This window comes from Sarcophilus harrisii, chromosome 1 (genome assembly GCF_902635505.1).
Source record: "Sarcophilus harrisii chromosome 1, mSarHar1.11, whole genome shotgun sequence".
In the NCBI taxonomy this organism is placed as follows: domain Eukaryota; kingdom Metazoa; phylum Chordata; class Mammalia; order Dasyuromorphia; family Dasyuridae; genus Sarcophilus; species Sarcophilus harrisii.
In genome coordinates, this window is record NC_045426.1 from 617,647,967 (window position 1) to 617,792,145 (window position 144,179).

Genomic DNA, 144,179 nt, shown 5'->3' on the forward strand with positions numbered 1-144,179 from the left:
GTATTAATTCTACTTCTACAGGTCTATTACTAATACCGTAACACTTTACATTTTTGCTAATGAGGTTGAGATCATGAGTTTAATCATTCCACAGGCTAACTGACTCAAAGGTAAAAAGTTCTCTATAGTTAAAGTCTCTAACTTAAGCTCACATTAAAATGAATTTTAGCCATGCAGAAGTTTAAAGGAAGTATGTATCTCAACATGAATTAAGGATGGAAGGTGCCAAGTGAAGATGAGAGGACATATGAATTCACCACTTTTATGGAAAATTGAACACTAGTATCATCTCTATTGCTAATTAGCTATGCAATTTTGGTTATAACACTTAATCCTTTTGAGTTGAGTATCAACTTCTTAATAAAATAAAGGGATTGGGGCAGAAACTCTACCATAGCGTTTCCTACTCTATTATTCTGTAATTCTATATAATCTTTCACTTGGGGAATTAGGTGAGAGACAGGATGATTTACTACAAAGCCATCCACTTTACCAGAAATAGCTGTTTCTACTTAGAATGGATCAGAGATATAAACTTCTTATGCCAAAGACAGAATCCTTCTGATTTCTCATTTTGACATGAAATTTTGTTAAGAGCAGGCAAATACATAGCTTAGAGATACTAATTCTAAAATTAGAATTAAATATTGGGAGACTTTAGGATATCAAAAAAAGCATCTTGGTTCTGAAAAGACAGATTGTAAAGGTTTGACAGGCTTCAAATGCTCTTTTAAAAATAATATTTTGATGAGTTAAGTGTAAACGAATAAGAAACATATGGATTAAGTTTCTCTTGGTATACATGTGGGTTTAAAAATTAAGGGGAGAAGTCCTGGCAAAAATGGGCTCTGAGATTTGCCAAACCAAAAACATTAGAAAAATATCTCAAGATGTTTGAAAAATCCAAGGACCTTGTTTGGATTTACCCTTCCCTATGGAGAACAAGGAAAGATGGAGTTCCTTTCTTTTTGATGTTATAAACATAGACAGGCTTTGCTGACATGATGCATATCTATACAAATCTAAATGTACATAAAGGAATCATATAGACATAATATGGTTAAAATCCAGCCTCCAAAAAATAGTCACAATACCTGACTGATCTTAAACTTAGCCTATGTTTTTCAGATACTAAAAATGATCGTAGAATGCGCAGTCTGGAAAGAATCTTAATGGTCATCTAGTCTAAACCTTCCCAATTATTTTATAGAAAACATATCTAAGAGTCAGGTTGATTTTTTCACATTGTAGTCTAGTATTTTAACTAAAGTTATATTCCAACACTAATTATGGCAATATCAACTCAAATCCCACTTCCTAAGGGAAGTATTTTCTGATTTTCCCTAATGCTTGTGCTTTCCCTTCTGAGATTACCTCTGGGATGTACCTAAATTGTTCCATATGTTCTTCCCCATTAGAATGTATGCTCCCTGAGAGCAGACACTGTGCTTTTTTTTTAAAATTTCAGTATTTTGTACAGTGTCAAATATCTTGAAAGTTCTTAGTTTTGAGAAAACGAATTTCTTTTTACTTTTCTGTTAAAAAATCACGGGAACAAGCACACATCTTTGTTTCATTCCATTGGTGACTAAGAAGACTTAAGAATATTGTTCAGAACCTGTCCAGAATCCATCATCAAATTGATGTAATATACTAATGAACTTCTCTGAAAACCAAATTTTGACATAATTTTCCATAAACTCTCATAACTGACAGTATCAAAGGCCTTGGGCAGATTTACAAATGTTGTATATAGACCTCTGTTATGCTCCTGGCACATTTCCTGAAGTTGTGGGAAGTAAACACCATATCTACTGTTCCTTAGTCTCTTATGAAGCCACACTGGCACTCAGGTAGATGACCATTTTCCAGGTGTAAAGTCAGGCTATTAAGGAAGACTCTGGAAAGAATCTTGCCAGCAATGAAGCAATGACTAAGAAACAACCCCGCTGTGATTGTCACAGAACAAACTATTCCCTTTACCTTTATGAAGATGGATAATGGAGGCATCCTTGAACTCCTGGGCAAGAACCTCTTCTTGCCATATAATCTGGAAAATTTCATTCAGCTTTTGTATGAGCAATGGATGCCTCCACCAAAATGAAGTAAGCAGAAGAAAAAAGATAATGGTGAATATAATTATATACATGGAAATGGACCTAAAATGTCAATTGAACTCAAATAAATCACAATTAATCTAAGACAACAAATGAGAAGATACACTTTGTGTTCCTCTTGACAGCTAGATGAAAGACTGGAGGAATTGGATGCTTCATTTCTTATAGGAAAAGATACTTCTATTATTGATTGTTTTTTCTTAATTTTTTCTTTATTATAAAGAAGGAGTCAGTGTATATGGGGATAAATGTTGAGACATGATTGTGATACCAACAACATAAAAACTTTTAAAAATATTATTTATTTTTAGCATTCCCTTAAAATATTTTTATTTCAAATTCTTGCTCTTCCTTTTATCCCTCCTTTACCTACTGAGAAAGCAAGTAATATGATGTCAATTATATATGTGAAAAGAATGGAAAACATGTTTTTAGTTAGCCATATTACAAAAAAGCAAGAAAAATAGAGAAAGTGATTATTTTATTTCAAATTGCACTGCAAATTGTTCATTGGTTCTCTCTCTTGAGTTGGATTGGCTTTTTTTTCATGATGAGTCCTTCAGGATTATCTTGGATTGGAGCAAAGCTCCAATCGTATTATATCAAGATCATATGCTATAAATTATTTCTCCATTTTCCAACTGAAGGGCATTCCCTTAATTTCCTATTTTTTGGAAATGCAAAAAAAGAGCTGCTATAAATATAAATATTTGATTAGTTTGGCTAAGATGACATAAAAGATAATGCTGAGTGTTGGATGGAATGTGGGAAAACTGGAACACTAATACATTGTTGGTGGAGTTGTGAACTGATTCAATCATTTTGGAGAGCAATATGGACCTATGCCCAAAGGCTTATCAAACTATGCATACCTTTTGACTCAGCAGTGTCTATACTAGGCCTGCATCCCAAACCGATCATATAAAAGGGAAAAGGACTCACATGTGCAAAAATGTTTGTGGCAACCCTTTTTGAAGTAGCAAGGAACTGGAAAATGAGTGGATGCCCATCAATTGGAGAATGGCTGAATAAGTTATGGTATATGAATGTTGTGGAATATTATTGTTCTGTAAGAAAAAATTAGCAGGATGATTTCAGAGAGGCCTTCAGAGAGTTGCATGAACTGATGCTTAGTGAAGTGAGTAGGATTAAGAGAATATTGTTCACAGCTACAAGAAGATTATACAATGATCAATTCTGATGGATATGTCTCTTTTCGACAGAAAATTGATTCAGGCAAATTCCAATGGACTAGTGATGGAGAGAGCCATCTGCACTCAGAAAGAGGACTTTGGGGATTGAGTGTACATCACAATATTATATTTTCATTTCTTTTTGTGGTTGTTGCTTGATTGCACTTTGTTTTCTTTATTTTTTTTTCTTTTTTGATCTGATTTTTCTTGCACAGCATAATTGTGGAAATATGTATAGAAGAATTAGATATTTAACATATATTGGATGACTTGCCATCTGAGGAGGGAGGAAGAAGGGAGGGAGAAAAAAAAATTGGGAATACAACGTTTTGCAAGGGTGAAAGTTGAAAACTATGCATATGTTTTGAAAATAAAAAACCTTATATAATAAATATTTGTGTACATATAAATGGTTTTTTTTTATTTTGGAGGGTACAAATTTAGCAGTGGTATTACTGGGTTAAAGGGTACACAAAGTTTGTAGCTATTAAAGCTAACTTGTTCTCTAAGACATGTTTACAACTCTATTAACAGTTCTTTGGGGTACATATGTTCCTTTATTCCTTAAAGCAGTTGTCATTTGATCACAATTAAGTAAAACCTCAGGGTTGAAAAACATTAAAACTTCAAAAATAACAAATTATATACCTTGATTATGTGCACTGAACAATGAAACTAAATCATTGTCAAAATCCAATTGTATTTTATGGCAGCAGAATGAAGTAGGATGGTGTTTTGGGAAAAATATTGAATTTGTCATTTGATGAGCTGCATTTGAATCTTGCATTTACTAGCTAGGTAAGCTTTGGCAAGTCAATAAACCTTTATGAAGCACCTTCTATGGGCCAAACCTTGTGTTAAGTTCTTAGAATACAAAGGAAAGCATAAAACAGCCTCTGCTCTCTAGGAGCTCACAATCTAATACAGAAGAAAATATGCAATTATGTAAAAACAAAGATAGACAGTATAAATTGGAAATTATCAGTAGAGAGAAGATATTAGCATGGATGGGGTTTATAAAAAGCTTCTTCAAGAATAGTGGGATTTAATTTGGATTTGAAGGAAGCTAGGAGGTAGACATGAAGAAAAAAGAATTCCAAGCACAGAGGGACAACCTCTAAAAATGCATAGTGTACTTCTTCAGTAAGAATAAGGCAGCTAGTATAAGTGAATGACAGAGTATATGGTTGTAAGATGTCAATTTCAAAAAATGGAAAGGCAGAAGAAGAATACATTATGAAGGGCTTTAAATGCCAGCAGATTTTATATTTGATCTTGGAAGTAGTAGGGGCCTGCACTTTAGAGACCTCTAACTCTCAAATTCTTCTTCTGTCTCTCTAAGAGTTTTGGGATTATTATGAACATCACAGACTTAGATCACAAGGGGATTTTTGATGATCTAGTTCAATTTCTCCTTTTATAGATAATCAAAAGTAGAATTTTTATAGTACTTTAAGAGATGAAATTTGTTGCACAAATATCTCATCAGTATCTCTTAGAAATCCTGGCAAGTAGGAAATTGAGACAGTTAAAAGTTACATTATTTGACACAACTAGTAATTCTGAGATTGAATTTGAACTTGAGTCCTTCTGCATCCTGAATTCTTTCCACTGCACTAGGCCCAGAGAGACAGTTATATAGGTAGTCTGTGACAGAGTCAAACTAAGGTTTGTGGGGTATTTTTGTATGTTTGTTTTGGTTATATATGAATATTCATTTTTTACATATTTCCTTATGAATTATCCTGGGAGAGAAAATCAGAACAAAAAGGAAAAATCATGAGAGGAAAAAAAGAGAAGGGGGGAAAACAATGAACATTGCATCTATTGATATATATATATATATATATATATATATATATATATGTATACATATACATATATCTATTGATATATATATACACATATATATATATATGTGTATATATATATCAGTTTCCAGAGTTCTATCTCTGGATTTGGATGGAAATTTCCATTCAAAATTTATTGGGATTACTTTGGATCACTGAACTATTGAGAAGATCCAAATCTATTATAGTAGACCATCACACAATATTGCTGTTACTGTATATGATGTATTCCTGGTTCTGCTTGTTTTGCTCAGCATCAGTTCATGTAAATCTTTCCAGGCCTTTCTGAAATCAGCTTGTTCATAATTTTTTATAGAACAATAATATTCTATTAATTTCACATATCATAACTTATTCAGCCATTTTCCAATTGATGGACATCTATTCCTTTTCTATTTTTTTTGCCACCACAAAAAGAGCTGCTACAAATATTTTTGCACATGTGGGTCCTTTTCCTTTTCCTTTTCTGTGGGATACAGACTCAGTAGTGGCACTGAATCAAAGGTTATGCACAGTTTTTTCATCCTTTGGTCACAATCAAACGCAAGATTTTTGCCTTCAAATTTAATGATTTTTCCATTCTACCATCTTACTTTTTTAATGCGATAATGAATATGGAATTTTTCCTTTTAAACTTTAGATATTATATATACATGTGTTTATATATTATATATTTTATATGTATATATGCATATACACACACATACACACACGCACATATATACTTCATGTTATACAACACCAAAATAGTCAAGTGCAAAGTGAAAAAGTCAGGCTTTCAGTGAACCAATTTTTTTTTTAATCACTATACCTTTTTATTTACAAAATATATGCATGGGTAATTTTTCAACATTGACCCTTATAAAACCTTCTGTTCCAACTATTCCTCTCCTTCCCCCCATCCCCTCCCCTAGATGGCAGGTAGTCCAATACATGTTAAATATGTTAAAGTATATGTTAAATCCAATATATGTGTACATATTTATACAGTTATCTTGCTGCACAAGAAAAAATCAGATCTCGAAAGAAAGAAAAAATCCTGAGAAGGAAAAAAAATGCAAGCAAACAATAACAGAAAGAATGGAAATGCTATGTTGTGGTCCACACTCAATTCCCATAGTACTTTCTCTGCGTGTATATGGCTCTCTTCATTACTGAACAATTGGAACTGGTTTGAATCATCTCATTGTTGAAGAGAGCCATGTCCATCAGAATTGATCATAATATACTTTTGTTGTTGTTGTGTATAATGATCTCCTGGTTCTGCTCATTTCACTTATCATCAGTTTATGTAAGTTTTTCCAGGCCTTTTTGAAATCATCCTTCTGGTCATTTCTTACACAACAATAATATTCCATTACATTCAGCCATTCTCCAACTGATGGGCATCCACTTAGTTTCCAGTTTCTTGCCACTACAAAAAGGGCTGCCACAAACATTTTTGCACATGTGGTTCCCTTTCCCTTCTTTAGTATCTCTTTGTGATATAAGTCCACTAGTAACACTGCTCAATCAAAGCATATGCACAGTTTGATAATTTTTTGAGCATAGTTTCAAATTGCCCTCCAGAATGGTTGGATTTCTTCACAGTTTCACCAACAATGTATCAGTGTCCCATTTTCCCTCCAATATTCATCATTATCTTTTCCTGTCATCTTAGCCAATCTGAGAGATGTGTAGTGATACCTCAGAGTTGTCTTAATTTGCATTTCTCTGATCAATAGTTATTAGGTTTTGTACAAGGTGCTAAGTCAGTTGTCTAATTTTAGCATCGTGCTTAGCAGTTCTCTAGCTCACTAATGTATTTAGTACTCGTTGGAGTTCAACAAGTTTCACAAGTTCAGGAGATTCACAAATCAGGAACCCACAATCCCACTCTCGGAGAGGGAGTCAACCTTTGACTTCACACCTCTAAAAGAGCATATAAAAAGACAAGCTCAAGCTCTGGGAGGCAAGACAGATTCATTCCATATTCTACCTTTCTGCTGGCTGGAGGCTTTGGATTCAGAGAAAGCTAGAGGCTGAAGCTGGCAGAGGGAAAAGACTAGCAACAAGAGCTCTTGGAACCAAGGAGAGAGATAGGCCTTAAAGAAAGCTAACCAGGTTATTTGGGAGAGACAATAAAGGATCTGAACTTTTAACAGCTGGCTGCATTTGAGAGAAGAGAACATTACAAATAGTGATTTGGAGTACCTCAAAAAATTTTTTAAAGGGAGCAGTTAAACCTTGAAAATGCTATTTTTTGGAGGAGTAATGAAAGGATGGCTATGATTGTGTAATGAAGGATATGTATAAAGACATCTCAGTTTAATGGAGATTTGGAGGAAGTTATCTGGATTCAGAATTAAATGGAATATAGTTTTCAAATTTTCTTTGTGACTTTGGACAAGTAACTTAATTTTTCTCAGTCTTTGTTTCCTCATTTGTAAAATGAGAAACTTGGACATCTGATACTCTAAACATTGATATCATGACTTTGCATTACTTTCATGGGACTGAAAGCCATCACATGTGTCTGCTGGTGGCATTAGAGCAGTGCCCCAGAGCTCTAGTACCAAAAATCCTTTTGCAAAAGCCCCACATGCTGACATTTTATATTTACACATAGTCAATGAAACCACCCCAAAGAGCCAGTCCTGATTGGTCAAAACAACTTTCAACCAATTATCACAGGGAAATTATACTCACTTAAATTGACAGTCTGAACTAAGGGCTAAACCTTCCTCAGCTAAGGTGATAAAAAAGTAAACATTGCAGCCCATCAATAGTTTTTTATCAGTAGATTATAGTCTTCATCAACTTGCTATTTCTCAGTCAGTAAAAATGGCAGCTAAGCTTTCTCCAACTGAGATAACAGCTTTTGGTTTAATGTCCCCAGAACATCTGGAAAACCAATTGACTCTACCTTTCTAATAGCTTAGGATCTCTCAAGCTCCTAGGCATAGCCTTCAGGGCATATACAAGCAAATAGCAAGCATCATTTGCTCTTTTAAATGCAAATCTCTTCCATTTCACTGCAAATCTGCTATAGTCTCCTTCTTGCTGCTTTATCACACTCAGAAATATGTATTTTTATTTTATTTATCTGTAGAGGCTATAGATACCTGGTGCATTGTGCCTGTGTTTTATATACAAATGTAAACATAATTGCACTACTTTAGGAGGGTCTCAAATATAATGGTTTGGTTTATATCACTTATATTTGCTTTCTTCTAAAGAATCCCATATGTTATACTGCAGAAATATATAGTGTTATATATTAGCAAGGAGGGGAAAACATCAGGCAAAGTAAATTTTACAGACTAGGGGGATGGGCATGCAAGGCTGATCCAAATAAGGTTTCCAGGATATGTGGCTGCAAAGGTCAATGTAGATGAAAATATACCCATGTATTTCAAGCCTCAAAAAATCAGTTTACCCAATTAAAACTGAATTAGAACAATCAATTCTTATTCTGATGTTCCCTGGGATTAAATAATGATCCAGCTATTGCTTCATCACCTAGCAAAAAAGGGGACATCTTTTAACTGTGAGAGTGTAGTGAATTGTGAAAAGCTAGGCCCTGAAAGGAACAAAGCTAGCCAAATGTTTAAGGTCCATCTCTAGTAATGAGTCCTAACTTCAGTCCATGGAGAGAAGAGTGAAATTTTCTCACACAAGAGGGAAAATATAAATATTTTTCTAAACTTTCTCAGAAGAGATCCAGCCACAATTTCTGTCTTCAGCAACAATTAAGCCACGAGGAACATTTCTATGATATTTACCTGTAAACATCATTTGAGAGACACAAAATGTGAGACATTATGGTATAGTGGGATAAGACACTGAAGTGAAACTCAATAATCTTGGTTAAGACACTAACTATTTAACCATGGAAAAATCTCTTAAGGGGAAGATTCTTGGAAGATGGAGGAGTAGGTTGATAAATTTGCAGCTTTCCCTATTTCTTCAACAAATAGAATAAATTTGCATCGCAGAATGCTTGGGGTAGAACAGGGGTCCTTATGACATAATCCAACAAGATCTGACTCTGGGTTGGGAATAACCTGTCTGAATTTATACACCTCCGGGCTAGCTCGGCAGAAAAATGGGGACCTCTGAGGGCTAGCTGGCTGTGGCTGGAGCCTCAGAAGAAACCCCAGAGACTTTCACCTCAAGGACTATTTGTTGAGTGTGGTTTGAGTCCCAGAAGATAGAGTAAACCTCTACTGATTGGGATTGCCAGACCCAGATGTGCAACTGAGACATGGCTCTGGATGAGAAGAATCCAGCACCTGGTGAGTTCAGAGACAGTGAAGCAAGAGCACTGCTAGCTGTGGGCACTTGAAGGAAGGTGAAGCTCTAGGTTTGTTCCTGGTCAGAGTAGAGCGCTGAAGAGAAGTTTGTCAAGCCATCTCCCCACTTCATGATTAGCAGTATTTATACTAATACTTCTTATTTTAAAATAAGCTGCTAAAGAAGAGAGAACCCCACTATTGAAATCTATTATGGGAATTGGGAAGACTGGGATTCATCTTTAGAGGAGGATACATTTGTAAAAAAAAAATAAAAAAGAGCTTCTACCCCAAAGAGTAATGTGAAATGGCTCCCCATCCAGAGAAATTTATAGAACTCAAAAAGAATTTGAAAATCAAATGAGATACATTGAGGAAAAAATGAATAAAAAAAATAAAGTCACCCAAGACAAACAAGTATGATTATGAAAAAAGTTAATTAATTAGAAAAGGAGATACAGAGTCTCAAAGATGAAAATAAGGCAAGAAGCTAGTCAATCTATGAGAAACCAAGTAATAACAAAACAGATTATAAAGAATGAAAAAACAGAACAAAATGTGAAACAACTCATAAGAAAAACAACAGATCTAGAGAACATATTAAGAAGAGAAAATATAAGAATAATTGGATTGTCAGAAAGTTGTGACCAAAAAGAGAACCTTGTCACAATAATGAAGAAAACAATCCTAGAAAATCGTTCTGGAGTGATAGAACATGAGGGTAAAGTAGAAATAGAAAAAAAAATTCACCTCAATGAGATCCTTTGTGGAAAATACATAAGAATATTATTGGCAAATTTAATAATCTAGTGTTTGACAAACCCAAAGACCCCAACTTTTGGGATAAGAACTCACTGTTTGACAAAAATTGCTGGGAAAATTGGAAATTAATATGGCAGAAATTAGGCATTGACCCACACTTAACACCATACACCAAGATAAGGTCAAAATGGGTTCATGACCTAGGCATAAAGAATGAGATTATAAATAAATTAGAGGAACATAGGATAGTTTACCTCTCAAACCTATGGAAGAGGAAAGAATTTATGAACAAAGAAGAACTAGAGATCATTATTGATCACACAATAGAAAATTTTGATTATATCAAATTTAAAAGTTTTGTACAAGCAAAACCAATGCAGACAAGATTAGAAGGAAAGCAATGAACTGGAAAAACAGTTTTACAGTCAAAGGTTTTGATAAAGGCCTCATTTCCAAAATATATAGAGAATTGACTCTAATTTATAAAAAATCAAACCATTCTCCAATTGACAAATAGTCAAAGGATATGAACAGACAATTCTCAAACAAAGAAATTGAAACTATTTCTAGCCATATGAAAAGATGCTCCCATTCATTATTAATCAGAGAAATGAAAATTAAGACAACTCTGAGATACCACTACACACCTGTCAGATTGGCTAGAATGACAGGGAAAGGTAATGCGCAATGTTGGAGGGGATGTGGGAAAACTGGGACACTGATACATTGTTGGTGGAATTGTGAATACATGCAGCCATTCTGGAGAGCGATTTGGAACTATGCTCAAAAAGTTATCAAACTGTGCATACCCTTTGATCCAGTAGAGTTACTACTGGGCTTATATCCCAAAGAAATCTTAAACAAGGGAAAGGGACCTGTATGTGCAAGAATGTTTGTGGCAGCCCTCTTTGTAGTGGCCAGAAACTGGAAACTGAGTGGATGCCCATCAATTGGAGAATGACTGAATAAACTGTGGTATATGAATATTATGGAATATTATTGTTTGGTAAGAAATGACAAGCAGGATGATTTCAGAAAGGCCTGGAGAGATTTACATGAACTGATGTTGAGTGAAATGAGCAGGACCAGGAGATCATTATATGCTTCAATAACAATACTATATGATGATCAATTCTGATGGACCTGGCCATCTTCAATAATGAGATGAACCAAATCAGTTCCAACAGAGCAGGAATGAAATGAACCAGCTACACCCAGTGAAAGAACTCTGGGAGATGACTAAGAACCATTACATAGAATTCCCAATCCCTCCATTTTTGTCCACCTGCATTTTTGATTTCCTTCACAGGCTAATTAATTGTACACTATTTCAGAGTCCAATTCTTTTTGTACAGCAAAATAACTGTTTGGACATGTATACATATATCATATTTAATTTATACTTTAACATATTTAACATGTATTGGTCAATCTGCCATCTGGGGGAGGGGGTGGGGGGAAAGAGGGGAAAAATGGCAACAAAAGGTTTGGCAATTGTCAATGCTGTAAAATTACCCATGCATATAGCTTGTAAATAAAAAGCTATAGTAAAAAAGGAAAGAAAAAAAGAAAAAAAGAAAGAAAGAAAGAAAAGAGGAAAAAAAATTAAAAAAACAAAAAAAGAATATTATTGGCAAGAAAATCCCAGATCAAAGAGAAAGTTTTGCAATAAACAATTAAAAAATTCAAATATACTGGAGCCACAATTAGAATAGTACAAAACTTATCAGTAGCTACAATAAAAGTCTGCAAATCTTGGAATCATATCTACAAACTAGCAAAACAAGTAAGCCTGCAGAGAAAGATATCATATTCAGCAAAATTGTCAATTTTAACTAACCTAGCACTTCTGACTCTAATTAAATTCTGCTCCATTACTTGGTTTACTACTATTTAACCTTCCCCCACCCAGGGATCCCTCCCTTCTCTTCCTTCCCCATCATTTGCTTCCCCAACCACCTGCCTCTCCCCTCTTATTTCTTTATAGATTTTGGTGGGTGCTATGCCCTTCATGATATATATATGTAGTGTTGTCTATTTAACCCATTCCCAATATGAGTAGGTTTTCAGAAGTATGAGCCCTCCTCCTCCTCAGTGTCTCTACACCTCACTTGTATTACATGATTACTATTTTTACCTTTACTCAGTCAATTTTGAGCTTATCCTATTGTTGAAGTAAATCTTAAACATAAAGTATTATTTCCCATGAAGAAAATATAATTCTTTTTCCATTTTTAAATAGTTTGTCCAAGTTGACTTTCTTAAAATTGCTCTTTGATGTTGGCTCTTATGTGTTCAATTTTCTGTTGAGTTTGGGTTTGGTTGATAGAAAGTCCTGAAAATCTGCATGTTCATTGAATGTTCATATTTCTCATTGAAAATTATAGATAATTTTGCTGCATATGATATTTTTCTGGGCACATAATAATGTTCTCTTTTGTTTCTTTCATTTTATTTTTATGGCTTTTCTGTTTTTCTTTTTGCTTATCGTTTCATCAAATAATTTTTTGGGAAAAAAGAGAAAAATCTCTTAAACGCTTTTGTGCTATTAAAATGACGGGATTGAACTTTACAGACACTGTCATTCCTTTCAGTGCTCTGATCCAAAAATGTTACAGTTCTTTTTGGATTATTGTACACTCACGTCCATAAAGTATTATTTGAATATGCTTATGTCTTATGATTTGGAGTTGATATAAGATTTAAAAAAAACTTTAAGAGTGCAGCATAAATTTTCAGAGATTCTACAAAGCTACAAAGCTTGTATCTTCTTTAAAAATACCACTCTAGATAAACATAGAGTGGTTTATCATCACTAGGTCATTGAGTGATAAATTACTTGTCCATAGCAGCCTAAGAAACAAAAAAAATTATAATCATCATTAGTCCTATGTAGGACTCTTGAAAAGTTCTGAAATAAAGATGGCATGATCATAGAAAATGAGTGACTTAAATAAGATCTTGTCATACCATTTATAAACATGATCTTAGTTATTAGTACTCTAAAGGTAAGATAATCTGTGGATATATAAATAAAGGAACGGAGTTATGTAACATTGACATTCTTTTTATAAATGAAACCTGAGGTTAAAGAAAGTTGCACTTAATTGAAGAAATGCATCATAAGTTTTCCTTGGGGCAAATTAAAGGGCTGGAAGATGTGGTTTTATTGTACATATCTTTTGGGCATTGGGTTATCTCACGTAGCAGAAACCCATGAAAAGTGTTTATAAACATTTTTAAAAAAATAATTGCAAGTTGGGGAGCTAGTTGGTATAGTGGATAGAATACCAGCCATGAAGTCAGGAAGACCTGAGTTCAAATCTGACCTTAGATACTTAACACTTCCTGGCTGTGTGACCCTGGGCAAGTCACTTTACTCCAATTTCTTCACCAAAAAATATAAATAAATAAAATAATTGTAAGTAATGAACTTATGCTATCTGGAGAGTATAAGGAATTAAAGAAATTCTATGAAGAAATTGGATAAAAGACTACAGAATTAAATTGAATTAGATTGTTATGTTCAGAAACTGTTATTCAATTATAAATATAAGTGAAGACAGCAAAAACACTTAGAAACAATGTTTTAACATCACAGGAATAGAAAGGTCTAAGAACTATTTGGGAAAATATGAGAAAGAATCCTACCAAATTTCTTTTGACACAGATATGCTGCTGATACCTAAATAGGTAGCAAAAGAAAATTATAGACCAATTTCTCTAATGAATATTTATGCAAAAAATTTTAATAAAATATTAGCAGAGAGATTACAATAACTTATCAAAGAGATATGACCAAGTAGGTTTTATACCAAGAATGTATACCTGGTTCAATTTTAGATAAACACATTAGCATAATTGACTATATCAAAAACCAATTATCTCAATAGATGAAGAAAAAGCATTTGACAAAATCTAGTAAACATTCCTAAAAACACTAGAGAACATAGGAATAAATGGAGTTTTCCTTAAAAGGAGCAGTAGCATCAATTTAAAACCATCACCAAGCACCATATGTATAGAGTTGATAAACTAGAAACATTCTGAATAAGATCAGAGGTGAAACAAGGTTGTCCATTATCACCATTATTATTTAATATTGTATTATAAATGTTAACTTCCACTAAGAGAAGAAAAAAAAATGAAAGAAATTAGAGGAAGTAATGAAAAAACAAAATTATCACTCTTTGGAAATGATACAATGGTATTCTAAGAAAGTCCTAAAGAATCAACTAAAAAACTACTAGAAACAATTCACAACTTTAGCAAAGTTGCAGGATACACAAAATAAATCCACATACATCATTAACAATTCTATGTTACCAACGAAGTTCAGCAATAAAAGATACAATGAAGAATTCTATTTAAAATAACTGTACATAGCATACAATATTTGGTAGTCTATGTACTAAGACAAAACCAAGAACTATATGGACACAATTACAAAACACTTTCCACACAAATGAAATCAGATCTAAACAGTAAAAATATTAAGTTCTCAAGGCTAAACTGAGTTAATCTAACAAAAATGACAATTCTACTTGAGTTAATCTACTTATTCAGTGCCATATCAATCAATGCCAATCAAATTGCCAAGAAATTGCTTTATAGAGCTAGAAAAAAAAATAATAAAATTCATCTGGAAGAATAAAAGATCAAGAATTTCAAGGAATTAATGAAAACAATGCAAATGAAGGTGACCTAGCTTTACCAGACCTAAAACTTTATTATAAAGAAGTAGTCATCAAAACCATTTGGTGGCTAATAAATAGAGCAATTGATCAGTGGAATAGTTTAGGTTCACAACACACAATAGTGTTTGATAAACTAACCAGACCAATTTTTGGGATAAAAACTCACTAACTGACAAAAATTTCTGGGAAAATTATAGAACAGTACAGTAGAAACTAAGCCTTGACCATCACCTAATACTTTATACCAAGATAAGGCTGAAATGGGTTCATGATTTAGACATAAAAGGTGATAGTATAGGCAAATTAGGAGAACAAGGGATAGTCTACCTCTCGGATCTTTGGAGAAGGTAGGAATTTATGGCTAAAGAAGAATAGAGAACATTATGAAATGCAAAATGGATAATTGTGATTGTATTAAATTAAAAAGTTTTTGTTCAGACAAAATCAATGCTATCAAGATTAAGGGAAGCAGATAACAGTTGAAATATTTTACATGGGCCTAATTTTTAAAATATATAGAGAATTGACTCAAATGTATAAGAATAGAAATCATCCTCCAATTGATAAAATGTTCAAAGAATATGAACAGACAATTTTATTTCTAGTTATATAAAAATGTTCCAAATCACTATTGATTCAAGAAATGAAAATTAAGACAATGTTAAGGTAGTATTCCATAGCTCTCAGATTGGCTAAGGTGACAGGGAAAGAAAATGAGGTACCTTCCCAGTAAAATGTCTGTCTTTCTGTGAAGTACCTAAGTTTTTAGGATATTAATTCATTTATGTTTGACATAGTCAGAATATTAATTTAGCACTACTGATTCTCAATTTTCTGACTGTACCTAATCACTTTGCTAAAACAAAACTTTGGGATTTCCCAAGGGACAATTTCAGGCAAATGAAAGCAAGACACATACTTAATTCAAATTTTTGAAACATTAATTCTAATTCTTATAATAATAAGTTCACTTTCATTTGTTAAGAGGTGAATCTCAAGATCATTGATCCATCAGATATACTCTGAAGGATGAGAAACCAAGATCAATATTTACTTCAGTGGGGAGCAAATCTTTACATATCCTAGCAAGAAATCAATACAAAGTTACATAATTTCTGCCATAATGTGACTTCTGCTTGTAGGTTGGAATTTAGAAACAATGAGAATTTCTTTTTATAAGTCCCCCAGCCAAGTTTTTCTTCACATTTTTACTATCTGTTGAAAAAATATATATACATGCTACTTGCTAAAGTAAATTTAGGAATCTAGGAAAGACTAACCTGCTTTTTTTTCCCGCTCTGATTTATTGCATGGTACAGTCATGAAACTGTCCTCCAGTTCTGGAATTCTTAACAGAGAGGATCATAGCCCTCTCACTATCCCTGCTATGATCTTGCTCAGTGGGTGGGGAAAAAGCTAAGTTCAAGAAATCACCATGAAGCAATGGATAAAGAGTCAGGCTTGGAGAAAGTATTATTTTGCCACATGCTGACTGTGTTATCTTTTCTCTACTTCCATCCTCTAAAATATAACTTCTCAGGGATGTGGACAATTCCTTTAGACTCTAAATCACAAAGAAGTCAATACTATGAAGTCATAGGCCTCATTCTTCCTGTCCTCACAAAGTAAGAGAAAACGTGCTTTTGGTTTTAGATTATCTATATCCAGGAAAATCCAATGCAATCCATCAAGCACTTATCTAATGCTCTTTATAGGTAATATACTGTTCTAGGTTTTATGGATACTAAGACAAAATGAAAAAAAAAATCAGTAACTCCCTTAAAGGAACTTGCAATGATATTTCAGTGATTGAATCCTTCTGGATTTTGAAGTCAACATACATCAAAATCAATTTTTGCTCTCAGGTAAGTATCTATGTGACTCTGTGATATTAACTGAGGTTTGGTGTGAATACTTGTTTTGAAAAATGAAAATAGCAAGGGTATTTCTCCTGATTCTAATTCTTTTATCTGGCTTTGAAGATCCACAATGAATTGAGCCTACTCTATGTTTCTAACCATATTTTTGCTGATTTCTAAAATGCATCTTTGTTTTTATAATAAAAACTGATAAAGAACACTTTAAAGTCTACAAACCATTTCACACACATCATTTCATTTTGTTCGCTTAACCCTATGAATTAAATATCATAGGTGTTGTTATTGTAGTTGTTGTTCAGCCATTTCAATCATATATGACTTCTTGTAACTCTATCTGAGGTTTTCTTAGCAAACATAGTGGAATAATTTTCCATCTTCTCCATCTCATTTTACACATAAAGAAACTGAAGAAGTGTGGTTAAGTGAATTGCCACAAAGTAGTAAGTGCCTGAGACCAAATTTGGACTTCAGTCTTTTTGACTCAAGAATTGACAACTCTATCAATTATGCCACTTTGTATCACACTATAGATATTGTTATTCCCATTTTACAGCTCAGGAACCTGACCGTCAAAGACATTAATTGACATGCCATTAATTAGTGTCAGAAATATAAGTTTAAACTAGGTGTCTCATAATTACAACTCTGGTGGTTATTGTTGTTGTTTTCCTTTGTTCTCAAAGAGGATCATAATATCAGAAAGGTGATGTCATGGCATGAAAATGAATTGAATTTAAATGAGGGAGAACTGTGCAAGATCACCTACATCACTTCCCCCTTTAGAGTCATCTGGGTTGGAGATGATCCCAATGCAGTGGGAGACCTCAACCTTTTTAAGGTAAGATCTTCAACAGGTCTCAGTTTGACTGAGTCAGGCCCATCCTGTGATTAAAGCTGGGTAGAAATTGAGACAAAGAGTGACTTTTTTCACCTAATTAAAAAAAAATATATATACATACATATACATACATATATATGTATGTATATATATATATTTGGGAGGGGAAAACCCTCAAGATTTCTGGCTAAAACAAAAATGATTGCTATTTGTATTCACTCTGTGTCTCTCAGGACCCAAGCAATGATTACTTGGGGCTTGGCTTGGAATCTATTGGTAGCCAATCAATGACATACAGACTGGTTTTAGTTTAAGACATGTTCCTTAAGAAAGAAATCTAGCCAGTGATCCCCAAGATATCCTGGAAGGGTTCAGGGTTTCAAAAGAAAAATAAGTTTTCAAAATCATCTATAGTTATGGATATAACACTCTATATGGATGGAGGGGAAGAAGGAAAGGGAGGGAAGGAAGAGATAAAGAGAAAGAAGGAAGGAGGGAAGAGATGAAGGAAGGAAAGAAGGAAGGAAGGAATCTATGTTCTTCTGGTTGAAATGTTGAGTGCTTGAAAGGGAGTAATGTAAAATCAGTCTAGAAAAATACTTTACAGATAGATCTTTGAAAGGCTTTAAATGTCAGAGGAGTTTATATTGCATCCTTAAGGCATTAAGGAAATTCTGAAGCTTCTGAAATAGGGGAATTCTATGTTCAGATTATCTTTTCTAAACCTCTTTTTTATAATTTAGTATAAAACATTTTATTGTATATGTTTCATCTGTTGCCTTGCCTTATTTTTTTTTTAACTTAAACATGCATATATCTTATCTAGATGCATCTTACTAGATGCCTCCCACAGGAAGGATTAATATTTTATACTTCTTGGTATCCACAACATTTAGAACAATTTTCAACATATATAACAGATACTTAATTAGTATTTATGGAATGAAGAAATGAATTAAGGATTGAACAATCTTTTTTGGCTAATTTTTCCATATTCTGGTGAATATTGTAGGAATATCTGTTCAATTAGCAGACTCACAGAATACACTTTCTCCATTTGTTTTCTTCATGCAGCTGTCTACTGTCAAATATGGCTTTATGTTCTGACACTAGCAACTTAAATAAGAAATTATAAGTTGAACAATCTGAAAAGGTGACTTCCAAAGCATGAAATTAAAAGCCATGGATTATGATTTAGTTTTATTTTCTACATCTCCTGCGTTTTTCTTATGCTCTTATCAGTGGCTTATTCTTTCCATATTTCTTTCATTATAATACTCTGTGAAGTGAACTTTAAGCTCTCTACCATTATAGAACATAAATACCTTTTGGGGGCAGATTTATCTTCCACTTCAGCAGAGGTTTCTGTTTCTTATAGAGACATTAAGGGACACTTGCTTCATGGTTTTCCTCTATGACATTAAATCTGCAATGTAAGTAAATTGTGTCCAAACTTTTAGGCTTCTATCAATAACTAGTTCAGTGTGCATTATTCAAAAATCTGATTAAACTTTAATCCTTCCCCCATTTTTAGTCTCTCCTATCTTTTGTGGGGATGGATAGTATTAATAAGTTTACTATCCTTTGTGTACATTGTGCTTCCTTTTCACTATCCTAAGAGTATGTTTTTCAAGCTTCCAGTAGGATGAAAAGATCTTAGAGCTAGGGTTCTACATTTGGTAATGAAATCAATCAACATACATCAAGCACTTACTTTATTCTAGGATCTGTTCTAAGTAATGAAAATATATACCAAGACAAAACTAAAACAGTTCTTGGCCCCAAGGAGGTTAAATTATAAAGGAAGTAGAGAGGTACACAAGTATTTAAGTATATTAAATTATATTCAAAATGAATACAAAATATTTTTGTAGGAAGGGCATTAATCACTATCATAAACAAATAAGGCATCATGAATTGCATTCAATATAAATTGAATCTTGAAAAAAAAATCTAGGAATTCCATGTTGAAAGAAGTAAAATGAATAGAGATAAAAAAAGTTCTAAACCAGTGGTGTCAAACCTAAATAAAAACAGAGCAAATAAACCATACATAAGCATCCCTGAAGGCCACATATTTACTAAAAACAAAACAAAACAAATTACAACATCATCTGTTTTTTATTGTATTTTTATTTATTTTATTAACTATTTTCCAATTTCATTTTAATTTGGTTCTGGACACATTAAAGAATGTAGCTGTGCCGATGAGACATGTTCACCCTAGAATGTTACTGAGATAATAAGGCACTGCTGGTCTAGATCAGCCTTTTTCATTTTCCTCCTAAAGAACTTGAAGTTGAGTAACATTTATTGATCTATCCAAGATCATTCCAGTGAAAAATGTCCTTTTAGAGGAAGATTTGAACCCACTCTCTCTAATTTCAAATCAAATGCTCCTTTAATAATACCATATGAATAATATCATACCACTATATCTATTTTTTGCTTTATGGCTGTATAGACTCTGATCATTTCTTTGAGATGTACATCTCCCAAGGTAAGATCCTGGCATGTTTGATCTATCTTCATGCAGGATTGACTTCATTTACATAGTAATTTATTCTTTACTTCTCCTTGGACTATCTTGAGATTCATAATACCTTCTTTGAAGGGAAGTCTGAATCAAACTTTAATACTCTAGGTACGGAAACATTTTCTCTTGTAATTATTTTGTGCTTGGCTAGATTCAAACTGTTAATTTTTTCCCTCACTTTTCCTGATGATATGCAATAATGTCAAAATGAAGCCAATATATTTATTTTTCTAAATTATCAGTAGCACTGTCTTAGTCCATACTCCACTATAAGCAGTATGAAAGCTAAATTCTCTCTCAGCTTAGTTTCATATCTATCCCAGAAAAATCTCAGTGATCTAGAAAAAGAACAAAACAAGAGTATTAATATATAACGTGGAGTCATTATATAAGCCTAATATAACAAAACTAAAAAAAATTTTGTAAAATAATGAATCTTTTTTTCTTTTCCACAGTGACAAATAGCTGTTAAATATTTTATTGAATTGACTACTCTCTTATGAAATATATTCATTATCTTTCAGACATATACTTGGAGGCCAGACCATTTTTATTCATTCATTCAGCCAGTCATCCATTATGATATATTTAGTAAATACTTTATACATGTTCTAGAAAGACCACATTTGAAAAGTTCCTTGTTCAATAGACTGATATATTAACTAAAATGGGAAAAGATTTATTAGGTATAGGACTATCCAATTGGCATGGAAAGGTGAAATTATGTTTTTTTCTGCTTCCATTTTTAAAGGGAAGACCTACAGTTTAATACAAAAGATTATGTGCCCTGGGATTTGGAGGATAAAGACCCTCTATTTTTCAAACTTATAATTGAAATAATGTTAATATCAGGCCGCTATTCATTGATTTAATTCAGTGATTTAAGATGCATATTTCATGTATAATATAATAAATAATGTATAAAATTTTCATATACATATGTGAAATATGGCTATCACTTTGTAAACCTTAAAGCTCTATATAAATGATAGCTATTATTGTAACAATAACCTGGATTAAATATGTGAAAATGTAATGGCTCTTTCTGAGTATCAACTTTTGTGATACACAAATGGATAAAATGACAGAGCACTTACTATACTTTTTCTACAGTCCAGATGGTAGAATACAAAAACTTGGAAAGATAATTCTTACCCTCAAATAAACTTACCTTTAAATAAGGGGAGATTGCATATAATGGAGATATGTAATAAATGAAGCGAGAAGGGGTTTTTCCATGAGCACATGGCAGCTGCTATTATGGTTGAACAAACTGAAAGTGAGTCAGAAATGAAGAGAGTAGCATGATATGTTGATATGGATTCATCAGTCTCGGAGTTGGTCTTAGAGCCAAGTATTACTATTCAATCAATATACTAAGTGATTACTCTATGAGGAGCACTGGGCTAAGCTATATCCAGTATAAAAGATGTGTAAGGATAAGTAAGTATGTGTCAGCACGGGGTCTAGCAGAAAAAGGAAATGAACAAACAAAAATTCAATTTATTATTTTTATTTTCATGCAAATTGATATATAGGTCAAGTATTGTATATTGATTAAAATATATTTTCTTCCACATATTTATTTATATGTAGACAAGACACATTTCACTTTCTTTCTCTCATTGCTACTTTCTCCCATTGCTGAAACACTTAAGATCTCTATATCAATAAAAACTCCAGGCATTATGATGATGATGATGATGATTTTTTTTTTTTTTGCTGAGTCATTCGAGGTTAAGTGATTTGCCCATGATCACACAGCTAGAAAGTGTTAAGTGTTTGAGGCCAGATTTGAACTTAGGTCCTCCTGACTTCAGGCTGGTGTTCTATCCACTGCCCCACTTAGCTGCCCCACAATTTTTTAAGAAAAAAAATTCACATGGATACAATCAATGTGCATATCCTCCAGTAATTAGATAGGAAGATCCAATGGAAGGGGGTCTGCTTTGAATGGCTTCCCTCCTATAAATTTAGAATCCAGGGGTTTCATTTAAATACTGTGTTCTTTCTTCCAGAACACAAATAAAGAAATAACCTTATAGGTAAAATGAAAACTGATCTCCTGAGCTTTGTTATACAGTTAATCACTGCTGGTTAAAGGCAAATTTTTTAGTTGCTGCATGTAATGTTATTTTTTTCCTCAGGACTAATATTACTAGTGCTCAAAATTCATTTGAACAGAAATTATAACCACAGTAAATTGGAATTTAGAGGCCTTTAAGCCAAGAAGAAAAATACTAACAGCTGAATATGAAGAAGATGTGAGTTGGAGAAGAATATTCTGGTAGACAAGGGGTTATTACTTGGCATGGACACCATGGCTTTCTTTGTTTCTCCTTCCTCCTCTGTTTCTTCACATCTGGTACATCTCGCTCCCTGGATTTATCTGATTCTCCACAAACGTGTTGAAACAAATGCATGAATGCAGCCATATGAGAGTGTAAATTTGACCCTTGTCAGGAGATTATATTGGAAGGAGAAGCTGATGGAAGTGGTGGACATCCCTCTGTGAAATGAATTTATTAGTAGAACGGGGAAGGAGGAACAGAGGATATCAGTATTTTCACAATAATATAACACTAGTGTTTATTTCCAATAAGAAACAAGAAAAATAAGAGAAAGGTATTTGGGGCCATAATAATAGGTCTATAATCAGAAATATGGATTGTTCCAGGTGGAAAATTTTTTTGGAAATGGTGAAATCCAAGCAATGTCAACTTTTAAAGAATCAAAGTGATGTACCATAGATCAAAAATTCTCAAACATATTTGTTTTAGAACTTTTTACTATTATTAATAATGATGGAAGACCCAAAGAACTTATTTTACACAGATTTTTATCTATCAATATTTATCATATTACAAATTAAAACTAATATTTATAATTTTAAATTTAGTATATTTAAAACCAAAAATTATAAATATATTATATATTAACATAAGTAAAAGAATATGTGTATGTATACTTATATTCCCAAAACAAACAAAAATATAAATTTGGCATTGTTTTATTTTTTCCTAGTGTGTGAAGTAATAGAAGACATCTAGATTTTCTTATCTGCTTCTGTATTGAATAGAGTGTGACGTGTTGGTTAAAGTATATGAAGAAAACCCATCCTTACACATAAAGGTAATTGGAAAAGGTGGGAGAATTTTAATAAAGAACTAAGATCTTAGTATTACCATAAAATAGTTTTGACATTGCAGACTCTCCTGAGAAATTCTCAGGACCCTTGGGGTCTGCCTAAATTTTACACTTCATAAATCACTATCCTAAGTCATGTAAATTCTTCATGCTATCCTTTAGATTTTAAAATTTATTTTTATTTTTGTTTTTATATTCCTTACCTTTTTATACCTTACCCCTTCAAAACACTCTAAGATTAAATTGACCTAATTTTAGTCGTTTTTGAACTTGACAATCCATTTTCCAACTTTATGTGACTTTACACTAATTATTCTCATCACAACTTTTTATTTTACTTAATATTCTTCAAGACTCAATTCAAATGATACCATTGGTAGGAGGCTTTTCCTGGTGTTCCTTCCACCTTCTATTCCTGCTCTACTACATTTGCTAATAAGTTCCTCTTTCAGATTACTTATATTTATTTTGCATGTATCAATAATATGTCTCATTATATACATATTGCTTCTCATAATAGAATCTATAATCTGTGAGAAAAGGGACTGGTTCTTTTGTGTGTGTGTATATATATATATATATATATATATATATATATAAAACACTTTATCACAAGGATTAGCATGTGTTAATGGAAGTATAGGAAGAGCTCCAAATGACATATGGTTTCCTCCTATTCAACTTTAGGGGAATTATTGTATACACAAAGTTAAGAGTTTAGTTACAATCCCCACTTAAGACAATTCCTAACATTTAGATAGATGTTGGGCTTTCTAGATTTCTGGTTCATATCTATCTCTAACAGCTGTATGTTGGTGATTGAGACAAAATTCATTTTATAAATACTTGGTAATAAAATGGCAAATTATAAGAGTGACTGTTGATAGATTGGCACCAGGAGATAACTATGGGAAAAGAAGAGTCATTTTCTCAGGACTTCTTTCAGAATGACTCTTCTGTTCTGAGATGCTCATGGAGCTGATAACTCCTCTCAAGATCTTACTTCTATGACATGACTTGATCCAACCTTCGATCCTCAGAAGTGTGCTATAAATTTATACTTGCAAAAAACCTTTCAGATTTAGATCCTCAGGATCTCTAGCTATCTCTGAGATAGCTTCTTACTTTTATGTGATTTTCTTTGGTAGTGCCCTAATGTCTTAAATAATGATGTCGATTGGTTGAAAGAGGTCTATTGGACATGCTCATATTTGCTTTTAATCGATTCAATTAATAACCAAATGAATCAATCACCTAAATTTATTAAGTGTCCAATAAATGCCAGGCACTTGGCCAAGTGCTGGAAGCAAAGAAGATTTATGTTGTCCATATCCCCAACACTTGGCATAGTATCTGGCACATAGTAAGCATACATACATACTGGCACATACATACTTGGGAACTGATTAAGTCCTTGCCTATCTGATTTACTAAAGAGTAGAGGTTAAGAGGATGCTTGTGTTCTCTTAGGATTATAGAATGTGGCTTTTAGTCAAATCTTTTTTTCTTTGCAAATGTGTCTTCCACCCTCCCAAGAAAAAGTAGGATGCTCTAGGTTAGAGACTATTTTATTTTTGGTTTTGTATTTCTAGCATCTAGCACAATGCATCGGTACATAAAAGATGCTTAATGTTATTGAATGGGATGGGGATAAATAGGGTGAAGTGAATTAGAATGGGGAGAATGTCCAAAGTTTTAGAGAGAACTTGCAACAGAGATTGCAAATAGAGATTCCTATTGCAGGACCTAGTGCATTCTATTGAGATGAAACAGTAAAATTTACACATTAACTCTTACCATTACTACAGCATTCATTTAAAAAATGTATTTTGTTCAATATCTACTACTGTAATCATGCATTTTCTTCACTGTGTGTGACTATAACATGAAGAGGTATAAACTTTGACATACAGAATCATGTCATATGACTGCAGACAGTCTAGAGAGTCTACTATCAATTGTAGGCTAGCCAAAATTGACATTGGAATATGCATAGATATATAGAAACATGCATGCAATCCATTCCAAATAAATTAAGGGGAAAACAATCTTGTTACAAATAAGTATAGTCAAGGAAAATAAATCCACTCAGTGGTCATATCACATATACATACATATATATATATATGTATATATATACATATATATATATATATATACATATACATACACATATATATATATATATATATATATATACTTTCATCTCTATAAATAAGTAAACATTTTATCATTGACTCCAGAAATCCATTTGGTTATTAATTTGATTATAGTTCTTAAATCTTTTAAATCTATTTTCTCTTTTTCTTCAATGTTGTTTATGTAAATTACTCTTCTAGTTCTGCTAACTTCATTCTGCATTAACTTTCACCATCCTTTTCTTTCATTGTTTCTTATGATTCAAAGATGTTGCATTACATTCTTATACCACAATTTTCCCATCCATTCTCCAACTTTATAAGAAATAGTCCAAGGTAGTTTTCTGTTCTTTTTCTATCTTGTATCTTCCAAGTTTTTTTCCCCCCTCCTCTTCCTTTCTCCTTAAGTTCCCACTTCAGGATGAGAAAATTTATTTTGCTTGTATTTCCTCTCCAATATTATTCTCCTCTTTACCTCCTCTAACCTACCCCCAAGTATTTCCTTTGGGAGTTTGATATTTTTATATCAAACTGTGGTGTGTGTGTGTGTGTGTGTGTGTGTGTGTGTGTGTGTGTCTGTATATGTGTGTGTGGGTTTAACCCTTCTTTGTCAATTTCAAATAAGTGAAGTTCCTCTGATGCCCACACCTTTCACCCTCTTATTTGTTTATATATTCTTTTTATATACCTCAGTTATGACAAATAGTATTCCCCCTTCCTCTTTTTTATAATAATGTAGTTATCCTTTTATGCTTCCTTCTCTTTGTTGCACTTAAAATTCTCAGAACTCAACCAATGGACTCCCTCTTGGAACCCAGAAACTTTGTTTTTTCTTCTTCTTTAACTCCATTGATGATCTTTGAAGAATTAATATTTTAAAGGCTTTCTGTACCTTTCCCCTTCTTCCTTTAAGCATTTCCTTAGAGTGTTGAAATGCCTTCAGCTTTCTAAATTTCTCTGGAGCCGTTCTTAGCACTTCAAAGGTCATATAAATATAAACTATCCCAAAGTGGGATATCTATATCTATATTTATATAGATAGATATAGATATACTTTAAAATTGAGTTCCAAATTTCTGAATTTTATCTTTTTTTTCTAGTCCTTCCCTACCCATTGAGAAGAAAAGCAATTTATAATCATGCAAAACATATTTCCTCTACATTTTTCAAGAATGCAAGAAAAGTGAAATATATTGTATTCCAATTTTTATTCAGGTCATCAATTCTCTCTTTGTAAGAGGTGGATATTATTTTTTTATCATGAATCATTCAGAATTATCTTGAATCATTGCACTGATCTATGTTGTTAATTAAATCTTTCCTACTTGATCAATGCTCCAATATTGCTGTTATGGTATAAAATGATCTTCTCGTTCTACTCACTTTTCTGCATCAGTTTGTGGAGGTCTTTCTTGGTTTTCCCAAAACCATCTTGCTCCTCACGTCTACTACACACAGTAGTATTTCATTACAATTATATACCAGAACATGTTCAGACATGGTGGAACTGATAGGTAGCCCCTCAATTTTTAATTCTTTGCCACCACAAAAAAAACTGTTTTATATATGTTTGTATATATAAATCCTGTAAGTTTTTAAAAATTCTTTTTGGGATACAGACCTACAGGTCTGTATTACTGGGTCAAATAGCACTTTGATCATAAAACAAAATTCTTCTATAGAAAGGTTAGACTGATCAATAACTCAGCCAACAGTGCATTACTGTTGATCTCTTTCTATATCTCTTCCAGTATTTGTCATTTTCCTTTCCTATAATCTTAGCCAATCTCATAGGTGTGAGGTAGTACCTCAGAGTTGTTTGAATGTACATTTCTCTAATTATCAGTGATTTGGTTAAAGGACAATAGAAAACTTTATTTTCTTCTTTCAAAAATTTCCCGGTTATAGCTTTTGACTATTTATACATTGGGGTATGGCTTTTATTTTTATAAATTTGACTCAGTTTTTCATATATTTGAGAAATGAGGCATTTATCATTGAAACTTGATATAACATTTTTTGATATTGTTTCATTATCATCTGTTAGCAAAATGTAGTTTTCCTGTTTATCTCCTTTAATTAGTTTTTTTTTGTTCTTGCTTTTTCTGAGATGATTGATACATCCTTTTTTATAAATTTTAGCTGAAGCATGATTGTGCTTCAGCCATTTATTTTAATTTTCTGTGGGTTTTTTAATTTCAAGTGTGTTTCTTGTATATAACAAATCTTTGAATTATGGTTTCTAATGAGTTTTGCTATCCAAATCTGTTCTATAAGTGAATTCATCCCATTCATTTTCATAATTGTGATTTCTAACTGTGTTTCTTTATATTCTGTTTTCTTCTATTTATCTTTCTCTTTCCCTTTTTATTCTCAAAATTTTGATTTGTTTCTGGCTGCTGCCTACCTTAAAGTGTCTTCTCTTTAGCAACACTCCCTTTCTCTTATCCCCTTCCCTCCTATTTTTCTACAAGATAATTTCTATACTCATCTGCTTATGTATAAATAGTCTCCCCTCTTTGAATCACTTCAGATAAAAGTGAGGTTCAGTCATTGTCCACCCACTCCATTTTCCTCTCTGCTATATAAGTGTTCTTTTTGTGCTTCTTAGCCTTGTACTTTATCCGCTGGACCACCCAGCTGCCCCCTTTTTTGTGCTTCTTTTCCCTGAGGTTTTTTCCTCTATTCTTTTAACTTTTTCCCAACACATTCCTCTTTCTCACACATTCACTTTTTTTTTTTTCTGAAATCATCCCAATATAATTAACTCTCACCTATGCCTTCTGTTGATGTAGACTCCTTCTAAATATTCCAATAATAACAAAGTTCATGGAAGGAGCTACATGTATCATCTTACCATATAGGAATGTAAACATTCTAACCTTATTAAGTCCAATATGCTTTCTTTTTCATGTTTATTGTTTTGTGTTTTTATGTCCAATTTAAATTTTTCCTCAAAATCTTTTCATGTTATTATTTTCTTCTTAGTTTATGTCTTGATCTTCCTTGCCATCCTCCTAGATTTTTCTTTCATTGTTGTTTGTTCATTTTTCCCTCCTTTTTTTTTAATTAGAATTTTATGTTAAATTTGGTATCTTATCACCTAAGATTGAAGAGGGACTTTGGGCTTTTTTGTGTTGCTTTTTCAGAGATAATTCTAGAAGTCTGCAAGTTTTCGATGCTTTATCTGATTGGTTTGATCTTAGGAGATGTATTGTCAGTGTATTCTTTCTTGTTCTGCATTCTGATCTCTATTCTGGAAGAATCCTTGATATCCTGCAGCCACATATGCTAGTGTTCCTTCTGGCCCTCAAATTGTAATCAGGTACCTTGCTCTCCTGAGCCACATGTGCTTTATTCCATCTTTAGACTGCTGCAAGGCCATGTGCTCCTTTATGGTTGATCACACGAGCTCCTCTTCTGCCTGGAACAGTAATTTAGAACTGTTATGCATAATAGAATTGCCATTTAGTTCCAATCTCACCCAGTGCCAGCAAAAATTCCCTTGTAATCTCTTTCTGACTAGTTCTCTCACTCCTTACTATTACAAGACCATGATGGATTTAATAAATAACTTACCCCAGGCCACATAATCATCCAGTAAAACTAGAATATGAAATCAAGACTTTTGCTTTAAAAATAGCATATTTTTTATTATATCACTTCAGACTCTGCTTAATTTCTCATTAAAAATATTATAGAACAGAGGTTCCTAACTTCTTTTGTGTCCTAGATTCATTTAGCCCCTTGTGAATCCTATGGATCTCTACTCAGAACAATATTTTTAAATATATAAATAAAACACATAGGATTACATAGAAATTAATCATAATGAAATACATATTATCTATCATTTATCTATCTGTCTGTTATCTATATATTTTTAAAAACACAGGTTAAATAACCTCAGTTAAAAATCCCTGTTAAAGAATTATAGAGTGATGAAATGTTAGAGAAAACTTCAAAAGCCATCTACTCCAACTCCTAATCCAAATTGGTGATTGATTTTAGAAACAGGTGTTGGCAGATGCTTTTGAGTTCAGATGAGAAGGTCTATTACATTGAAGTTAAGGAACCTCTGTGATAAATGGACTCTGCTTGAGGTGAAGGCCCAGAGGCTTCACTCTAGCTGATTGAGTCCAAATGACTTGAATTCATTATATAATGGACTGCTTTCTTCAGGATATATTTAAGAAGTTGTGTACAATGCCCCAAAGTCTGCACCCTACTATAGATGATAACTTGGAATTTATTATAAAGTAAGTTACTTGGGCTTGCTCTGCACTAACCACCCTGTCTGAAAAATGGGAATAATAATACTGACCTCCCTCACTAAGAACATGATGTGGATTCAATAATATTGATTGTCGAGTGCTTCAAAAATGCAAAGTACTCTATCACTGCCAGCCATAGGCTCTGGGCTGAAGGGTGAATAATGACCCTTAGGTCATTTAATACATACCATTTGGCTTATTTATAGCAGCTCTATAAAATGTAATTTGTTGAACCCACCCTTACAGATGAGTCCAAAAATGTCTCTGCCTCTATAAAGGTGCACTTTAGGCTGAAAAGTGTCCAATGGTTCTAGCACAATTTACAAACAGGACCATATTCCTGGCTGGACCAATTGACCCATTTTTGCATTCATGTGATTTTCCTTATGTTAATTTTCTCCCCAACAGTATCTATTGCTCTTAGACTTTCCCATAACACTAAGCTAAAGGAACAAGGGACTAGGAAGTGATGGGGAAAACTTTCTAGGAGGTTATTTAAGGCAAAAAAGATGAGAAATGCATAGAGAGAAGATGGAGTTTTAGCTGGGACCTGTTGCTAGGTAAGTTTATATCTAAATATCTCAATATGACTTTAAATTGAAGAAAGGTAATATTCCATTCCCTTTTTGGTTGTGGATTGATGTAGCCAATGTCATGGGCTCCTAAGAAAAGCTTAATGAAAACAGTAATGGAAAAGATAAGTAGAAAATAATTGCTATTTTTCTAAACTCATAGTCTATTTTTCTTTAAGGTAGAACCTGTTTATCTTTAGATGTATAGTTCAGATTGTCATTTTCACAGATGATACATATTCATATAATCCATAATCTGGCCAATTTCATTAATTATTCTCCACATGTAGTTCATGTTTTATCATATTCCTGCCTTTATTTATACTGTATCCAAAGCTTAGAATGACTCTTTTACCTCATTTTCCATCTGGTAATTTCCATCTTATCCTTTAAGAACAATATCAAATATTACCTCTTCTAAAAAGACTTCCCCAGTCAAAAATATTAATTGTTCACTTTTTAATAGCACTTTAAAAATGTTTTCCATATGAGACCTATTGGATCATGCTAAGTGAATTGATCTTGCCAGAAATGTATCCCCATCCGCTTTAGGAAATAATCTGACAACTTTCCTCCAAGATCTTCTGTGGTAAGAGTAGGAGGAAGAAATTGTCCAAAAAGGGTCTGAGACACATGACACATTCATAATGCTAAACTTATCTCTTGCAGTTGTAGCTTAAGTTACATTACAGTGTAATGAGTACTGACGTGTTGAATTGCCCTCTGTTAAAATAAACCTCTTGTACTAAGCTGCCATATAGGATCATGAACCCTCATCATGAAAGCCTGATGTCAGTTCCATGATGAAGGGCTAACAATACGAAGAGGTCAGATACTTCAAGGATCATTTAATAAGACTTTAGACTCGATGAGTTCCTTAGATAAACAGCTTACCAAAAAAAAAATAAAAGGATAATAAATTTTAGGACTCAGAAGGAATGAATCAGGTCACTTCTGATAAAGAGAAGAGGGAAGGAAATGTGGTAGATTTAAGGACATGTCCAGGGAAAGAATACTATGGAAGACCACTATGTAGAGATCTTAAACTACTGGAGTGATACCAATTATAATGAGCCTGCAGCAACAGTGAATTCAATTCACAAAGTATATATTTATTGTCAACAATGTATAAGGCACTATACTATGAATATACAAATAAAATAGTCCCTGCCCTCAAATAGCTTACAGGGGAATAAAATATGAGCACAGACAAGACATGATATATACATATAGAGTACAAGTATGAACTTTATAAGCATAAAGTATATAGCATACAGTCACATTTTACTTGTTGCATTGTGTTGTTTTATGCTATGCTACAATGTAACAAAAGCTGCTACAAGTATAGAGGGAGACATATCTGTCCACCTGCAGTCTTGAAAAGTAGTCAGCGCTTCAGTGCTTCAAGACTTGTAATTTTCAGTCACGCCAAAACCACTCCTCCAATCTTAGAAGAGTGTCACTATAGCCACTATATAAAGTATGTGCAAAATGCCTTTTTGTGGCCTAGTATTACAAGGTTTCAGATTAAATACAAAATGATAATCATCAAAACAATTTAGTAGGGTACAAGAAATAAAGTGGGGGATCCATGAAATAGATTAGGTACACAATATTTAGAATAAAAGAGCATAATAATCTAGTGTTTGGTAAATCCAAAGATCCAAGCTTTGAGGACAAGTATTTACTATTTGAAAAAAAAATGCTAGGAAACATGGAAAATAGTTTGGCAGAAACTAAGGATAGACTAATATCTCACATTATATATCAAAATAAGATAGGTACATAATTTAGACTCAAAAGGTGGTACCATAAACAAAATAAGATAACAAGAAATTATTTAATTATCAGCTTGATGGAGAAGAAAAGAACTTTTGCCACCCCCAAAATATAGAGAGAATCATAAAAGGTAAAAATATAATTTTGAGATAAATTTAGAAGTAAACTAGGGAAATTTAGAAACAGATTTCTCTGATAAAGGACTCATATTTGAAATATATAGGGGACTGAATCAAATTTATAAAAATAAGAGTTATTTCCCTCTTGATAAATGGTTGAAGAATATGAACAGGAAATTTTCATAAGGAAAAATTAAAACTATAGTTATATAAAATGGTTAAAGATGAAATATCTAGAGAAAGGCACATTAAAACAATTCTGAGACACTTGCTTACATTTATTAGATTAGCTAACATGATAGGAAAAAATGATAAATGCTAGAAGAGATGTGGGAAAATAAGAATAATAATGCAATTTGCATGAAGTAAATTAGTCTAAACATTCTGGAGAACTATTAAGAATTATGACCAAAAGGCTACAAAAGTGGGCAAATCATTTGATAATGCAATGGTATTACTAGAATTTAAAGGGATAAAAGAAAATAAAAGGGAAATATATGAATAAAAACATTTATAGTAGTACTTTCTGTGGTGACAAATAATTAAAAATTGAGAGGATACCTATCAATTTGGGAATGACTGTTGAGATACTGTTGGGCTATAAGAAATTATGAGAGAAATGGTTTCAGAGCATTTAGAACATTACACACAGTAATAGTAGTATTGTTACTAGGATCAACCATCTAGTAATCCAAGACAATTTAAAATCACTTATAATGAAAAATGTTATTCATATTCAGATAGAGAATAGATAAACTCTGAACTCCTATTGAAGAATGATGTTTTTCATTTAATTTTTCCCCCTTATTTGCAATATGGCTAATACAGAACTGTTTTGGATAACTTCATATGTAAAAGGAATGAAAGAATAACAACTTAAAAGAAAATGGATTGACTTTTACTCCTGGTTATTAAAATGTGTCTCCTTTCTAAGTAATAAATAAAAATAGTTGGACTTTATTTATGTTAAAGAAAAAGCAAATATAAACATACAACCTGTGGTCCAAGACTAGACTCTTGAGGGAGAGCTGCCATCAGGATCACTCTCTGATTCATTTCACTTCCTTTTCCCTAATCTAGAGGTTTTCCTTGGAAATCTCAGAATATAGTTTGTGCCTAGTTTCCATAGATGTGGATAAAGGGGATCCTAATTCACCCACAAGCTCTCAGCTAAAAAAAATAACTCGGGAAATAACAGGATTACTTTAATTTTATCCTATAGAAAATGGAAAGAATCTAAAAAGAAATATTCCATAAATAACAGATTGATCTTATCTCCCTTTTTGCTGGACACTGGAGAGCTTGAACAACTCCAATGTGGCTTTATCCCAAGACAGTCATTAATCATTCTTGAGATTGAAGTTCTATGAACTCTCACTGTGCTTCCCCATCACCCTTCATCACTCTCCAAACAAGTAAACAATAAATCCCATTTGCACTTATATATCTGCTACTCTCTAGGTAGTTCTGAAAGGAGCCAATTCAGTTCCCTTTATTTGTTAGCATAATCCAAAAAAATCAGCTATAAACTAAAATAGCCCAGTCCAAAATTCATCTCAAATTAATCTTCACAGCCATTTCCAATTAATTTAACCCTAATTTATGAGATTAAAGAAAATCTCATTTTCTTTTTAAATAAGTCTTATTTTCAAAATATGTGAAAAGATAAATATTTGTCCTTGCAAAATAGGATCTCATTTTCAACCAAATATTAATGAGTATGGGCTCTAGCCTTCACAGGAAAATACAATCCAAGTTCCCTAAAAAGGCTCACATTTCTATAATTTCATTGAATTGATCTGTAAATTCTCTTAATCAACTCTCTACTTATAAACAGCACTAAGAAACACAATTGTGTACAATAGCATTCCATCTCCATGGTTAGCACATCTTAAGTTTTAAATCTATGTTTCTTCCTGGGCCAAGATCATATGTTCTGGTCTTGGTATCATAGATCTAAAATTACAAGGATCCTTGGAAGACATTTAACTGCACACTTCTCAAAAGTAGTGTCACTTTGGATGCCTAAAAATCTTTGAGATATTTTTATGGAACATAAAAGGTCAAATGTATTTTAATAAATAAAAAAGATGTTATTTTCCTATTAAAATATTTCTCTCTTTTTCAGCTACATATCTGTGTAAAATTAGATTTATTTTCATATTTTTCAACCAAAACAACATATCACAACAGAATAAATGAAAAGCATTAATGAGAATCCAGCTGTCTCATATTAAAGCCAAATATTAAAGCAATTTATAAAAAAATATGAAACACAATACCAGTCTTCTCACAATTTTTCATTTTGAAAATTTTATTTTTCACAAAATTCAGTATATGTTAACCTGTCATAGGATCTATATTAACATGTGATGGTTTGTTATTGTTTTTTAATGAATTGAAATAATTTTTAAATTTTCCATTTTAATTTTAACATAGCAAATGTCAATAGTTATAACCAAAACAAACCAAAAGAGTTCTTTGGGGTTCTCAATCATTTTTAAGAGTAGAAATGGTTCCTGGGACCAAAATGTTTTATAACAAGATATCTGATCAATACCTTCATTTCAAATTTGAGGAAACTGAAGCCCAAGAAGGTTGTCTTTCCAGGGATCAAAGTAGTAAGCACCAGATGGTTTTTGGACTCATGCCTTTTGTCTCTAAATCTATACTTTATTCACATTGCTAACTTTGTCTAGGAGATATGTGTCAGTTGCTGGATGTTTGTTAAGAAAACAAAGCTGTCTTGCAACTCTGTTTATATTCATGATTTCTGGATAAAGATAGAATGGTCCAATAGGATGTTTTAAGCCTATGATTTGCCAGGGATCTTGATAATATGTTTACTCCTAAAAAGAATTTAGCATAGTTTGATCCATGGTTTCTTGTTTTAGATCTTCCTCTTCACAAATTTTCAGTCCTCAATCTGATCCAAATGCTAAGTTCATGGCATCCCTTTCATAGCTTCCTTAAGCAAAATAAATAGTTTCATTCCAATTTTAAATAATTAGAATCAAGTAATTTAATAAGTACTTATGTCATAACAACTTAGTAATTATTTGAAAAAATATACATGAATTGAATGAAAAAAAAGTATTTTTATTTTATTCTTATATGACCATTATTACTTACTAATGTGATATGTGTCAGTTACTACACAACTTTTCAAACTTTAGAATCAAATTGTATATTTCATTCTCATTTCCTACACTACATTGACTTTTGCAATATATTTCATTAATAGCTGAAAACTCAGTTTCACAAAGATATGACATCACAAAGGAGAAAATTCAAAAAGTAACTGCAATACCTGAAAGAACAAATAAACAAAAACATATCTCAAATATTCAAGAATGCATTGAAAAGAACATAGCACAATCTAAATGTTTAAACTGTGTTCACAGATGTCAAGTATTGCTGTATTTTATTTTAAAAATTTAAAATATTGCAAGGCACACTTATCAGTTCTGGGCATCATGACATATGTTTTGGGAACCATGAATCTAATAGGTGAGATAAAAGGTAGGGAAAGTGAAATGCACCCATGACTCTCAAACTAACTAAAGAATATGTATAAAAAATGGAAATAAAGAATGACAGAAAATAGCTACAACTATTTATCATGGATGGCTATATTTATTCAGACTATCTCTTGCTTTGAAATTACATATTTTCTAACCTTTAACTATGTTCCAATATGCTTATAGAAAAAAAAAACAATATATACTATCCTGACTCAGTAAGTTAAACAACAGTCTTAGGAGCCTTTCTGCTCAGCCAATCTTAGTAATATCTTAAATTGATTGATACTTAGTTATTTTCAAGGTATTGGAAAAAGTGGAAGTGGAGGAGGAAACAATAACTCACCTTTTTCCTCACTACCTCAAACAGGAAATATAGGTATCTGGAAGTGAATGTCATTACAAATCTGTAAGTATTCATTCTTTTCACCTTGATTGTCAGACTTATTGGCATATATTTCGACAAAATACCCCCTAATAATTATTATAATTTCCTCTTCATTAGTGGTTAATATACCCTTTTCATTTTTGATATTGGAAATTTGTTTTCCTTCTTTCTTTTTTTAAAAAATCAAATTAGGTTTGCCTATTTTATTATTATTATAATTATTATTTTATAAAACAAACTTCTAGATTTATTCAGTTGTTTTGGCTTTGGCTTTGTTTTCTTTTGTTTTGTTTTTATTTAGATTTAGTTAATCTCTTCCTTGATTTTCAGGATTTCCATTTTGGTATTTAATTAGGATTTTAAATTTGTTCTTTTTCTACTTTTTTTTTTTTAGATGACTGCTCAATACACTGATCTATTCTTTTTCCCATATATATATATTTAATATATACATACACACATATATGTTTATTTAGAGATAACACATATAACACATATTCTTAGAGTACTGCTTTGACTGAATTTCCAAAATTTTGGAATATTGTCTCACTCTTTGCATTCTCTATAATAAAACCATTAATTTATCTATGATTTCTGATCTGCTCACTCTTTATGATTAGATTATTTATTTCCCAAATAGCTTTTATTTTATGCTTCCATATCCCTTTATGAATATAATTTTATTTAATTGTCATCTGAAAAAGACTCATCATATATGATGAGTCTTTTTCAGATGACAATGCAGTAAAGATATATATATATATATAGATATCTATATATATATATCTTTACTGCATTGATTGTGCAAAAAACTGTGTGGTACACATTTAATTTTTGAAAAGGTACCACATTAAGATGTATGATTTACTAGCTCTTTTCTCTTATAATTAATTTAACTTTTTCTTTAAGAATTTCAATGCTATGACATTTGGTGCATGTTTTTGAATATGAAGTATTATAGTACTTCAGTGTTTATGGTTTATTTTAGCAAGATATAGCTTCTCTGCTTATCATTTCAATTAGGTCTAATTTTTCTTTTGCTTTTTTTTTTTTGAGATCATAGTCTTCTTCATCATCGTCTTTTTCCTCTTTTTTGTTTCATCAGAAATGTAATAGACTTTGGTTGCCCCTCTCATTTTAACTATCTGTGTGCCTATGCTTCTTGGAAAGACATATTGTTGGAGTCTGGTTTCTAATTCATTCTGCTCTTTGCTTCTGTTTTATAGGTGCTTATCCCATTCACTTTTTTTTATTATAACTTTTTATTTACAAGTTATATGCATGGGTAATTTTACAGTATTGATAATTGCCAAACCTTTTGTTCCAATTTTTTCTCTCCTTTCCCCCACCTCCCTCCCCCAGATGGCAGGTTGACCAATACATGTTAAATATGTTAAAGTATAAATTAAATACAATATAAATATACATATCCAAACAGTTATTTTGCTGTACAAAAAGAATTGGACTTTGAAATAGTGTACAATTAGCCTGTGAAGGAAATAAAAAATGCAGGAAGACAAAAATTGAGGGATTGGGAATTCTATGTAGTGGTTCATAGTCATCTCCCAAAATTCTTTCACTGGGTGTAGCTGGTTCAATTCATTACTGCTCTATTGGAACTGATTTGGTTCATCTCATTGCTGAAGATGGCCACGTCCATCAGAATTGATCATCATATAGTATTATTGTTGAAGTATATAATGATCTCCTGGTCCTGCTCATTTCACTCATCATCAGTTCATGTAAGTCTCTCCATAGCCTATTCACATTTTAATTATTAACTGCATTTTCTTTTTTCTTCCTTCCTCCCTCCTTGTGATGACCACGCATTTTAAAATCAGCCGGAGTCAGGAATTCAGGTTAAGGGAAAATCTTCAATTTTTATTCCCAGTAGAGGTGAAGAAGGATTGGAGGTGAAGGGGGATCAAAGGTTAAGGGGGATCGGAGGTAAAGGGGGATTAGCAATGTGTGCAGCTGCGTCAAGAAACCAGTCAGACAAGAAGCCAGCCAGCCATCTCTCTTTGCTCCTTTCTCCACCCCTCTGCTTCCACTCCCCAAAATCATCATTTCCTATACAACACATCAGGACTTGCACAAAGAGTGGGTGGGGGCCATTCTTTCTCCAAACATATATATTAATAGAGTATGGTCCAATTACTATTTTTACGTGCTTGGGACCTCAGTGCATCAACTCGAGCTTCAGCCCATTACACCTCCCTCCCTCCCTCCCTCTTTTCCTTCCTTCCTTCCTTCCTTCCTTCCTTCCTTCCTTCCTTCCTTCCTTCCTTCCGTCCTTCCTTCCTTCCTTCTTTCTTTTCTTTTTTCTTTCTTTGTCTTTTTTCTTTTTCTTTCTTTTTCTTTGTTTTTGCTGAGACAATTGGAGTTAAGTGACTTCCCCAAGGTTATACAGCAAGGAAGTGTCAAGTGTCTGAGATCTGATGTGAACCCAGATCCTCCTGACTTCAGAGCTGGTGCTTTATCCACTACACCAACTAGAAACTCCTCTAACTGCATTTTCTTAATTCTTTTTCTTCTGTTGACTTTTCTCCCTTTTTTTAGTCTGTTTCTCCTTTAAACGCTGTTTTGCTTCTAATCACATCTTCTTTTATCTACCCTTTCTTTTTATGACCTCCCCCCCTCACCGTTTCTCTCATCCCTTCTTCTACTTCTCTGTTAGAATGATAGAATTTCTATTGCCAACTCACTATGTATGTCCATGTGTATTTTCCTTTTAATCAAATTAAATATAGAAGAGGTTTGAGTGTTTTACACTTTTACTCCCACACCATTTTCTCTTCCACAGTAAAAACTCTTCTTTTCATGCCTCTTTTATGTGTAATAATTTCCCCTATTCTTTCTCTCCCTTCCCTTTCTCTTAAGATATCAATTCTTTTTTGCCTATCTATTTTTCCCAATAATTTCAAAATAACTGATTCATTCTCACACCCTCTTTCTTTGAAAAGTCCTCCTAATTGTTGTAGAAATGATTAAGTTCTTAGAAGATACATCTATCATTTTACATATATAAAAATTCAATGTTATTTCCTTTTCATATTTATTTTTATGCTTCTTTTGAGTCATTAAAATTCATTTGTTTTTCAATTCTAGGGTTCTCATGAGGAATGCTTGAAAATATTTTCATTCATTAAATATCACCCATTTTCTCCCTTGAAGTATTATATTCATTTTGCTGGGTAGGATGATATTCTTAAACTGTAATCCCAAATTATTTGCCCTTTGCAATATCATATTCTAAGTCTTCAGTTCATTTTTAGTGCTAGCATCTAAGTTTTGTATGATCTGGAATGTGACTCCATGGTGACTGAACAGTTTTTAACTTGTTATGTGAAATACTTTCTTTTTGGCCCAAGAATTTTGGAATTTGAGTATTATGAGATATTTCATTTGGGGATTTCAGGTGATGATTGGTGGATTTGTTCAATTTCTATTTTACTCTCTCATTTTAGAATATTACTCTTATAATTATTTTTCGAAAAATTTTGTCTAGGCTCTTTTTATCATGATTTTCATGTAATCCAATAATTTTTATATTTTCTATCCTTGAACTATACTCAAAATAAGTTGTATTTACAGTGACATAGTTCATATTTTCTTCTATTTTTTCATTCTTTTTACTTTGTTTTATCATCTTTGCTTACTACTAGAGTCATCAGTTTCTATTTGCCCAATTCTAACTTTTTAAAATTTTTATTGAAATTTTATTTTCAAAACATATGCATAGATAATTTTTGACAATAACCTTTTTAGAACCTTCCATTACAAAAATTTTTCCTTCCCTTCTCCCCATTCCCTTCCCTAGATGTCTAGTAATCTATGTTAAACATGAGTAATATTTCTATGCACATTTCTACAATTTTCATCGTTCTCAAGAAAAATCAAATAAAAAAGGAAAAAAATGAGAAAGAAAACAAAAGCAAACAACAATAAAAAAGAAAACACTATTCTGTGATTAACACATAATTTATTCCCATAATTGATATTTTGTCTTCATGAGTTCTCAACTAGTTTCCTCCTCCATGTCACATATCCCTTTCCAATCTTGTCTGTGTTACTACAGAATTCAATTTAATACTTAATTTTAAAGTTTTTTGGAGAAATATTGGATAAACTTAAATGAGTGCTTCTCTACTCTGACATCTTGACTTTGCCCCCCTTCAATGTCTCTTATTGTGTTTGTCAATCAGCAAATATTTATTAAGCCCTTATCATGTGCCAGACATTGTTTGTGGTCTAATATTTGCTTATTAACTTAGCTTCTTTCTTTCTTGAAATAGGTAGCATTATTTACCCTCAGTGCCATGGTCATCAATGATATTTTATTGATTTGGGTTCTTAGATCTTTAAGAATGATCTTTAAGTTTTATAATTTTGATGTCATGGTATAAATTGTTCTCTGGCTTCTGTTCATTTCTGTATCAATTCATGTAAAATTTCCCAGGTTGCATTAAAGGTTGTTTATTATGGCCTGATAATATTCTTTTTTTGTTCATATACTATCATTTTTTCAGTCATTTCTCAATTGAGAGGTACCCCCTTAATTTCCATTATGTTTCCATTAGAAAAAGAACTATTATTTTATGTGTATGTACATATGTTTGTATATATGTAAATATATATCTATGTGTGTATGTATATGTACAGGTGTGTATGCATATAAATATATGGCCTTTCCTCTTTTTTGGTGCAAGTCTATTACTGTTATTGATTTTAAAATGTATTAAATCACTAATAATGAAAAAAATGCAAGTTAAAGCAAGTTTGAATTTCTCTAATATTTTCAAAATTGAGAAAAATGGAGAAATTGTGGAAAAAACATGCTCACTGATGTTGTTAGTAGAGATGTGAACTGATAGTCTTGCTGGAGATGAGTTTGGAATTATAACCTAAAACTGTGCATATCCTTTAGCTCAAAAATATCAATCTTAGACTTACTTAACAAAGACAAACTCCACTCTGTTTTGCTTTACTTTATTCTATTCTGTTCAATTTTGTTTGTAATAGTTTTAAAGATATCATTTAATCCAAGTGTCTGATTTTATGGATTGAAACCTGGAGTTTTCTCACAGAAAAAGCCATTCAGTTTTCAAATAATAGAGTAAGAATTCAAACCTAGATCTACTGATTCCACATGTAGGAGACTTCTCCTATTACATTCTTCTACCTTTCCCTTCTAGCATATCATATGATATAATAGAGAGAGTGTCTGCCACATAGATTGGGATCTAACTCTAATAGGCCTTGGTCAAGTCATCACATCTGTCTGAGTCTCAGCACCATTTGGACAATTGAGATAAAACTTTCTTGTCCTACCTACTAAACAGGATGGTGGTGAAAGTTATATACATATAAAGTGCTTTGTCAATCTTCATAAGTTTCATCTTTTTTGTCATTTTTTATCATTGTCATCTTATCATCATCACCATCATCATTATCCGTAATTTTCATCATTTTCATCATCATTATCTATTACTATCATTATCCTATTTGAGACCAATCCTCATATGCCCCTATGACCTTCCATGTTTGAATTTTTAAGATGTAGGGAGAATTAGATAATTGATTGGGAACATCCAAGAAGCTAGCATTATAAAAATTAGCAGTGGAAGTAGTGTCATTAAAACCAAAATATATGAGAATATTACCATCTATTTAATCTTCCCTGCAAATCAGGAGTTTTTAAAGATATATATATATTTTTTCTGATGAAACTTACAGATCCACTCTAAGATTTTTTAAAAAAAATTCTAATTGGAAGCATTGTTAATTTTAAATAAAAGGAAACCTATCTTTTTATTTTAACTAATATAAATAAAACAAAAGTTTTATTAAAATACATTTCCTCAAAAATTAAATAGATTGCATGGATTTGGGTGACTTCATGAAATTAGGTGGGAGAAAAATTCTATGCTCAAATTCATATTATGATAGAACTTTAACACTGAATGGATAGTATCAGTGTTGGTGAGTGTGACTGAAAAGTTCCTGTTGGCAGAAATTTCCAAACCCTTTCTTTCACTAACAAATGTAGTCCTACTTAGGGCCATTATAAAACAGCTGCCATAGGGCTCCATCTAGTGTTTTGGGGTATAGAGACTCCAGAAGTCACAAAAATGTACAGGTGAAACAAAGTTGGCTTATCTTTTTGTGGGACAGAGGTAAGAAATTCTCTCAATTCTGTGGTCAACAAACTTTGAAAAGTCCTGCAAGGCAGTCAGTGTTGGTGCACAAAATTCTACAATGTCTTATCAGAGAAAACTGTGGAGATACTGGAAGTTCAATAAGTATATTTTTCAGATAAGAACCTTACCATTGTCCAGAAACTTCTCTCCTGTTTTGTTTACTTTCTTTAACCTTCTTAATGCTGTACTTCACTGAGGCCTTAAAGTTTAATAGCCAGTTCCAATGCTCAATGTGCTATCGATAATGTCACCATAATAAATGCTATACCCAACTCCACTACTTTGAGGTTATTTTTAGTATTAGGATCACACATTTCTAATTTTTTTTCCATTTAAAGCTATAGTCTTATCCTTGAAGAGCATGAAATCTATTCAATTTTTTAAGCAATTCTGAAGAAAATTTGACTTATTAGTTAAAAGTGTAGAGTAAGGGAGCCTCTGAATTACACTATTAAGAGGAATATATCATAAGTTTAAAAAGTACATTACAGCTTTCTTTATATTGGATGATAGCTAATGAGATGGTAAGATTAAATGAAGTATATATTTTTAACAATGGTAGAGAAGTGAATTATTTATAGGTAATTGAGAAGTAGTCAATAAGCAAAGCAAGACTGCAGTTAGTGAAAGAGTGAAGAGGATAAAGTGAGAAAAATGATGGAAGAATCAGGAAGAAAAAGATTTGTGACAGATGCAGGTAGAAGAGTTAACCTTGGCAAGAAGGGTTACCTTTTTATTTGACACAAGAATTAAGGAGGAGATAGCAGGAAAAAAATGTGAGTGATGTGCCAAGAGGGTGAGAAGAAAATGATATTCAATTCCACATTAATACCTGCATAGGAATATAGAATTTAAGCTGAAAGGCATCCTTTAGATGCCTGAATAGATACCATTCACCTCCATTTTTTCAAATAAAAAAAACAGAAATTCAGGAATTTTAAGAGAACTGCCCATGATCACTCAAGTAATATCAGAATTGGGATTTGAACCAAGGTTCTCTTTTTTGAGAGACAGTGTCCTCAGGTGGAGAGAATAGAACATTTTAAGGTGAATAAAACTATAAACTGTCCAATAATCTCACTTATAATTTATCTAATGTTGAAATTCCTTGACTCTCTTGCTCTTAGAAAGAATCATGGTCTCTGTAGTGTAGACATATGAATTCATGTTCACTTTTTGATTGATTATAAAGTTCAATTTGTCCTCATGGACCTCTGATTAATAAGATGGATAAAATATGTTCCTTGTAGAAAATAATTCATATATATTAGTGGTAAAGATGCATTCTAATCTAGGGTAGAGTTTTTTGTTTTTGTTTTTGTTTTTGCAAGACAGGACTATTTTGGTTCAGATCATAGAAGTCTATTTTGGTCAAATTGGTACTTTTTGTATCTTTTCCTCCAGGATAGATAAAATTTTTTTTATAAAGGTTTTTTTTTTATTTTCAAAACATATGAATGGATGATTTTCAACATCCATGCCTGTAAAACCCTGTGTTCCAAATTTCCACCCTCCCTTCTCCCCACCGCCTCCCCTAGATAGCAAACAATTCAATATATGTTAAACATTTGCAATTATTGCATATATATTTCCACAATTATCATACTGCACAAGAAATATCAGATCATAAAAAGAGGGAAAAAAAACAAAATGCAATCAAACAGCAACAAAAAAGGTGAAAATACTATGTTGTGGTCCACATTCAGTTCCCCTACTCCTCTCTCTGGGTGCAAATGGCACTCTTCATCATAAGATCATTGGAACTGGCCTGAATCATCTCAATGTTGAAAAGAGCCATGGGATGGATAAAATTTTTACTTAGTAAATATCTCTACATCTATTTATTTACATACATACACTAACATATATATATACATATACACATATACTAGATCTAGACTATAGATCTAGCAATAATAGAGACAGAAACGGAAACAGAAATGAAGACAAAGACAAAAGCACAGAGATAGGGACAGAGAAAGAGACAAAAGGCAAAGAAATGGACAGAGAACAGAATATAGATCGATGCAGAGAGAAAAAGAGACAAAAAACTGATAGAAAATACTTTTTAATAATAGAACTTCCAAACTGAAAATATACTTAATCCAACTAACTAATTTGAAAGATGAGGTAACTAAGCTCTAAACAGAGGAAGTAATTTACCTAAATTTACCTAGTTAGCCTTGGCAGAGGAATTACCAAAATGCAAGGATCATGCCTCCATTGCCTTATTGCTTTTGCAATCCATTAAACATCCTTTCTTGAATCTCACATTAGTCGATACACAATCTGGTGCCTTCTAAAATTCAAGGCATTGGACAAATTGGCAGAATTATTTGGAAAAATAAAACATGCTGTGGCTGAATAGAAAGTATTAGATGCACTGTCAAAAGACACATAGAACTATTTCAGTTCTCCTGGTAGATGCTAGATGAAATACCATGGGTTTTTATGTTGTTATGAGTTTCATTTTGTTTTTGCTTTGCTTTGCACTGTGGTAACTAATAATTTTTGCATACACAGAACTGTATTCAAGAAAATGTTTTATGAAATATTGTCTCAAATAAGAATATCAGCTTCATGTAGAAATGTCAAAATATGGGTGGTTACTGCTTAGGAGCCTTGGGGCAAGATAAAAGAAGAATTAGAGCAGCATCAAGTCAGGGAGAACCTCACCTTAAACATTCCTATTTTAACTTCCTATTCTTGCTAATCAAATATTAAGCTCTGTTATTTCTTCTACTGAATGACTTAAGTATTTTCCACAATCTCTAAATATGGCTGCCTGGGGAAAAGCCCTAGTATCTTACCATGGTAGTGGTTCTGAATATATGAATTATTCAATAAATTCCCCAGAAAATTCCTATTTTCTTCTCACAGGAATAATTTCTGTTGATGACTTTACAACTTCATTTCTTAAAGGCTTCTTATCTCTATTCTTCCACAGAATTATAGGCTACTGGATGTTACTTATTATTTTTCAGAAGAAATAATTTATTGTCATATGGTCTGACAGGTCTCAGGAAACTATTTGTCATGTTCAGTTCTTTTCAATTCAATTCATTTCACTTTAATTCAATACTACATCTGTGGTACTATACTAGGCACTGAGAACAAAAACAAAACAAAACAAAAATAAGTATGATTATGGATTCAAGAAAGTTGTTACAATTATGAATAGTATGTATTTGCTTTATTTTTCATTAGTTGGGTCATCATCAACCATTACTTATCTCTTGGAATAACAAGAGAGGTAGCTAGGAGCATGGTAAAAGCCTGTACAGCTTGCGTTCCTTTCCAAGCTCCAACACTGCCTCCAGGGAAGGACCCTCGTGGTCTGAGACCCAATGAAATTTGGCAAAGGTATGTGACCCATTATAAATCTTTTGGTTGTCTGTCTTTCATCCATGTTGTGGTAGACAGCTTTTCAGGATTCACTTTTGCAATACCAGCAGCAAAAGAGACGGCCCAAGTGGCCACTAAATTCCTGATCCAAGCATTTGCAATTATGGGTGTGCCACAAGTAATAAAAACAGATAATGCACCTACATATACTTCTAAACATTTTGCACACTTTTGTGCACAGTATAAGATTTTACACACCATTGACATACCCTTTAATCCTCAAGGACAGGCAGTAGTAGAGAGGAGAAACAGATTTTAAGACACTCCTCAAAAACAAAAGAAAGGGGGAGCCACAGGTAACCGTAGAGAACTTCTAAATCTAGCTCTTTATACTATTAATTTCTTGATTTTTGACAAAGATGCACTGGCTCCAGCAGAAAGGTTTTATAATCCACCAGAAGAGCAATGTCCTGTGCAAGCAGCTCCACTATCTTTAGATAATTGCCAGGTGATGTGGAGAGACCCAGAAAGTAGTAGATAGAAGGGACTAGATAGGTTAACTGCTTGGGGGAGAGGGTTTGCTTTTATCTCTACAGATAGAGAAGGAATAAGATGGGTGTCAATGAGCCATATTTGCTTTGTCCATTGGAGAGAGACAGAATGGACCCTTGAAACAAAGGTGAAGACTCAAGAAACATTGGGTGGTTCTGTTGCTGACTGTGCCCACCACTGAAAGAGCATGGCAGTTATGGTGTTTGACTCATGCACATCAAAAATTGTTGCATTTCAAAACCTTCAGGAAACATTGGATTCTCTGAGACATGATGAGACTATTGCAGGACTTGAAAACCCTCAGGAATCATTGGATTCTCTGAGACATGATAAGATTTTTGTAGGACTTGAAAGACTTCAGGAATCATTGGATGTTCTGAGAAATGATAAGACTATTGCAGGACTTCAAAATCTGCAGGAATCATTGGATTCCCTAACATATAAAAAGACTGTTGCAGGACTTCAAAAACTTGCGGGGAACATTGAATTCCCTGACATATGAAGCAATGGACAATAGATTGGTTTTGGATTCTCTCTTGGCTGCTGAAGAAGGCATATGTGTGACTGTTGTTTACGTATCCTTCTTCTAGGACTTCTGGAAATCTTTTACAACACCATGCTGATTTATATTGTTTGTTATACCACTACTTGCATGTACAATTCACAGTACATTGAGCCTGCACTGACTGTGGGGAGAGTCATCACTAATAGCCTCTGAGTTCTTGCTATGTGGTTGTGTAATACCTCCCATGCTGATGGGTTCGTGCATACCTGTTTCTAATAAGATCCTTCAGCCCAGAAACCCACTAGCAATCCCCACTTTCCTTTGGTGCTTTTCATCTCTCTTCCTGAGATGTCAGGGAGGGCGTGATCAGCTCCTTTTCAGTGTTTTCACCTCCTTTCCTGAGAAGTCATGGAGGGCATGATCACCTCCTTTTTGGGGTTCTCACCTCTTTGAGAAGTCAGGGATGGTGTGACCACTTGTGTTCTAAAATAAAAGAAAGCGGGAGATGTAAAGGGCTGAAATTCTTGAATTGATGCACTGGGGTGGGACAATCAAGCCCTTAAGGCTAATTACTTATTGGACAATACTCTATTAGCATATGCTTGGAAAATGGCCTGCCCCACTATTCTGTGCTGGCACAATCTTTTGGTGTATACAGAGAATTGTAGGAGGGATTAGAGGGTAGAGTGAGACAAGCCAGAGTTACTTTTGGGCAGGAGATGAAGAGAGGTGTGGAGTTTCCTGTGTCCATTCCTCTCACGTCAAGCAAGAATAAAGACCAAGGACTTTTGCTTATCCTGACTCTGGCTGATTCTAAAGTATCCAAGGTGCTAACTCAGCCTTCACAGTCTTCCTATCTTATCCAGACTGGAAGTATAGCAATAATCAATTGTATAATCAGGGGCCCAATATCAGTACTGACTGACATAAAACTTTTCACCCACTGCATTTCTGATTGGAAGTAGTTCATCCTTCTTTTAGCAGACTAATGACTCTCCACCTCTGATAACTCATAATATTTGTACTGAACTTAGTATAGACACATAGTCAGTTTTTACCTTACTACAGCTATCCACTTGACTTAGACTCTCCCAGTTGACAAGATTATAGGTGTTGGATTCTTTCATGTATTGATTCATTTAGCCAGTAAAATCCCTAAGACTCAAAAATTTGGCTATCATTATAATATAGTGATATTAATGAGAATGTCATTTGCCCAAGAAGACAACTGAAGGATGCCTACTAGTTAGTGATGAATACAGCTCAGAAAGCAAGTGGAGAAATAAGTGACAATGTGAAAATTAAGTTCACTGTGAGGTTATCAAGTAATTAAGGAGTAGATTCTTCCTTCAAAAGGATGATGTCTCCAAAAAATTGAAACTAGTTGTCTAGTGTCATACTGCACTAAGTCACTGAAAATCTATTGATAGTCCATTCTGCAAAATAACCTGAGAAAATGTACAGGACAGGATCACATGAAGACAGTGATGGATGAGGATGATGCCCTTTTAGCTCTCTGGAGATTGCTTATCAGAGTATTGTGTAATCAAGAAAAGATGACACTTAGTTTTAATTTGTAGAGTTACAAAATTGTTGTTCAATGGAATACCTGGTAAAGAGAAAAATATGAGTAAAGAAAAAAATGAAAAGATGTGACCCAAGGATGGTATCATCCACCAAGTGCAGGTTGATAGTCAGAACTAGATGTTTTCTCATGCAGACATCACGAGTTGAAATATATATGAGGAAAAATACAGTTTATTTAAAGCTACAGGGGAGGAAAAAATGTGACAAAGCTATTACATCCTGGACAATGAAAATGGCTTAGATCTGGAATCTATGCCCACTTTCTCACTATTTTAGCTTTGGAAGTTCCAAGTGAAAAAAGACCATCATAATTTTTCACTTGGCTACTCTCCAGTACTTGCCATTCTCTCTAAAAACATCTTCATGAATTGAACCAGCTACACCCAGCAAAAGAACTCTGGGAGAAGACTATCAACCACTACATAGAATTCCTAATCCCTCTATTTTTATCTGCCTACATTTTTGATTTGTTTCACACGCTAATTGTACATTATTTCAAAATCCAATTCTTTTTGTATATCAAAATAACTTTTTGGACATGTATACATATATTGTATTTAATTTATAATTCAACATATTTAACATGTATTGGTCAACCTGCCATCTGGAGGAAGGGGTGGAGGGAAAGAGGGAAAAAGTTGGAACAAAAGGTTTTGCAGTTGTCAATGATGAAAAAATACTCATGCATATATCTTGTAAATAAAAAGCTATAATATAATTTAAAAAAAAAGAATTGCAAGTAAAAAAAAGCATCTTTATGAAACATCGTATCAACTCTAAACTTATACCTTCTCTACCCCTGCCTTTGGAACTCCTCCATCTTTCTAAAGGGTTAGGGTAAAGGGAAAACATTGGAGACCTCCTCTCAGATTTTCCATTTAAACAGCTTACTCAAAATTGTCATCTGATAATATCCTATTCAACCTCATGTTCTCTTTTGTTTTTCATCTTTTCAAGTGTTGTGTTCCCCCATTATTATGAGCTACTTTACATCAGGAACAGTTGTTTACTGTTAGAATCCTTACAAAGTGTTGTCACTTTTCTAATTTAGCATGGTACTTAGCAAATTCTCTAGCTCACTAATGTATTTAAGTACTCATTGGAGTTCACACTTTTGGGAGATTCACAAGTCAGGATTCAGTATGAAATTCACAAGTGCAGTGGAGGAGATTCACAAGTCAGGAACCCACAATCCCAGTCTCTCGGAGGAGGAGTCAACCTTTGAGCTCACACCTCTAAAAGAGCATATAAAAGGACAAGTTTCAATGAGGAATCATTTGGGGAGATTGAGAGCCAGGATTCAAAAAGAGCTGGAGGCTGAAGCTGGCAGAGGCAAAGGACTAGCAACAAGAGCCCTTGGAACCAAGGAAAGTTTACTGGGCTATTTTGGAAGAGACAATAAAGGAGCTGAACTTTTAACAGCTAGCTGCATTTGAGGGGATTATTACTCAGAACTGGAACTAAGACTGCCTCACCCCCCAAGAAATCTGCTCCCAGAGAACAATTATATTTGAGAATAGAGACCATTACCAGTTTACTTTTCTTTGTATCCTCATCACTTAGCACAATATCTGCTAGATAAAAGACATGTAATCAATCTTAAGTCAGAATTGTACAAAGAAAAGTGTACATGAAAACAAATGCTCAATGAAAGGATATAAGGAGTATTTCAGGCCAGGTACATGTGGGTTCTAAGAGCAAGTAGCTAGCAAAAAAGAGGTTAGTTTGGTTTTTTCACTAGTTACCAGAAGCAAGGGCACAGATACTTAATAAGAATATGCATTAATAGACACACCTCACCAATTCCTCCTGTTCATAAGGATGCACTTAGGTTTGCACTAGCAGCAACTTTATGGACTCATAGAGCTACAGCACCTTCTCACCTCTGACATGAAGTTTGTCATCAGCAAATCACATGGAATGTATCTGTTGTTGCCTTTATTGTTGGTTGACAAAATAATGCTTCTTTGTTACAAAAGTACTTTGCTAGGTTTTTCACCTTGCTATTATATGCAATGAGAATTTCTATTTTTCCTATTTTTTTTCCCCATTTTAGTTAGGAAGTATTATTTTTTCCATAGCTGTCTCAAAGTGATATGCCCCATGATTCATTGATAACCCATGATTTTTTTCATATGTTCCAAATACATTATGGTCAATTTTATAGTTCTGAGAGTGTGTATTAAGTTAGATTGCATACAAATCAATTACTTTAAATATGTTCTTGCCATTTACTGTGATTTCAGAATGCCAGTAAGTTGAATATAATTGGACAAACTTTTTTTCTTTAAAGTTTGATATATCTTGCCTAGGAGAGACCAAGATATTTGAAAGTACTATCTTTGTCCTTTGATCCAATGTTACTCCCCATATTCAAGCTTTATTTTACTTTTTACTTTACCATTAAGCTTTCTTTTGTATCTATTCAAAATTTTACATTTCTGAATAGACATGGAATTTTGATATCATTGGAAAATGACTCTATGGAATAAAATAGCTCTTTTATGTACTTTGTGATGAAATCGTTCCACATGACTATATATCCAAATACACCAAGTAACTGATTAGATGGTTAATTTTACTTATGAAAGATAAGAAATTTAAGTCTAAACTCTGAGATATCACTACAAACTCTGAGATACCACTACACACCTGTCAGATTTGCTAAGATGACAAGAAAAAATAATGATGAATGTTGGAGGGGATGTGGGAAAATTGGGACACTATGCATTGTTGGTGGAGCTGTGAACACATCCAACCATTCTGGAAAGCAATCTGGAATTATGCCCCAAAAGTTATCAAACTGTGCATATCCTTTGATCCAGCAGTGCTACTACTGGGCTTATATCCCAGAGATAAAGAAGGGAAAGAGACCTGTATGTGCCAAAATGTTTGTGGCAGCCCTGTTTGTAGTGGCTAGAAACTGGAAAATGAATGGATGCCCATCAATTGGAGAATGGTTGGGTAAATGGTGGTATATGAATGTTATAGAATATTATTGTTCTGTAAGAAACGACCAGCAGGATAAATAAAGAAAGGCTTGAAAAGACTTATATGAACTGATGCTAAGGAGCAGAACCAGGAGATCATTATATACTTCAAGAACAATACTGTATGAGGATGTATTCTGATGGAAGTGGATTTCTTCAACAAAGACAAGATCTAACTCAGTTTTAATTGATCAAGGATGGACAAAAGCAGCTACATCCAAAGAAAGAACACTGGGAAATGAATGTAAACTGTTTGCATTTTTGTTTTTCTTCCTGGGTTATTTTTACCTTTTGAATCCAATTCTTCCTATGCAACAAGAGAACTATTTGGTTCTGCACACATATATTGTATCTAGGATATCCTGTGACATATTTAACATGTATAGGATTGCTTGCCATCTGGGGGACGGGGTGGAGGGAGGGAGGGGAAAAGTCGGAATAGAAGTGAGTGAAAGGGATAATGTTGCAAAAAATTACCCAGGCATGAGTTCTGTCAATAAAAAGTTATAATTATTTTAAAAAAAGAAAAAATAAGTGTAGGCAGAATCATAATGGACTTTAACTTTTTCTTGAATATTGCATTTTGAATTAGTTTTTCTGGACATTTTTCATGTGGGGATAATTTTTTTTTTTGCTTTTTTTAAAATTATAACTTTTTATTTACAAAACATATGCATGGGTAATTTTTCAACCCTGACTGTTGCAAAACCTTCTGTTCCAAATTTTCCCCACCTTTCCCCCAACCCCCAGAAGGAGGCAGTACAATACATGTTAAATATGTTAAATATATATGTTAAATCCAATATATGTACACATATTTATACAATTATCTTACTGCACAAGAAAAGTCGGATCTAGAAAGAAAAAAAAATCCTGAGAAGAAAAACTAAAATGCAAGTAAACAATAACAGAAAGAGTGTAATGCTATGTTGTGGTCCATTTTTGATAGTCCTCTCTCTGGAAGATGACTCTCTTCATTACTAAACAATTGGAACTGGTTTGAATCATCTCATTGTTTAAGAGAGCCAAGTCCATCAGAATTGATCATCATATAGTCTTGTTGTTGCCTTGTATAATGATCTCTTGGTTCTGCTCATTTCACTTAGCATCAATTCATGTAAGTCTCTCCAGGCCTCTCTGAAATCATCCTGTTGGTCATTTCTTATAGAACAATAATATTCCATAATATTCATATTCCATAATTTATTCAGCCATTCTCCAATTGATGGGCACCCATTTCCAGTTTCTAACCACTACAAAAAGGGCTGCCACAAACACTTTTGCACATGTGGGCCCCTTTCCCTCCTTTAAGATCATTTTGGGATAGAAGCCAGTAGTAACACTGCTGGGTGAAAGGGTATGTTTGATAACTTTTTGAGCATAGTTCCAAATTGCACTCCAGAATAGTTGGATTCATTCACAGGTCCACCAACAATGTATCACTGTCCCACTTTTCCCACATCCCCTCCAACATTCATCATTATCTTTTCCTGTCATCTTAGGCAATCTGAGAGGTGTGTAGTGGTATTTCAGAGTTGTCTTAATTTGCATTTTTCTGATTAATAGTGATTCTTTTCATATGACTAGAAATAGTTTCAATTTCTCCATCTGAAAATTGTCTGTTCATATCCTTTGACCATTTGTCAATTTGAGAATTGCTTGATTTCTTATAAATTTAAGTCAATTCTCTATATATTTTGGAAATGAGGCCTTTATCAGAACTTTTGAATGTAAAAATGATTTCCCAATTTATTGCTTTCTTTCTAATCTTGACTACATTAGTTTTGTTTGTACAAGAAAAACCTTTTAATTTAATATAATCAAAATTTTCTATTTTGTGCTCAATAATGATCTACAGTACTTCTTTGGTCACAAATTCCTTCCTCTTCCACAAGTTTGAGAGGTAAACTATCTTATGTTCTTCTAATTTATTTATAATGTTCTTTATGTCTTAATCATGAACTCATTTTGACCTTAACTTAGTATATGATGTTAAGTATGGGTCAATGCCTAATTTCTGCCATACTAATTTCAAATTTTCCCAGAAGTTTTTGTCAAATAGTGAATTATTATCCCAAAAGCTGGGGTCTCTAAGTTTGTCAAACACTAGATTGCTATATTTTGTCCTGTGAACCTAACTTATTGCACTGATCAAGTCTATTTCTTAGCCAGTACCAAAGATTTTGATGGTGACTTGTTAATACAGTTTTAGATCTAGTACAACTAGGCCACCTTCATTTGATTTTTTTTTTCATTAGTTCCCTTGATATTCTTACCTTTTCTTCTTCCAGATGAATTTTTTTGTTATTTTTTCTAGGTCATTAAAATAATTTTTTGGGAGTCTGATTGGTACAGCACTAAATAAATAGATTAGTTTAGATAGTATTGTCATCTTTATTATGTTTGTTCAACCTATCCAGGAGCACTTGATATTTTTCCAATTGTTGATATTTGACTTTATTTGTGTGGAAAGTGTTTTGTAGATTTGCTCATATAATTCCTGACTTTCCCTTGGCAGATAAATTCCCAAATACTATATATTATTGACAGTTATTTTAAATGGAGTTTCTCTTTGTATTTCTTGCTGTTGGATTTTGTTGTGATGTATGTGTGGATTTATTTTGTATCCTGCAATTTTGCTAAAGTTGTGGATTATTTCTAATAGTTTTTTAGTTGATTCTCTGGGGTTCTCTAAGTATACCATCATATCATCTGTAAAGAGTGATAATTTTGTTTCCTTATTACCTACTCTAATTCCTTTAATCTCTTTTTCATCTTTTATTGGCAAAGCTAGCATTTCTAATACAATATTGAATAGTAATGATGATAGTGGACAACCTTGTTTCACCCCTGATCTTATTAGGAATCGTTCCAGTTTATCCCCATTATGTAGGATGCTTATTGATGGTTTTAAATAGATGCTACTGACTATTTTAAGGAAAAGTCCATTTATTCCTATACTCTCTAGTGTTTTTAGTAGGAATGGGTGTTGGATTTTATCAAATGCTTTTTCTGCATCTATTGATATAGTCATATTTTTTGTTAATTTAGTTATTATTATATTCAATTACACTAATAGTTTTCCTCATTTTGAACCAGCCCTGCATTCCTGGTATAAATCCTACTTGGTCATGCAATATTATCTGGGGGATGATTTTCTGTAATTTTTTTGCTAATATTTTATTTCAGATTTTTGCATCAATATTCATTAGGGAGATTGGTCTATAATTTTCTTTATCAGTTTTCATCCTACCTGGCTTATGTATCAGTACCATGCCTGTATCATAAAAGGAATTTGGTAAGAGTCCTTCATTCTCTATTTTTTCAAATAGTTTATATAGTATTGGAGTTAATTGTTTGTTAAATGTTTAGCAGAATTCACATGTAAATCCATCTGGTCCTGGGGATTTTTTCTTAGGGAGTTGATTAAATACCTTGTTATATTTCTTTTTCTTAAATGGGACTATTTAAGCAATTTACTTTCTCCTCTGTTAATCTGGGAAACCTATATTTCTGTAAGTATTACTCCATTTCATTTAGGTTTTCAAATTTATTGGCACAAAGTTGGGCAAAGTAACTCCTAATTATTGCTCTAATTTTCTCTTTATTAGTGGAAAGTTTTCCCTTTTCATTTTTAAGACTAGCAATTTAATTTTCCTCTTTCTTTTTTCTAATCAAATTTTCTAAAGGTTTATGTATTTTGTTGTTTTTTTTCATAAAATCGATTCAGTTTTATTTATTAATTCAATAGTTTCTTTTACTTTCAATTTCATTAATCTTTCCTTTTAGTTTTAGAATTTCAAGTTTGCCATTTAATTGGAGGCTATTAATTTGGTCTTTTTCTAGTTTTTTTTTTTTTTTTTTTTTTTTTTTTTTTTTTTTTTTTTAGGTTCAAGCCCATTTCATTGATTTTCTCTTTCTCTGTTGTATGCAAGTAAGCCTCTAGAGATAGAAAATTTCCCCTTATTACATCTTTGGCTTCATCCCACAAATTTTGTTGTCTCATTATTGTCATTTTCTTGGATGGAATTATTGTGTCTATGATTTGCTGTTTAACCCATTCATTCTTTAGGATGAGATTATTTAGTTTCCAATTACTTTTTGGTCTATTTTCCCCTGTCTTTTTACTGAATGTAATTTTTGTTGCATTGCAATCTGAAAAAAATACATTTACTAATTCTTCCTTTCTGCATTTGATTTTGAGGTCTTTATGTCCTAATATATGGTCAGTGTTTGTATAGGTTCCAAGAATTGCTGAGAAGAAAGTGTACTTCTTTCTGTCTCCAGTTTTCTCCAAAGATATCTCATATCTAATTTTCTTGTATTCTATTTACCTCTTTAATTTCTTTCTTATTTATTTTGTGGTTTGTTTTATCTAATTCTGAGAGAGTAAGGTGAAGATCTCCCACTTATAATTTTGCTTTCTATTTCTTCTTGCAGCTCTCTTAACTTCTCCTTTAGGGATTTCCATACTATACCACTTGGTGCATATATATTTAGTATTGATATTGCTTCATTATCTATGGTACCCTTTAGCAAGCTATAGTTTTCTTCCTTATCTCTTTTAATTAGATCAATTTTTGCTTTTACTTGATCTGAGATTAGGATGATTACCCCTCCTTTTTTATTCACCTGAAGCATAATAGATTCTGTTCCAGTCTTTTACCTTTACTCTGTATGTATTACTCTGTTTTAAATGTGTTTCTTGTAAACAATATATTGTAGGATTTTGGTTTTTATTCCAGTCTGCTATGCCCTTCCATTTTATGGGAGAGTTCAACCCATTCATATTTATGGTTAAAACTACTATTCTATATTTCCTGCCATCTTATTATCCTCAGATTAGAATTTTGTCTTTCCTTTTACCCTTTCACCTCTCCCCAGTATTTATCTTATGAGCACTATTTGCCTCAAGCAGCCCTCCCCCTTTAGAATCCCCCCCCTTTAAAGTCCCTCCCCCTTTCTTATACCTTTCCCCTACTATTTCTGTATTCCTTTCTATTTAGCCTACTCCTTCTGTTTTCACTTTTCCCCTTCTACTTTTCAATAAGGTGAGAGAAGTTTCTGTGTAAACCAAATAGTATTATACTTTCTCTTTGAGCCAAATCTTATGAGAGCAAGATTCTCATAATATTTATCCCCTTCCCTTCTTTCCCTCAAATATAATAGTTTCCTTTGCCTCTTTGTAAGATTTAATTTCCCTTTTTTACCTCCACTTTCCCCTTTTTCTGGTATAATCCTCTTTCCACTTCTAGTTCCTTTTTTATATTATAACAGCAAAATGAAATTATACATACACTCTCTATGTACACTCGCAACAGAACACAGTGCTCAAGAGTTCTTTTTACCTTTTTTATGCTTTCCCTGAGTCCTATATTTGGAGGTCAAATTTTTTGATTAGCTCTGGTTTTTTTTATAAGAAATAAATGGAATTCACCTGTTTTATTGAATACCCATCTTCTTCCCTGGAAGAAAATGCTCAGCTAAGTGGGGTAGTTTATTCTTGCCTGAATTCCAAGTTGCTTTGCCTTTCAGAATCCAGGTCTTTCACTCCTTTAAGGTGGAAAGCTGCTATATCCTGAGTAATCCTTATTGTGGCTTCTCAGTATTTGAATTGTTTTATTCTGGCTGCTTATGATATTTTTTCCTTTGGTCTGATAGTTCTGAAATTTAGTCATAATATTTCTTGGAGTTTGGGATTTCTATTAGGAGGTGTTTGGTGAATTCTTTCAATGGCTATTTTACCTTCTGATTCTATGACATCAGGGCAGTTCTCTTTAATGATTTCCTGGAAAATAATGTCTAGACTCTTTTTTTCATCATGGTTTTCAGAGAGTCCAATAATCCTTAGATTGTTTCTCCTAGATCTATTTTCCAGGTCACTTGTTTACCCAAGTAGGTATTTTACAATTTTTTCCTATTTTTTTTCATTTTTTTTTATTTTGCTTGAATGATTTTGATGTCTCAACAAGTCATTCATTTCCATTTTTCAGTTCTGATTTTTAGGGAATTATTTTCTTCATTTGCTTTTTTTTAAACTTCTTTTTGTATTTGTCCTATTGAGTTTTTAAGTGAGTTGTTTTGTTCTATGGAATTTTTTGCATTTCACAAATTTTGTTTTTTTAAGGTGTTATTTTCTTTTGACATTTCACAAATTCTGTTTTCCTGGGAGTTATTTTCCTTTTCCAATTGACAAATTTTGTTTTCCTGGGAGTTATTTATCTTTTCCATTTCACAAATTCTGTTTTTCTAAGAGTTATTTTCTTTTTCCATGTTGTCAAATGTATCTTTTAGTGAATTATATGCCTTTTCCAAATCCTCTTGAAAAGTTTTCCTTTCATTTTCCCATTTTTCTTCTAGCTCTCTTTTGAAATCCTTTTTAATCTTTTCAAGAGAGCCTTGTGTGATGAGGACCAGATCATATCATCTTTTGGGGCTTCATCTGGAGACAATCTGCTTTTAGTCTCCTCAGGGTTTGAAATCTGTTCTTTCCTTTCACCACAAAAAACTATCTATGGTTAGAGTTCTCTTTGCTTTTTTACTCATCTTTTTGTTGTTGTTGTTGTTAGGAGCTGCTTTTTGGGCAAGATCAGGTTTTCCAAGCTTCCTCTACAAGCAGCAGCAAAGTGTTGGTCCATGCTGACTCACTCCCAGTTTTGGGTGGCTGTGGCCTGGTCCCATGAGACTCCAGCCATTCGGGTTTCACTCTTTACCTTTTATGTTTGCATTGGTTGTTTTATGACTTTTCTGCTGATCTACTGGCTTGCAACCAGGAAGAGTGGCCAACACTGGTGTAGATTCCTCCTTGTAGATTCTCCACAGTATGGGATCTGCACCACCCCGTGGATAACACTCCCTGCCCTGGGTCAGCACAGTGTGAGTTGGCCTCTGTGTTCTGCCTACCTGCCTGCACCTGGCCACCTCCCTCTCTGCCCAATCAAAACATATCTTTCCTGGTGATCTTGGAAATTATCTTCTGCTAATTTGCCACACTCCCAATATTCATTGATTCTGACAGTCCAGAACTAATTCAGAAGCTGAATTTGCTAATTAGTTAAGGGTCATTAGACATGTCATAAAGAAATGTGTGTCCTCTTTGCCATCCTGTTAGGGATATATTTAAAGATATTGATGAAAGTGATAATATTAGGTTATGCACATATTGTACTTTAAAGTTTTAGAAAGTGGTTTACACATATTATTTCATTTACTCTTTTTTTTTTTTTTTTTTTTTTTTTTTTTTTTTTTTTTTTTTTTGTTTTGTTTTTGTTTTCACAGCTAGGAAGTGTTAAGTATTTGAGGCTAGATTTGAACTCAGGTCCTCCTGACTTTAGGGCTGTTGCTCTATCCACTGCACCACTTAGCTGGCCCCATTTCATTTACTCTTTATAACAATTCTGCAACATAGATAATATTATTATTCCCATTTTATCACCAAGGACACTGAAACTAAGAGTTATATATAGTAAATATATATTTGACAAGTGACAGTGAAGGGATTGAATTCCTGTCCTTCTGACTTTGAGACTTATTTTCCATGCAGTCATCAATTTCTCAAACATTTTCACTCTCCATTGCTGTATTTTATATATTTTCAGTACATGTAACAAGTCATGTGTGAGGAATTCAATGAAAGACTGTCATGGGCAACAAATGTGTTATATTTCTTTCAGTGCTTTAAGAAGTCTTGTCCAATAATCACTGAGCCAAAAAAAATACTTTTTATACTTGGTAATTTTTGACAATTATTTTTTCTTTTTGCTTCTTGGTCAATATATTGTTTGTGTTTTCTGAGTGTGTGTGTGTGTGTGTGTGTGTGTGTGTGTGTGTCTAGAGAGACAGAGACAAAGACAAAAACAAAGACACAAAGAGAAATAGACAGAAAGATAGAGAGAGAAAACACGAGGGAGAGAAAGAGATAGAGACACACAGAGAGAGACGGACAGACAGGCTGGCAATGGAGAAAGACAGAGACAGAAAGAGAATGTTAAATGCTTTTTTACAAAGTGCATAAATATATGATTAGCCTATATCATGCAGTGAATAGAGTGCTGGACTTGTAGTTAGGAAGACCTGAGTTCAGACTTAAACTCAAATACTTGATACTTATATTATACTGGGTAGGTCAATTAACCTTTGCTTGCCTTAGTTTCATCATCTATAAAATAGGTATAATAATAAGTATTTCTGAGGATGATTGGTAGGATCAAGTAAAATAAAAATCATAAAGAACTTAGTACAGTCCCTGAATAATAAATGCTATGTAAATATTTTTGTCTTCTCCTTCCTTCTCCTCCTCCTCTTTCTCCTCCTCCTCGTCTTCCTCCTCCTCCTCCTCTTCTTCCTCCTCCTTTTCCTCCTCCTCTTCTTTCTCCTCTTTCTTTCTCCTCTTCCTCTTTCCTTTCTTCTTCTTCTTCTTCTTCTTCTTCTTCTTCTTTTTCTTCTTCTTCTTCTTCTTCTTCTTCTTCTTTTTCTTCTTCTTCTTCTTCTTCTTCTTCTTCTTCTTCTTCTTCTTCTTCTCCTTCTTCTTCTTCTTCCTCCTCCTCCTCCTCTTTTTCTTTTTTTCCTCTTCCTCTTCTAATTGCTGTATTTTAAAAAGTCCCTAGTATTTTTTTCTTTTTTTATTTTATCTTTCATGAATAGATATGATACCTTAAAAAAGGATCAGGTTTGTGTCTGAAAGAAAACTGGTAAAGTTCTTAAGTACCACTATGTGGCAAATAAACCAATAATTATTTTGTTTTTCTGCCACTCTTTCAGTTTTTCAGAAAAAAAACTAGAGTTTCAATTTCCTTCCTTAATGAGATTGTCATTTTATTAATGATATGTGAATTTTTTTACTTTTTATTTGGATATAATAAGCAAGTCCAATCAATACAATGGGTTTCTTGAGACTACATTATAACCAAAAATGTTTATGCCTTTATTCTCTGAGAGGCTCTCTCTCTAATTTCTTCTCTTCTCTAATGTTTTTGAATGATATTGAATTTTTAACATTCTTTGAGTAGATTTGGCTGCCTATAGGCTTTTGACTTGTTTTTAATAGATAGTTAAGGAAAATGAGAATTTGAAATATTTTTGTTTTCCAGTCCATCTTTTGTATATTCTTTCTTCTTATCTTTAATTGGTTTATTTGGCTTTCAAGTTTTCTACTGCAGGTACATTCTACATACACCCACATTTATATATATATATATATATATATATATATATATATATATATATAATCTCCTACAGATCTTCAGCAGATGAATTAGCTTTCCACGGCTCTTCAATAGATCTCTCAAGTTATTTCTTCCACAATAATCTTTAGGAGTATTACTGGAATTGTCCATCTTTCCTTTCATGACTCATGTTATAGTAATGGTCAACATAATATTATTACATACAAGTCCTGAAGTGTTTGGGTTTTTTTTTTTTTCATATTCTATTAGGTACTACGGGGAAATGATTTCAATGATGATGACAGCAGTCAATGTCATATTTTTTAATTATTTTATTTTGTATATATTTTTGTACAGTATATAAATTGTATACATATTTTTGTATATACTTTATTTTTGTATATGATACAAAAACATTTTTGTATAGTATAGTTTCTATAGAAGAAGAAGGGTTAGCTATTTGGATTATTCCTGTCAAATTAAAAGTATATATTTTTAAAGTGAAGTCTAATTATATAAATGTTTTAAAAGTCAATTGAGATACTACAATTGTTTTTATAATCAATTTTAGTTAATTTTTTTCTCAAATTTTAATTGTGAAATTTTCCGGTGATCTTGGATTTTTCATAAATAGCAACAATCAAAATAATAATGATAATATCATGTTCTCCCCAGTAATTGATAAGGTATACTCCTACTTGTATCATAACATGTTTTTGGAATATAACCAAATAGTAAGTTCTTCAGTCTACCTCATGTTTATTCTTTGTATGCCTGTGTAAATGGTTAGTCCATTTTGTTTAAAACATTTATTATTATTTAATATTAACAAATATTATTATTTAATAGCTTTTTTATTTTCAAAATATATGCAAAGATAGTTTTCAACATTCACCCTTGTAAAACCTTATGATGTTCCAAATTTTTCTCCTTCTCTTCCCCCAAACCCTTCCCCTAGACAGCAAATAATCCAACATTTGTTAAAAGTGCAAATTCTTCTAAACACAGTTCTACATATATCATGTTGCCCAAGAAAAATCAGATCAAAAAGAAAAAAATGAGAAAGAAAACAAAAAGCAAGAAAACAACAAAAATGAAAATATTATGTCTGATCCACATTCAGCTGCCACAGTCTTCTTTCTGGATGTAGATATCTCTCTCATCACAAGTCCATTAGAATTGCCCTGAATTACTCATTATTTAAAAAGGCCACATCCATCAGAATTGATAATTGTATAATCTTGCTGTTGTTGTATGCGATGTTCTCCTGGTCCTACTCGCTTTACTTAGTATCCATTCATATAAGTCTCTCCAAGAGTCTCTGAAATTAGCCTGCTGATCATTTCTTATAGAACAATCATATTCCATAACATTCATATACCATAACTTATTTAGCCATTTCCCCACTAATGGGCATCCACTCAGCTTCCAGTTCCTTACCATTACAAAAGGGTTGCTACAAACATTTTTGCACCTTAAGTCCTTTCTCCTTTTTTATGATCTCTTTGGTTCAGTAAAGACACTGCTGGATCAAAGAGTATGCATAGTTTAATAGTATTTTGGGCATAGTTCCAAATTGCTCTCCAGAATGGTTGAATCAGTTTACAATTCCTACAACAATGTATTAGTGTCCCAATTTTTCCACATCCACTTCAACATTTATCATTATCTTTTCCTGTCATCTTAGCCAATCAGACAAGTATGTAGTGGAATCTCAGAATTTTTTTTAAATTTGCATTTCTCTGATCAATTAAATGAATATTTTTTTCATATGACTAGAATTGATTTTAATTTATTCATCTGAAAATTGTCTTCATATCTTTTGACCATTTATCATTTGGAGATTGACTTATATTCTTTAAAAAATCTGAGTCAATTCTCTATATATTTTAGAAATAAAACCTTTATTTGATCCCTTGCATGTAAAAATTTCCCAATTTTCTGCTTCCCTTTTAATCTTATCTCCATTTGAATTGTTTGTACAAAAAATCTTTAACTTAATATAAACAAAATTATTCATTTTGCATTTCATAATATACTCTAGTTCTTCTTTGGCCATAAATCCCTCTCTTCTCCACAGATCTGAAAGGTAGACTATCCTTTATTTTCCTAATATGTTTATATTATCACTCTTTATGTCTAAATCATTAAGTCATTTGGACCTCATCTTAGTATAGGATGTTAATCATAAATGTCAATTAGGTTGATGCCCAATTTCTGAAATATCGTTTTCCAATTTTCCAGGATTTTTGTCAAATAGTGAGTTCTAGGGTCTTTGGGTTTATCAAATACTAGATTCCTATATTCATTGACTATTGTGTCTTGTGAACCTAACCTATTCCATTGATCAACTATTTCTTAGTAAGTACCAAATAGTTTTGATAACCACTGCTTTATAATATAGTAAAACATTTCTAATATTCTTCTTCTTCTTTTTCTTCCTCTTCTTTTTCTTCATGTCTTCCTTTCCCCTTTCATTTCTCCTTTTTATAATCTCCTCTATATTTAGCTCTTTTTACTACCCTTTCTCTTTCTTTATTTTCTTTTATTCTCTTTTCTCTCATGGTCCCTTCAATTTAACATTCCTAATATACTGATATAAATTATCTCAAGTGAAGGACTAAATATTGAAGAATAAATAGCTGATGGCAGTTCCTCAAGAAAATGTTCTCATATTTTAGTAATTATTTCATTAGTATGTTCAGAGAAGCTTACACATTTGTCCATGCAAAAGAATTCCAGGTATTTCTCCATCTGTATAAAAGATGGTCTGCCTTCATTAATGTTAAACGGGAGGGGGAAAGTGTAAATTACTGACATATATTCAAAAATAAAGCTAAAATGGCATGTATGAAGTAGTGCATTTAATATAAGTTGACAAGTCTAGTCTTCAGAATAAATATGTAATTGATGAAATTAATTTTTGGAAATGCGCTATCTTTGTGCTCTGTTGTCCCTGTGATATACCGTGGCAGCTGCTCTTTAGATACAGGTCATCAGTATGGGACCAGCCTCATTCAGTGTTATTTTCTAACTGTCTCTGACCAATGTTCTTCATAAAAATTTTCTTACTCCTTTCCTCCCTTCTCTTCATTTTTCTCTTTCTTTCATTCTTTCCCCACTCTTTTCCTTCATTCCACAAGCATTTTAACCACCATTCCCTGTGCCAGATGTTTTGCAAGACCTAACTAATGGAAAACAGTTCCTTCTCTCAAGAAGCAATACATTCATTTTCACTTCAGAATAGTAGTAGCATTAGAGGTCAGTTACTCCCTCATAGACTAACTGAAATAATGAATGTGAAAATTAATCAATACATATTGAAGGCAATTTAATTTAATATTCTGCTCCCATATTTCTCATGATTTTAAGAAACAAATGCTAAAGAATTTTAGAGAACATCCTCCAAGATAAAGTACAACATATACCCATGTTATAGATGATAAAACTGAAATCCATGGAGGAACAATAATTTGCCCAGAGTTATAGAGGAAAAATTTCCAAAAGAGGATTGAACCTAGGTCATGGGATTCCAAACTCAGAGCTCTTTCTTCTATTCCATAATTCTTTTCCATTCAATAGGCAGCAAACTATTTTTCTATTTTATATATTGTCAGTTATGACTATTCCATAAGACCCATCCTCTGTATACTTTAAGGAGAAAATACATTACTTATTCCTCTTGGAGGAAAGCTGAAGAAGGTAAATAATTTTCTGACAGATGAAATTTGCTAGTTTCTCTACTCTTTTTTTTTCTAATTTTCCAACTGTCTTCAGCCAATGCTACACATTAGTTTAGAATGTGTCAAAATCCTATCAGATCTTCCTCAGATAATACAAATAACTTTCATTAGTCTGTTTAGTCCCTACATAGCTGCCTATTTATGCATGAAGCAAATGCTATATACCATAGTCCAACAATCTGGGATAGACAAGAAATTATTTTAAACTGCTGCAGTTATAGAGAAGGAGGGTTTTGTGTGTGTGTGTGTGTGTGTGTGTGTGTGTGTGTGTGTGTGTGTTAGAGAGAGAGACAGAGACAGAGACAGAAAGAGACTGAAAGAGATAGAGACAGATAGACACACACACAGAGACTGAGATACAAAGAGAAACATACACAGACACACAGACAAGAGAGAGAGAGAGAGAGAGAGAGAGAAAGAGAATAGGGTAATATGTAAACACCTTGAAGTATTTGGGAATCCTGTCCGTCAGTTCTTCCAAGCCCCTGGGAGAAATTCCTGCCCTTTTATTCTTGCCAAATTGTTTTCTAGATAATGAGGGAGATATACAATCTAGGTAATATCAGTGAAGAGTAGCTGTATTAATGGGATTTTCTAGTGTTTTCTAAATATACTTCATCCTTAGCATCCTCCAGATTTTTCCTAGGTCTGAGTCTTAATCTTATTCTGAATGAACAGGAAGGCCATAAAGCAGTTCTTTAGTAGTTTTAAACTCCTTACATTTATTTGTTGGTCAGCATCAAAACAGCAAATGATATAAAATTATTAAAAACAACAACAATAACTATAACAACACCATGGACTGATCTTCTCTAACAAGTACTATAATTGTGATACATAACAATTTCTGGGTACAGAAGTACTCAGTACATTAGTACAAAGTAACTGGGCAAAAAAGAGTCAATATGACCACTGTCTTCCTATTTCAATCTTTTTTTTTTAATTCTATTTTTGTTTCATCATTTATTTCATTAATTCAATCATTTTAGCCTTACTATCAAAATTCTGAAGAATTTAATCATGTGGCACCTAAGGCTCAGGCCAAGGATTTTAGTGGATTATCCCCAGTAGCATTTCTCCAAGGAGAGAATTTTCTTTCTAGGTTTGTAGCTAGCCAATCAATCTCAAAGCACTTCTTAATGCCTGCTGGAACTGTGCTAGGCTTTGGCAATTCAAAGACAAAATCCTTATAGTCTTTATGTTAACTTGACCCAGTACTGCATACTATCTAGTCACTAAGATCATAATAGGATCATACTATTTTCCTCAAGAAATTTCACCATTTCATTTTATTTGAAGAGTTAGTTAATTATACAAACTTTCTCTCTTTCCTCAATTCCTCACTCTCTCTCATCTTCCATATCTAATCTGTTGCCAAACCCCATTGATTTCAGCTATGCAACATCCTTTAAATAAGCTCTCTTCTGTCTTCTAACATGGTCACCACTCTAGTGTATATCCTCCTCACTTCACACGTGAATTATTTCAATAATCTGATGATGGGTCAGCCTGACTCAAGCTTTTCCCCATTCTAATCAACCATTCAGCCACCAAATTTATTTTCTTGAAATGCAACTCCTACTGTGTCACTCTGACCCTCTGTTTTCAATATACTCTAGTGGGATGCCTCCAGGTTAAAAAAAAAAAAAAAACAACTTCTCTGTTTAATATTCAAAGTCCTTAACAGCCCAACTCTTTACTCACTTACTTCTCTAGTGTTCTTATACCTTACTCTCTGTGATCTACTGTTTGATCCTTTGATACTGCCCTCCTTGCTGTTCCATAAACCTTCCTTCTCTCAGTTATGGGCATTTTCTTTTTTTTTTTAAATATTGTTTTTTTATTTTTTAAATTTACTTTTTTGTTATTTTTATTTTTTATCTGGACATTTTCTCTAGCTGTTCTCCATGGCTGAAATGTTCTCCTTCCTAATGTCTGCCTCCTGGCTTCCTTAAAATCCCAACTATAATCTTATCTTTTGAAATGAAATCTTTTTCAAAGCCTCTTAATAGTACTCTCCCTTTTTTAACTACCATTCTCTTCTCATTTATGTAGCTTGTTTGTACATATTTGTTTGCTTGTTATTTCTCCCACTATATTTTTTTTCCTTTATCTCTTTTGATTATTCAAAATACAGGACTAGTACTTAACACAGTACCTGGTACAGAGTACAAAATTAATAAATGTTTATTGATTGATAGATTTTTTGTTACATGTGAATTAATGAGTTTTGCATATTGCCATTGGTAAACTTGTTAATATTTAGGCTCACAGTTATGTCAACACAGCTGGATAAGAGAGGGAAATAGCTCTAGCTTTTAGCTTTTAGGACTTCTGTCCTAAAAGAAGACTATTGCTAAAGAAGAGTGGCATGTTAAATGTTGTCATCTTGGGGATGTCTAGTCTTCTTCTTCACAATGTATTTCCCTGATCAATCAAGAATAAGAGGGGTATAGAGTTATATTTTTGCCCAATCTTGGGATTTAATTCAATTCAGCTCAACTGAATAAGTATTGATTAAAAGCCTACTATGTGAATTGTACTATCTATTCACTTTAGCCATCTAGATCATAATGTGTACCACCCATTTTTTTTTTCCAGAAAGTTCTTTCCCTTTGTTTCTCTTAATTGTCTGGAATCTCTCCTAAGTTTCATTCTCCTAGGAAAGAGATTCTAAGTGCCAGTCCACTGATAAATAATATAATATAATGACAGGCCAGGTATGTCTGTAGAAAACATGTGCCCCTCATTATATATCTTAGTTTTCTGTCAACTTTGCTACTATAAGAGGCAGCTAAAGGTAGTGGTCAGTACTTATTGAATCAAAGATATTGCTAAAGGCAAACTGGTAAACCAGTGATAACTTTGTGCTCTCCTTTCCATCTGCTTTCCTTAGTTACAACCCAATAAGGGATAATCCTGCCACTTCTCTCTTACCTCAACTGCTTACCTCAACTGCTCTTACCTGCAACTGTCTGTTTTTCGTGATACTTTCTGAACTTCCTAAGTCAGCTTTTTATTGTTTTTGTTAGCATGACGACGCCCACTCATAGCTTTTTATTTTGTACTTTGGTTGCTTTATTATTTTCTGTTCTCAGTTCCTGATGTTGGAATTCAGCTTGTTCATTAACTTTTATTTATGTGACATTGGTTAATAGGCAATAAAAATGTCCAATACAATATAATATACAAAACAAAAATAAAAATAGTTGTAATTGTTGTCATACAGCTATTTATGCTGCTTTGAATGATATTTTATGTGGCAGTATATTTTTTCTTTGGAAAAATCATGGAAGATAGAGTAAACTTTCGGGTTGTGATATTTTTCATTATTTGAATCCTAATCCTAAAGTCTAGGGACAAAAGCTCTTTATTACATATCTTATCAAAACTGACAATTCTTCCATTTTTCAGTATCACAGACACAATAAATCAGAAAGTAAAGTATTCTTCAAATAATTAAGGGAGGAATAAAAACCACAATTAGTTATATTGCAAACTGGTAAGAAAATTAGCATAAAATCCCAAGTAACTCCATTGAATTTTCTCATACAATCCCAGCTTCAGATTCATTCATTCAAGGGTCTAGTGTGACATGATTTAATATTTCCCACTATTTCCCCTGCAGTACCTCTCCCTACCTAGAGAATTGTCAATGTACCATAGAATTCTGGTATTAGGTCTCTCCATATTCATATGTTCATATATCCTATTCTATGTAAAATTCAATTCCAGCTCTGACGCATAATATTTTTGTAACTTTGGACAATTTATTTAATCTCTCTTGGTTTCTGGTCCCTTACTTTTAAAGTGAGGAAAGGATAGAGTATATGACCTCCCTTATAACTTTACTTCTTTGCTCACTCTCTCTCTCTGTCTCTCTTCAATACTCCCCAAAGGAGGAAGCTATTGCTAATTTATAAGAGGGCTTGGGAAACAAACTCCTGGGCCAACAGCTGTTTTAAGCTTTTATCCAAGTCTTTCACTATAATCAGGGTTCCTATCCCAAGCCATTGAAGCATGAGTGTTTATATGCTTATTGTGAGTATATCTATTTTTTTTTTTACCACTTTTGAATCAAGTATTATAATGTAATAATATTCCATCACATTCATATACTAAGACTTGTTTATCCATTCTCCCATTAATGGGCATCTCAGTAGTTTCCAATTCTTTGCCATTACAAAAAGAGTTGCATTAAATATTTTTTTATATATGCATCTTTTCCTCTTTCTTTTTCTTTACTGACTGTTAGAGGTGAAGGAGAGTGCACACAGAATATCATAACATCATAGAATGTGGCATATAAGAACTGAAAAGGTCTTTATGTGTTGCCCTCCCTACACTCTTTAGAATACAAACTCCATTATATCCCAAGCTGATTTTGATTTCTATTGTTCTTTGTTTGCTTAATGTTGACATATAGTAAATATTTTTAAATGATAGACACAAAAATATGTTAAAACATAAAAGAAAATCTTAGGAAAATAAGTGACCTTAGAGATAATCTAGTCCAATTCATTCATTTAATATGTGAGAAAACTGAAACTCGAATAGAATTATTTGCTTCAGGTCATATGACAAGTTAATAAGAAAGAAAAGAGTACAACCTAGTTTTGCAGAGTCTGAGCCATATATGTATTTCTGTATATTTAGTACATATTATGTTTCATGTGTGTATACCTATGAATCAATTGATATTTTTATGTGTGTATATCTATATATACATATATAGACACACATGTATTATATATATACATACATACACATACACACACACACACACACACACACACACTGAGAGATCAGTTTCCTCTTCTATAAAATTATTAGATTGTATTGGAAACATTCTTTCCAGCTCTTATATTCCATGCTCTACATGTCAATATTGGATATTAGTAAGGTACTTTCCAGATATAGCATTTTGTGTTTAATGTTTGAACTTTTTTGTTGTTGTAAGGTCCCTCCCTATTCTTACAGACTATTACCAACATTATTTAACCCCACTGAATAGAAAAGAAAAATATTCTTCTAAATTAATTTTTGTGTATTTGAAATAAGGTTTATCTTTTATTTCATTTTATTCTTGTAGCACCCTGAGAAACAAAATCTAATTATTCCTTATTTATACATTAGAAAACTAAGACCTAGAGAAGTTAAGTGATTTACCCAAAAACACAAAGAAAATTGTTGGCAAAGCTAAGGCCACAATCCAAGTTTCCTGTTTCCAAAGCCTTCCAAAGTGCTCTTCCCCTTAGATGATGAGACCTTGCCCAATTTCTCTCCTATGTGTAACCTAAAAATGACTCCTGTTTTCTGGAAATTTCATGTTCTGCCTTAGCAGTTGAGGGGTATAGCTAAGATCTATCATAAGATCATCCAATCCTTTTCTATACTCATTTGTAATATGCAGTCAACAAGCCTGGTGCCTAATGTCCTCATTAGATTTGAGGAGAACCAGGCAGATGGACTGGGAGAGCAATCTGGACTCCAGTTATCTTCACATTCCCTAGGACTGTGTGATCTTCTCTTGTTCTCTCTGGTCTCCTTGGCTAACACCTCACTGGAAATCTGTTTGTGCAGGCTGGTTTCCATGGCAACCATGGCTCCTTTGGCACAGAGCTTTTATTACAGGAGATGTTAAAATAATGAAAATATTTGGCAAAATAATTAGAAGTTCGGATTTCATCCCTTTTTTGGAGCATGGGGGTGAGGGAGGGGTGAGAAGCAATAGCTGCTCACCTATAGCAGTGAACTCATAGCTCCTTCAGGAAATATTATTAATAGAATAAAATATAATCTCCTTGATAGATAGGGTAAATAAACTTACATGTAATTTCTTAGTCTCTATTGAGAGAGTAGGTGTAATCTCTCCTTTTTTCCATCTACCTCTTCTCTCTCTCTCTCTCTCTCTCTCTCTCTCTCTCTCTCTCTCCTCCTCCTCCCTCCCTCCCTCCCTCCTTTTTTGTTCTTGAATGTCCTTGATACCTGGAGTATCAGGAATGAGAAATGTTACATACCAGATCTTATTTGCACTGATAGAAATAAATTATTCAGGGAAATTAATGGCTGGTAATAATTTAAACTAATAAAGACTACTGTATCTCTTGTTTGATGTCTCTCACTCTGAAATTTAGCTGATGTAATTTGAAATTTAAACAGTCATACTAAATTATGTTATCAGAACTTCTTTTTTATGAAATGTTCCCTGCCTATAGTCTTTTCTTTAAACACCTGATTGTACCCATTAAACAATGAGTTCATCAAAAATGATTTTTATGCCTCTGGATTCTAGACTTCAAATCTATTTGCTTTTTTTCTAATCTCCTGGTTCCTAGATTAAAGAATTTCAAACTAAAAAAGTATCTTTGAGATCAATTGAAAAATGGCTGAATAAATTGTCATATATACATATGATCTAATACTATTTTGATATAAGAGATGAGGTATCAATTATATTTCAAAAAGACACAGAAGGAATTATATGAATAGACAGAAAATAAAATGACTGGAGCCAGATAAGTTTATACTTATAATATCAATATTATAAAAACAATTCATTTGAGAACTTCTATAAACCAACAAAGAATGAAATGATGAACAGAACCAGAAGAACAATTTATGTGATAAGTGCGTAAAAACAAATGACTTTCAAAACTGTAAGATCTATGATCAGCTAAATAAATATTCATAATTCCATGGGACAAATAATGAAATGTGTTATCAATAACAGAAAAGTGATAAAAAATAGAATGAGGAACTAGATGGACATATATATGTAAGCATATATGCATATATTTTATTTTGTTGTTTTTATTATGCACATTTGTTCTAGAATTTGTTATTTTTTCCCTCTCTCCTCTCAGTGGGTTGGGAAGTGGGAAGGTGAGAAGATAGTTTTATGTTGTTTTTGTTGTTGTTGTTATTTTTTATTGAGAGTTGGTGGGAAGATTTCAGAAGAGACATGTTACTTTGTAACAAAAGAATAGTCATGTAGCAGGAGTAATTTGGAAATGTATGTAATGTAAAACTATAATGTCCACACTAGCTTTCTGGATGATTTCTGGATGGGCCTTGGTCTTAGGTGGAGAAGTGATGAAGGCAGGAAAGCCACCATGAAGATGATCAATGATGGATTCTGGAGTCTGAGTCCGAGCTCAAGCTCACACACTCTCCTTTCCAGTCCTCTCAGCCCTTAAATACCTTAGTATGATTACATCACTACAGCACACTGAGCATGTGCCAACTCCATATCACACTAAGTATATGCAAACTAGAGAAGCATTATCTCATCAGTCACACTGAGTAAACACTGTTGTAAGTATCCTTGCTTCAAGTAAACCACAGGTGGTTTTGCCCTCCTTGACTTCTCAGGAAAAGGTGTGAACATCAAGAAAAATGGGGAGCCAAACCAGATATTGTCAACTGGTTTCCTCGAGGCTAAAGGGTCTTATATCTTACTCAGAGTTCCCCTGCTATCTGTGGCCCTCTACATAAAACCAAAACACGTCAACAAAACTGGAAATAGGAAAATAAAGAAATCTCCTCTAAAAATATCTCTGATGGGACAAAATAGTCAATGATTATATTAACCTAGTGTTTGACAAACCCAAAGACCCCAGTTTTGGGGATTTGACAAAAATTGCTGGGAAAATTGGAAATTAATATGACAGAAACTAGGCACTGACCCATACCTGTATGCCAATGTTCATGATTTACACATAAAGACTGATGTTAAAAGCAAATTAGAAGAACAAAGGATAACTTAATTCTCAGAAGGAAGGAATTTGTGACCAAAGAAAAACTGGAGTACATTATTATTATTATTTGTTGAGGCAATTGGGGTTAAGTGACTTGTCCAGGGTCACACAAATAGAAAGCATTAAATGTCTGAAGCCAGATTTAAACTCAGGTTCTCCTGACTTCAGGGCTGATATTCTATCTACTTCACCATCTAGCTGCCCCTGGAGTACATTGTTGAGAACAAAATAGATAATTTTGATATTATTAAGTTAAAAAGGTTTTGTACAAACAAAACTAATGTACACAAGATTTGAAGGGAATCAATAAACTGGGAAAAAATTTAGAGTTCTGATTTTTAAAGGTTCTGATAAAGGCCTCATTTCTTATATAGACAGATAGATAGATAGAAAGATAGATAGATAATTGACTCAAATTTATAAGAATTCAAGCCATTCTCCAAATGATAATTGGTCAAAGGTTATGAACAGACAATTTTCAGGTGAGGAAATTGAAACCATTTCTAGTCATGTGAAAAGGTGCTCTAAATCACTATTGATCAGAGAAATGGAAAATAAGAAAACTGAGGTATCACTACACATCTTTCAAATTGGCTAAGATGACAGGAAAAGATAGTGATAAATATCGGAGAGGATATGGGAAAACTGGAACATTAATACATTGTTGGTAGAATTGTGAATGAATCCAACCATTCTACAGAGAAATTGGAGCTATGCCCAAAGAGTGATCAAAATGGGCATATCCTTTGATTCATCAGTGTATCTACTGGTTTTATATGGCAAAGAGATTATAAAAGAGAGAAAAGATCCCACATATGCAAAAATGTTTGTGTAGTGGCAAGAAACTAGAAACTGCGTGGATGCCCAGCAATTGGAGAATGGCTGAATAAGTTGTGGTATATGAATGTTATGGAATATTATTTTTCTATAAGAAACAATCAGCAGGATGATTTCAGAAAGGCCTGGAGAGACTTATATGAACTGATATTAAGTGAAATGAGTAAAACCAGGCGATCATTGTATATATAATAAAGATTACACAAAGATCATTTCTGATGGATGTGGCTTTTTTCAACAATGACATGATTGAGGCCAGTTCCAATAATCTTGTGATGAAGTGAGCCAGCTACACCCAAAGAGAAGATGGTGGAATTGAGTGTGAATCATAACATAGCATTTTCACTCTTTTTGTTTGCATTTTATTTCCTTTCTGATCTACTTTTTCTTGTGCAGCATGATAATTGTATAACTATGTATACATATATTTACCTAAACAAAATTTTAAACATGTTTACCATAGATTATTTGTCATCTAGGTTAGAGGGTGGGGGGGAGGTAGGGAAAAATTTGGAACACAAAGTTTTGCAAGGATCAATGTTGAAAAATTATCCATGAATATGTTTTGTAAATAAAAAGCTGTAACAAAAAATAATAAAACATTAAAAAAAATAAATGAACTATCTCTGATGGAAACCTTAAGTGATGGACAAGTTAGGGAGGCTGTCTCTAAAATTTTTAGTAAATTTCTCTTCATCTCAAGCCTAAATATGCCTCTTCTCAATTTCTGGCCAGCACTACTAGTTCTTTATGACAGGAATAAGGGGAAAAATATCCCTCCTTCACATGAAAAATTTTCATGTATTCAAAAGCCGTTAGAAGGCAATATGTAAAATGGTCTAAGGATATGAAAAGACAATTTTCAGATGATGAAATTTAAACTATTACCACTCATATGAAAGAGTGTTCCAAATCGCTATTAATCAGAGAAATGCAAATTAAGACAACTCTGAGATACCACTACACACCTGTCAGATTGGCTAAGATGACAGAAAAAAATAACAACGAATGTTGGAGGGGATGTGGGAAAACTGGGACACTGATGCATTGTTGGTTGAGTTGTGAACGAATCCAACCATTCTGGAGAACAATCTGGAATTATGCCCAAAAAGTTATCAAACTGTGCATAACCTTTGACCCAGCAGTGCTACTACTGAGCTTATACCCGAAGGAGATACTAAAGAAGGGAAAGGGACCTGTATGTGCCAAAATGTTTCTGGCAGCCCTGTTTGTAGTGGCTAGAAATTTGAAAATGAATGGATGCCCTTCAATTGGAGAATGGTTGGGTAAATTGTGGTATATGAATGTTAAGGAATATTATTGTTCTGTAAGAAATGACCAGCAAGATGAATACAGAGAGACTTGGAGAGACTTACATGAACTGATGCTAAGTGAAATGAGCAGAACCAGGAGATCATTATATACTTCAAAAACGATACTGTATGAAGATGCATTCTAATGGAAGTGGATTTCTTTGACAAAGAGACCTAATTAAATTTCAATTGATCAATGATGGACCGAAGCAGCTTCACCCAAAGAAAGAACACTGGGAAATGAATGTAAACTGTTTGCATTTTTGTTTTTTTTTCCCAGGTTATTTTTACCTTTTGAACCCAATTTTTCCTGTGCAACAAGAGAACTGGTTCTGCACACATATATTGTATCTAGTATATACTGCAACATATTCAACATATATCAGACTGCTTGCCATCTAGGGGAGGGGGTGGAGGGAGAGAGGGGAAAAATTGGAACAGAACTGGGTGCAAGGGATAATGTTGTAAAAAATTATCCTGGCATGGGTTCTGTCAATAAAAAGTTATTATAATAATAAAAAAAGAAGGCAATATGTAAATAATATAAAAATCTAGAGTTTACAGCTGGTAGCAACTACAGAGTTCAGTCAATGCCACTCTCTTCTTCAGTGAGGAAAACCAAGTTGTATTATAGGTTAATGACAAAATCAAGGCCATTCAACTGTTAAATGGCAGACTGAGATCTGGATTCAACATAAGATTCTCTTTCCATTAAAACACTTCTCCAGATTAGGCATTTAGTACATCCCTGGAATCAATTCTTCTTGCTTTATTTTCAAAATTCAGTGACTCTTACTAACAGAATGGCACATATTTGATCTAGGGGAGGCTCAGATTTGTAGGGCTGTTCTTCAACAGAAGTCAAATCAGGGAACGCTTCCTGAATCCCCTTCCATATATTTTGCCTTTTCTTCCACAGCTACTTCAACTTTATTCAACTCTATTCATAACTCACTAGGATCACAGGCAAAGGACTGTTAAAGGAAGGGGAGTGTGTAAAAGAAGACTTAAAGTTATAGCTGTCATTATGAAAGACCTAGAGATTATGAGCTCTAATCAATCAAACTAAATACATTTATCAAGTATATGCTTTATTCTAGGCATAGTGTGCTAGACATTTCTAATACTAATAAGAAGAATGAAATTATTCCTCTTCTCAAGCAGCTTTTATTATAATGGGGGAGACAGTATATTTTTTAAAATATGCAAAATAAACATAAAGAGATAAAATAGAATCAAATACAAAGGAAAGAAATGAAAGATAAATAAGGCATGGGATGTACAGAAAAAGTCTCCATATGGAAGATGATACTTGTCTTTGAAATTTATCTTTAAAAAAAATAAACAAGAAAGAAATTCTATAAAACAGAAAGTACATTCCATGAATGAGGGGAAGTTAGAGTAAAGACATATATTTGGGAATTGAATGAGTGGATGTGAGAAATAAAGGGGGGAAAACCACTGTGGTAGGATTTTGCAATATTGTAGGAGAAATGTACATAAATAAAAGAAAGATAGATTAAGGCTATGGTTGTAAAACGCATTAAAAGCTGAATTATGGAATTTATATTTTATACGAACAGATACATGAAGAATGAGGGTGAAGATTTTACTTGAAATCTCTCTAATAATTATCATTTTAATTTTCTGTAATATTTATCAGGTCAATGGCCATGAGGGAAAACTCAGAGATGTCTTAATTTACATTTACCTAGTTATTAATAATTTGTTTTTTTTTCTGATTTTCATTGATAACTTGGGTTACTTTGCTTAAAGGCAATATGTTTATATTCTTTTATCATTTCTCTATTGAAGAATGGCTCTTCTTATTATTATTTGAATCTGTTTCTCATAAATTTTGCAAGTAAGACTTTTGCAACAGAGGAACTTGCTACAAGATATGTCCTCCCATTAACTATTTTCCTTCTTATTTTAACTGAACTGATTTTGATTTTACAAAAATATTTTAATTTTATATAATCAAATTTGTACACTTTATCTTTTATTAATATCTTCTATCCTTTGGTCATAAAGTCTTCTCTTTAAAAATAGTTGTGGAAAGTATATTTTTCCTTGATACTCTATATTTCACGATGTAATTTTTTATTTCTAAATCACATATCCATTTGAAGTTTTTCTTGGCATATGATGGGATGTATTTGTATAAAGTTAATTCTGAGAAATTGCTTTCTAGATTTTCCAGCAGTTTTCCCTCAAATAATGAGTCCTTTGTCCAATAAGTGTTATACTGAGCACTCTGCTACTATTTTTGTATAATTCTATATTATATAGTCTTACATTATCATGTAGAAGTTCTTGGCACTATATACTACCAGACTGAAATTGGGATGACTGGAAAGTGACTCTAAAAAGTTGAACTTCTAAAACTGAAAAGAGAGATCAATGGTCAGTCGAGACTACACATCAAATAGCCATTACTAGACCACCAGAGACTAATGTAGTAACAAACTAAGATTGTATATCCAGCAAAAACAATGAGATTGATGAGAACTAGCATAGAAATATATATCGTTAAGTAGTCAGCATAAGATTACCTGAGAACATGAGAGATAATGCTCAGTAGAGTTTTTCATATCCGTTAGTCATCACAAGACCTCTAAACCTGATATGATGTAGTTGGGGCACATGAAATCATGAAACTAATGGGAACTAACAGATAAACAAGAGAGAATAATCCCAGTTAGTACTGTGTTTTAATGTTATTAGAGATAATAAAGCATCATAGGCTTGACTTGTCCTTTTATATATATGACCTAACCAGATGTTTCCCTTATGTATGTGAACAGTTGCTGTGAATATATGTTTTTACTATTATTATACATATATTTGTGATAATATGAACACCAGACTTTTTAGGAAAATATTCTTTCAAAACTGTCTTTTCTGTAGCATTTCATTAAAAATTTTTGCTTTGAACTATGTTCTACAACCCTTTAGAGAAAACAGGAAACATATCAATCAGGATTTGTAATCATGGTTTGTGATGATAACAAACCTGCAAAGCACCTTAAATTAGATACAGCTATTCTTGACACCCCCACGTGAAAATACAGGTATTCTTGACATACCCCACGTGGGGTATGTATATACCCCACGTATATACATTTGAGAATTCCCAGAAGTTGTGATGGTCTGAGTCTTGATGGAAAACATAGAGTCTAAAAGGTGAGAAACTTGCATAAAAGCATAAAGATGATATGTAAGAGACTAGAGCAATATACTGGATGAGTGATAAAACTGGAAATCAGTACTCTAATTTTAAGGCTGCTACAATCAGAAATACACGATGGCAGGTTGTACTAGACTGGTGGACATATAAGTGGAATGAAAAGGATAAATAGAAGAAATATGGGGAAGGACATGGATGAAAAAAGTAGAATTAATAGCAATTAGAACTTGATTGTTTATGATAAGATATAAGGAGAAGACAAGAATTGAAGATAAAATTGGGGTTATTAACTGACTAGAAGAATTGGCATAACATATCAGATTTGTTATTAATACATGATCTGTAGAAGGTCTCTGATAGCTAGTAGACATGTTTCCTATGTTAGGAAAGTTTGGAGGAAAATTGGAGTTAATAAGGAAGATGAGTTCCATTTTGGATATGTCATATGTTATATTTGAGGTAACTATGACACATACAGTTGGAAAAGTATAATAGGCATTTGATGAGTCAGGATTAGTGTTCAGGAGAAAGTTGAAGGCTGAGCATAAAGATATGGTAATCATATTTATAGATATAATAATTAAACCTATTGTGTGTGATAACATAAGAACAGAAAATGAAGAGTGAAGAGAACAAGAGCTGCATAGAAATTTGTGGGAAATTTGAGATAAGGGATAAGACCTAGCTGATAATCCCAAAAAGAAAGCTGCAAAGAGAAGATATCTGACATGTAGGAGAAAATCTTGAAGAGAATAGCCATGAAACTCTAATAAGATCGACAAAGGATCCAAGAAGAGCCATGATGTTGTTTAGTCAATTCAGTCATGTCTGACTCTTATTAACCCCATGGATAGCATATCTGATCCTCTTATCCTTAACTCTCTCTTAAAATCTGTCCAAGATGATGTTTATTATTTCCATATTATCCAGATTATCTTCAGCCATTTTCTTTTCCTTTTGCCTTCAATTATTTCCATTACCAGGCTCTTTTCAATGAGTTCTGTCTTCTCATTATAAAGCCAAAATATTTAAGCTTCATCTTCCTTATTTGACCTTCCATTGAATAGTCTGAATTAATTTTTAAAAAATATTTAATCTTTTGATCCCTTTGCTATCCAAGGAACTCTCAAAAGTCTTCTCCAGCACCATATTTGACAGCATCAATTTTGTAGCACCTTACTTTCCATTTTTTAAAAATTTATATTTTATTATTATTTATGTAGCATTTTATTTTTCCCCAATCAGTTTTCCTTAAATACCAATCTCCATAACCATGCATTGCTACTGGGAGGAAAAGCATAGCCTTGATTATACAGACCTTTGAGAGCAAGATGATACCTGCTTTTTACCATCCACATTTGCCATAACTTTTCTTTGAAGGAACAAGTGTCTTTCCATTTCATGGCTTCATTTTCTATCTGAAGTTATCTTTGAGCCTAAAAAACATAAAGTCTGAGATTGCTTCCATTTCTTTTCCATGTATTTGGCAGGAAAAGATGGGACAAGTTAACAAGAAGCTTCCTTCTGCCATCAGGTTGATATCAACTCCACATCTGAGATTGTTAGTATTTTCCCCAGCAATCTTAGTTCTTGCTTTTGATTATTCCAGCCTAACATTTCATATAATGTACTTTATGTGTATAAGTTAAATAAATAAGGTGATAATATGCAGGCTTTTCTTACTCCATTTCCAATCTTAAGCCAATCAGTTGTTCCATGTTCAGTTCTAACTGATGCTTTTTGACCTGCAAACCATTTTCTCAAGAGACAAGTAACATGATATAGTAAACTCATATCTTTGAGGACTTACCACATTTTACTGTTATCCACATAAGCATTTCAGTGTAGAAAATGAAACAGAAGTATATGTCTTTCTGAAATTCTCTTGCCTTCTCCAAAATCCAACAAATGTTAGAAATTTATTCTCTAATTCCTCTGCCTCTTCAAAAACCAGTCTGCTTGTCTGGTAACTCTTAGTTCATATATTGCTGAAACCTAGCTTACAAAATCTTAGGCATAATCTTGCTGACATATGAACCAAGCAAAATTATTCAGTAATTTGAATATTCCCTGGCATTTTTCTTCTTTAGAATTGGAATGTAAACTAATTGTTTTTTTTTTTCAATCTAATGGTTCACTTTTGAGTTTTCCATGAGTGTAACATTTTAACCTCATTTTCTAAGACTTTAAATCACTTGGTTTTATTAGGATTTTAAATCATCATTTCTACCAGGCTTATTATTAGAAATATCATGAGGCTTACTCAACTTCATTCTCCAAGATGTCTAACTTTAGATAGGTGACTATACCATCAAGGTTATAGGTGATTAACAATAATCACCTATTATTATTGTTATCTGTTTTGTCTTGCTTTCTAGAGCCCCCAAGTTGGAGTGATTAAAACATACCATCTTAGTGGAGAAGTGATGAGGCAGGACTCCTGAGAATGGTGGCAAAATGGAATCTGTTTATTTCCAGTTCTTTCACTTATATACAATCATACCCTTATGTAACCAAAACAACACTGGGCATGTGCTAAGTATATACTGTGCATGAACAACTTGCTATTGTATATAGTTTGCTACCTGGTATCATTCTTTGCCACCTGGTATCACTCTGCTTCAATCACAACACCTCACCATACCCTGATTGCTCAAGAAGGCCAAGCGCCTTTAGGAGAGATGGGGAGCCAAATCAGACTTTGTTAGCTAGTTCCCTCTGGGCTGAAAGGTCTTATACTTCACCCAGAATTCCCCCACTGTCTAACCCTCTACAGTTATCAATGATGTTAAGATTTTTCTTACATAGTTCATGGGTTCTTGTGTCACCTGTTCTTAATCTTTTGTGATTTTCTTATGCTGCTAAGTCATTTTTTACTTTTATCATGTTTATTTTGATATGAAACTTTTCCTTGAAATCTCTAATTTTCTTGAAGAGATCTCTTGTCTTTCTCATTATCTTTAAACATTATTAAATCCTGTAAATAAATCAAATAAATATAAAAATAAAGTTCAATCTTTGATATCCTATGAGAGAACAAATTTGGGTAAATGGTGAAAGCAAAAGGCAGGTTACAAAAGGTTTAAAAGTTAATTAATGGAGAGAAGTGAAGGTGTTGACTTTTTCCAAGACAGAGATTTTAAAATGGAAGAAAAAAATGAATGATATCTTGAGAAGATGGTAGAACCAATTGCAAGGTGTTAGTTGTTATTGGTGGTGGCATTTAAAGGAAAAGGAAGTCCAATTAGTTTTCACAGGCAGCAACTTCACAGCAACAGAGTATATTTGAAAGAATATTGGATATGAAGTCAGGACCTAACAAACCAATAATATCACATTAAGAAAATACTATAAAGTCAGCTTGTCATGTTCCCTGGAACTATAGACTTAGATAGAAATTATTTCAAATCTTTTAACCCAGAGAAAGTAATTTACCTACTCTCAGCTTCAGTTTCTTCATCTGTAAAATGAATAATAGTAATAGTTATGTCACAATGTTATTGTGAATATCAAATGAGATCATAGACGTAAAACACTTTACAAACATTAAGGCATCTTATCAATATGGATTATTTAGATTATTGGCATTCACAACTCTTATGGAATTTCCAATAAAAACTCCTGACATGATAACCTTTGATGTTCTTGGACAATATGAAAGCATATCATATCTTAACAAATTCATTCAAACTTTTATCAGGTATTGTTCTTCTGGTATCATTATTCAAATGATTTTTATTATTTACTATATTATCATTGTTAATATTATAATCAGTATCATCAGTATCTTCATTTTCATCTACTTCAGCATCATCACCATTGATGTCATTATTTTTGTCTCCTCAACTTCATCATCACCACCAATATTATCTAACCATCATTATACTGCTTTGTTTTTGGTATTTTTCAGTGGTTACTCAGTTGTTTTTGCTATTTGGGAGTTATAATAAAACACAGCAGCTTCCAAGGACATAAAAATCAATACAGCAAGCTAAAAATACTGCAGTGTTATCTGAGCTCACTATTCAGGAATCTTTAAAAGGAAAAGAAAGAAAACTGACGACAATTTTAGTCAATTTAGTTGAAATTTGGGAACCTATTTGATGCTGGCCAAACCAATGTACCAGCAATACAGCAGTACATGGATGTTTATAACTCCAAATGTATCATATCATATTTCTCTATAGAACAGAACCTTATCAACAATCATATTTAAGTAGTTAAGAATGATGCATTGCCTTCCAGACCAACTGCAGAGGTTCCATGGAAGTTATGTGCTACTGCATTTTCAAATCAATCTAATCCAAAGAGGCACTGCTCAGGAGCAAAAGAGGAGTGAAATGTTCATTTCCTCATTTTTTCATCATCACTAGAAAATTCCAACTTACACAGAATTAGAGAATTTAGCGTTAGTATTGACCTCAGAGTTCACCTAATCCATTTCTGCTCCAGAAATATGAATCCCTCTTAAAGATCCCAATAATTTGATCAGTTTGCACTTGAAGAATTTCAGCAATGGGAAATTTGCCTCCAGAAGGGACATATCATTCTCTCTTTTTTTTTGGGGGGGGGGAGGGAGGAGGCAAATCATTCTTGAGAATTAGAAAGTTCTTCTTTATTTTGAAGCAAAATCAACTTCCTTTATTGGCTCTACCATATTTCTGCCTTTTGATTTATCTGTAGAATAAAGTTAATCCCTTTGCCACAAAAAACCTTAACTCTTCTGCATGGTATTTATACATCACTCTATTTCTCAGTGTTCACTCCTATTTTGTAAATAAGGAAATTGATATTTAAAACACATACAAATCTATTCAGAGAAAATGAAAGAATGCACATTTAAGTTTGTGATGTTACCACAAAATGTTTTTGGACTTTTCCTTTCTCAAACTGAATAATCTATTCTCCACTAAATAGAGCTGATCTCATTCCTGGCAAAGCAAGCTAAAGTTCAATTTCATGAGTCAAGGTTGAGTATACTCCTCCAAGAAACTTGAGCCTTCAATTCAGGAATAATTCTAAGTGCACACTGATTTGCCCATGAAAATAATGTCACTACATTTTCTATTGAGGCTATATTTGTACACATTGACCTCTATTCACTTCACATGGGAGAGGCTTGCCCTGGATCCCTAGTGAGTAACTGGTTTATAAATAAACCATTTTGCTTGTTCATTGAACTAGACTGACATTTGAGATGAAATGCTGACTTAGGTGATGCTAAGTGATTCAGAAAGTTAACATGAAGGGCTTGGAGTCCAAAAAGCTGCTACTGTATCTGAAGAAGAGAAACAGTGTTTAATTCACTAAATTATTTCTTATATGTTAATAATGCAAAGCAACTTTTTATATGGAAGAATTTCTCTTCTATCTTGTTACACATTATTTAGTCACTGGGGAATTATTTCCTTTTAACATAAACTCAAAAATCTATTTTTCCTACTCATTCAAATCCAGAACTTTGTTTTTGGCTTAACTATAGGGATAAAAGCTAATATAATAGTTTTCTCTTTTAAATTGAGTGTGTTGAATTAGTTGATATGTAGTATTCCTTCCATTTCTTGATTTTATCACTTCAGTACTTGTTTGAGATATAAAACTTTCAAGGAAAGATGGCAAAAATCATTTTTCAACATTAATTTTAGGCAGCTAGGTGGCTCAGTCAACAGAGTGTTGGTCTTAGAATCAGAAAGTAGTGAGTTCACTAAAGTATCCTTGCTAAGAAAATCTTTAATGGGGCCACAAAGTGTCGGAAAAACTGAACAACTACTTATTGTTACTTATTAATATAATTAATAATACATATTTTATATAAATGATTTATAGTATAATGATGATTATCATTATTCAGATTAGATATTTAGGTACTATAGTGAGTGAATAGAGCTCTGGATCTGGTGTCAGGAAGATTTGTCAAATCTGACCCCCAGATACTTAGTAATTAGTGCTCCTAGATAAGTCATATAATCTCTACCTTACTTTCCTCATTTGCAAAATGGAAATAATAATGGCAAGCATCCCCAAAAGTTTTGTGAAAATCAAGTGAGTTGTACTTGTAAAGTACTTTGCCAAATTTAAAGTGTTATATACATGCTAACTATGATGATAATGTTGAAGACAATAATGATAAACTGAATTGAGTACCATTTATTTTCTGAAACAAAATATTTTAATAACCTCATCTTAGTGGATTTCAGGATTTTATAGTTTTACTTTTACAGATGTAGAAATTGAGGACCAGCAAAAGTAACTAAAAAGAGTCTTCTGTGATAAATCTTTCTCGTTATTGCATTTGAATTGAGAATCATGATTGATGTAGATAAAATGCTTTCCAACTCTTAAAACACTATAACAAGAGTTAAGTTTGGGTCTGAAGAACTTTTAAAATATTTTGAGAACTATATTTCAGTACTCTTTTAATCCTATATATTTTATTCTATGCTTTTAAGAATGGTTAATGATCTATCAATATCAACACACACACACTCACACACAGTTCTGAACTATATAAATGTGAGTTATTATGGTTGATTTAATATGAAAACTATTATTTTCTGCAATGAGGTTCAAATTAGATGGTCCTAAGACAAGTCAGTATCCTGCTATGACTTCTTTAGACTGAATATTCTATAGATTATTACACATACTATATACTACACATACAGATAAAATAATTGAATATGAGCATGTACACATTTTCTGTAGGCTCACTGAAAACATCTTCAGTGCAATTCTAGAAGGAGATAGTGTAATAAGGAGATTACGTAGCTCACTCTGTTCTTCAAGCAATTTATTTTCTATATTTTGAAAGCTTCTGCATTAATGAAGCTTAGAGATTATGAGTATTTGGAAAGAAAATATATATTATTAGTAATACTATTAATGATAATAGCTAATGATATAATAATAATAATAATAATAATAATAAATAGGCATTTATACAGTGCTTTAAGGTTTTCAAAGAACTTTGCAATTAGTACATCGTATTCTTACAAAGACATTTATTTAGATGCTCTTAATGTCTTGATTTAATAAATGAAGATACTGAGACAAGTAGTGGTTAAATGTTTTGTCCAAAGTCATAAAGTTAGTCATAAAGAGATTTGAACTTAAGAGGGGGCAAGAGCAATGAAGAATGAGAAAGGGCAGGATGAAGGAAAAGAAGGCAAGGGAAGGGAAGGGAAGGGAGGGAAAGGGAATGAAAGAGAAAGAAGAAGGAAAAGGAAGGGAAGGAAGGGAAGGGAGGAAGGAAAAGGAAGGAAAGGAAAGGGAGGGAAAAGAAAGGAAAGGGAAGAAAGAGGAAGGAAGGGAAGGCAGTGGAAGGAAAGGGAAGGGAAGAGAAAGAAAGGGAAGGGAAGGAAGAAGAAGGGGAGAGGAATGGAGGAAAGGGGAGAGAAAGAAGGGGAGAGGAGGTGTAATGTTCTTCTCTGAAATATATTGTTTTCTGGGAATAGGTTCCTTGGGGAGCTTCTGGAGGCAGCTTTAGTTTCAGTTCAGTGTAATAATCCCAAATGCAACCAGGAGTTAAAGTCCAAATCCTTTATTGTTTCCTTCAGAGTCTTATCTCCTTTACTTGGGGCTTGACTAGTTTTCTGGAGACCTTCTGGATTTTGCCTCTTGTCCTTTGCCTCTGCTTCTGTCTCTAGCTCCCTCCAAATGTCTCTGAATCCAAAGCCTCCAGCCAACACAAAAGTGGAAAATGAAATGAATCTGTCTCCGCCTCCGAAAGTGGGTTTCTCCTTTCTGACTTCTGAATGTCCCGTACTGAATCCTGGTTGAGGCCCCTAGCTTATATATGCTCTCTTAAAGGTGTAAATCTTGTAGACTCTAATAAGTACTAAGTACATTTGTGAACTAGAGAACTGTTAAGTACCATGCTAAATTAGATAACTGACTTAGCATCTTGTAAGAATCCTAACTGGGAGCGGAAGAGAGTAGAGGAGAGGAGAAAAGAGAAATGGGGCATGAAGAAAAAGAATGAGAAAGGGAAAAGGAAGAAGAAAAAGAAAGAGGTGAAGAATGAAGCCAGAATTTTCATCCATACTATGCTGATCTTTCCTGCTTTTATGGTTGGAATGCTCCAAATGTTGATGGAAAGATGAATAGGCATGATTTGGCAGTAACATGGGACAACTTGTGCATAAGTGCCATGAAAGAGCTCTAAGGATTTTTGAAGAAATAGAGAACACACAGCCTAGTGAATCTATAGAAGTATATGCAAATTGAGGAACCTGAACTGAACCTTGGGGAAGAAAATAAGGCAACAGAAAGGTGGTTTCCTCCATGTAGTGAAGAAAAAATCATCACTGAGGCATGGATGATTTTTACCAGCTAGTCTACATTAAACAGAAAATGAAAATCTGGCATGCATCCAGAACACTGAAGGTTCATGCTGCTTACAGATTATTGGACCTAGTTTAGTTCCTGCAATAACCCTGGAGATGTCAGTGTTTTGACTTTCCACCATCTCTTGCTCCTGAATGTCATCTAATTCAATTACTGAGAGACTCTGCAGGACTGATGGATTTTGAGAGATAGATTTTAGTACTTTTTACATAGTATTAAACTTGTGATAAAACACTTTGCAAAATTAGTGGAGACTAATCTTCAGTGTTAGTACAGTATCCTGGTCAGATAAGGAAGTCCAGGATGGGAGAGAAAAGCCCCCATTTATGCCAAAATAATTATAAATACCTCTTCATTTATTCTATTTATTTAATGGAAGGAGGAGGAGGAAGAGAAAATAGAAGAGGAAGAGGAAGAAAAAGAAGCTGCAGCAAAAATTGGCAACTAAAATAGAAATCCCTAGATAGCAAAATAAGTAAACAAATGGAAATTCATGACTGTAACGAGACATTAATAAACTCTTAAAAATGGTGAATATGAGGCCTGCAGAAAAGCATGAGATGACATAAGAATTGAAGGAAAAGGAAATACAAACAAGAATAACTAAACATGCAAACACACACACATACACACACACTGACCTCCACAATGTAAATGGCAAAACCAATTATAATTGAAGGTAAATTTATCTTTGAAATAATAGGGACCATGTTTGCCTCCAAAGAAAAGATGTGAAAAGACATCTTCCTCTGCTCTTTTGAAGAAGTTGGAAATAATGCCTATACAAAACTTCATTTAACCCCAAACATTTTTGATATATGAAACTTTATTTCATTCCTTTATTTGTATAAAGTATAATAAAATAAAAGATGTACTAAAAGTACATCTTTCAAAATATATGTAAAAGTATTTTTGATATGTGGAACTCTATTTTAAAATCACTTTAAAATAAAGTATGAATCTCTGGGAGAAGGTGAGAGGGAAAGTTATAAGTGAAAATATAGATTATATAAAAATATAAGAATAAAAATTAATTTACAAATAAGTGGCAAGTACACAGGTCTAATTGTTTTTTTTGAATTGCCATATACATATACATACGTGTGTGTGTGTGTGTGTGTGTGTGTGTGTGTGTATTCTGATTCCTTGCTGGTGTCTTTTCCTCCACCCCATCAAAATTCTTTGTACATATCTTATTTTTCCCTATCAGTGAACCTATCCCTTTTCCTAAGAGAATGTAAGCTCTTTGAAGACAGGAATTTTTTGTTTTTGTTTTTGTTTTTGGATTCTTTGTGCCTTGAGTGGTGATTCACATAAAGTAAATACCTAATAAATGTTTGCTGAATGAATTAATCCATCTCAATAATTTGTATTTAATAGTTTGTTTTGTTTGTGTTTCTATTCTTTTTTTTTTATTCCATTCAATTCAATAAACATTTACTCCCCAGTGATTCTGAAAAAGAATGTGCTGCACTTTACATAAATGGAGGTTAGGGGCTATTGCATACAACATCCATCTTTCTCCTTTTACACAGTGGTTGGCAGGACTACCGTTAACTCTGGGAACTGTGGCGCTATTACTTTTAAATCATTTTCAGTGTGGGAGAGCTGGGAGGTCCTAGCAATATAGTCCTTCACACTCTTCCTTATTCCCACAGGAAGAAAGATATAAGACTTTATACTTGCCAAAAAATGGGCCACAGGAGGAGAGGATTAAAAAGCAAGATAATTCAGTACAGTCTCTTCTTCCCAAAGTCACTAAGATGGAAGAAATATCTATTAAAGATTCTGAAAGCTCATGGCAGAGAATTTTTTGAAACATTAAACTGAGGTGAAAGACAAATACAAAAAGTCAATAATTAAATGGAATTTTAAAATGTCTTCAAAATACTTATTTCAGAGACATCAATCACAATGCTACCAAATCTCTGTTACAGAAATTATAACCATTACATTAGAAATAATAGTAAGGAAGATATGTAAAGACAGCTTTGTAAAATGGAAAGAGAATTAGATTTGAAATTAAATAGCCCATGTTCAAATTCAATGTTAATTAAATAATAGTTTTGTGTCCTTGAGCAAATTTTGATTAAAAACCTGTCTATAACTGATCAAGTTGTGTTGCGTCCAGTGTGGTGAAATTGGTTGCCCATGATCATATGGTTAATATACATAAGAAGCAGGATTTCAGCCACATCTTAATAATTTGAAATCCACTATTTTTTCCATCAAGTTAAGTGCCTCACATTTAATTGAAGTACAAGTTTAGAACTGAGTTTACAAAACACTTTTCTCAAGATACATTATGATGTAAGGTACACAACAAATGTTTTCAGGTCTATTTTAGGTTAGAAGATTGAATTTCAGAATAGAAATATAACTTTCTTACATTTGCTGACAGCTTCCAAAGAGAATTTAGTTTAAGTCCTCTGAATATGTATCTAATGTGCTTTCATTTTGCTTTTTAATACAAGCACTATACCAAAACTAGTTGCTTAGAATTTGCTTAGATATTTCTAAATCTCAGTTTCCTTATCCAAGTACTGGGGACAATAATACTTGATTTCTATATTATCGGATTTATGGGGTGGGGTAAAGGTGCTTTGTGAACTTAAATGTACTGAATACATTTATATGTATAGAAGGCATAAATAATATTAATAACACTAACAATGTTATATATAAGTACATATGTTGCTCCTTATATTTACAAAATCGTTACTGAATTAAACCCCCAGTGAGAGTTTGTACTTCAAGGATTTCATATATATTTTACTTCAAGGTTAGGGGTGGGTGACAAGAGTACCGAAGGGAAAATTTTGACCTAAGGGCAGTTATGTTTTCTTTCTAATGTGAAAGGTTTTGAAGTCTGTTTGCCTTTAGTCTTACTCATAATACACAGGTAACTGAAATATTGGCCCTGGGGAGTGGCGGAGCAGTAGGTTCTCTTAGAATGCTCCAGTGGGTGAAATAAGAGATTTAATGTAAACAGCTTTTGAGAAACTCTATTTCCTGAGCTATGCTTTGATCACATGGCAAGAACTCCAATGAAAACACTGCTGTTATCCTTTCAAGGGAGATACTAGGAAAAGAAAACCTGCCATGGTGAGGGACGTGTTGGTCCTCAGTAGTGAAGATATAGATGCCAGGGAATGTGTATATGGTGGGGGTTCAGGAAGGGTGGGGAGAAAGGATAAATGTAGAATTGAGGGAAATTTTTTTTAAGGAACTAATGAAGCTCTAGGGTTCAGACTAGGAAGTATGTCTTGAGTATTTGGAGAGTTATTGAACTTTTTCTATTTTCTTCAAAGGCTCCCGCCTCTTACATATTTTGGCATTCCTCTAGTACTGTCTTACTTGTGAATATTTTCACACTTCCATTTCAACCTATCTATCACCATACAAAGATTTCTATCCTCTTCTTCGTTGTCTCAGAAACTGTCCAACATAAAATAGAATCTTTTTACTTTGATGAAGCAAGTTTGGCATTTGCATTTTCCCTCTTGTAGTACCTTTGTATCTTTTGCTCATGTAGGTATTCCCATAGATCTGTGGAAGACCTATTGAAATTTGCTAGTGCTCTTGAATCAACCATCTGACTATTCAGTGTTTATTTTGATAATTAAAAAGCAATAGATCATCTTTACCAGACTAAAAGTTCCTTGAGGACAGAGAGACAATTACATGCTTATTTTTAATCTTATTCTACCTTCCAAAAGGGGCAGCTAGGTGTACCAGTGGATAGAGAAGCAGCCCTGAAGTCAGGAGGACCTGAGTTCAAATCTGTCTTCAGACACTTAACACTTCCTAGCTATGTGACCCTGGGTATTCACTTAACCACAAATGCCTCAGCCAAAAAAAAAAAAATAAAATGAGTAGAGAACTTTCTGTACTAACTGACTGATCTTGAATATGTTGAATATGTTGACTATGGTGGAAAGGAAGAAATAAGGAAGGGAAAGAGGGAGGAAAAGAAAGGGAAAGGGAGAAAGGAAGGAAGAGGAAAGAAGGGGAAGTGGAAAAAAGGAAGGGAAAAATTGAGAAAGATAAGGAAGGAAGGAAGGAAAAAAGGGAGAGAGAGAGAGAAGGGGAGAGAGGAAAGATGAGTCTTCCTATTTCTAGACCCAGCACTCCATCTAGTGTGCCACCTCGATGCCTTGTTCTTTTTTTTATTATTAAAGCTTTTTATTTTTCAAAACAAATGCATAGATGATTCTGCAACATTAGGCCTTGCCAAAACTTGTGTTCCAGTTTCCTCCCCTCTCCCATCCCCCTTCCCAGAGGGCAAGTAGTCCAATATATGTTAAACATGGTAGAAATAAATGTTAAAACCAATATATGCATACATACTTATACAATTATTTTTGCTGTACAAGAAAAATCAGATCAAACCGGAAAAGAAAATGATGAAGAAAATAAAATGTGAACCAACAACAACAAAAAGAGTGAGAATGTTATGTTGTAAACTACACTCAGTTCTCTGGGTGTAGATGGCTCTTTTGATCACAAATTCATTAGACATGGTCTGAATCACCTCATTGTTGGAGAGAGCCATGTACATTAGAATTATTCATCATATAATATTGCTGTTGTAGTGTACAATGATCTGGTTCTGCAAATTTCACTCAGCATCAGTTCATGCAAGTCTCTCCAGGCCTCTCTGAAATCATCCTGCTTATCATTTCTTATAGAACAATAATATTCCACAGCCTTCATATATCATAACTTATTCAGCCATTTTCCAATTGCTGGGCATCTACTCAGTTTCCAGTTTCTTGCCACTACAAAAAGGGCTGCCACTAACATTTTGGCACATGCAGATCCCTTTCCCTTCTTTAGTATCTCTTTGAGATATAAGCCCACTAGAAATACTGCTGGGTCAAAGGGTATGCACAATTTGATAACTCATTGGGCATAGTTCCAAAGTGCTCTCCTGAATGGTTGGATCCATTCACAATTCCACCAACAATGTATTAGTGTCCTAGTTTTCTCATAAACATTTGTCTTCTTTTCTTGCCATCTTAGCCAATTGACAGGTGTGTAGTGGTATCTCAGTGTTGTCTTAATTTGCATTTCTCTGATCAATAATAATTTAGAGCATCTTTTCACATGACTAGAGATGGTCTCAATTTCTGCATCTGAAAATTATCTGTTCATATCCTTTGACCATTTATCAATTGGAGAATGGCTGGAATTTTTGGTGCCTTGTTCTAACATAGTTAGCTAACTATAAATTTTCAGAGTCAAGATTTCCACACAATTCTATCTTAGCTCCACATTTAATTCTTTTTCTATGCCTACAATCTCAAATATCCAACTTCCTTACCTATAAAGACACTCAATTCTACATCAATTTTATGATAAATTTAAGAATTATCCATCTAGAGGCCTAGGATTTTTAAACTTCCAATGGACAAATTCTGATAACTACATCATGATAATTATAATCTACGTACTTTCTATTATGGAAGATGAAGTGGTAGAGACATTTTATGAAGAACTCAATAACATTATCCAAACTAATTTAACAAAGTGGTACAATGAATCTAAGTGGTACAATCAATGAATTGCTGGACTTGGAGTTAAAAATTCTTGAATTCAAATTTTATTTAGACATTTACTAGTTGTATTACCTTGCACAAGTAACAAGTTCTGTCTATTTCACATTCTTCATCTCTAAAACTGAAATGATAATGCCCACTTTATATTGAATGCTTTTCAAACATTAAAGTATTATATAAATAATAGTCCTTCTCCTTTCCCTCCTACTTTTCCTCTATTCTCCTTTCCCATTATCTGTGTGATTTCTTTGTTGTATGAAACTTTTGGTGAGGAAATTTTTTTCTACAAATGTAGTTTTCTCCACAGAGTGTATTCTTAGAGACTTACAAGGATAAGTAAGAGGATTAATGTCTTGTCCACGGCCATATAGCAAATGACACAAGGGATGTAAACCTGAGTCTTCTTGATTTGGGGGCTAGATCTCTCTGTAGAATATCATGCTATTTATTTTAACAGACAGAAAATGCCTAGTTACCAATGTGGGATCATTTCTGTATTTGTAGTGCATACAATTTGACCATTAATTAACAAAAGGGTCGACATTATATTATTAAACATACTAAAGATGTGAAGAAGATAGGCCCAAACAATTAAGACAATATTACCCTGAACTATTTAAATAGGCAATTGATACAAACCAATAAGTAAAGAACATGGAATAAATAAATGACATGTACATAGGCTCTCCTACAGAAATTAAATTGAAGAAAAGCAATTTCCACAATGAAGAGGCGCAAAGATCTCAGAGGCTACTGCAGCCAGGAAACACTGGATCTCTTTCCCAGGCAAAGAAACACAACAGCCAAGGACAACACTGGATCAAAATGTCAATTAATTTGTAGAGCCTCATGGAGGTGAATGGTAGAAGATTATGAGGAGTATCAAGTCATAAAACACCAACAGAAAATGGAGAGGGGAAAAAGGTTGATGACAATTTGGCACAAAGCCTAATTAAGCCTGATCATGCCAGGAACATTTAAAAATGGAACTGGAAGGAGGAGAACAAACAGATGAAAATGGAACATATGTGTCAACATTTCTGAAACACTATATTCTTCATCAACAACATGGAATCACAACATTGGGTCTTTTGTATCTCCTCATGTGCTGTAAGAAGTGCAAATAATACTATAAAAATACGAAGATGGAAAGAGTAACTGCACAAAACATGATTTTGAAAGCAATAAGGTACCTGAAGCAGGGAAAGATATTAAACAATTAGGTAAAAATAATGAATAGTAGTTATTATGGGGAAAAGTAATTGTGAGTACATTAATTAACTCTGATCGTTTTGTCTATATTATTGAAAAAGAATATGAAATTATCTGTATCTCTATCTCTCTATTAAAATCATATATTATATGAAATATATATACTTACATATAATATATAGTACAAATAATATATGCTAACTTTAATGCAGTTTAGTGTGTTATATGTGTTAATATCTTTTATTTATTTGTTTATTCATTCATTTATTTATTAATTCATGTGTTTGAATATTCATTCATTCATTTAGTCATACTTCTCTGTGATTTCATAAGCAGGGGAGAGAAAGATTTTAGGCAAAAATAGGCTGAACTATACTAACATTTAACAGGTTTATGAACATTTGTGACCCAATAGGATTCCTGGTGGTGGCCATCAACTGTGACTTTGCCATTAAGATAGAGCTCTTAGGCCAAAAGTTGTTACCCTGGGATATGCGGATAAAATTTAAGGATCCATAAATTAGAATGTAAAAAAATATAAATCATACTAGATTTTTTAAATTCTACAAAAATGTTACCCTACTTTAAACCATTTATAAGCATTTTCTTTGCTTGTTTTAATGGCTTCTTAAATAAAACACTGTGTGATGACAAAAAAGATATATATTTTTTCACTAACTTCTAATTGAAATGTAGTGTTTTCATATGATTGTCAAAGAAGCATTCCTGGTACTCACAATATTATAGACTAATTCACCATTTTAACCTCTTTTAGGCTCAAAGTTTTCACCTCAATTTGTTAGGGAACATTTTATATGCTAATGTGTTTTTATTTTATGTCAGTGGGAAAATTGGGTTAATTTTGGGATGGTTAATTTATAGATACCTTTGTTGAATATGATTGTTTTAAAAATAGGAGATAACTATATTTATGCATTTAAAGGTGCTGAATATGGGTGTTAACAACCTTTACCAAGTGAGTAGAGAAGGGCTCTTGTTTATGTAATATGAATAAATACTTGCATAGAGAAAAACTAATGTCAACATAATTTTATTCTGAGAAGAGGTAAACAGATTTCACCAGACTTCCAAAGGTGTTAAATTCAGAGAGAGGAGGAAGAGAGAGGGACAAGAAGGGGATAGAAGCAGACAGAGATAGACAGACAGAGAGGAGGGGAGAAAGAGAGGGAGAGAGAGAGAGAGATTAAGAACTCCTGTCCAAACTGATCCAACCATTATGGAGAGCAATTTGGAACTATGTCCAAAGGGTCATCAAAATGTCCATACCCTTTGATCTAGCAGTGTTACTGGGCTTATGTCTCAAAGAAATCTTAAAGGAGAGAAAGGGACCCATATGTACAAAGATGGTTATTGCAACCCTTTTTGTAGTAGCAAGAAAGTGGAAACTGAGTGGATGCCCATCAGTTGGAAAATGGCTGACTAAGTTATGGTATATGAACGTTATGAGATATTATTGTTCTATAAAAAATGAACAGTAGGATGATTTCAGAGAGTCTGGAGAGATGTATATGAACTGATGCTAAGTAAAATGAGCAGAACCAGGGATCATTGTACATGGCAACAAGATTATATGATGATATCTCTGATGGATGTGGCTCTTTTCAACAATGACATGATTCAAGCCAGTTCCAAAGATCTCATGATGAAGAGAACCATCTACACCCAGAGAGAAGACTATGGGAACTGAGTGTGTATCACAACATAGCATTTGCACTGTTTTTGTTGTTATTTGCTTGCATTTTATTTTCTTTCTCATTTTTTCTTTTTGATTTTTTTTCTTGTGCAAGATAATTGTCTAAATATGTATGCATATATTGGATTTAACATATATTTTACCATATTTAACATACATTGGATTACTTGACATCTAGGGAAAGGGGTAAGGGAAGAGAGGGGAATTGGAACACAAGGTTTTCCAAGAGGTAATGTTGAAAAATTATCATTGCATACATTTTGAAAATAAAAAGATTTAATAAAAAAAAAAAAACTTCTGTCCAGGCTATATCAAAGCTTTTCTTGGTAATTTGTGCTGATTTGTCTACTCACTCAGGAAGCTTGCCAGTATTGAAAACAATACAAAAGAGTATTCTCAAGCCCTCCAGATTTCCCCCACAAATAGAACACATTTGTGCCTCAGGGTGAACACAGGATGGTAAAAAATCAAGACTTTGTGCAACACTGGGATCCTCCTACTACAACCCAAGAAGATCTGAAGAAAGTCTCTAGACCAGGATTAACTCATATGAAATGCAGACAGCTCCAGCTAGCTCCCCAGAAATAGCAAGTGGAGACTTTTGGGGTGAGCTAAATTTGGCTGGAGCCCCAGCAGGAACCACAGAAACTTTCACCTCCCAGACTGAATGAGGAGTCAGGGATCTGAATCCTGGAAGACTGAAGGAATCTTAGCTAATTGGTAACACCAGGCCCAGCTGTGCTACAGAGATCTATCTGCTCCTGGGTGAGAAGGAACCAGCACACTGAGAGTGAAGAATCAGTGGGGCAGGGTCCCTGCTGGCTACTGGCATTTACAGAAGGGGGGAGGAGCTCTTGATTTGGGGGTCCAGATCAAAGGGGAATGCTGAAGTGAAGCTAGAGGCAGCATACATCACTCCATGACTTCTCAGAAAAAAAAAAAAAAAAAAAGGAATTAGCAAAAAAGAAAGAAATCAACCAAAGAAACTTACAATGGAAGGGAAAATCCGTGTTTAACTTCAGAAGAGGACAATGAAGTTAAAAAAAAGATTCTTTTATCTCCAAGAATAATATTAAATGTCTAGCTGTGCAGGGAGAATTTATAGAAGAACTCAATAAAGAATTTTAAAGTCAAATGAGAGAGAATGAGGAGAAACTGAAAAGAAAATCCCAGAAAAACAACATTATGGGGGGAAAGTTAACCATGTAGAAAAGGAAATACAGGTTTAAAGATGAAAATAACTCTTTGAAAATTAGGCAAGAGGAAGCCAGTGAAGCTATAGCAAAATATATAACAAAACAGAATATAAAGAATGAAAAAAATAGAACAGAATGTGAAACATTTTATAAGAAAAACTGCATATATGGAGAATGAATCAAGAAAAGAAAATATAAGAATAATTTGGTTACTTGAAAGTTGTGAACAGAATAAGAACCTTGACACAATAATTCAAGAAATAATCCAAGAAAATTTTCTTGGCCTGATAAAACATAAAGAAAAAGAAGAAATTTTAAAAATCCAATGATCCTCACCTGAAAGATCTTTTGTGGAAGACACATAGGAATACTATTGCTAAATTTCAAAACCCCCATATCAAGGAGAAAAATTTGTAAGAAATGAGAAAAAACAATTCAAATAGCTGGAACTACATTTAGAATTGTACAGGCATTATCAGCAGCCACAATAAAAGACTGCAGGTCCTAGAATCCTGTATCATAGATTGCAAATTTTCAGGACTTTATTTCAACCAAATCCTAAATCAATAGAAAATTTAACATATTAAAGCAAATATCAAATATCAGTTTCAAGGAACTTAACATGGACAAATTGTGTTTTTTACATAGAAATGCATATCATATGTTTTACATTGACATCAGCAATTGGGTAGTTCAAAAGAAAGATTGGGGCAGAGTCAAGTAAGATGTGAGTGTAAAAAGCAAAATAACTCAGAAAAAGGTAAAAATAGTAATTATGTTATACAAATGTGGGGCAAAGGAAGAATAGACACAGAGGCATTAGAAGAAAGAGGAGTCTGAATATCTACTTACATCAGGAATGTATTAAATAATCAACCCTCCAAAATCTATTAAAAAATACTGGGGGAGGGATGGATGGAGGTGGAAGCCCAATGGTGGGGGAAGAAGACCAGAGATGAATCCATGGGTGGAGGGAGGTTAAGTAATGGCAAGGAAAGTTAAGGGGCAGAATTAAAGTACAAGAGTTAGCAGGGATAAGAAAGAAGAAATATACACAAGCACTACAACAAGGATCAAGAATAGAATTTATTAGGAAAAAAGTGACTGATCTTAGACAAAGTCAAACTTAAACATTCAATCAAGAAATGAATCTACATTATATGTCAGCCATACTATTATTATTATTATTATTATAGATGCATGTTTGAATATGGGCGAATGGCATGTATGTATATTTATGTATGTGTATGTGTATTTGAGTCCATGTAGATATGTATGCATGTTGCTCTCTATAGGTGTGTATATAAATATATAGATATATATGTATATAGGTCTGTGGCTGGGTGTGAATATATATTATATATGTGTGTATGTGTGTGTATACATGTGTATGTTTATATCTGCATATCTTTTTATAAATATAACTGTGCTTAACTATAGCCTTCTTGAGAGAGATGAATTGGGATGAAAAGGGGAAAAAGAATAAAGTAAAAGAAAGGACTCAGCAGAAAACAAAAGAACAATCTATAAGAAAGCAAATTATAAATCTTTCCTTGAAGTGGTAATTTATTGTTAAATATTTTGAATCCTCCTTGATGTTCTGCTGGGCACATGACAATATTTTGTTTTGTTTTGTTTTCCTTTTCTGGTTTTCTTTTTTTTTTTCTATTCTTTTTTTTTAAATAAACAGAAAATAAATAACAAGAAAAATACAATAGAAGGGGGGTTCAACATTTTTCTACCAATTTAAAAAAAGAACATTGCAGTGGAAAATATTGACAATGTAACTAGTATTCTGGCTGAAATATGAGGTAGAGAGGAAATAAATTGAATTCACTTGTCCTAATACAGATAGCAGTGAAACTGTGCTTCCCTGTAAAGGACAAATCAGAGGTCTTCAGAAGGTATTCATATCAATCTTTTGTGTTCTTGTTGGACAGAGCTGTAAACCACACTAAGTTCTAAAAGAACTAGAAATGGATCAATTAAAATAGTCATATTGCTTTAACATATCTCATTGTAAAATGGTAACTTTCTCAAGGAAGCAGAAATTGACAACAGTTACAAAGTTGGTGGTCACAGTGGATGGACACACCCACCACAGGGGCAATTGCTGAGTACAAGAAGTTCTCAGCCCAAAGTAAGGAATTTTTTTTTTTTGATTCTTACTACAAACCAAGGAAGTTTTAGTTCAATCTAGAAGCTGTTAGGGCTAAAATAGAGGAGCAATGAAACATAAATGACATGCAGGATCATATTTGCATCCTCTCTAGTCCTGTTTAATACCCTGTATACATATACCTACCATTTTTTCAGCCTTGGAAAGATACAACCAGGAGCCTCCTCCCTACAGTGCTATTGCACTAGGGAGCCCACAGACATTTTAGGTGAGAGAGAGTCTATTTAAATTGACTAAATGCCCAGAAAGAAACAAATCACTTTACCATTAGATTAGAAGCCAGAATTTCATAACACTGTGGGCAAATTACTATATTATTTATTGAAAGACTAATGCTGTATCTCTCTTGGGGTCAACAGCTCAAAACCTGAAAAAGATGGTAGACAAGACCATCAGCAACCAGTATTTCCTTAGATATACATGTTCCCACCATTTTTTCACATCATTAAAAATCCTACATACAAGTTCTATTCCCACTGATTTTCACTGAAAGATTTGTCAAACTCAAAAACAGCATGTTCATTTATTGCCTTTTTGATTACACCAGCCTCCCCTTCCCATGCCTCCTTGACACCTTCTACACTGTTAAGGTAGTCCTAAAGTTCGATGATCTTAAGGTTATTTTATTCATTAATCTTTTATCCACTGCTAATTCAAGTGATAAAATTTATTGAGGTTAAAAAAAAGCCTCATAGCAACTCATGAAGTGTTTTTAGTTTACTGACCATTCCTATTACCCACACAAAAGAATGGGATTTGTATAAACATTTCACCCTTAAGAAGTTTCTCACTGATTAATATAATTTGCTGTTAGGTATTTGTTACAAAAACAGATTTAAAGATCTTAAAAACTACTTAAACTATAAGGAACTGGGGAAGTACTTAATTATAAGGTAATCCACCAATAATTACCCCTGAATCTAAACTCATCTCCTTTCTCAAATGTGTTGAGGAGAAGCAACTAGAGGTATAAAACAACCTCCTGCCCTACCATTAAATGTCCTTTGTCAAGGAAACATATACACACTAATCCAGCTAATATAAGGGAACTATAATAGTAATAGCTCCAATTTATAGAGTATTAAGGGTTGAAATGTTTTATTTTTTTCCCAAAAAAAATAATGAGGATAATAGAAGGGGATTGGAGCTTGAGAAGATCCAAACTTGTGATTTAAAAAGTGTGGGAAATTCCTAGCAAAGAAATTTCCTCTCTTTTTTTGCATATTGTCCAGTATTCTACAACTTAAAATTTTAAAATGTTGCTCAAGTCCTGGGAGGTTAATTCTTTTGAAGCATACTTTGTATCAAAGGTGATGGTTGAAATCAGGTCTTCCCAAATCTAGGAACTTTTCTCTATTGATTATGCCAAGCTGCTTCTCATTCCTCCTTTATTAGCCAAAGAACTGAAGATCTAAAGTTTAAGAAAAACAGACATGTTCATGTTTTTACTATGACTAACTATCCAGCACAAGATTCTATCTCAGGTCTCCTAACTCTCTAAATTATAAACTCATACAAACCAGAGTAGTAAGGGGATTTAATCACCCAGCTCAACCAATGCCTTTATTGTTCCTTTTGGCCCTCTCCCCATGAAAGAGTGGGGCTAGGGATGAGCAGACTTCATATCACAGGTTCCATTTTTCCTAGAGAGATTTGGAGTCAGGGGAAGGAAGGTAGGAAAATGAATGTGTACAATGGGGTGAAATCAAGTTAAGGCCAGGAAAGTTCAATATAATCATCAATAAGTGTTGTGTATTAAGGCTGAAACAGTAGCTAGAGTAAGGATTTCACAGCTAAAGAGCTAACAGAGGAAAGAAACCATAATCATAAATTATAATTAATATATTTAATTATTGATTATAATTGTAGTAATTGATAATGGTTACAATAATTAATAATACAATAATAACGATAATACCTAAAATTTATATAGTGTTTACTATACTCAAGGCACTGTACAAAATGCTTTACAATTATTATCCCATTTATTCCTCATCACAACCCTTGGAGGCAGGTGCTATTATTGCCTTCATTTAATACATAAGGAAATGAAAGCAAACATAAATTAAATGACTAATTCAGGGCCATACAACTAATAGTATTTAAGGTCAGATTTAAAGCAGACAAGAAGCATGATTGGTATCATCAACCAAAACAAAGATCAAGGAACTGCATCATGTATAGCGTGAGCAAGATCTGGTTTTAAATACAGTTATACTGTTTCAGATACTTAACTATGTGAACCAGGACAAGTCTCAGTGCTCTGTGCCTCAGTTTCTTTATTTTTTAAGAGAGTTTGACTAGATGGCCTTTAAATTTCGATCCAGATGTAATTCTGTGATCCCATGAATGATCAAATAAAGAGGACATGAGATCAGGCTTTAAAGGCTTGCTATTGACATATAGGAATAAAAATGATCACATGAACAGTGTGACATAGCAGACAGAAAAGCTAGTTTGATTTTGTCTGAGTCAGCCCATCAAGGACCTATACTTTTGTCAGAACTTCCATGATGCAGATAGCATCTTCACATAAATTTAATAATTGTTTTTTATGAGTTATCATGGACCCAAAAGGTATTTCTCTGCAACCAATGTGATGGTAACCAAATTTCACTAGACTGGTAGATAAATCAAATAATTAATTATTTATTAAGTTCTTACTATGTGCCAAGTACTGTGCTGAGAAAACAAAAACACAAACACAAACAAAATAGTGCCTGCCCTCAAAGAGCTTACATTTTATTTGGAAGTTTAAGTTTAAAAAAAATGTGGTCACTACTTAGCTTCCGGGAAATTTTATTTTTCAAAAAGCTTTGACTCTTCCATGAGTCAAACAAAAATCTGATAAAAGTTGTTCCCTAGTCTAATGACTAATGATGAGAGTCTAACCTTTCTACAGGAAATGTAGTTTCTGCCTCTGACCTATAACAGAAACCATTTAAAAAAAAAATACGGAAGAAGTAGCATCTCAATAAAGTACTATACCCGAATCCAGAAGCTGGAAGAGAAGATTAGTTCCATTGTCTTATGAACAATGGAGTCTGTGAAGCAACAAATCTTCTAAAAGCATCTACAATATCTCAGGCACTATGCTAAGTGCAGGAAGAGAGGAAAGGAAAAGGTATGCTCTTAAAGAGCTCTCAGTGTAATGGGGAAGACAATATGGAAGGAGGAGGAGAAGGAAAAGGAAGATAAGGAAGAAGAGTAGAAGATGATATGTAGTAAAAAAAAGATAACAACAAGATAATTGTGGATAATCTCAGAGAAAAGACAGTAAGACTAAAAAAGGTCTAGGAAAGGCTTCTTGAAGAAGGTAGATTTTAGCTGAGAAATAAAGGAATGAAGAAAAGATAGGACATAGTGATGAGGAAGGAAAAGCTTCCAGACACAGGGGACAGCCAGTGCATACCCTCAGTTAGCAAACAGAATATCACTTACAAGGAAAAGCAACGAGGCCTTTGGCACTGGGATGACAAAGTTGTCAGGCATTGACCAAAGCAACATGAAGCCAGGCAGCACAAGCACATGAAGCTTATGAAAGACCATACCCACAGTTAGAATTGTATACCCTGACACATCAAACCATATCCTACTAAACAGGAAGAGTACCAGTGGAAACAGGGCAATAATACCACCAGAAGACAGTCCTACAATATATACTTCAGGATACTGAGTTGTCATTTGTGTATATGCCCTGGCCACCCAACTTCTCTATTTGTTTTCCCCTCTATGCATGCACCCTGGCCACATTTCTCCCCTTCATATGTATTCCTCTTATGTGAATGTTCTTTCTAGAAATATATATATATATATATATATATATATATATAAACATATATTTAGGAAGTGTACCCCGGTTTATGGGAAAATATTTTGTTATTATTTCTCTTACTCTGATATTTTATTCATTTTTTTTTGCTTTGAAGAAATTGTATTCTCTAATCAGTAAATATAAAGCTATAGAGAAAAAGACTATGCTTTTGACTAGACACAGACTCCTAAGTACTTTGAACCTGGGACAGCATTCCTGGAGGGACACACATCTGTGACATTTAGGTGAGTTGTTTTTTAGTGCTTTATTAGGACATCAAATCCAAATATTAAAACTAGAAGGAACCTTAGAAAATGAAGCTTAAAAATTAATCAATTGCTTAATCACCAAGCATTTATTTTATATTACTGTGTCTGAGACATTATACCATTCTATATGCTGGGAAAATTTGCCCAAAAACACCTAGCTGTTTCTAATAGTACAGCCAAAATAAAAAATAAAATAAAATAAAACTGAGGAATTATTCAGTTACCTTTTATGTCTTCCTTGCCCATAACTGGGCAGGCAACAGTGGCCATTGCTCACTGAGGTGCTGACACTTCATCAAGGTAACACAATCCCTCAGAATAGTGACATATTAGGAATAAGCAGGCCAAATTATTTAAAAATGCTTGAGATCTTATTTTTATTGCCCTCCTTTTGCATGTGGTTTGATCACTTTTCCATGAAGCCACATGTGAGTTTCATCTGATTATGAAAATCAAATGAGAATCCAATAAGGAGACAGTAGTTTATACATAAAATGGCATAAATCAGCGAATGCCAGAAGATTGAGTCAGAGATCTCTGGCACAGACCCCCACAGAACTTTCATCTGTTGGAAGCATGACTCTGATTCTAGCGTTCTGTGGTAAGCCACAAGTGTAGGTCCAAGGCACATTCCCATCAAATGGCTATCAGATGCAAGTCTATAATTCCTGCATCAAGATCCTGTGGTTTTGAGTAAGGAGCTCACCACAGAGTAAAAGGCAATTTCATAAGTTTTTATTTTAATTCTTCTTCTTTCCTTCTTCACTGGAAAGAAAGAATGAAAGAGAGGGAGAGAACAAGGAAAGCAGGAAGGAAGGGATGAGTGAACAAATGAAGGAAGGAAGGAATGAAAGAAAGAAGGAAGAAAAGATGGAAGAAAGGAAGTAGTTTGCTTAATTCAATGAAAAATATAAAGTGAAAGGAAAGGGAAGGGAATGCACATCTATTCTACTATTGATACATAGTAAGTATTATAGTTTGCTCTTTTCAAATATCTCATTTCATCTTCATGAGAACTCTGGAAAGCAGGTGCTATTATTATCTCCATTTTACAATGTAGGAAAATGTGACAACCAAGGTTAAGTGACATCCCCAAAGTCACGTAGCAAGAAGTATCTAAAGCTGAATTTGAATTTGGTTATTGCCAATTCCGGGTCCAGTATTCTCTCTCCCTAAAATACCACATTATTGGCTATCTCAGTAAAGAATAAAATAAAGTGATTTACAATTTCTATCCAGGAATGAAGACTAAGTGCCCTACCTTGGGTAAAGAATAATCAGATTCATTTAGCAGAAGAAGGGAAAAGGGAAGACAGGAACAATTAGCTGCTTAGATGAAAAAGTTGTCACAAGGTTTGAGCTAGCTAAATACAACCGTAGAAGTTAAGTGGATTGGCCAAATTCACATAGGAAGTAAACCACAAAAGTGTTATTAGAACCCAGGTCCTCTCAATTTTCTATCTTCAAAACTGTACCACCTCTCCCACAATACCTCAGTGAAAGCTTGAGTAGACTCTATTGTCCATGTGCCTGTTATATTCATGCACTCACTATGAAATTTGATGAAATTTGCTCCAACTCAAGGTGTGTGTGTGTGTGTGTGTGTGTGGTGGTGGTGGTGTAGGAATGATTTCCTGTAAATATATATATACTGAAGAATCATATAACTATTTGATGATAGATGTATATATTTCCAAGAAAATTTCTTTTGTCTACTATGTCCTTCTCAAGCATATATGGCTAACACAACACTTCTCTGAAGATAAGCATTGTCATGTTTCAATATGGTTTTAACATTCTCAAGGCTTACCTCACAACATCCTATCTTGGAATAGATTCTCTTCCACAATCTCAATTCATTTCCTTAAAAACTGAAACCAGATGCCACCTGTTCCATGAAACCTTCCAGACCTCCTCTTCTCTCCAAGTAAAAGCAGTTCTGATAACATTTTGCTTGCTCCTGTTTTTGGACCCATCATCTTACTTTATATAATTCTCATTTATATACTTGTCATGCCTCTCTGACTGTAACTTCTTTTAGTTCAAAGACTATGCTCTTCTTATATGTAAGTCCAAATAATCCTAGAATTTGAACTAAAAGACTCTCAGTGTACATCTAATCCAATTTATACATGAAAATAATCCCATTATAAAGTTCTAGTAGTTGAACAACCCCTACTCAAAGACTTCAGGAGGAAGAATACATCACCAGTGGACAGAATCCATTCACTTTCGACAGCTCTACCTATCCAGAAGTTTGGTTTTTTCCTGACATCATATGGAAGTTGATCTCTTTGTGGCTTCCACCTACTGCTCCTGGTTTTCCTTTCTCAGGCCAAACAAAATGAGTGTAATTTCTTCCCCATATGACAAAATTTCAGATACTAGAACAAAATTATCATATGTGCCCTGAGCTTTTTCTTCTCCAAACTAAACATGCTCAATTTTTTCAATCAGTCCTCATATGAGATGAATTCAAGGTTGTCCTTTGAAAAATTTCCAGTACATACATTCCTAGCAACTTACAAGCTTAATAAAGGTTTTGTGAATTGAACTATGTGAATAGGGATGCAACTCAAATCATGAACTGCAGTCTTGAAGCAATATTCTATAAGGAAAAAAATCCAGTGAGTGGAAAATCAGGACAGGTAATAGGAGAGTCTGGTTGGATCCCTGCATTCTGCAATATGTCACTCCATATATTTAATGAGGTCAAATGGTTCCTTTTCAGGTACTTTATATGGTATTCTTCCAGTGGTAAATTCAGCACCATTTCTCATGTTATAAACATTTAACCAAAAAAGAATAAAGGCTCAATTCTGCAGCAATTAAAGTTGCATTCATAAATAGTTAGGCTATAAAAGGTGAGTCATTTATTCTACAGCATTCGAAATTCTTGAATTATTCATACTTAGGTTAAAATTTCCTCTGAATAAAACTCATTTCTATTTCTTTCTGCTTATAAAGACAGCAAGTTCCAATGAGAACTTATGTCATACTGTCTAGCTGTCTACATAATGGGGTCTAAAAATAATAAATTCAAGTAGTTTTCCCTCATCTTTCTAATGGTCACTATAAGAACTATAAAAGTAAGTGCACACCCATCCATGGAATTAAAATGAAATGTCAACAAAGCCTAAAGGTTTAGAATATTTTGTTTTGTTTTGTTTTGTTTTCAGGAGAATAACGGAGTGAAATTATATTGGATTAAAAAAAAATCTTATGAGAACAATTGTTTACTGGTCCTATGACCTTAACCAAATAACAGCCTCTCTAGATTCAGCTTCCCCATTTGCAAAATGAAGGAATTAAACTGGATATTGGGAAATGAGAGTTATCACATGTTTAAAGAAGTATGAGTGCCCCAAATTTCAAAAAATGGGAAAAGACAACCTAAAATCTATAGGCCAGTGAACTTAGCTTTAATTTCTGTGAAAATTCTAAAACAAATCATTAAAATAATGATGAATGAACATCTGTAAAAAAAAAAGTACTGAGTATAAAGAGTCTTTATGGCTTCATCATCTCTATCTTTTTATATAATTTATTTCTAATTTATGTGATTGATTTGTACATAGTAACTTATAAGCTCACTTCACCATTAGACTCTGAGATCTTTGAAAACAGGGACTATCTATAGTTTGTCTTTCTTTCTATTCCCAGCACTTTGAATACTGCCTAGCATATAGGAAAAACCTATATTATCTGTCATGATTTATTTTCTTTCTTTTAAGATTATTAAAGCTTTAAAAGAATGGAATACTATGAATGTAGTTTATAAAACTACATTTTTTTTATGACAAATCTTATACCACTGTTACAAAGAAGAAATGGGGAGATAAGGATTAGATGATTGCATCAGTAGGTAGATTTATAATTGATTAAGTGGTTGGACTCCAAGAATGATTGCTAATGGTTTGATGTTAACAAGATAGGAAGTAATTATCAGAGTGACCAAGTATTTGTGCCTGACCCTTTGCTGTTGATTTTTTTTTTAAATCAGTAACTTAATAAAGGTAAAGGGGACCTTCTCATCAAAGTTACAAAGTGGATGACACAGTTAGAATCCAAAGTCTAAAGAGTTGACAAGCTAAAGCATTGGGTTGACTTTAATAAGATGAAATTCCCTGGGATAAATATTAAGTCTTATACTTGGACATAAAATTTCAACTGTATACATAGAGTGAAGGATAAACATTAGGAATTTTAAAGAAATATTTTGGTATTTTAAAAAACAAATTTGAGAGTTTCCCAAGGAAATTAAGAATGAAAGCAAAGGGCTTAAAGCCCATTTCATATGAAAATCATCTTTTTAAAAGTGTGCTTATTTAACCTGGACATAAAGAGACTGATGGGAACATGATAACCAACTTCAAGTATATGGACAATCATATGGAGGTAAGATTAATCTTGTCCTATTTGGCTCTGGATACAAGTGCATTAGATAGATTTTTTTTTATTTTTAAAGCTTTTTATTTTTTAAATATAGGCATATATAGTTTTCAACGTTCATCTTTGAAAAACCTTGTGTTTCATTTTTTCCTTCCCTTCCCTTCTAGACAGCAAGTAATCCAACATATTTTAAATATGTGCAATTCTCCCAATAAATAGAAATCTTACAAAAGCAACTAATAAGTTAACTTGAGGATAAATTGTTCTAACAGTTAGAGCTGTTCCAAAATACTTTGAGGAATTGTAGGCTCCTCCTTTTTGACAATATTCAAGCAAAGGCTAGTGGGCTATTTGTCAGGGTTACAACATGGTGTAAGAGGCTAAAAATAGTCCAGAATCAAAAGATTTAGAACCAGAAAGGATCTTAGTGATTGTGTAATATACACTCCCACCATCATTTTACAGAGGCACAGAGTAAGGAAGTGCCTTGATCAAGATTAAAGTGGCAACAAGTAGCAAAGTTTATCATTTAGGACTTTTGATTTCTAGTCAAAATAGTGTTCTTTTCAATATATTAGGAAGTGAGAAGCAATGCACTTTAGAGAAGTATTAACTATTTTTTCCACTTGGCTATAAAATGTCTCTCCTACGTGTTGCTTCACTCTTCTTTTTAGTGATATTCAACACAAAACAGAAGTCAGATTGAATACAATGATGTGACCATAAGGATGCTAAATATTTGAAGATGAAGTCAATTTCATGTCTTCTCCAGCATTGTATAGTTAACCATTAAGAGCCCTGAGAGCCATTCTATTAGTTGGATGGTTCATCTATTTTTTGCCTTACAACCTTCCTGAAATGTTTTCATATAACACACTGACTCCAGTAATCTACTTCTGACCTTCTACACAGATATTCGTTTTGTCATGCGTTACTATAGAGAGAACTTTATTTATTTATACATTATTCCTTCCCTTGAAATACTTGCCTCTTGACATATTCCCTGTTTGACTTCTGGCAAGACACATCTACTTTGTTGGATTCAATCTCCTTTTCATTAAACTGAGAGTGTTTGACTGAGGGAAGCATGGTGCAGTATCAAAAGGATTGACTTTATAGTCAAGGGACTTGGACGAATATCCTGTTTCTGACATTACATAGGTGACTAAGGGCAAGTCTTTTCATGCTTTTGGTGTTAACACATTTCTTCATGTATAAAATGAGGAACTTCAATAGTCATAAGGGATAATGGATTTCTTCCTTTCTTCTTCCCTTCCTTCCTCCCTATCTTCCTTTTTCCTTCTTTCCCTCCTTTCTCTCTCTTTCTCTCTTCCTTTCTTCCTTCTGTGAGAAATGCTGAAAAGTTGGGTTTCCACAGTGTTGCAAGCTTTGAGGTAGTATGGGATGGGAAAGTGGGTACCACTAACCAAGAATGTTAGAGGTTAAGGAAGATTAGGATTCATAGAACAATTAAGTGATCAATAGAAGCCTTCAGCAAACAAGGAATTGGGGGGCTAGGAAGGCACAAGTGGCTTCAGCCAATCAGAAAGTGTCTTATGGTTTTAAGAAAACCACAAACTTAAGATAATAGCCCATCCAGCCCAAACTAGTTGGGATCAATGACCTGACCTGACCACTACTGCTCCCTAATAGGCTAATTGAATATTAGAAAACACACTCCAGAGGAGTTTTCCAACATTTTTGAACATGGGATGTATGATGGGGGGAGGGGGGAACATGTTTTATACATATTAAGGGGAAACTTGTAGTAGGCATATCAGAAATGCTGTAACCTGGATAAAATGAACCAATTCCTTCTTTGAAAGGAGGAGCTGCATCACATGAGCAGGTATAAAGGTTCCTCATTTCTGTACCCAGTTCTCCCGCTTCCTGAAGAGGGGTGGGATCTGCTTCTGGCCCAAAATGTGAAGATGATTCCTTAAGGTTCTTCTTTAATAAATTTTCTTCTATATCTGATTTTCAGCATCATGAGTGTTATTTTTAAAACTTCCTTCCTCTCTGTCTCTCTCTTTCCTTCTCTCTTCTTTCTTCCTTTTTTCCTCCTTTGGTTTTTAGCAGATTTTTCTTTCCTAGAATCATTGAATGAGTGTTGCCTCAGTCAAACTGAGTTCTGTTAAAGACCTTAGCTTAAAAGTTTCCCACTGCATACAGGACCATTTCCAAGTCATTCTGATTTTTATCTTGCTACTGGACAGAGTAGAATGGCTGGCATGAGTGCTTCCTCAAATGAAGGAACAGAGAACACCTCACTGGTCAGAAGAGAAGACTATAACAGTAAAGAAGTTACCATCATGAAAAAAAAAACACAAAAAAATAGAGAAGAAATCCCAGTTGACATAGATTGAACCAGATTTGGAGTTTGAATTCCACCCCCTACCCACCTACCCCCAACCCCACCACCACCTTTTGGCCTATAGTAAAAACCCAGAATTATAGGACCATAGAATATTAAGATTTGAAAGGGCCTTAGATCATCTAGTCCAATTCTTGTTATGGGCCAGAACTCTGAACTTGAAACAAAGGATTCTTACAAGGTACTAAGTCAGTGGAATTGTTAGAGACAATAGTTATCTAATTCAGCATGGTTCAGTTTGATTGATTTAATCCTACAAGGAGATGTTATGGGCCAGAACTTGAAATAAAGTACTAAGTGTAATTGATAGAGGCAATGGTTATTTAGCATGGTGCTTAACAGTTCTCTAGTTCAGTACCTGTACTTAGTACTTACTATAGTTCTATAAGATTCACACCTTTGATAAGAAACCATATTAAAAAAGAGAGAGAGAGAGAGAGAGAGAGAGAGAGAGAGAGAGAAGACCATATAAGCTCAGACGAGCTCAGCCAGAATTAGAACTAAGGAAGACAGAGAAGTGGTGGCAGGCTATCCTCCTTCGCTTCTCCATTGAAACCAAGACTACAGAAGGCCTCCAAGAAAGTTAGTGGAAGCCCCAGGAAAAGAGACAAGACTTTTAAAGAGACAATAAAGGATGTGGACTTTAACCCCAGCTGTAGTTTTGTGATTACTGAACTGAAACGAAAGCTGCTCCCAGAAGCCACCCAAGAAACCTGCTCCCAGAGAATATTACATTTTAAAGAGAATATGACAAATTCCTGCTCTTTTATATAAAGACACTGAGATCAAGAGTGAAGCATTATGGAATTAGCTTCCCTGAGTCTCAACTTGTCCTCCCACCAATTTTCTTGGAAATATTTTTGATGTTTCAGAAAGAATCATAAAACTAGATTTAGAAAGGACCTTCCTTAAAGCTAATATAGTCCTGCCTTTTCATGAACAGATGAAAAAAGACACATAGAGTTAAAGTAACTTACTCAAGTTTGTAATTGGCAGAGCCAAAATCCAAATACAGAGACCCTAGCTACACATCCATTTTTTCTTTTCATACTTTGCAGTCACCCAAGACCTTTCTTTCAAATAATTCCTCCATTGATACCTTAAATATCATCATTAAAGTTTTATTTCTTTTGGATAAGGATTTACCTTTTTCCTGCCCACTTAAGAAATGTAAAGATATAAGAGACAAGTATCCAATGGAAACTTCATGGTATCATGGAAAGAGATAAGCTAAAAAAAAAAAAAAAGTTGGGAGATTATAGAAAAAAGATAACTACAATAATAGTAATGATATTAATAATAATGATGATAGCTAAAATTTATATAGCATTTATTATGTGTTAGGAACTACAATTATTATCCCATTTAATCCGTATAAAAATCTGGGAAGTAGGGACTATTATTATTCCCATTTTGCAGATGAGAAAACTAAGGCAAACAAGATTTGAATAACTTTCCTAGCATCATACAGCTAAAAAGTGATTAAGGTCATTTTATCTCAGTTCTTTCACTGACTTAATCCAACCAATTGCTGTGCTTTAGTTTCTTTATTTTCAAATGAAAGGACAAGATAGGATCAGTCTCTAAGGTCCTGCTCTAAAGTTCCAATTATTTTTTCCCTTTGATGAGATTTTGTATCTGATTATACTACTAAAAACCTTTGTGTAAATGTGTCCAAGGATACTTACTAATTCATTTTTCTACAAATCTTTACATTTTATTAAGTACTTCCTTTAAAACAACTCTGTGAGGTAGCTACTCCAATTATTATAATCTACATGTTACAAGGGAGGAAATCAACTCAGAAAGGTTTAATAATTTGCCTGAAGTCACACAAGAGGAACTAGGTGGGTGCAGTGGATAGAGTGCTAGGCCTGAAGCCAGAAAAACTCATTTATCTTCTTGAGTTCATAACTGGCCTCAGACACTAGCTGTATGATGCTGGGCAAGTCATTTAACCTTGTTTACCTCAATTTCCTTGTCGGTAAAATGCATTGTAAAAGGAAATGGCAAATCACCCCCATATCTTTGTCAAGATTAGCCCAAATGGACTCACAAAGGGGGTGAATATGACTGAAAAATAACTTAGCTATAACAACAATGTTGCATAGCTAATGAGTGGCAAAATTGGAATATTTAGATCTGAGGCTATTAGAAGAGATTTGAGAAATTAAGTCATCAAACTTCCCCTCTTGAAAGCAGGAAACTGATGTCTAGAGAAGTTGATGACTTGTGGAAGATCACACAGCTATTTAATGGCAAACCCAAATCCTCAGAACCCAAAGTCCAAAGAACATCTTCTTACCCATATTGGTTTTTTCCTACATCAGATTGACTCTGATAGTAACTTCTCTGCAAAAGGGAATTAAAACAATATTAGGTCATTAAGAAGAGATCTAGATGGGAGTAATGAACACAGCCTTCCCAATTTTGGTTGACTTTCCTAGCATTGGAAAATTCATTTATTCTTCCAGACTTCAGTTTTTTTCACTTGTAAAATGAGAGAGTTGAACTAGTTGGTCTCCAAGGTCCTTTCTAGCTTTAAATCTATTATTCTATGATCCTGTGTCAGCTAAAATTCATTGTTGATTGATTCTGAGGGGTCAGCACCATTCCTGCCAATAAACCCTCTCATGGGATTGGACTATATAACTTCTCTTTTCTTTCTTTTTCTTTGCTGAGGCAATTGGGGTTCAGTGACTTACATAGGGACACACAGCCAGGAAGTGTTGCGTCTGAGTAGAGATTTGAACTCAGGTCCTCCTAACTTTAGGGCTGGTGCTCTATCCACTACATCATCTAGTGCCCCTGACTATATAACTTATAACTATTAGATTCTAAAGTGGTTATTTGTCTCCCTATTGCCAATAGAACCTTCAATTCCTCCTCAAAGATAAGTCAGGTAAGGAGACAAAACATGTACCAGGGCCAAACAGGCCATCAGTGTGATTTAGTTTTCCTGGATAGGTTTGTAATTATTAAGTTACCAAGCAACAGAGAGCCATTGTCCTAGGTATTTGGCATAATTGCTCTCAAGAACCCTAGGTATTAGTTAGGCTGATATTTGTATTCTATAATATACTCAAACTTTACCATGAGATCCTGTGATGTTTTCTATCACCTTCATTCTTTCATTTTTACTCACCCAACTGAGTAGGTGGGCAATAAAACCATGTTACTCAGCTGACTCTAAGCACAGGAAATCAGCAAACAGAGCCCTCCTTCTCTCCCCCATCTAAAGAAAAAAGAATAACCCTAAAGCATATGACCCAGGACAGGAAGTAAAAGTAATGAAGGAATGTCCTCAGCTTCCACAGGAAATTATTTTCACATTGGGTCATTTTTTGCCTCTATAAAAAGTAACAGTTTGACCTCCTGTCCTCCCTTATTTTCAGCTGACCTCAGAGCAGAGGTGAGGAGAGAGCTGTAGGATCCCTTCTCAGCTTGGGCCAAAAGATATTCTGGGTTGTGGTTATAGTTGTTGCTGGTGTGCATGTGTGTATGTGTGTGTGTGTGTGTGTGTGTGTGTGTTGGAGTGTTTTCCCCTCCCCTCTTTCAAGAACGTGATAATCAGAAACAGTTTGCTGCTGCCAGACAGACCAGAATGGCAGAGGGGCCTGAGAGGTGCTGAAAGGAAAGCTTTGAATGAAAGGAATTCACACCTAGGGTTAATGGGAGCTGTGGACTCATCCCAAAGGGGCAGGAAGGAACATTCTGCCTGTCTTTGACTACCTTGTTATTATTTACTCAGCCCAGGTTTAAAAACAGCCATAAACAAAATTTTGATTAGATTATTCATCTTTTCAGATCCAGAGACAGAAGCAGAATAAAAGTTAGTACCCTAAACCACTGTTTTAATCACTTTCTCATTTCAGAAAGGCCAGAACTTGCTCTCTTTTCCCTACTTCCCATACATAGAAATACAAATTCCTCTGACAAAATCATCCAGAAAACACACACACACACACACACACTCATGTACATACATACATACATAAAGAAAAAGATATATAATATATAAAGAGAAAAAGATACACACATACATTTTATATACATATAGATATCTAATATGTCATCTATCTATATCTAATATATCTCTTTCTATAAATCTATACATATCAATATCTAATGTTATCTATCTATAAATCTATATAAATAGGTATATGAGAGAGACAGGAGAAAAAAAGAGAAAGAGATTAATTGGTTTCTCTCCAGTGACCAAGGGACCAGAAGCCATCTATCACTCAGATATCCTATTCTTTCTTCTAACAACTGTAATCCCTTCTTTATATTGAACTAAAATATTGTTTCCCTATAATTTCTAACTACTGGTCCTAATTTCCCCCAAAGGAGCCACACAAGGTAGATTCATCCCTTTGTCACCTGGCAGAATAGAAGAAACACTGGATTCAGAGTCAGAAGACTCAGATTTGAATTCTATACTCTACTATTTACTGCCTGTCATACAGGCCTTGTTTTCCTCATATAAAATGAGGGAAGTTGGGATAGCTGACCTCAGAAATCAGAAGAGAATACTCTGAGGTATTATCCCTACACTACATTGACTTACCCTTAAGCTGGTTCACTTGTTAGCTAAAGATGGTTATCTGTTTCCATCAACAGAAGTGAATAGTTTATATTCAAAAACGGTTTCTAAATAATGAAATAAAATAAAAGCAGTTCAATAAATGGTTGAGTAGAAAACTGGACATATTTTGCCTCATCAGATCTCACTAAAGACTTATAACAGGATAACTGTATTGAATTCAAAAGTTGATGCTGTTTACTAAACAGATTCAAAAAAATGTCACTGTCTTCTGACCTCCATCCACCTCAGAGAAGAAGAAATAAAGTGAAGGCAGGACTCAAGTTTTTCTCTTTGTATCATAGTTTAGATCTTACATTGCTAAAGACTGAATTGTCAAGTTGGAAAGGGCCAGAGGCAAGAAGTCTGTCCTTTAGTCTACAGATTAAGCCTAACTCAGTTCAGAGAGACATACATCCAGGGCAGCCACAGAGCAGGTGATAACAATAGTAGAAAACTAACAACTCTATTATTATATTAAAATCTATATCATTGGAGGAATGATGAAACTATAAGAGATTGAAATGTAGAAAGGGTAAAAGTGTAGAATTGAGGGACAGATGAATTATCTGGATGTGAGATGTATGAGTAACTTGATGACAAATAGAATATATTTTAAAATGGGATCGGAGTTAAAGGGAACCCTGTTGGTTTAGAGTATAGTGTGGTGTTTTCTTGTTGTTTTTCTAAAAGAATGAGTCTTAGTAGTCAATCTGTACCTTTGTTTCAGCTTTTCCAGAAAGGGGGTGGGGATTTGTCTGATTAATTCAGTTAAGGCATCTTGTGGATATAAGGCCAAGGTCAGAGGTCTTAGCCCCATGTGGTCCAGTTAGTTTTGCTCTGTTTTATAATAACAGATGGTACAGAAGCCTGGCCAGTCATCTCACAAAGATTTGAGGCAGCTACTGCAATTGTCCAAGATGGTAGTAATGAGAAACTGCAATAGCTGGAATTAAGATATGGGGAGGGAAGCCCTAAACCCCACCCTTCTTCTGAACTTCCATTTACTTTGGTTCATAATCTTGGATTCATCCCCAGTTCATCACTCTCATTCACTTTACATATATGATTTGCCAAATGTCCTTTTTCTTTCTTTGTTTCTTTCTGTTTCTTTGTTCCTTCCTTCCTTCATCTTTCTCTATTTCTCCTTTTGCTTTTTTTCCTTCCTTCCTTCCGTCCTTCCTTCCTTCCTTCCTTCCTTCCTTCTTTCCTTCCTTCCTTCCTTTCTCTTTCTTTCTTCCCTTTTCCTTCCCTCTTTCCTCTTTCCCTTCTTTCCTTTCTCCCTCTATCCCTCAATCTCTCCTTTCCTCCTTTCTTTCTTTCTTCTTCCTACTTCCTACCTCCACAACATTTCTTCCATACGTTCACTCTACTACTACAAAATTCAGTTTAATTTAATCTATTATCATCTTTTACCAGGACTAATCAGTCTCACAGTTTCAGAACTCTCCTCAGTTCAGTCCATCTTCCATTCATCTGCATTTTAGAAAAAAGAAAATTTCCTAAAACATAGATCTTTCCATGCTACAATTGATCCCGTCATTAAATTGTAGTAGCTCCTTATTCCCTCCTAGATAATCTCCTCTATTTGAAATTTAAAACCCTCAACAAATGCCCCAAACCACATTTCTGGCCTTATTGCACATAATTCCCTTTCATGCATATTATGAATGCCATGAATGGCAAAACTAGCCTTCTTGCTCATCCTTAGGATACCCTCTCTTCTACCTTTCTGACTTGGCTCTGGCCTTCCCTGATGTCCAGAAAATAATCCAGCTCTGGTTCCATCTCTCAGAATTCCTTTTTTTTTTTTTATTTCCAAGATTTAGATCTGTTTCTGTCATCTACTTGTTTTGTTCTGGGTCTTATTTTCTCTTTACTCTATATTACTTCACTGGATCATTTCATTAATTCCCAAGGATTTAAGTACCATCTCTATACTTATAATTCTCAAATCTACCTATCCTACCCTAAACTCTCTGCTGATCTCATCTCTCATTTTCAACTGCCATTCAGACATCTCAAACTGGATTTCCAGTAAACATTTAAAACTCAGTATGTCCAAAACGGAATACATTATCTTTGTCCCCATCCCCCCCTCCACTTTCCCTATTATTTAGGGGACAATGCCATCTTCCCAGGACCACAGGTTTAAAACCTAAAAGTAATTCTGGATTCCTTACTATCCCACATCCATTCCTTATTATCCCATCTTCAAGCTATTGCCAAAGCCCATTGATTTCTCATTTGCAATATCTATCAGACATCCCTACTTCTCTACATTGACACTGTCTCCCCTTTAGTGTAGACCTTCATTATCTCATGTCTGGATTATTACAATAGCCTACTGCCAAGTCTGTCTCCCTCAATTCTCTCCCTGCTCCAATCCATAGCACATTTAGCTATTAAAATTATTTTCCCAAAACATCTAATACACTCCACTTCTCCACCAATAAATTCTAGTGACTCCCTATTGCCAGCAGGAGCAAATACAAAATATTCTGTGGCATTCAAAGCTCTTCATAACCTCTTTCTACTTTTCCAGTCTTCTTATACCTTATTTCCAGTCACAAAATCTTCAGTACAGTGACACTGGCTTTCTGGCTATCCTATGAACAAGAAATTTTATCTTTAGGCTCTGGATATTTGCTCTAGCTAGGATGTTCTCCTTTCTCTGCTTTGCCTACTTATTATTTCCCTGGCTTCTTTTAAATCCCAGCTAAAATCCTTTTTTTTCTGGAATACTTTCTCAAATTCTCTAAATTTTAGTGTCTTCCATCTCTTGTTTCTCATTTGCCATATATATATGTGTGTGTGTGTATTTTATATATATAGTTAGTTATAGTTATAATTATGAATATACTTATACACACATAGAATATGTATAGTTATGTAGTTATTTTGTATATGTATATTTCTTTGTATTTTATATATATTAGTATATATGTTGTCTTCTCAATTAGTCTGTAAGGTTTCTGAGAATAGGGATTGTCTTTTGCCTCTTTTTTTTGTATCCCCTTATTTTGCACTTAGTACAGTGCCTGGCATAAAGTAAGTACTTAATAAATGTGTATTGATTGATTGAGACCTTTCCTCATCCCCCCCACACCTATCTAGGTATTTCTGCCTTCTATCCAAAACCATCCTATATCTACTTTATATCTATATACACAAATATGTGATATATAACATAATAAAATTAATATAACATAATAAAGTAATATAATGTGATATGGTATATGATAAGATACCATGTTATGATACATTTTATCATAGCAATGTTCACATATACAATACCTACCAGGGAGATTTTAAGTTTCTTATGGGTCTGGATCATCTCATTTGTCTTTGTAATCCCAACTCCTAAGACCATATCTGGCAAATGGAAACTTAATAAAGACTGGAAAATTAATTGGCAATTGTTTGAATATGAATAATGAAGGAAAGTTGAGTTAATGATTAATTAAAAAAAGATTTCAAATATGAGAAATTAGGTGGAATGATTCTACAGACATTAAAATCAATTCAAATGTGATAATGAAGAGGTAATTATTTTATAATTGTAACTTTAAAACATCTACTGTTAAAGAAGTAAGATTGCAGTGTCCATTTCATTTTTTTCAAACAATTCAATTGAAAAGTTATACCTTATATTTTGTCCTAACCTATCTACTGGTATATTTCTAATTTAAGTTTCTTAGTATTTCTTTAATTTATTTATTTTGTTTTATTTATTAATATATTATAGTATTATTTTATTTATTTATTTTAAGTTTCTTAGTATGTCTTTATCAGCACCCTGTAACTATGATCCATTGATCTTAATTTTCCCCCATGGAATCATTTAGAAGAAATATTTTTAAAGACACCATTCATGTTTTTCCCAATTCCTCTATTTTCCCAGTTGAAAATCCACTTAATATGTGGTTGATAATATAGTTAATATATAATATGCTTGCTGAATGAATATAGCATCTTTAATCCAAGGTTACCCAATGATGTATTACATTTGTTTCTGAGATAGAAAGAAAATATCTACATTCCTGTTTGTGTGATAGGAATTGAGGCAGACTACATGTTAGGAAGCCTTCTTACAGCAGTTCAATAAGTCATTGATAGAACTGGGATTGAAATTACAGATGTCTGCTTCCTTCTCAGCTGTTTCTAACATTAACAGGAAAGTGCAGTCAGAGTGGAGATTCATGTCCTGCAAAGTTTCAAGAAAAAAAATGAGATGGGAGGCACTACCTCACAATGGATACTGAACCCTTTCTTAGCAATCTCTGTTTTATATTTCCTTAGAATTCTCACAAATTGAGCAAATTAACACCAACACATCTCAGTAAGTTGAGTACAAGAATAGGAAAAAAAAAGAATTAATCAACATCTCTTGTTTCAAAACCTTAACCACTAATAGCAGAAAGTATGCTGCTTTGACCTGCTTTTCATAGCAAACTCCTTTACCTTTGAATTAAATTAAACAATCCCTTTCCCTTTGAATTAAATTAAACAATTAAATGATCCCTTTCCTTTTTCCTCTTCCTAACTTCCAGTATTATATTCATTAGATCAAAACATAACCTTTTCCCCTTAAGAGATACTAGTAAAGAAATTTCTTTGAAGTTCCTGGAGTTTTCTGAATAGGTCTGGTCTAACCCTTTACCTCCAGCAGTAATTAATAGAGATCAAGGTAGTGGAGAGAGAACAACAGTTAGCAAGATTGGATTCAATTCTTCCTACCAGCACATGTTGGCTGGACCTTGGAAAAATCATGATACTGCTGGGTGACTATATGCATTGTGCAAAGCACATGCTGATCTACATCAATGGAGGGTGTTTTCTTCCTTAGAGTTTCCTTATGTAGTCATTTAGAATGTAATCTCTTAATGACCAGAGATTATTTCATAGTGCCAACTGTTGCATAGTAAGTGCCCAATAAATGATTGTTGATAGATTGATCAGCAGATAGAAAAATCATCAGGATGAAGACACAAATATTTAGGAGACTGAAAAAGACCAGCTAAGATCCCACCTTCTAGATCCTTTCTAGATCCCTCAATGCTGGTACTTTCCCTCTATTGATTATCTCCAGTGTATCATACACAGATATAGATAGATCTTACTTTGTACATCGGCATTTGCATGCAATCTCCACCATTAAACTGTGGGATTTTGATTGGGACCATTTTTTGCTTTTTCAGTCTTATTCCTTACCTTACCATAGTGCCTGATGCCTAGTTAGCATTTAATAAATGCTTGTTGACATTTCTTTTTTGTTGTTGAGGCAAATGGAGTTAAGGGACTTGCCCAGAGTCACATAGCTAGAAAGCATTTAGTGTTTGAGGTCACATTTGAACTTAGGTCCTTCTGACTTCAGGGCTAGTACTCTACCCAACAGCTAGCTGCCCCTTGTTCACTATTTTTTTTTATTTTAATTATGTGGTACTTTATGGAGATTGTGAAGGCAGGTTGTGGCATAATGAATAACTGTTCAATTTGGAAGTGAGAAAGCCTACATTCAAAGCTTATCCCTGCCATTTCCTTGAGAAAGTAATTTGACTTTTATATGGACTAGAATTTAAATCTAAAACAGAATCTCTGGATGCAATTATAGGCCCTGAGTTAAAAAAATTAATTTTCTGTGAGCATGACAATTTATTTAACTTCTTTGGCTGTCAGAAAACAATGGAAAGCTTTCTGGTTCTGAAGGCAGAGAACCTGGGTTCCTACCTTTGATACTACGTGAGTGGCCTTAGACAAATTACTTAAGTTTTTTGAGTCTCGGCTTTCTCATCTATTAAAAGGAGGGGGTCTGATTGTATGACCTGTGAGATATGACTCTTGATCTATAATCCTAAAGAAGGGATTAACAAAGTCTATATTCTCCTATAAAGATGAAATCATAAATCTTTGCTGTAAAGTAGCAACATCTTTCTCATTATTTAGAGGAAAAGAAACCAAGTCCCAGAGAAATGAAGCAAAAGCATATAAGTGTTGGAATCCTTACAAAGTGTTAAGTCATTAGAATTGATAGACAATAATTATCTAATTTAGCATGGTTCAGTATGATTGATCTGATCTTACAAGGAGATGTTATGGGTCCGAACTTGAAACAAGGTACAAAGTGGAATTGAGCATACATTGACTGCACATTGGAGTTCACAAGTGAGGGAGATACACAAAACTTTGTAACCTTGTGAATTCACACCTCCCCTAATCCCACTCTCAAAGGAGAAGTCAACCTTTGGATTCACACCTTTAAGAGATCATATATAAGAAGCTCTTAGAGCTTCAGTCACTCAGTCAGTCAGTGGAGGAGATTGAGTTGGAGTTGAGCTAGAGGAAAAGCCTAAAAGACAAGCTGCAAGAGCTCTTGGAACCAAGAAGGGAGAGAGACCTCTGAGAAAGCTAACCGGGCTCAAGAAAAGAGATAAGACTTGGAAGGAGAAAATAAACATTTAGATTTTAACAGCTGGGGTGATTACTATGTTGAACTGAAACTAAGGCTGCCTCTAGAAAACCTCCCCAAGAAACCTGCTCCCAGAGAGAACGATCATATTTTAGAAAAAGAAGAGAAAATCACATTTAAGAAAGAACAATCACAAATGAAATTCAGTTTTCTTTCAATTTTTCAAAGGTGTAATATACTTTTGTGTGTATGTAATACACTCATTGATTTGCTCTTTATTTCATTAATGCAAGCAAGTAGATATAAATTTTCCTCTGATTACAATTTTTTCTATTATATCCCCTAGGTTTTAATACGTTGTCTCATTATTGTAAGTCTCTTTGATGAAATTATTGTTTAGCCCATACATTCTTTTTATATAATAATAACTTTTTATTTTTCAAAATACATTCAAAGATAGTTTTCAACATTCACCCTTGCAAAACCTTGTGTTTCTAATTTTTTTCCTTCCTCCCCATCCCCACTCTCCCCTAGATAGCAAGTAATCCAATATAGGTTAAATATGTGCAGTTCTTCTAAACATATTTCTACATTTATCATTCATGTTGCACAAGAAAAATCAGATCAAAAGGGAAAAAAATTAAGAAAAAAATCCAAACAAACAGCAACAACAAGGTGAAAATACTAGGCCTTGATCCATATTCAGTCTCCAAAGTCCTCTCTCTGAATGCAGATGGCTCTTTGCATTACAAATCTATTGGAACTTCTTTGAATCACCTCATTGTTGAAAAGAGCCAAGTTCACTACAGTTGATCAGGTGACCATCACATTGTTAATCTTACTGTTACTGTCTACAATGTTCTTTTGGTTCTACTCACTTCACTTAGCATCAATTCTTATAAACCAGAACTTATTTAGCCATTTCCCAACTGATGTCCATCCACTAAGTTTCCACTTTCTTGCCACTACAAAAAGGACTGCTACAAACAGTTTTGAACATATGAGTTCTTTTTCCTTTTTTTTTTTAATCTCTTTGGAATACAGACACAATAGAGACACTGTTGGATCAAAGGATATGCACAGTTTGGTAGCCCTTTGGACAGAGTTCCAAATTGCTCTTCAGAATGGTTGGCTCAGTTCCCAAGTTCACCAATAAGTATTAGCATCCCAGTTTTCCCACATCCTATCTTTTCCTGTGATTTTAGCCAATCTGAGAGGTGTGAAGTGGGATCTCAGAATTGTCTTAAAGATAATAATTCTCTTTGGTCTATTTTAATATGTATTTTATTCAATCCGTAATATGCATCATCCACTCCAAACTTTCTTTTGGTGTAGATTTTTTAATTCATTGTCTTAGAACATCAGATTGTTACTTTACAAACACAGAATATTATATAAATACTATCTAGTTGGTCCAAAATGTTAAAGCTGTAAGATTTTCTATCAACGGTCCTTATTTTGTAGGGCAAGCAACTGAGGATCAGAGGAACCAAGTGCCCTTTCAAAGCTACATGCCTGATCATCTATACTGGGATTAAATTTCTCATGATTATTTTAGAAAAACAAAAACAACCTCATCAATTCTATTGATTTTGCCCAATTTATTTGCTTTAAGCAACAATAACTAGCACATGACCATACTATTTAATGGCCAAGATGAAAATTAGTAGAGAAAAATCTTTACTAGTTCTTGACTCCTAAATTTAGAAAAGCAAATGTGTACTATGCAAGAACTTTTATAATTTAGCATCAGATATTGGACAAGTGAATAGACTCTCTTAGGCTTCAAGTTCCATTTTTGTGATTAAAAAATAATATGACTGTAATATGTATACTCTAGTTCAACTTTCTCAGAGTTAGGTTGCATCTCTTTTCTGTGACTCACAGTTCCCTATCATCATCAGCTCAACTCTTGATCAGCTGTGTTTGCCCTACCCCATCATTGCTATCCATTTAACTATTTAATGTTATTTAGCTTTTACAAAAAGGATATTTAAATCAGAGATATAAAACAAAATACTACCCTCTGAGGACACAATTCTTTCAAATACTACTTAAATTCTGGAGAACAAGGCTCATAATTTAGGTCACTTCTTACAAAACATCAGTCCCACCAATTTCATCTCCATATGTGGCATGAGTACCAGATGAGCCTACTATTGCTGATCTATCATGCTGAGATGGGGTCTAAAAGGTCAGTTCCAAAGGTCACTCCTTGTTCTCCAGGGCATCTATGCTTCACTGGCTGTGACACCGTGCTTGGACTGATTCCTGAATTCCTGAGACTCACCTTTCCAACCATTCAAAATTCTTAAAATCAAAGTGGTCTCTTCTTAGAATCCTTGATCAAAGAAGTCTCTAAATGAAGCTGAAAGAGAATGAGAAAAAACAAAATAAAACAAACAAAATAAAACAAAACAAAAACTGTATCTTAATGTAGAGGCTTTTAAAAATACTTCTGAAGCCATTTAAAGAGCCTCCTCATCAATTTATGGATAACAAGTTGAAATCAGTTATAAAACATCTATCAATGTTCCATGGACTTTCAGAAGTCCTTACCATTCTTCCTGAAAGAAGACTTCTCAATATTTCCAAATGAAAAGTCACATGACTTTTACATCCTTCACCAAAAGATTCCTTCAAGGAGCAAATGAAATTATGTATATTTTGAATAGTTCTTTGTAAACCTTAAAAGTAAAAGGAACAAAAGAATCATATATATATATATATATATGTATATAATACTTACTATATCTCAAGCCCTATGCTAAACTCCTTATAAATATTGTCTTATGACTTTGACAATGACCTTTTACAAGGTAGGTGCATTGTTGTCTCTGTTTTACAGTTAAGGAAACTGAGGCAAAGGTTAATTTATTGTTTTTTGGGTTTTTTTTTTAATTTTTAAAAATTTGTCTGCCTATGCTCATACAGCTAGCATCTAAAATTTTAAATTTTAAATCATTTATTCAGTGCCTCTAACATGCAAGTGATCATGATTACAAAAACACAAAAAATAAAATAGCTCCAGCTTTAAGGAAATTGCCTTTTGGGATGGATGTAAATTACTTTGCTATACAGCAAATCTCTCATTCCAAATTGCTTCAATTCTATTATACCATTAAATCTCAAGTTTCTGATACCAATATTCATCTAGAACTTTTTTTTATTTATGACCCCTTTTTACCTGAGAAGCTTTTATATGATCCTGCCTTAAATATGAGCTTAGGTGTTTCTGGTAGCATACATGCATGTGCAGGTCAAAGTACACATATTGTGTGTTCAGAATCAAGTCTACAATGTAGTCACATGATCTAACATGGAGAAGCTCTGCAAGAAACACCTTGGATTCATTACATATTTGAGTCTGAATTAACTTTTTGTCATTGCATTCAGAAAACTATTACTGTTGCCAAATTTTTTGTGACACCTACATTCAGTTATCTGACTTCATATGAGATCATGACCCACAGTTTAAGAAGCTTTTATCTAGAGCACAATTCTGGGCTTACAAAAGAAATGGCAGAGCCTTTTTATGATAAAAAAAAATCTTCGAAATAATTGCAGTTATACAAAAGTGCAATAGACTACCTCCAGAGGCAGTGGATTTCCCTATATATTGGAGGTTCTACTTTGCAGGTATATTATACAGAGTGTTCTTGTTCAAGTATAAGTTGAATTAAAAGACCTCTTAGGTCCTTTTCTGCTTTGAAATTCTGCATAAAGTATCAACACCCCACAGAAACTAGGGGAAAATATAATACATGTTATATTCTAAGAAAGGCATCAACTTATTCTGCAGCCTGTAAACCAAAATCTATTGATTTAATATTATGGGTAAAATTAAGGTTATTGCTTTCATAAGCTTGATTATTTGGTTTAATTTTGCAATCTTCTCTTTTACTCTTGAAGTTACAGCGTATAAGAGATTAGAGTCACAAAATATAGAATTCATAACGTGCAAAGGGATTTGGACATTATTCAATCAAATAATCTCATTTTATTTTATTTTTAAATTCTTATTGATATCCTTTGCTTTTACATCACTTTAATTTTTTATTTCCACATGTATGACTCCATTCTTCTTTTTACAGTGTGCTATGCCTCGAAAGAAAGAATAAAAGACATAAATGAAGGTGAGAATGAAAAGAATTCAACAATATTGACATATATATCAATTAAGTGGGTAGTATTTCCAATGGCATCTTTGTCTTTAATATGACAAAGGAATTGAGGTAAAATGATATGAAATGACTTGATCAACATCACTGACTATTTAGAGCCAGAAGTGAATCCCTTAATCATATTCCTGGTTCTCCATGGATACTGGTAGTTGGAAGATGCTTGTCTGGAGCAGAGTCATCGAGAAATGGCAGTTCATCTGGGTGGGGCAAAGGAATAAATATCCCATTATAGCAGCAGAAACTTTGAGTGCCAGGAGAAAAGCCTTTATCATTTTAGAAGTTCTCAGGCAGGATTGTATTATAGCCCTGCATATAGGGGTATGTTCCTGTATAATTCCTGTATGAAGACATTCCAGATGATCACTTACTATTAGAAGTTAAAAAAAAAACTTTTAAGAAGTTACTAGATTTAAAGGTAGAAGGAACCTTAAACATCATATAATTCAACACTCATTTTGCAGAAAAGAAAACTAAAGGTCAGGCTTCAATGACTTGCTCAAAGTTACATGGGTCTTTAGTTACAGAACCAGGATCCGTTATTCACATTAATATTGCAAAATACTATTTTTAAATGCCAAATTTATAAATGTTGAATTAAAGCCATAAACATGTTCAGTGATTTATCCATGCTCAAAAGTTAATCCTTAGAGGGCAGCTAGGTGGTACAGTGGATAGAACACCAGCCTTGAAGTCAAAAAGAGTTCAAATCTGGCCTCAGATAATCAACACTTCCTGGCTGTGTGACCCTGGGCAAATCACTTTTTTTTTTTTAATTTAATAGCCTTTTATTTACAGGATATATACATGGGTAACTTTACAGCATTAACAATTGCCAAACCTCTTGTTCCAATTTTTCACCTCTTACCCCCCCACCCCTGCCCATAGATGGCAGGATGACCAGTAGATGTTAAATACATTAAAATATAAATTAGATACACAATAAGTATACATGACCAAAACGTTATTTTGCTGTACAAAAAGAATCAGACTCTGAAATATTGTACAATTAGCTTGTGAAGGAAATCAAAAATGCAGGTGTGCATAAATATAGGGATTGGGACTTCAATGTAATGGTTTTTAGTCATCTCCCAGAGTTCTTTTTCTGGGCATAGCTAGTTCAGTTCATTACTGCTCCATTGGAAATGATTTGGTTGATCTCGTTGCTGAGGATGGCCTGGTCCATCAGAACTGGTCATCATATAGTATTGTTGTTGAAGTACATAATGATCTCCTGGTCCTGCTCATTTCAGTCAGCATCAGTTCATGTAAGTCTCTCCAGGCCTTTCTGAAATTATCCTGTTGGTCATTTCTTACAGAACAGTAATATTCCATAATATTCATATACCACAATTTATTCAGCCATTCTCCAACTGATGGACATCCATTCAGTTTCCAGTTTTTAGCCACTACAAAAGGGCTGCCACAAACATTCGTGCACATACAGGTCCCTTTCCCTTCTTTATAATCTCTTTGGGATATAATCCCAGTAGTAACACTGCTGGATCAAAGGGTATGCACAGTTTGATAACTTTTTGAGCATAGTTCCAAACTGCTCTCCAGAATGGTTGGATTTGTTCACAACTCCACCAACAATGCATCAATGTCCCAGTTTTCCGCATCCCTCCAACAATCATCATTATTTTTTCCTGTCATCTTAGCCAATCTGACAGGTGTGTAGTGGTATCTTAGAGTTGTCTTAATTTGCATTTCTCTGATTAATAATGACTTGGAGCATCTTTTCATATGACTAGAAATAGTTTCAATTTCTTCATCTGAGAATTGTCTGTTCATATCCTTTGACCATTTTTCAATTGGAGAATGGCTTGATTTTTTATAAATTAGAGTTAATTCTCTATATATTTTGGAAATGAGGCCTTTATCAGAACCTTTGACTGTAAAAATATTTTCCCAGTTTATTGCTTTCCTTCTAATCTTGTCTGCATTAGTTTTGTTTGTACAAAAACTTTTCAGTTTGGTATAATCGAAATTTTCTATTTTGTGATCAGTAATGATCTCTAGTTCTGCTTTGGTCATAAAGACCTTCCCCTTCCACAGGTCTGAGAGGTAAACTATCCTGTGTTCCTCTAATTTATTAATAATTTCATTCTTTAGGCCTAGGTCATGAACCCATTTTGACCTTATCTTGGTGTACAGCGTTAAGTATGGATCAATGCCTAGTTTCTGCCATATTAGTTTCCAATTTTCCCAGCAATTTTTATCAAACAGTAAGTTCTTATCCCAAAAGCTGGGATCTTTGGGTTTGTCAAAGACTAGGTTGCTATATTTGTTGACTGTTTTATCCCTTGAACCTAATCTACTCCACTGATCAACTAATCTATTCCTTAGCCAATTCTAAATAGTTTTGGTAACTGCTGCTCTATAATATAATTTTAGATCTGGTACAGCTAAGCCACCTTCATTTGATTTTTTTTTTCATTAATTCCCTTGAAATTCTTGACCTTTTGTTTTTACATATGAACTTTGTTGTTATTTTTTCTAGGTCATTAAAATAGTTTTTTGGGAGTCTGATTGGTATAGCGCTAAATAAATAGATTAGTTTAGGTAATATTGTCATCTTTATTATATTTGCTCGCCCTATCCAAGAGCATTTAATATTTTTCCAATTGGTTAGATCAGACTTAATTTGTGTGAAAAGTGGTCTGTAATTTTGCTCATAAAGTTTCTGATTTTCCCTGGGCAAATCACTTAACCCCAATTGCATCAGCAAAAAAAAAAAAAAAAAAAGTTAATACTTGATTTTCACAAGGTGTTAATTTTTTTTTTAACAAGTCTTACAATGTAGATAGCAAAATTAGCAACTCCTATTTTTACAGATCACAAAACTAAGGCTCCAATATGTGAAGATGTTTGACCTTAGTCCTAAAAATATTAAATGGTAGATATAGTCTTCTGACACTGTCCATTGTGTCTCCCCATGAATCATGCTAAATCTGATTTTCTGATCATACCAGATCAATGGATTAATGGAGGATATAAATATGAAGAGAATATATTGATTGATTTCTAATTCAGAGTTCTTCATCAGGTCTCCCCAGATCTTCTTCTCAACTTCTCAATATCTAAGTAACTTCTCTTTTTTGGATAAATTGAGGCGTTTGGAGGATATATTCATACCCAGGGGATGCTAACCTACCAACAAGTACAGGAAAGTAATGAATTAGTATTGGGTACCTAAGGGAACCTATCAGAGCAGATTCTTAATGTTTGGACTGGTTAGGGATAAAGGATGAAATTATGCCAGAAGAAAGGAATTATATCCTTACTGTCTCTATAACCATTTTGGAAAACTTTCTTTCTTTCTTTCTTTCTTTCTTTCTTTCTTTCTTTCTTTCTTTCTTTCTTTCTTTCTTTCTTTCTTTCTTTAATAGCCTTTTATTTACAGGTTATATGCATGGGTAACTTTACAGCATTAACAATTGCCAAACCTCTTGTTCCAATTTTTCACCTCTTACCCCCCACCCCCTCCCCCAGAAGGCAGAATGACCAGTAGATGTTAAATATATTAAAATATAAATTAGATACACAATAAGTATACATGACCAAACTGTTATTTTGCTGTACAAAAAGAATCAGACTCTGAAATATTGTACAATTAGCTTGTGAAGGAAATCAAAAATGCAGGTGGGCATAAATACAGGGATTGGGAGTTCAATGTAATGGTTTTTAGTCATCACCCAGAGTTCTTTCTCTGGGCGTAGCTGGTTCAGTTCATTACTGCTCCATTGGAAATGATTTGGTTGATCTCATTGCTGAAGATGGCCAGGTCCATCAGAACTGGTGATCATATAGTATTATTGTTCAAGTATATAATGATCTCCTGGTCCTGCTCATTTCACTCAGCATCAGTTCGTGTAAGTCTCTCCAGGCCTTTCTGAAATCATCCTGTTGGTCATTTCTTACAGAACAATAATATTCCATAATATTCATATACCACAATTTATTCAGCCATTCTCCAACTGATGGACACCCACTCAGTTTCAAGTTTCTAGCCACTATAAAGAGGGCTGCCACAAACATTCGTGCACATACAGGTCCTTTTCCCTTCTTTACAATCTCTTTGGGATATAAGCCCAGTAGTAACACTGCTGGGATCAAAGGGTATACACAGTTTGATAACTTTTTGAGCATAGTTCCAAACTACTCTCCAGAATGGTTGGATTCGTTCACAACTCCACCAACAATGCATCAGTGTCCCAGTTTTCCCGCATCCCCTCCAACAATCATCATTATTTTTTCCTGTCATCTTAGCCAATCTGACAGGTGTGTAGTGGTATCTTAGAGTTGTCTTAATTTGCATTTCTCTGATTAATAATGACTTGGAGCATCTTTTCATATGACTAGAAATAGTTTCAATTTCTTCATCTGAGAATTGTCTGTTCATATCCTTTGACCATTTTTCAACTGGAGAATGGCTTGATTTATTTTGAAAAACTTTCAATAGACATCTCATTCCTTCCATTCTTTTTCTTTCTGACATTTGTATATTTACAGTCTCTCAGGGCTTCAGAATTCCCTTTTCAGCTTCATAACAATATTTTATCTAGGAAGTAGAAATAGCCAGCTGGCCCTAAGAGTACTTTCCATGTCTGAATGAATGAATTATTAAAAAGAATTTCTAAAACATTTACTATGTGCCAAACTGTATTCAGTGTTGTGAATATGGATACAAAAGTGAGGCAGTCCCAACTTTCAAGAAACTCACATTCTAATGGGGAGAACAGCTAATACAGAAGGGTTTGTGACAAATGTAAAATCTAGTGATTCTTCAGGTATAATGGACTAAGCAAATAATTTTCAAAAGGGCACAATATTAGGATGCCCAAAGGATGTCTACTAGTCCAGAAGAATGAATGGTAGAGAAAATGGTAATGGCCAGGAGTGGTAGAGTGATTATGTAGCTGACAAGACGGGAGTCTAAAGGACCTTAGAGTCAAAATAAACAATGGATACCCAGACCAGATATTAGAGCATGTCTATGACATGATTATTCAATAATTCAAGACACTGACTTAGGGATACTCAAAAAATAGGTGTATTCAGGAGGGGAAGAGGTAATGAAATTACTTCAATCTATCTTTCACCTATCCCCTCTTTTATCAACAATAATAATAATAATTAGAACATATATAGCATTTGAAGATTTGCAAAGAGCTTTACAAATATTAACTTACTTTATTCTCAGAATAACATTGGGAAGTTGTTGGTATCATATGAGATTGAATTTGAATTTCTGACTACAGATCTACCATGTTACCTAGTGGGACACTGTCACTGCTATTAACCTTATGAAGGAACTCAATGCCTGCCTATTCTCCTTACATGAGCTCCTTTTTCTATCTTTTCTTCCCTCCCATAGATCCTAAATGTGAATGCCAGAGTAATCTTTATAATTTGCAGCTCTTATCAAAATATACTGTTTCCTGAAAAACTTCAGTGGATTTTAGTTGCCTATATAAAAAATATAAGTTCAGTAGTTTAGTTTCAAGATACTGTGTTATTTGCCTCTAGTATAATTTTACATATATTTTTGGAAACCTTATATTTATTAATGATTTCTGCTTTTATTTCACACTCATTCCTTAAAAATATCCTTTCCTCTTCACTATACAATGAGTATAGTGATAAGTATATAGTTTAATATAATAGCTTATAAGTTGTCATGGGCTGAAGCTCAAGTTGATGCACTGAGGTCCCAAGCACATGAGGCTAAATCATAATTGGACCATACTCTATTATGCTTGGAGAAAGAATGGCCCCCTCCCACTCTTTGTGCAAGTCCTGATGTGTTATAGGAAATGATGATTTTGTTGGGTGGAGGCAGAGGGGAAGGAAGAGAGGCAAGGAGAGAAGGCTGGTTGACTTTTGGTCTGGCTGGCTTCTGGTCTGGCTGCCTTCTTGACTCAGCTGCCCACACTGTGATCGTGAACCCCCCTTCACCTCCGATCCTTCTTCACCTCTACTGAGAATAAAGATTGAAGATTTTCCCTTAACCTGAATTCCTGACTCTGGCTGATTTTAAAATACGCGGTCATCACAATAAGTAATAGTGTATAAAGAGATTTCAAGATACTGGGGCAAAGCTATTTGTTAATATTCAAGAAAAAACTTTTTGGGGAAACTGGAAGGCAATATGGCAATAAAACAAGAGGAAGACCAACATCTCACATAATATGCCAAGATAAACTCAAAATGGATACATGATTTAAATATTAAATGTGATTATCATAAACAATTTAGGGAACCATGGGGTAAACAAAACTTGTTAGGTCTACATATAAGAGAAGAGTTCATGATGAAACAAGAGATAGAGAGGCTCACAGAAAGTAAAATAGATAACTTTGATTTGTATATATATAAATCTTTATACAAACAAGATTAATGAATATAAAATTAGAAAGAAACAGGAAACTCAGGGGAAAAGTCACAAGTTTTTCTGGTAATATTATCATTAACCAAACATATAGGATATTGAGCCAAAGTGATAGAACTGAGTCATTGTTTAAATGATAGTCAAAGGATATGATAAGGAAAATTTTAGAAGAAAAAATCAAAATTATCAACAACGACCTGAAAAAATATTCTAAATGGCTAATAATTAGAAAATTCAAAATAAAACAATTCTAATATACCATCTCATACTCATTATATTGGTTAACATGAAAGAAAAGGAAAATGGTAAATGCTAGAGGAGTTGTGGAAAAATAGGTCTCTATCCCAAAGAAATCAGAGAAAAAAGAAAAATATCTTTATGTTAAAACTATGTGGGTTTTGTGTGTGTTTGTTTGGGGGTCTTTTGTTGGGGTTCTGTGTGGTAACAAGATAGAAATTGAGCAGATGCTTATCACTTGGGGAATTTCTGAACAAGTAGTGGTGTATGATTTGATGGAATACTATTGTGCTACAAGAAATGATAAAAGAAATGATTCAGAAAAACCTGGGAAAACCTATATGAACAGATGCACAGAGAAATGAGCAGAACTAGGAAATCATTATACATAGTAATGACAATAGCATAATGATTATTGACAGTGAAAGAATTAACTATTCTGAGCAATATAATAATCCAAGATAATTCTGAAAAATCCATTTAAAAGTATATCATTAATATTTCCCAATTATGTGTAAAATCATTTTTTTAAGTAGCAAATTATTTCTCTTCCTCTCACTTCTCTTCATTCCCCAAGAAGGTGCTTCATTCTGAAAGAAAATATGTTAACAGGAAGATGATGTCTTGACTTGCAAGAAAATTGGATTTAAATGAGGCAGAGCTGTGCAAAGATATCAGTCTAGTTCTTTCCTTTAGAGTCATCTGAATCCAGTGGCAAGATATTGATCAGGGTGACTGGTGATGACCCCAGATGCAATGGGAGACCATGGTCTTTTAAAACAAAATCTTTTTCTAAGGCAACAAGCATGCCTTTAAAGCAAGGTAAGAATTGAGGCCAAAAATGACCTAGTTCGCCATCTCAAAAGAATCATTCTGGGAGGGGAAATCTCTGGCCAAAATTTCTGGCCAAAACACTCACCCAGAGCCAACAAAACCCTCAAAATGAGTAAGACTTGTTGTGCTGGGAACCATTATTGATCAATCAGTAACAGCTAGAATGATTTCAGTTGAAATGCATAGTCAGGTAGCTCTATTTGAATTGCAATGGGCTTTATCAAAGCCTGCATTTTCGGAGGTATATTTCAAGAAATCACAATGAAACTACATGATACAAAAGAGTTGATATAGATATATCTATATCTATATCTATACCTATAGATAGATATAGATATAGACATATCTATATATAGAGAGATATACGATAGATATATAAAATAAATAAATAGAACAAATAAGTTGGAAACAAAACATCTAGTCCCTAAACCTCAAGAAAGCTTGTGAAATCTAAGCAATCAAAATTTATGCACTTTTAGACAGAACATGCACATGTAAGGGTATAACTCTCTAGGTGGACAGAGGGAGAGGTGGAAGAAATAAAGAAAAAAAGAGAGGAAAAGAGGAAAGAATGAAGGAAGAAAAAAGAAAAAGGAAAAAAAGAAAAAGGAGGAAGAGAAAAAGGAAGGGAAAAAGGAAGAAGGAAGGAATGTCAAATAGTGGTATTATTGGGTCAAAGAGTACGCTCTTTGAGGGCCAGTTCCAAATTGTTCTCCATAATTGTTGCACTAATTTGTTTTCCACATCTCCACGTGAATTTGTTGTTTTCTTTTTCTGTCTTGTTAGTCAATATGATAGGTGTAAGATGTTGTCTCATGGTTCTTTTAAAGTGTATTTTTGTAATTAGTAGTGATTTGGGGAATTTTTCATGGGACTATAGATAGCTTTGATTTCTTCTTCTGAAATCTGCCTGTTCATATCATTTGATCACTTATTAAATGGGGAATGCATTTTACTTTTATAAGTTTGATTCAGTTCTCTATATATTTGAAAAGAGTGGCCTTTCTTAGAGAAACTTGCTGTGATTTTCCTTTTCACTTTCCATTTTCTTGTTTTCCTTCCAATTTTGGCAATTTAGTTTTCTTTGTGAAAAGCATCTTTTAATTCCATATGATCAAAATTATCTATTTTTTATTCCATAATCCTCTCTATCTCTTTAGTCACAAAATATTACCTTATTTATAAAACCAAAAAGGACATATTTTCCATGATCCCTAATTTATTTATTATATCATTCTATGTCTAAATCATTTGTCTGTTATGACCTAATCTTGGTATGTGGTGTGAGGTTAGTCTAAATGTAATTTCTGCCAAAATGCTTTCCAGTTTTTTCAAGTTTTTTTTCTATTTTTTGTCAAATATGGAGTTTGTAAATTATTATAGTCAATTAGCACTCGAGCTCTGGAATTTGAATATAATATCCTTGGAAGTTTTAATCTGGGATAGCTTTCAAGATATGATTGATGTATTCTTTACAATTCTATTTTATCCTCTAGTTCTAAGCTTTTATCAAGGCATTTTTCCTTGATAATTTCTTGAAATATAATTTCTAAGTTCTTTTTTTGATCATGGCTTTCAGGTAATCCAATTTTTAAAAAATGATCTCTTTTCATTTATTTTTGAGATCATCATTTTTTTCTTATTAAATCATCACATTTTCTTCTTTTTTCTTTATTTTTTCTTTAAAATGATTCTTGGTTACTTATGGGATCGTTAGTTACACAATTTTATTTTTTAAGGATTTTCCCCAGTATGCTTTTATACCACTTTTTCTATTTAGTCAGTTCTGCTTTTTTAAGAAGTTATTTTCATCAATAAATTATTATGCTTCTGTTTTCAATTGAACAATTTTTTTTCTTTTTTGGGAGGTTATTTTTTCAGCATTTTTCTGACTTAAAAATAGCTATTAATTTTCTTTTAATAATTTTCAGTTTATAGTTCTTAATTTTTCTCCTACTACTTTTATTTGGTTTTGAAAATAAATTTTCAACTCTACCAGAATTTCTTGTTGTACTTGTGTCTAATCCATATTTTTCTTTGTGACTTTGCTTGGAGTTATTTTAGCTTCATTGTCTTTTGCGAAATTTGTATCATAATCTTCCTCATCACTGTAGTTGATTTTGTGATCAAGTTATTTTTTATCACTTTGAGTATTTTTCCACGTTGTTTCTTGATTTAGAACTTTTTGTTAATGTTGGGCTCTATTCTTGATATGGATTTGGGTATGATATTGCAAACTTCAGATTTTTTTTTTTTTGGTACCTTTTTTCCTCCCAGAGTTAGTTTGGAAGGGAAGTTGGAAATTTCAATGCTTCTGATAGGTGATCTTCCACTGGACTTCCACTCCTTCTTAACCAAAAGTGATCTTTTTTTTTTCCTTTTGAAATATAGTCCAGAAGTGGATACAGTCAGTGGAGTACCCTGAAGAATTTAATCCTGGTTCCAGTACTAGCACAGTGATACCCTGTGATTTCTTTCTCAACAGTTTCTGGTTTCCCTTACCATTTCTAATTTGAGAGTTCTCAAAACTCCCATTGTTTCTGTCATCACCACCCAATCTGACCATTGATATTTCATTTACATTGGCTGTAGGCCAGCCTTCTTCCTCATGTCACTGACCATGTGACTCTAACTTTCTGCAGCTTCAGAATTATACTTGAGGTACTATTTTTAAACTATTTGGAGGGGAAAGTTGGAAGAGTTCAACCAACTGTTTTCTCTGCTCTGCTACATTGTTTCTGCCTTCAGTAGTTTTGGAGGACTCATGATGAAAATGCATTGTCCACCTCCAGAAAGAGAACTAATGATTTGTCTGCTCATAGATGCTAAAAAAGACTTGGAACATTGTCAAAAATATTTGCCACAATATGGTGAAGGAGAAACCCCAGCAAACCAGAAGTGTGTTTTGGAAGTCACTGAATCAGTAGCAAGAGTGGCAGAGTGACAGTAGCAATGGCAGCTTCCAGAGATCTCAGCCCACAAACTGTAAAGGGGGGGGCATGGAATTATTGGTCAGAAGGAGATTTTGCAGAAGTCTTTGCTACCATTGAGACCAGACTCTGTTTTGTTCAGTTACAGATTGCAGTACTGGTTTATATTACAGGTCCTTAAAGGATCTCTGAAAATAGTTGACCCAAAACCCGAAGCTTGGGAGACTGCGCTGCCAAACCTGGAAATTAATTTGCATTTCTCTGATTAATAATGACTTGGAGCATCTTTTCATATGACTAGAAATAGTTTCAATTTCTTCATCTGAGAATTGTCTGTTCATATCCTTTGACCATTTTCAATTGGAGAATGGCTTGATTTTTTATAAATTAGAGTTAATTCTCTATATATTTTGGAAATGAGGCATTTATCAGAACCTTTGACTGTAAAAATATTTTCCCAGTTTATTGCTTCCCTTCTAATCTTGTCTGCATTACTTTTGTTTGTACAAAAACTTTTCAGTTGGGTATAATCGAAATTTTCTATTTTGTGATCAGTAACGATCTCTAGTTCTGCTTTGGTCATAAAGACCTTCCCCTTCCCCAGGTCTGAGAGGTAAACTATCCTGTGTTCCTCTAATTTATTAATAATTTCATTCTTTATTCCTAGGTCATGAACCCATTTTGACCTTATCTTGGTGTACGGCGTTAAGTATGGATCAATGCCTAGTTTCTGCCATATTAGTTTCCAATTTTCCCAGCAATTTTTATCAAACAGTAAATTCTTATCCCAAAAGTTGGGATCTTTGGGTTTGTCAAAGACTAGGTTGCTATATTTGTTGACTGTTTTATCCCTTGAACCTAATCTATTCCACTGATCAACTAATCTATTCCTTAGCCAATACCAATTAGTTTTGGTAACTGTTGCTCTATAATATAATTTTAGATCTGGTACAGCTAAGCCACCTTCATTTGATTTTTTTTTCATTAATTCCTTGAAATTCTTGACCTTTTGTTTTTCCATATGAACTTTGTTGTTATTTTTTCTAGGTCATTAAAATAGTTTTTTGGGACTCTGATTGGTATAGCGCTAAATAAATAGATTACTTTAGGTAATATTGTCATCTTTATTATATTTGCTCGCCCTATCCAAGAGCATTTAATATTTTTCCAATTGGTTAGATCAGACTTAATTTGTGTGAAAAGTGGTCTGTACTTTTGCTCATAAAGTTTCTGATTTTCCCTTGGCAGATAGATTCCTAAATATTTTATATTATCAGTAGTTACTTTAAATGGAATTTCTCTTTGTAACTCTGACTGTTGGATTTTGTTAGTGATATATAAGAATGCTGATGACTTATGTGGGTTTATTTTATAACCAGCAACTTTGCTAAAGTTGTAGATTATTTCTAATAACTTTTTAGGAGAATCTCTGGGGTTCTCTAAGTATACCATGATGTCATCGGCAAAGAGTGATAATTTGGTTTCCGCATTGCCTATTCTTATTCCTTTAATCTCTTTCTCAGCTCTTATTGCCAAAGCTAGCGTTTCTAATACAATATTAAATAGTAACGGTGATAGTGGGCAACCTTGTTTCACTCCAGATCTTATTGGGAATGGTTGCAGTTTGTCTCCATTACATATGATGCTTACTGATGGTTTTAAATAGATGCTGCTGATTATTTTAAGGAAAAGTCCATTTATTCCTATATTCTCAAGTGTTTTTAATAGGAATGGATGTTGGATTTTATCAAATGCTTTTTCTGCATCTATTGAGATGATCATATGGTTTTTGTTAATTTGGTTATTAACATGGCCAATTATATTGATAGTTTTCCTAATATTGAACCAGCCCTGCATTCCTGGTATAAATCCTACTTGATCATAGTGTATTATCTTGGAGATGATTTTCTGTAGTCTTTTTGCTAATATCTTATTTAAGATTTTAGCATCAATATTCATTAGGAGATTGGTCTATAATTTTCTTTCTCTGTTTTCAGCCTACCTGGTTTAGGTATCAGTACCATGTCTGTGTCATAGAAGGAATTTGGTAGGACTCCTTCATTCCCTATTTTATCAAATAATTTATATAGCATTGGGGCCAATTGTTCTTTAAATGTTTGGTAAAATTCACATGTAAATCCATCTGGTCCTGGGGATTTTTCTTAGGGAGTTGTTTAATTGCCTGTTCTATTTCTTTTTCTGAAATGGGACTATTCAAGCAATTTACTTCCTCCTCTGTTAGTCTGGGAAGTCTATATTTTTGGAGGTAGTCATCCATTTTATTTAGGTATCAAATTTATTGGCATAAAGTTGGGCAAAGTAGCTCCTAATTATTGCTCTAATTTCCTCTTCATTGGTAGAAAGTTCTCCCTTTTCATTTTTAAGACTACTAATTTCATTTTCCTCTCTCCTTTTTCTAATCAGATTTACCAAAGGCTTATCTATTTTATTGGCTTTTCATAGAACCAACTCTTAGTTTTATTAATTAGTTCAATAGTTTTTTTACTTTCAATATTTTTAATTTCTCCTTTTAATTTTAGAATTTCCAATTTAGTATTTGATTGGGGGTTTTTAATTTGGTCTTTTTTTAGTTTTTTTAGTTCAAGCCCAATTCATTAATCTTTTTTTTTCTCTGTTTTATTCAAGTAAGCCTCTAAGGATATAAAATTCCCTCTTATTACCGCTTTGGCTGCATCCCACAAATTTTGGTATGATGTCTCATCATTGTCATTATCTTGGGTGAAATTATTAATTGTATCTATAATTTGCTTCTTCACCCAATCATTCTTTAAGATGAGATTGTTTAGTTTCCAATTACTTTTGGTCTATTTCCCTAACTTTTTGTTGAATGTAGTTTTTATTTGCATGATGATCTGAAAAGAAAGCATTTACTATTTCTGCTTTCTTGCATTTAATTTTAGGTCTTTATGTCCTAATATATGGTCAATTTTTGAATAGGTTCCATGAACTGCTGAGAAGAAAGTATATTCCTTTCTATCTCCATTCAATTTTCTCCAAAGATCCAACATACCTAATTTTTCTAATATTCTATTTACTTCTTTAATTTCTTTGTTTTGTGGTTTGATTTGTCTAATTCTGAGAGTGCAAGGTTGAGATCTCCCACTATTACAGTTTTGTTGTCTATTTCTTCTTGCAACTCTCTTAACTTCTCCTTTAGGAAGTTGGATGCCATACCACTTGGTGCATATATGTTTAATATTGATATTGCTTCGTTGTTTATGCTACCCTTTAGCAGGATGTAGTTTCCTTCCTTATCTCTTTTAATTAGATCAATTTTTACTTTTGCTTGATCTGAGATAAGGATGGCTACCCCTGCTTTTTTGACTTCACCTGAAGCATAATAGATTTTGCTCCAGCCTTTTACCTTTACTCTATATGTATCTCCCTGCTTTAAATGTGTTTCTTGTAAACAACATATTGTAGGGTTCTGACTTTTGATCCAGTCTGCTATCTGCCTCCTCTTTATGGGGGAGTTCATCCCATTCACATTTACGGTTAGAATTACTAAATCTGTATTTCCTGCCATCCTAATAACCCCAGATTATGCTTTACTTTTCTTGCCTCCCCCAACCCTCTTTCCCCCTTTTAAACTTATGTACCCCTCTTGTATCACGATGCTTACCCTCTTTATAATCCCTCCCTCCCCCCCTTTGAGTCTTTCCCCCTTCCTTCCCTTATTACTCTTTTTCTTTTCCCTTTTCCTCTCCCCCGTTTTTAATGAGGCGAGAGAGAATTTTCTCTAAAACAAATGTCAATTATTTTTTCTTTGAGCCAACTCTGATGAGAGTAAGATTCACACAATGTTCCTCCCCCTCTCTAAATTCCCTCAGATATGATAAGTTTCCTTTGCCTCTTTGTGGGATGTGGTTTCCCTCTTTTTATCCCTCCTTCCCACCTTATTCTGCCATCATCCCTTTTCCATATCTACTTCCCTTTTTTATGTTATATCAGTACAATCAAATTATACATGTATTCTTTTTGTATATCCACAACAGAAATACAATTCTCAAGAGTTATTTTTACCTTTTCTGCATCTCTTGAGTTCTATGGTTGGAGATCAAATTTTTTGTTTAGTTCTGGTTTTTTCTTCAGAAACAAATGGAATTCATTTGTTTCATTAAATGTCCATCTTCTTCCCTGGAAGAAAATGCTCAGCTTAGCTGGGTAGTTTATTCTTGGCTGCATCCCAAGTTCTTGTGCCTTTCGGAATATCATATTCCAGGCCCTTCTTTCTTTAATGTAGAGGCAGCCAGATCTTGGGTGATCCTTATTGTGGCACCTCGGTATTTAAATGGTTTTTTTTTGGCTGCTTGTAAAATTTTTTCCTTAATCTGATAGTTCTGAAATTTGGCCAATATTCCTTGGGGTTTTTATTTTAGGGTTTCTTTCAGAAGGTGTTCGATGAATTCTTTCAATGCCTATTTTACCTTCTGATTCTATTACATCTGGGCAGTTCTCTTTGATGATTTCTTGTAAAATAGTATCTAGGCTCTTTTTTTATCATAGTTTTCAGAAAGTCCAATAATCCTCAGATTATCTCTCCTAGATCTATTTTCCAAGTCTGTCGTTTTGCAAGTAGATAATTCATGGTTTTTCCAGTTTGTCATTTTTGGTTTTGCTTGACTGATTCTTGCTGTCTCAATGAATCATTAGTTTCTATTTGTTCAGTTCTAATTTTTAAAGAATTATTTTCTTCATTAGCTTTTTTTACTTCTTTCTGTATATGTCCAATTGAGTTTTTAACTGTATTGTTTTGGTCTGTGGAATTTTTTTTCCATTACACTAATTTTTTTTTAGTGAATTATTTTCTTTTTCCAATTCACAGATCCTACTTTCTTGCGAGTTCTTTGTCTTTTCCAATTTGCAAATCCTACTTTCTTGCGAGTTCTTTATTTTTTCCAATTCACCACTTTTGTTTCCCTGCACTTCCTGGGAATTTTTTAACTTTTCCAATTCGTATTTCAGGAAGTTGTTGCTCTCTTGTAAGGCTTCTCTTTCCTTTCCCCATTTATCTTCTAACTCTCTTTTGAGACTTTTAATGGTCTCTTCTATGAGAGCATCATGTAAAGGAGGACAGTCTGATGCATTTTTGCTGTTTGAGGTCTCTTCAGGTTTGCTGACCTGCTCTTTTTCTGCATAGAAGCTGGTGATCGTTCTTTTCATCTTTTTATTCATGTTTTAAAGCGTTTAGGGTATGTCTCCTAGGCAAGGGGGTTACCAGCTTCCTCTGCAGAGCAGGGAGAGGTATAAACCGATTTCCGGCTCTGAGGTTTGGGAGTGCTCTGAGTGAGAGTCTTCCCTTCCCCCAACAGGAAGTGGATTCAGCACTGGCCGAGCTATCGAAGTGCCCAGTTGGGCTGTGTGAGTTAGCGATTGCCCTCGGCCAGAGACTAAGGGGTGAAAGTGTCACTGCCCCAGGCCGGAGCCTCTTGTGGGACTGTGAGTATTAGCAGCTGATCTCAGACCGCAGACCACTGCAAACTCTGCCCAGTGTCTCTGCCTGATGCAAATCCGCCCTGGAAAAGCTCTATGGCCCCAAGCGGAGCTCCCCACTGCACAGATTGGAGGCTAACCCGGGCTGTGTCCTCCTGCCGTGCAGGATCACAACTGCCCCAAGGAAAAGCCCTGTACTGCAGGTTGGGGCTGCGTGCTTGTGCTGAGATCTGTGCTTTCACTTTCGGTTTGAGGCTCTCCTCAGAACCTAATTTCTCTCCCAGTCTGCGCTGATCTCCCCCCTGGCCCCAGAACCAACCTTTTTTGGCGAGACTGCAGATTTTCTTTGGCCGGTGAGTTGTTCTACTTCTTATCTTTCTGAATTGTAGTAGTCAAGACTATTTTTGAGGCTCGATATAGTATTGATAAAGAGGGTAAGAGAAGAGCTTAGAAAGTCGCGTGTGTCTTCTCTGCCATCTTGGCTCCCCCCCCCAGCCCTATGTTTTAACAGTTAAAAGCCAGAGATAACAGGCTGGGGAAAGAAGCAAACAATAGAAAAAAAAATACCATAAAATGTTATTGTAGCTACAAAGAAAATCAAAACACACATTTAGAAAAAGAAAACACAGTTAAAGTACCTACATTCAGAGCCTCCAGGAAAATAATAAGTGGTCTCAGGCCATGAAAGAGCTCAAAAGAAATTTTAAAAATTAAGTAAGAGAGGTAGAGGTGTTATGGGCCAGAACTCTACTTGAAACAAGGATTCTTACAAGGTGTTAAGTCAGTGGAATTGATAAAAAACAATGGTTATCTAGTTTAGCATGGTGATTCATACTTCTCTAGTTCAGTACATGTATAGAGTACTTAATATAGTTCCACAAGATTCATACCTATGATAATTAGAATAGAGCATATAAACTGGGACAAACTCAGCCAGGGTTAGACTTGGAGAAGACAGAGGACTGGAGGTAGAAGCTCAAGCTCTCTGAGCCAAGGAGAAAGATTCATTCCACCAAAGATTCATCAGCCTCGTGGTAGCTGGCCTGTCCCCCTGCTCACCCCACTAAGACTAAGGGCAGTCTGGAAGGCCTCCAAGAAGGCTAACCAGACCCCAGGCTAGGAGATAATAAAGAATTTGGACTTTGGAGTTAAACACCTGGCTATTCTTGTGGTTATTAATTGCTGAAACGAAGGCTGATCCAGCGACCTCCAGAAAACCAACCAGAACATTATATAGAGAAAAAATTTGGAAGATTAATGAGAGTGAAACAAAAGGAAATACAAAAAGCTAATGAGAATAACAATGCCTTAAAAAGCAAAAGAGATCAAATGGGAAAGGAGATACAAAAACTCATTGAGGAAAATAATTCCTTAAAAGTTAGAATTTGGAGGCACCTAGGTGGTGCAGTGAATAGAGCACCAGCCCTGAAGTCAGGATGACCTGAGTTCAAATAACTCAGACACTTAACACTTCCTAGCTGTGTGACCCTGGGTAAATCACTTAACATCAATTGCCTCAGGGCAAAAATAGTTAGAACTGAACAAATGGAAGCAAATGATATTATGTGAATTCAAGAAACAATAAAACAAAGCAAAACAAGAATAAAAAATAGAAAACAATATGAAATATCACATTGGAAAAAACAAATGACCTGGAAAATAGATCCAGGAATGATAATTACAAAATTATTGGTCTACTTGAAAGGCATAATTTTTTTAAAAGAGTCCAGATCTCATTTCCAATAAATCATCAAGGAAAACTGTTCTGATATTCTGGAACCAGAAGATAAATTAAAAATTGAAAGAATACACCAATCAGTTCCTGAAAGAGATACCAAGATGAAAACTCCCAGGAATATCATAGTCAAATTCTAAAACTCCCAGGAATATTATAGCCAAATTCTGGAACTCTTGGTCTAAGAGAAAATGTAAGCATCCAGAAAGAAACAATTGAAACATAGTTTAGATACACTCAAGATAACATAAGATTTATCAGCTTCTACATTAAAGGATAGAAAGACTTGGAATATGATACTCTGGAGAGCAGTGGATGTAGGATTACATCTAAGAATCACCTATCTTGAAAAATCAAGCATAATCCTTCAGGAAAAAAGGTAGATATTCAATTGAATACAAGACTTTCAAGCATTCATGATGAAAAGATCAGAGTTTAATAGAAAATTTTACTTTCAAATACAGGACTCAGTAAAAGAATAAGAGGATAATCAGGAAAGAGAAATCATAAGGGACTTAATAGGGTTAATCTGTTTATATTCCTGTACAGAAAGATGATAGTTGTAACTTTCTTATTATTATGGCAGTAGAAAGAGTATATATATAGAGAAGGCACAGTCGTGAGTTGAATTTTAAGGAATACTATCTTAAAAAAAACTTTTTTGCAAGGCAGTTGGAGGTAAGTAACTTGCCCAGTTACACATCTAGTAAGTGTTAAGTGTCTGAGTTTGGATTTGAAATCAGATCTTCCTGCCTTCAGGGCTGGTTTATCTATTGCACCATCTAGTTGCACCAAAGCATAATAATTTTAAAACATAAAATGTAGGGTGAAAGAGTAATATATTGGGAGAAAGGGAAAGACAGAGGTGGAATGACATAAATTATCAGGCACAAAGCAGGCAAAAATGCTTTTATAATGGAAGAGAAAGGGGAGAGAGAAAGAAGAGTGAGTGAACCTTACTCTCATCAGATTTGGCTCAAAGAGGAAATAACATACACACTCTATATAGGTGTAGAAATTTATCTTACCCTAAAATTAAGTAGGAGGGGAAGGAGTCACAAGAAGGCAGAAGAATAATAGAAGAGAGGGCATATCGGGAAAGGAGTTGATCAGAACCAAAACATTGTTGAGGAGGGATGGGGTAGAAGGAGAGAGAGAATAGAATAAAAGTACAAGAAATACATTTATCAATATTAATTGTGAAATTAAGTTTGAAGCAAGTTTTTCTGATGAAAGTCTCATTGTTCAAATGTATAAGAAACTACGTCAAATTTACAAAAAATAAAAGTCATTCCCCAATTAACAAATGATCCAAAGATATGATCTGTGCCTAAACGACTATAAAAATTACAAATCCTTTGACTTAACTATACCAGTACTAGGCATGATTCCCAGGAGAGATTTTTTTAAAGGAAAAGGACTTATATGTACAAAAATATTTATAGTAGCTCTTTTCTCATGACAAACAATTGGAAACTGAGGGGATTTCCATCAGTTGGGATATGGCTAAATTAACCATGGTATGAGATTGTGATGGAATATTATTATTATATAAGAAATGAATAAAGTGCAAAGTCTTCATTGCTAATGCAAAGTAAAATTATTATATAAAAAGTAGTAGCAATGTTGGTCACCTATGAATAACTGCTATTCTCAACACTGCAATGATCCAAAATCATTCTGAAGGACTTATGAGGAAAAATGTGATCCTTATGCAGAGAAAAAAACTGACTGCATTTAAATACAGTTTGAAAATACTTTATTTTTCTTGAATTTGAGTTGATAAGGGTGATGCTAATCCATCCCCATAATAACTTTTATGGAAATTCCATAAAATTACTTTTATGTAAATGTTTTACATGACTTTACATGTGCCTTCTTCATGAGGGAGTATGGAGAAGGAGTAAAGAAAAGAATCTGGAGCTCAAAGGTTTAAAAACAAATGTTAAAAAATTGTTTTACCTATAACTGGGAAAAATAAAATATTAAAAAGTTTTCTTTTATTTAAAAGAAAATAACATTAACTTTTAAAATTCTATTTATTTCACTCTATATCAACTTATGTTAGTCTTCTCTTGATATTCTGGAGAGACAACAATATGCCATTACATCCAAGTATCACTGGTTTAGCCATTCACCTCTCACTGGGCTTCTTTAATTCCATTTCTTTGCTACCACATAAAGTGCTGCTGTGCATGTCTTTATGCACGTCTTTTTAACTTTAATTCTAACCTTCCTTCACTCCAATTCAATATATGTTCCAGCTAAACTGAATGACTGTTCAGGAAAATGGCATTGTCTTTTCAATTGCTAAACAGCTATTATTGGCTACTGGAATGATCTCTAACTAAATGTGTTAGATATCTTCTTCTAGACTTCTGGTCAACATAGTGGCGAGGACACAAATATCTATCTAAGCTCTTTCTTGCCCTCAGAATACTTTTTTTTTTTTCATGATTACAGCATCAGAATTAATGCTTGACTGAAAAAACTCAGGAATATATTACCAACAGAAGATACCCTTGAAATTTGCCAGAAAAGGTCTGTTTTTGCTTATGGGCAGGGATGGTTAGACCAGGCACAGACTGCAGGCAGGCAGTGAGAGCACAAAAGACTGTTCACACTGAGCAGACTGGAGAGGGGTGGGGTGTAGTTGCAGTCTTCAGAAATTTTGCAGGGAGAACTTTACTCAGTATGAACTTCTTTGCCCTGGCAGCAAGCCAGTAGATCAGGAGTGAAGCTTTCAATCGTGAAACACTGGGGTCTCTCAGGACCTGACCACACCCACCCAGCACCAGTAGTGACTCAGCACACTCTCAGAGTCTCAAGAGTGGCCAATGTGCAGGCAGTGCAGCCATTGCTGTTCCACTGATGCTTCATTGCTACTTCTGGTAGTCTGAAAAAACACATGTATAATTTGGTTTTACAGTTATAATACAAAAAAAGGAACTAAAGGTGGAAAGGAAATTGTATCAGAAAAAGGGTAAAGTGGGGGTACTACATCTCACGAAGAGGCAAAGGAAATCTATTATAGCTGAGGGAAAGAAAGGAGGGGGATGAACATAGTGTGTATCTTACTCTCATCTGAATTG